Here is a 144,179-nt window from a genome sequence, read left to right as displayed (position 1 = left end):
GTATCTTACATATGTGGAATAAATCAGGAAATGTTTTAGACTGCTGCATTTCAGGGTGTTAGCTCTGAAATAGTGACACACGTATGGAACTACATCCATACTTTATTCCACTGGCTTATGTCAGGTTTCACAGCAGTTCTTTACCTCTGTCTAGAGCCATAGCATTCGGTTGTAAGATTCTGATGCTTGCAAACTTGACATCTGTCTAACTGCTTGGTGAAAAACCTTAAGCCTGCTCAGAAGATTTTGCAGTTTGTAACACTTAATGACAGATTTATGATCCTTGACTATGCCTGACATTTTGTCTGAGAACAAATTGCAGACCAAGTCCTGTATTTTCAGTGTCCAGGACTCGTTTTACATGGCGAAGTCTGAGTTTGAAAGCTATAAGAAGAAATATTTCTGGTCCATTTCAGGCTATTAAAGAGTTAAAATTTAGGGCTCTGAAGGTTATTTCAGTGTTTGTAAGTTTGAAAAAAAAAAGAATCTTTCAGGTACCTCTGATAGAATTCTGTGGATTTATGAGTGGGAAAAAAAAAAATCTCTCTTTATGTTCTTGAGCTTCAGCATAATCAGACAAACAAGGACAGTTTCTCTATTCACAACACAAATATTTTCAATGGGCACTCAAGCTGAGAGCCCTCCATCTAGGTTATTTTCCTGTGAGTCATATGTTAGTGCTTGATCAGACTATACCGAGGTTTCCTGGTCTTTTATCATAACAGCATAATTCTGTACTCGATAACTAAATACAGGTAGCTAAAGAGGAGGGCGAGATACTCAGAGCAGTTTGGCAAGGGTACTTTTCTGGATCTGAAAAGCAGTCATACCTTCACGTGGCTTGCAGTGTGCTCTGTGGACTCAGCCCTTCGTTTCTGCCCACCCTTGCCTATCCCCTCTGACTGTGCTGGGTATGTCCCTTCTCAAAAAGTACCTGCACGGAGCCATTATCCCAAGAGCACTGAAGAGCTTTGTGTTGTGTAAAACTGTGCCAACCTACCAGTTTCGGAGAGGTTTGGTCCAGCCTCAAGCATTATCTCCTGAATTGTACATTTTAAGCAAAGCATCAAAAATACAGGGAAAATATAATGTTGCATTTCTACTGATATAGTTTATAACAACTTATAAATTTCAACAACATGACACTTACTAAGACTAATAAATTCATTAGAGTAGTAAATAGTTTAGTTGGAGCACCATAAAAATTTGCTGAGGCTAAATGTGAAATGTTCAAATGGCTGATAGCAACATCTTTGCCATCTGAAGTCAGTATCTCATTACCTCAAAAATGTTATATCTGGGTCACAGGTGGCCACATTAGAAACATTTGGATCCTCATGGATTTTTACTTTTTTGAAGGTGAGCTGTGAAAATGCACTCAAGCCTAAAAAGAGATTCAGCAAAAATGTGAAGCAAAAAGTCTGGATATAACAAGTTGGCATTATTTTATATTTAACTTTGAGAATCCTTCTAACTACTGAGGAACAGAAATCTTGATTAAGGAAGAGATTTCAGAAAATTACTGAAAGGCTGTAAGATCTGATTCCCCTATAGTGCCCACAAACATTTCCAGGATAATAAATCCTTAAACACAGTGAAAGTGATGCATTAGAGAGTGTCAAAATTATCATTTGTCCCAGACAAGCTGGTGGTGAGTATGCATATGTTATTAGTATGTGGTCTGATATAGTCTGTGAAAAATGACTTTGTGAGTGCAGAGTCACTCCAGTAAAACATCTTAAAATGTTTTTTTTCTGTGCTGTGGATGACAAGGGCAAATTCTGGATCATTAAAAAAAATAAAGAAAGAAAACAGTAGGAGCAAAAGAGAGTGGTATGGTGTTCATACTAGAAATAGTCCTAAGAGAAGGTTCTCTTTTATTCTTAAGAAAGTTTTGCTATGTCCAAGTGTTGTACGAAAACATTAAGCAACTAGCCAAATTCATCCCAAATTCAGTATAAATAATAATAACATGTAAACATAATAATTACAATATACAGAGCTAGATGAGAAGGCACAGGCTTGTTTGACAGTAGGTTAAATCTTCTGCTTTTATTTTAATTTTACAGAAATATAAATATAAAATTAGCACAACCCATTTGTTATAGTTTTTTTTTGCTTACTTATACAGCCATCAAGAAAAGACATTTCTTATGCAAACTCCAAGCAATGTCTGAGTTTAGCAGGGCATTCACTTGGAACAAAATAAGGTTTGTTTGTAAGACCATCTATTTTACAAGTCCACCAAGGGAGAAGGGAGATAAAACTGTTAATGACAGACTTGAGCAAAATTGTTATCATAAATGGTTTATTTTCTGAAAACTGTGCTTTAGAGAGTACCAAAATGATTAGTATATGAGCAGCTTTGATAGATCCAGAAAAGAAACATCAAAAACTTTTGAAAATACAAAAATAGAACCATTTAAATAAATTTTGTTTTGAATTTAGCCAAATACATTTAAAAGGATTACACAGCAAAAGGAGATGAAAACTGTGCTTTCGATTGAATTAAGCACTTAATTTAAACCTCCCCCCCCCCTTTTATTTTCATTCCAGTGAGATAAAATTAACATTTTCTGCTTCAGATTGACCAGAAATTCATAATTCATTTTCTCAAATAATTTTAGTTTGTTTATACACACACACACACACACACACATTCTTTTTTCCCATTCTTTTCATGAGGGAGATCACTTTGCCTGAGCTGATAGCACCCAGCTCTCTGTCTCTACCACATCCACTCCTGAAGCAGCATGTTTAGAGTTGGCAGTCTGCGAGGGAGGGTTACAGCGGAGACGAGTCGCAGTGAAAACCAGGAATGAGCCCAGCCTCATAAGCTCTGCTGGGCTCATTGACACAGATCTCTGTGTTAACTTCACAGCATTAAACATCAGAGGAGAGGGAGGGAGGAAGAGCTGGCTGGGGGGAGACCAGAGCTCCAGCAGACATCTGGAGCATGGCAAGGCAAGGCAAGGCTGCAGCAGGATTTTGGAGTTTGGGGAGAAGCAAGGAGGCTGCAGGCATGAAGGGAGCACCAAGAAGGCTGCAGGGATGCAGGGAGCAGCATCCAGCCCTGGTGAAAGCTGATGAGGAAGCACTGCTCGATCAAGGGAGGCTGGCTCCAAAAAGATTGGGAGCTGCTGGTTTGCGAGAAGCAGCTGGAGGTGAGATAACAGCTGCTCGGTGGCAGAGGGCAGATATCCATTAAAACTAACAAGTTACAGAACTAATTAAATTCCCAGCTGCTTTTAGGAAACGAGTAACGACATTAATTAGGATGGCTTTTTCCCGTCTCCACTGGTCAGAGGGCACTGGCCTTTTGTTTTGCATTCAGACTGCACTATTTGAAACAATCTCTGCTATCTCAGGAGAAAAATCACTGAAAATAAAAGCTTCCAGAAAAGGAGTATGTAAGTATCTGATGTTATGACTATGACACACCATTATTTATGTTAGGAGATATTTCAGAATTTACTATGCCCGAAGGATCCTGGTCTCAGCAATCCCACACAAATTTCTCTGTGCTTTGGTTTTGTTTTGTTGTTTTTTTCCAAAAAAAACCCACAACCAAAAAAGAAAATGGAACTGGAGTTAATGGGAGGGTTACTTTAATTCTAATTTTGAGTTACTGTGTACCATATAGGCAAACAATGACAGGAACAGTGTCGTGATCTCACACAGCAAACATCGTGACTCTCAGGTTGTAGAGTCCAACTGCTAGATTCTTGCTTGAATTAGCCTCAAGGATACTTGCATTTTTAGCTGCATAGTAGCACAGTTTCAAGAGGAGAGCACTCACCATGTGTGTTAGCCAACAGTTCAGTTATTCAAGCAGTAATCTGTGAACAGGTTTGGAAGGTGCTCCCCTCTAACTTCATCTGCAGGGTCAGACGGAAACAAAACCCAGCTCTCCAGCTTCTAGCTCTAGCAAGGTTTATCAGAAGAAGAGCCCAGACCCTGATCCTCAGCTAGTCTTTTGGTGAAAAAGACCATGACTCCTGTGTATTGCGCAATTTCAATGTTCCTGGTGCAAGCTAGCTGTGAGCACGCAGGGACAAGGCTCTCCCGGACAGGTAGGCATCACAACAGCCTGCGGCTGGTGACTGGCTGTCCAGAACAGGCAATTTTTACACTGGTTCCTAGCAGAAGCCTTCATGTTGTGCAAGGAGATGCTTGATGAGTTTCAACAGATACCTTACCAGTTGGACAGTGCTTGAGAAAAAGCTTTCTTGATTGTTTAGCCTGAAGAAGAGAAGGCTATGAGGGGACCTTATAAATGCTTATAAATATCTGAAGGGTGGGTGTCAGGAGGATGGGGCCAAACTCTTTTCAGTGGTGCCCAGCGACAGGACAAGGGGCAACGGGCACAAAATGAAGCACAGCAAGTTCCGTCTGAACAGAAGGCAGAACTTCTTCCCTCTGAGGGTGACGGAGCACTGGAACAGGCTGCCCAGGGAGGTTGTGGAGTCTCCTTCTCTGGAGATATTCAAGACCCGCCTGGACAAGGTCCTGTGTAGCCTGCTGTAGGTGACCCTGCTTCGGCAAGGGGGTTGGACTAGATGACCCACAGAGGTCCCTTCCAACCCCTACCATTCTGTGATTCTTTCTTAGATGTAGAGACTTAAATTCCTCACAGTTTTGGTTGGGTTTACACAATTTATAGCTTCATCTGAATGCTCCTTCTAACCAGTGCATTGGGGTAGGGTTTGATCAAGATTTCTAAACATTTGTCTAACTTTAAAATACTGTATTTTAAAATACAAAACAATAGTTATGTTCCTTTTTTAGCTGTGAGGTCTCAAGAATTCATTTCCAAAATTGGGTATGAATTTTCTAGTGTATTTTGCTTTTGGACTAATCTAGGGACTATTGCCTATGCACTACTCGGGGATACCCTCTGTATCTCTGTATACCAAACTACATTTAAATATTTAATGCTGCACAATGGCATAACTGTGTTAAGATCTCAGGGGTTTATTTCATCAAATTAGCAAATACGATTAATTTATGCAGGATACTTAATTTTCCTATGCCAGAAATATCCAACATTTTTCGCATGAGCTATTTTTACTTTTCAGACTAGTGATCTATAGCTGGTTGCTCTTCAAGTATCACAGTTCATGACAACAAATGATTTACTTTTCATAGATAATACTAATAGTAGTACATCCATTGAGTTTATACAGAATATGACGCATATAATAGTCATAAACCATGCTGAAGGTAGTCTAATACTTGCTTTGGAGCTGATGAGTCAGTATTAACCATGAATTCAGTCTGTGTCTTAATTAATCTTAATTTCTTGAGCTCCATCACGCCTCCATTTTACCTTACATATGGACTGTCAGCTCTTGAATGGCTCTTTTGCCATCTGCTCATGATCAGTCACAACCTGTTGGTATAGCTGAACCAGAGGTTTAGAAAAGAGGTGGCATGCTTCAGGGATTGCCTGACTCCTGAATTTATTTTTTTTTCCTAGATATAAAATAATTATAATTTGGTGCACAAAGGGCATACCAGAAAGGCTTGGGGCTTTAACCCACAGAATCACAGAATCACAGAATAGTAGGGGTTGGAAGGGACCTCTGTGGGTCATCTAGTCCAACCCCCCTGCATAAGCAGGGTCACCTACAGCAGGCTGCACAGGACCTTGTCCAGGCGGGTCTTGAATATCTCCAGAGAAGGAGACTCCACAACCTCCCTGGGCAGCCTGTTCCAGTGCTCCGTCACCCTCAGAGAGAAGAAGTTCCTCCTCATGTTCAGACGGAACTTCCTGTGCCTCAGTTTGTGCCCATTACCCCTTGTCCTGTCACTGGGCACCACTGAAAAGAGCTTGGCCCCATCCTCCTGACACCCGCCCTTCAGATATTTGTAGGCATTTATAAGGTCCCCTCGCAGCCTTCTCTTCTTCAGGCTGAACAAGCCCAGCTCCCTCAGCCTCTCCTCGTAGGAGAGATGCTCCAGTCCCCTCACCATCCTCGTAGCCCTCCGCTGGACTCTCTCCAGTAGCTCCTCATCTTTCCTGAAGTGGGGAGCCCAGAACTGGACAGAGTACTCCAGATGAGGCCTCACCAGGGCAGTGTAGAGGGGAAGAAGAACCTCCCTCAACCTGCTGGCCACACTCCTCTTGATGCATCCCAGGATCCCGTTAGCTTTCTTGGCAGCCAGGGCACACTGCTGGCTCATGGTCAACCTGTCGTCCACCAGGACACCCAGGTCCCTCTCCGCAGAGCTGCTCTCCAGCAGGTCCACCCCAAGCCTATACTGGTGCATGGCATTGTTCCTCCCCAGGTGCAGGACCTTGCATTTGCCTTTGTTGAACCTCATCAGGTTCCTCTCTGCCCAACTTTCCAGCCTGTCCAGGTCTCGCTGAATGGCAGCACAGACTTCTGGTGTGTCCACCACTCCTCCCAGTTTTGTGTCATCAGCAAACTTGCTGAGGGTACATTCTAACTCTTCATCCAGGTCATTGATGAAGAAGTTGAACAAGACTGGGCCCAGTACTGACCCCTGGAGGACACCACTAGTTACAGGCCTCCAACTAGACTCATTGCTGCTGATGACAACCCTCTGAGTTCTGCCATTCAGCCCTTTCTCAATCCACCTCACTGACCACTCATCTAGCCCACACTTACTGAGCTTCCATAGGACAATGTTGTGGGAGACACTGTTGAAAGCCTTGCTGAAGTCTAGGTAGAAAACATCCACGGCTCTCCCCTCATCTACCCAGCTGGTCATGCCATCTTAGAAAGCTATCAGATTGGTCAAGCATGATTTCCCCTTGGTGAATCCCTGGGTCCTCCTTCTTACCCTTTTTGAAGATTGGAGTTACACTGGCCTTTCTCCAGTCCTCAGGCACCTCTCCTGTCCTCCAGGACCTCTCAAAGATGATGGAGAGTGGCTCAAAAATGACATCCGCCAGCTCCCTCAGCACTCATGGGTGCATTCCATCGGGGCCCATGGATTTGTGGGCATCCAGATTGCTTAAGCGATCCCTCACGCAGTCCTCCTCAACCAAGGGAGATTCATCCTCTCTGTGGGCTTCTTCTCTTGCCTCCGGGGCCTGGGATTCCTGAGGGCCTGCCTTGGCACTGAAGACTGAAGCAAAGAAGGCATTCAGTACCTCTGCCTTCTCTGCATCCTCCATAACCAGGACACCCGCCTCATTCAGCAGTGGCTCCACATTGTCCCTAGCCTTCCTTTTGCTGCTGATGTAGTTGAAGAAGCCCTTCTTGTTGTTTTTGACATCCCTTGCCAGATTCAATTCCAAGTGGGCCTTGGCCTTCCTCATTGCATCCCTGCATGCTCTGACCACATTCCTGTATTCTTCCCAAGTGGCCTGTCCCTCTTTCCACATTCCATGGACCTTTGTTTGATGTTCAGGGGTCCCAGGAACCTCCAGTGCCTTTTATTTCCTGCTGAACCTGTGACCCATTCAGTCAGGCCAAAGGACCAACCCTAGCCTTTCTCTAGGCTTTATAACTAGGGCTTAGAGGCCTAACTGTATTTTTGTTTCATATTGCCACACTTCAAGATGCATAGTTCTAAGCATTTGTGTAGTATCCATTCTGGTGGCAGCTGAGCACACCGTGGATATTAATTTCAGTTATCCAAAAGGCACCTCTCTGACAAAGAGAACTTTTTCCCTTTCAACTGAGATATATGTTTTAGGTCCTGATTTGTGAGGGAAGATCCACATTGCTAAGCACCTAACAAGTGTCAGGTTATCCTTATCTGAAAGGCCACATACAACACACATCATCTAGGATTACCTCCGAGGAGCTAAGTCCAAGAGTGCTCTCTGTTTGCACTCACAAGCCAGCCTGCTTTGTTGTCTCAGTTTTGATGGAGAAAAAAACCCAGACACACATGCAAACAGCAGTCTAACAGGTAAGTGTCAGTGAAGTAGCACGAGTTGTGGAAATAACAGAAACAGGAAGATAACCCAGGTCTGGTAGGGCCTTCTGAACCATATTCCCCAACTGATTGCACAGTCTAGGAATAACTCTCATTCCCCACTGGCATTTTTGGAATTTATTTTCTCACAGCTTTATTTTATCAATCAGAATTACAAATTTGTTCATATTAAATACTCTGAGTTCTTGCTTATGCACACTCAGAGATGTTATACTTTCAAAGCCTCAAAGATGTGTTCAGAGATCTGCTTCAAGACCACCTTTTTCACAAATAGCCGAAAGAGTGAAATCTTACTATGACTATGTTAAAATCTTTCAGGCTATCACTCAGTATGCCACTAAGGAGAATATCATGGCTCTAAAAACCATAATTAATCTTTTATTTCTTCTTAATGAATAGTAATTGCCTTGTTTAGAATTTAAAGAAGTAGCAGAAAATCAGCCAGTAATCTCTCACTAAGGAGCACTCATTTTAATGTCATCAGGCACAGAAAACAAAGACATTCCTTTTGGCTGTGAAATATATACTCTTGCAGCAGCACTGCATGTGACTATACAAGCAATCCCATGTAAGGTATAAAAAAGGTAAAATAAATCAAGCTTTAGGCTTCCTTAAAATATTGCAGTTGCATCTGTTATTGGTTTGATGTCTCTAAAATTGATTTCTTTCTGAATCTCTGATCTTCATAATCCAATGAATCACACTGCTTAACAAGACTATATCATTTATTGCTATGTACAGCTAAATTTCTTGACGCGTTTAAGATTAATAAAGTTTGCACCTTTGCATCCTCATTACTATACTCTGGAGCTTATTCTCTAGGCTTTCATTCATGTATTATTCTTCAGCCTTCTATGTGATGCTGGGGTCTGCATAAGCCTGTGAAAGATGTAGAAACTGAATTTCAATCAAGCATGCAGAATCAGCAAATAATAAGTTGACTTCTGGAAAGGTTGGAGAACAGAATGGACTGGAAGATGGCAGGTTCATGTTTTCCTGCCTCAGCTTAGCAGTACATGATGGAGTACTTCACACTTTAAATACTGTTTCTCTGGAAACTGAAAACCATACAAGACAGGAATATGTTAATCTCACTGCTGGTTAAGAAGACCACTGTTACTTGTAGGAGTTCCATCAAAAACAAATGAGGAGGACTTTTATTTTTATGAAATTACTAAAGCACAACTGAAAAAGAAATACCTTGAGCAGGTGAGTTATGTGAAGGGAAGATGATGATGTCAACATCCTTTTTGTTTGAAAATTTGAACTCAAGATTCTCCAAAAGTAGCAGAGGAGGGAGATCGATGTCACCTCAGACTCGATATTATATTAAATTATATATTGAAAAAAATTATTATATTGTATACTGTGACTCAATACTATATACAAATGTATAATATATTATAAATTAATCTTACATGTATTATAAATTAATGTGTTACATATATTATAAACTGCAGTCTCTGACAATTAATAATTAGGATCTGAAGAAATTATTAAGGGCTAATTTATAGGCACTTCATTACATTTCAAGATGGATGAAGAGAGAGTGCTGATATTCAGGTCTACTGTTTTCTCATTGAAACTGCTGTAAGCTACTGGTGTCGAACCCCTCTGCCAAGCAAGTGAAAATTTCTGGTTAGATACTAATAAATATTAGGTTTCCAAACCTCCCTTCTAAGTGTGATGATGTTAACCTGGAAGCTTCTGTATGGGCTAAGGAATTTGCGACTAATTTGTTGCAAGTGTTCTTTCAGAAACCAGTGCACAGGTTCTACTGTGTTTTACAAGCTCGACACAGTGCTTCAAAAGACCCTTTAAGAGAGCTCTGTCGAGTCAGAAGCTGTAACTCATGATCCCTGACCACTGATAAAAAATAGCCTCAGTGCTGCAGCACTGGGATTTGGAAGAATGACCTGTCGAGCTGTGCTTCCAGGAGAGGAACAAAAATCAATACTACCTGAGGAAGAGAGGGCAAGAGCATGTGAAGACCGTATCAGGGAAATGTTTCACAGTGGGTATTGTCCGGATGATAAACCTGTGTCAAAGGTGAGATTAAAGGTGCAAAGACAGAATACAATCATCTCTCTTTTTTCAACTTGCATTAATATGGTGCACTTTGTATAATGCTACAGAAACAGTACAAATATATTAGATGCCACACAGTAAAAGAAGTCTTTATTGAGAAGTCTCTATTCAGACATGAATCTTATTGGTTGAGAGACTGCCTATGAACAGACCTAAATCCCATAGGACATAGAAGGTTGTACATCACCTGGGCAAAGGGGAGGCTGATCGATCAAAACAGGATGACCACAGAGCTACTTACAGCTCGTAGGAATTATTTTTTATCTTCCTGCCAGTAATTTTGCAGTATTGTGTAATTCTTTGCTCCAACTTCAGTCTCATCATCGCAATATTGTCACTTTGCTGTCATCTGGTAGCAGCTTTGGCTCCCTGCACGCACCAAAGAAATTCTTTTGTTGTTTGTGGCTAAAAAGCATTTTTCCCCGAAAGAATCAGAATCAGAAATCCTTTTTACTGTGAAGTACAAAAATAGATCTCCCCAGCAGGTCTGTTAGAAGAAAGAGAGTGTCTTTGGAGATCTGAGATGCTGCTTAATGTCCTCAGGTTTTTGTAATAGATAAACTTTCATATTTATTGAGGTGAGTAATATTACAAGAGACTTAAGTGCCATACATATATGTGTATATGTATAAGATACAAGAGACTTAAGTGCTGTACATATATGCACATTTCACAAGAAATAGAATGGAAAATTAGAAAATCAAATTGTACTATTGGGAAATACTCCTTGTCTGGGTCACCACTGGGAGGTTCAGTTAAAAACGATTTTTTTCTGTTTTTTATTTCCAACATGATTCTTCCAAAACAACAAAAAAGGGGGGTGGGACAGAAAAAGAGAAATTACTAAGTAAAATCATCTTAATTTCACAACACATTGTTCTTTATTCTTTTCTGGAGTAAATTGCCACTATTGCTTTGATTTGAACTGTCTAGATGAAAAATAGGCCCTATACAAAGGCTAATATCAAAGTTTGCCTTTTTTCAAGCAGTGAGAAATGACCTTCAACAGTGTAGGCAGGGAATGGCATTCCCACCCACACATCCAGTCACACATGCACTCACTCAGCTGTTAAAACATGACCTAGCTTCAATCTAGTTCCAGCACCGCACCAGGGAACCCAGGTTTTCTTCTGGCACGGGATTGACTGGCTCTGTGCAAAGCCTGTGTGAAAAAAAAGGGAAATATTGTTGCAGTATGCGATTTTCAAGGGTAAGGTCAGAATGAAAGCGTGTAGCAGACTATGTAACAAAATACAAAACCAAGCGAAGAAAAAGGGAATCCAAGATGACACTTGAAAAAAATACAAATAGTGGAATTTATTATCATTCTGAAGTCGACAGATTTATGGTTAGTGCAGTCACAAAGGATATGCTTTTAGCTGGCTCACTATTTGAATTACTGGTGCAATTGGGCTCTTAGAAATTCATGAAAACATTATTATTTTCAATTATTATACTTCAATTAATTGAAATTATAGATGATCATGGGTTCAAAATTATCACTGCAAGAGAAACATATTCGTAGTGTGTACCATGAAACACAAACTCCACATCAGTGATCCCCATTTGATTAAACTTTATTAATTGTCAGTGTGCACATGCTTGATGTAAGAACTACATGTATCAGCCACACAGACATTTATTCAAAGCTAATGCATACTAGTTTGCATATTCTACTGCTACTCCAAATTGTTGTACAGTCATTATACTATGGTCTCTTCCTCTATGACTCAGATGAGAAATGGAGAGTCCATAAATAAAGATCGTGTCTTCGTCAGCCCACATATTCTTCTTATGGGAACATTTTCTTTCTATATCTGGGCTACGCTAAGCTAAACTGGATTTTGTAAATATGAACTATCAGCTTTAGTTAGATTTCTACAAACAGTTATCTGCTAGCAGCACCTGCAGAACCTCTTCAGATTTTAGGAGGTGTAAAAATGTTTAAATTGGAGAGAATTTCTCTTAGGCAACAATGTGGTTTGAAGATTCTAGCACTGAAATTATTCAGCCATTCTGTTTTTCTTGTCATTTAAGTCTTTCATTCTCCATGTGGGGACAACAGAAGTGCATACAAGCCATAGGGGCAAGCTGACACTGTCCCTTAAAACCACAAAACTGCTCTGCAGGCAAAAACATGAAGAATGTGAAAAGGGCAGAGTCCCAGAAGAAGACCCAGGGAATGTTCTGGCTAGTTGAGTTCTGCAATCATTTTAATAATCTTAAGTATAAGCCATAATACAGGGTGTTATACGTGATATGAAGGTAGACAAGTCCCAGAGGCTGCCCCTTCCCTTTGTTCACCCGCCTAAAACCAACTACAGTCTGTCCTTTGCTTTGATTCAAATCCATCTCTGAACTGTGCCATACATTAAAAGCATGGCTGAGAAGCACATTCTGCTTTAGAGGTTGTGGTTAAAAAAAAATACCAGATTCTTAGTTTTATCAATTTTAATGAAAAAAGCTTCCAATTTGGAAGACTGAAATGCTTACTTTCTTTGCTTGGCAGACAGCTCAGAAATAGCCTCCACTTACCTGGCCACTAATGATCCTCACAGAGACTTCATTGTCCTACCCAGCAGGCTAATCAAAGATGCTTTTTTCAGCCGGTTCTGATAACAGAAGGGAATATATTCATCATCATTCTGAGACTTACATAAGTGTTCATTATTCCAGAAGAGAGAAGACTAAAAAGCCAGAAGATCCTGCGATCAGTGGAAGTTTCTATCATTGGACCAAATGTAAAAAGATTATACAAAGCCGTACAAGAACTGCTCTAACTTTAGCCCACTGTCTGACCCCTTGTGCTCTTCTCAGTATTTCCTGATCCATCGTCTTTTCTTCTCAGTACTCTCTTCTCCATCAGTCTCAAGGATGGGGATACTACAGGAGAGGCCCCGTTGACTCTGTGCAAGCTGAGGATTGCTTTACAGACCTACATACACATGTAAAGAGATATACTGCCACTTTTTTTGACTTAAGTGATCACATGCTTGCAGTTGAGTTATTTAGGTTAAAAAATTCGTGTCTTCATGTGGGTTATTCTGAGAAGCTGCTCAAGAATATTCTAGTTATCTGTAAGCCTTCAGAAAAAGAAAAGGTAAATCCATATTTATAATTAAGAAGGACATTCAGTTCTTTTCTGCAAGTCCACATTGATATTCAATAATGCAGATTATGTTAGAGTAAGAAGTATTGATTTGAACAGTTGAGTGTTTTTAATTTCTCGTCGACTACCAACCACTATTCTGGTTTGGGTTTTTTTATTTTCTTAAGTCTGTACTTCCAGATGTTTGGACAGATGTGTTGGCAAGGAGCACACAGTCACGTACCTGGAACTCTACACTGTTAATTTATACTAATATAGAGGAGATTAATGTAATGTCTTGGGGAGATGCAGTTTGTTTATAGTATCAATTTGAGTGTGAGAATTTGTTCACTACTGTTTGCTCATCAATGTTGGCTAGGTTGTCTGTTAAATGTTAGATCTTCACAGAATGTGTTTCTTGGGTCCTGGCAGGTATTGTGATTAAAATTTACCTAATGCAGCATGTGTGATGTGCTGTGAGGACTGAAGAGGATCACCCCAGGATGTCCTCCAGGTCTGTGCTGTTGATTCAGTGAGACATTCAATCTTGGGCACTCTGACTGGGGTGATTTTTAGGGGCCAGGGAGCCAAGATGTGGCCAGCGTCTCTTTTGGCGTTTGACCATTCAGCCTTTTCTTTCTGTGGCTTTATATCTTTCTTGTACTGTTTGCACCACACCTTGCAGGCTAGACATCACATCACGGTGTTGTCAGTAACAAGACAGAGTGCCCAGAGATCATGGTTGTGAGGGGGTAAAAAAGAGTGTGTGGGTTGAGGAAAGCCCTACCTATATTCAGGCAGAAGAGAAAAAGTTCAGGGACTTACATCTGCTTGTTGGCTGCGCTTTCTGAATATATATATGCTTCAAAACAGTCGTTAAACATGGAGCCTTATGACCCATTTTTTCTATCACAGTCTTGCCTGTTATCACTGCCAGTTTTAATGTCTAATCCTACTTTCCTTCTAAATATGTGGATTCCAGTAATGCCTCCTGGCACTGAGATCTTTCGCCTGTTGCTGCATATTTTTTGATAAAATGCATATCCTTCTGTATCCAGCTGAAACAAACTTGAAAAAAAATTTAGTAAATATCAGTGCCAGTTTATTAAACCTGTCAGACTTGCAGCTTGCTTCTGTCAGCCAGAAATAGCATTCAGTACTGATCTGGGGCCATCATTTGCCCTTTTGCTCTCTTTCATGAGGATGATTATTAATCATTTATCTTATGACACCAGCAGCATGCTAGCTGCCTCACAGTTAAAAACTAAAGAAAAGATCTCTAATTACAAAATCTATCATCAAAACAGACAAAGAGTGGGAGGAGGCACAGCATAATCATGACTGAGCAAGGAGGTTTTTCTTGGCTTTTTCTGCCCCGTGACTTTTTTCATGTGTATTGTGTTATTCGGGTAAACCTGATTTTTTTTTCGTGCAATTTTTACTTCCTAACCTAAAAGCCACATGAAAAAACTAAGACTGGTCATGGGTTTAGGTAGATGAGCTCAGTTTATCTGATATTGGTTGAGGGCAGACACAACCACAGTGATGTCCTGGCGCTTGAAGAGGTGCTTCTAACTGGAGCAATGAATGTGGGGCTGTTCATGTGTTAGTCTTTCTAATCCCAGAATTGCATGCCTCTTGCTTGGAATATCTGAGAACCACTAGTGGCTGAGGCAGTCTTTCAGAAGAAAGGAGGAGAAAATCAGACTCAGTGTTCCTAGGTCCAACCACAAGGTTATCATAAATGGTGGATGCCGCCCCCTTCAACAAAAGAAGCAACCTGCTTAGGCTTTTTGAATGAATCATGCTACGAATGTGCTATTGAAAAAGAACATATTTTTGTCTTCTAAATCTCAAATACAGCTTCCTTCAGCACTAGTTCTTTCCAGAGAACTCAGACTTTGGAGAGAAATGGGTTTTCAAGCACACTGCTACAAATACTATGCAATACTTTAGAGGCTCCCTGCTTCTTACATCCTTTTCTGAGGTGCCTGATTCCCTTTCTGTAAAGAAAGCCAAGTGCCTCAAGTGAGTATTTCACTCTGAGAGTCTAAAAATTATACTGCCAGATTTACCTATTAGAGGCATAACTCATTGTTCTCAGAGGAAGCATATACCTACGCTCCAAGCAAGCACCATTTGAAGAAAACACAGTAGTAACCAAATTAAAATCTGTCCATCTCTCACACTGGAATTGTTCCAGCATTGCCCTTCGTGCTGCCTAGATGATCTGGCAGTTGTTTACTAAGTAATGATAATTAAATTTAGTCAGTAGCTGGTAGATCTTCAGCTGTGCCCCTTGCATATCACTAGTAATGCAGCCTTGTCTGATGGGAATGCTCTGAAACAGCTGGTGGTGTCATGAGCGTTTGGGGGAATCAGCTTGGCCACCATAATCTCACTGTATTTCACAGATTAAAAAAAATAAAGTTATTTTGACAGAAGAGTCCATTTTGGGTAAGTTGAGGCATTCCTGTTCACATGTGTGTGTGGCCTCATTGTGCGACGCTGGGTCCTGGAGTGGGGTAAGTATTACCAGTGAGACACAGCTTCCCAGAGCTGTTTTGCCATCTTTTCCCAGTCAAATATTTTTTTTTTCCCCTTTATTTGAACTGTGGAGTATTTCATTTCAAAGCACCCTCATTCACAGCCAGGATTAATCCTACTACAGGAATGTCTGGGAACTGTTTAACCCTCCAAAGTGAAAGCCCTGTTGCTACATCAATATAACTAGGCTTTTAATTTCAATTCTGTATCAATATTCCTGATGCAGGAGCTGCTGGGCTTTTTTTCTATTTCTAAAAGATAAGAACAACTCTTGTGACACAGCCACGTGCAGAAATTAGCTTTGCCTGAAATGGCAGGCTGAAAACCATCAAGGAATGGAAGTCTTGCATTAGAAAGGTGTCTCAAAGACATTATTTTTTCATCTATCCGAGTTCCTAAAAGACTGGGGAGAAGTAATTCCTGCAAGCGAGCAAGAAATCAAGCAAACAAGAAAAGAAACATATAGGAAGAACAGGGAACTATATGTTTATTTCTACCAAGAGAGGCATCTACTTGTTCTGAAATGGTCAAAAATTAAGTGGCATGAAAAGACAAGCATTTATACTAAGAAATTTACTCAATTTGTTATTCGATCTCCCTATCCAAAATACATAGCATTTGAAAACAAGTTGTTTGTGGTTAATGTGGCCAGAAAGTTGTTCCTGCAACTTTTATGCTCTAGAAAACACACAGGGAAAAAGGAGGAGACTGTTGCTACAGATTCACATTTCCTGATTTTAGCAACATGGTCTGAAACCTGAACAAATCCAACTATACTGAGACATGCTTCTTTACTGATCCTCCTAATTTACAGATTTAAAAAATAACAGGGGCAAATATATTAAAGATTGACAGGAATGGTAAGTTAATGAAAAGACAGCTGCCACCTAGTACACACACTTTTTTTGCTTTACTTTTGGGTGGTTTTCTTTCTATGAGGTGTGAACAGGGGTTTGACCACACCTTCATTTTCTGAAAAGGATAAAAATAGAGGAATATTCTGACAAATTGATTTGAATTGTCCTTATTCTTCTGAGATAAGAAAGGACACCACAGGATGCCATCAGGATCACTGTTTGTACCAGGTAAAGAGCTCCCAGAAAGCATTATTTGAGTCAAATCCAACCCATCCAACCACATAAAGAGAGCAGAAAGTTTTAAGATGTTTCAGGAAGGACTGATTGGACAATTGGAGTGACTTCCTTACTCTCCAGTGTAATCCGACTGTGTTTGGACAAACATCAGATATTTTTATAGCAATTACTGTGAAATAAATACTTAACAATATGGAGTCAGAACAGCCACTAAAATGTTTGTTTCCACTAACTAAATTGATGTGTTGTAAATCCTGAAATCAACACATCCAGAACCTAGACCATTTTTGTAAATATTGACTTTTTATATTTCACTTTAATTAAAGTTGCAGTTCTGCAGAAATTGAAAGAACAGAAGCAGACCAGAGAAAGTATGCAGCTACCCTAGGTTTGTTCATCAGAGTGGTAAAAAGTAATTTAAAATAGGGAATAAACATAGGTGAGAATCAGAAAACGGTAAAGGAAGCACATGATACAGGAACTGCAAAGAGCACCATGGTATTAGAATGTTTTTCAGGCACTGGAGGAAAACCAGAATTTATATAATCTTGTTTTTTGTCAGAAGGGAGACATATTTATGAATACAAATACAAAACTCCACCAAGCAGAAAATAATTCTTAAGAGAAATATTTATGTGACATACTGAATGATGCTGACAACTTCATTTCTCGATATCTGTGCATATATAATACATGTTTCTTTGACCTGCCTATAGTGTGAGACTGTGCAATAATGAACAGAATATCTATGCAAGTGGCAATGAAATATTCACTAGAGCAGTCAATACTGCTGAGATGCAATCCAAGGTTAAGAAACATGTAACCTTGAGACTGAAAAAAGCAAAGTTAACACAGAAAACTATTTTTTGTCACCTAGTGAAATAAATAGAAAAATCTATAAAACTGAGGTTGTTGCTTGCAATTGTTGTTGAATAAATTATTGTATTATTCTGTGACTTTCAAATCGAAAAAGTATAACAGTACCCTACTCTTCTATATTTTATGTAGGTATAAGTGGAAAAAAACACCCTTCATTTACATCCACCACTGGGTCATGTCAAAATACATTACAAAACACCACACTAACATTCTGAAAATAATTGTAGAGGCTATAGGGAAAAGAGATGGTTATGACCTCTCAAAATGCAGCAGACACATCTTAGATGAAATAAAAAAGCCACATTATTGATCATAATATTTTCTTCTAGTAGTGCATATAAAAACATGTTGCATCATTTATTTATGCTCATTTGCTTGAATTATTTCATGTCAAAGGTTCATGAAGTTGAGATTCTTCTGCCCTCACTTAGGCATCTGAAATTTTGACATCTAGCTCAAAACAGATTACCATAGATTTACTTTATAATCAATGGAGAGAAATAGGTCTCTCTATCAGGCAATTCATCTCATTGTCAGCAAAAAGCAAGAATCAGTTTCTCCAAAGTAGGTATCTTGAGCCTCTGGAGATCCAAATATCTGCATGTGCTCAGCAGATGGGATGCACTTTAGGCAGGACACCCATGTCCCGCTGATATGCAGCCTAGTAACCTGAAGTGCCAAAAGTGACAGTAGACACCTGTGTTATGACAAATGAATCTCTCCTTGAGCATCCAATGTAGGAGTTACTCTCTGGAGGGCTCTGTTCTATTCTCCTACCTATAAAGGGAGCCTAGGATGATGACTTAAATGTATATTTACAGCTTGTAGATATTTGAATTATGTGCCACCTTTTATGCTAACATTTTTCCTACTAATAATCCATGTAATTCTTCACACACACAAAGAAATAGATCCTCTCTGCTCTATATTTGCCATCATATTGTTGGCTTCAAGATAATTCACATCAAGAGAATCTATGCAAAAATTTCCTCAGGTGGCTTCCAAAATGAGATTTTTTTTTCCACAACAGATGAATTTTGGGGGAAGAGGGGCTCAATATAGTCGTTCGTGAGACTGTTGCAGCATCTGTTTTTAGGTTTAGGAAAAAAAAGTGAGAGAACAAGACAATAGACATTATGAGTAAAATGATACTCTTTAAACATTGCCTGGGGTTTTACTGCTTTGCTCTCCAAGGCTGTCACACAGCCTAATACTGCCCAGCTAAGGGCAGTATTACTTTACGTGCTTCATTTAGGTTTACACAGCAAGAGGGGAGAGAGTGATTTAGAGCAGGTGCCTCTGTATGGTGCTCTGAGTTGCCTTCTAGTGTAGCCAAGTCCATGCTTTGACCCTAAATAGCCAAGAGGAACAAGTCTCTCCTCTAAGCCACATCAGTCCCATTTTATGCCAAACACAGACAGAAGGTTTTACCTGCTCCTTTCTTTTGCCTTTTTTGTCTGCTTCTCTGTTATGTTTATGTAGGGAGACAGAAACATATGTTCACATCCTCATTTGCCTGCTTTGGTGAAGAGATTAGAATTTGCCTCTTCAGAAAATCTCCTGAACAGTGGAGTACATGTACTATAAGGTGAAAGTCTGTTGTTCCCATAGAAGTGGTTTCCTTTTGTGTAACTAATTATCACTGGAGTAGGGACTCAAATCTAAGTTGCCTTCATCTGACATGGGTACTCCATTATGTCAAGTTTTCTATTTGTCTCCCTGGCCCAGTGAATGCTGCTTTATTTGAGGTACGGATGGGAGAAAGTAGTAGATGTGTTTCTCATCCTCATTTCTTTGAAAACACAAAACTGGAACTCAGGTGGGTTTTCCTATATCTTAGCCAGAGAAGAAAAATGAACTGGGGTCTCCACAGGCTGTTTTGTTTTATGCCTTATCTAACTACCCTTTTTGTGACTTGCTAGCAGGAGACAGGCTGGTACAACAGTGATATGATTGGTGCGTGTGCAGCTCCAGAGTCAGAAATCTACTTGTTGGAGAAGTTAACTGCTGGAAAATTGGGTGCTCGTGATAAGATAGCAAAGATTTAACAAGGCCTACAATACGGGCCCAAAATGAGGAAGCCAGTTTAACAGTGGGTAGACACCTGTGTATCACTGTGGATCCAAAAATATATGACAGTATTTTGTGATAGATGGCAGATGGCTTTTTTGTTGTAAAGCATGCATGCGAGAGATGGGTACAAGGTACTTATTTAATAAGTCAGCAATGGATATAAGTACTGGTTTTGTTATACAGTTTCATCATGTAGTTTACATAAAATTATGTAAGATTATAGCATTTCATTACAGGAATGGTTACGCTAAGCTGGTTCTTTGATAGCATTTGCATTCTTTTAAGTGTCTGCATAATGACAGCTACAGTAATGAAAATAGTGGGCTTGGGGTTTTTTTGCAAATAGGCTAGAACCAGCTGTCATTTTTGGTAGTATAGATGAACAGTGCTTTATAGAGCCAGGGGCAGATAATTTCTAGGCAGATTGTTTCCTAGTTATTCTTAGAAGAAACATATGTGCTGCATATCAATGCCAGGAAATCACTTGCAGCAAGTGTGTTGGTAGCAGAAAGATACTGGTATTAACTGGCGTTTATAAATTTGAACTACTTGTACATTTTAGCCAGTGATATTACAGATACAGATGAATTTAAGTAAGAATGGGAATCTAGTCCAGAAAAATGTACGTTTAAGCGTTAAACCAGCATTCCTGCAAAATGCCTTTACCAGGAAATCTTGTGGCATCTGCAAAAATTATACGAACTTAATTACATTAATAATTTTTGGGACACAGGTGAGAATTTCAGAGAAGTCTTTCAAGGGACGCTTTTGGGTATGTTGGAATTCATAATAGCTTAATAGCTTAAATTTCATCAAATGGTACAATCTAACTAATCCAACTCCAAATTTTTGAACTGGACCACTATTTTTCTCATGGAATCATGGAAGGAAACAAAGTCTGTCTTCAAAATTAGTAAGCATGCACAAGATAGGTATTGCAAGCTAGCCACAAGGTGAAAGAGTGAGTTTGCCGTTTTCCCCTCTCGTTATTTCTACAAACCAAGCAGCAACTCTGCAAACAAGGCTGAGTGAACACTAAAGTTGCTTTCCTCAAACTGTGAATGATGCTCTGCAGTTATCCCTGCATCTAAACTGTGATCCAGCTTCCTCTTATATTCTTAGTAGTAGTAGCACTTATAAGGAGTATTTCCTTATTTTTCTCTAGACATTGGAAGAACTTCAACAAAACAAAGCCAACTTGCAGATTGCACACCAGGCTATTAATACACTGAATCAAAGAAAATAAAGAATTTCTTAAAATAAAAAAGCTATGTCTCTATGAATATACACAAACAAAAATAATTAGAATGGCTAGATATGTTTTCAGAAAGTCATTCTTTGGTGCAATGAAAAAGCTCAATGGAAACTAAATATAATTCTTCATTCTTGGAGAAACTCAGACTGTGGGGTTCTGCTGTCTGTTACTTCAGTACATGGTAAGCCACAGTCCTGGTCAAAAATTTATCTGTTTGAACAGTGAAAAATCAGTGGAGGAGAAGAAAGATTTCATTGTATGTATTGTGCTTCTGATTTAAATCTGGGTTTCTTTGGATGGGAAGTTTGCAGACTTCTACAGTGGCATGTAGAAAACCTAGTGGATTAGGTGATTTTGTGTATGTTGTGAAGAAGGAGATGCTTCATTTTAAGCCCACAGTTTTTACCAGTCAGCATGGTCTTGGAAAGCTGCTTGTTTGTATTCTCCTTGTAGCAACATGATACAGGTGCCAGGAACGATGACACATATCCCCTCCACCTTCTCTTCTCCAGACAAACCAACTGCACTTCTTCTGACTCTTCTTCAGGGGAAATATTTATTAGTCCTCTGAAAATTCTCATTCTTTTCCTCCAGACTAAGCAGCTGGTCCACATTTTTCTTGATAGTGGTGTTCCAAATTGCATATGATACTTCAGCTGAGATATTTTCAATATCCAATGCACAGTAAGCAGGGAAATTATTTCACATATTTTAGAGGCCATATGCCTGTTTCTACACCTATTCATGTTGTTCACCATTTCACAATAGCATGACGTAGCGCTCTTGTCCAGTTTCGTGGTCTCCAGCCGTTTCTTCTCTGTATGTTATATATGCATTTGAATATTCCTGCCCAACTGTATTACTTCCTATGGGTCTGCTCTGAACTTCATCCTTTTTTCCATTACATCTCTCAAATTTAACAGATCTGTTTTGAATGTAGTTTCTACTCTCCAATATACTGTCTGTCCCTCCTAGTATGGTATCGTCGGCAAACTTAATGAGTAAACTCACTGGTCCGTCATCCAATTCTTTAATGAAAATATTGAATAGAACAATAAAATGGACTCCTGCAAAATTCCCTCTGTGCATCCTCCTACCTTGACAGTGAACTATTAATAATTACAATCTGTGTACAGTTTTCTATTCTATAGTATTATCATTTAGACTGATATTTCTTTACTAGCTTATGAGAATTTCAAGAGAGAGAATGTCTTTCTAAAGCAAAGATATATGACATCTATTGTTTCTCCTCTGTCCACAAAACCTGCCATCCTGCTGTGGAAGGAAATTAGATTAGCTAGATGTGATTTGTTTTTGGCAAGTCCATGTTGGCTGATGTTCATTTCCTTGTTGCCTTGCAGGAGATGGTATGATGATTTTTCCAACTGTATAGAAAGAACTGAAGTTAATTCAGATTGCTTGTAGTATCTGAATCCTCCTTTTTATGTTCTTTTAATGGAAAATTTTCCTTTCTCTGATCTTTTGACACAAAATTTATTTCCCACAGTATCATTAATATGACACTTAATGGCTCTAAAATATAATCAGCTGGTCTTTAAGTACTTGATGATGCTGTTCATCAGGATCATCTGGCCTGAAAATACACATCTTCCGTAGTTAGTTATTGAGCTTAGACCCTGGACACACATAGACATATATATCTAGACACCTACCTTGAGGTGTCTTGGTGTATTATTTAGCTGAACCGTAGGCATCTGATGGCATCTGTGGGCGCCCTTCCTGGCCTCCAGCTTCCACTCCAGAAGGATACGCATCTTCCGAAGGACTACATCATGTCTTTTGGCCTCAAATATATAGCTAATTTGTAATAGGGTAAAATGGTATTAACATCTATATTTAGGCAAAAGCATTGTGCCTATGCAGCCAAAGAAGTCCAGAAAATTATTCAGTCACTACTGCAGGGTGATTGGAATTTCTCTTCAGGCTCCCCTGACTATATTGACAAGATCACCAATGACTGTTTTGGAGATACCTACCTTCACGTAAAGATACTAGCTGTAGACACTCAGAGCTTGATTCAGTTGCCGAGACATGGGCATTTGTGCCAAATTAAATGGCAAAAACCATCTTGCCCAGCTTCCAGCTGACAGTCCAAGGAAGGCACATGTAAACCTAACTCCTGTATCATACCTGCCAGTTCAAATAGTGCCAGATGCCTGTGTTTAAGAAATGAATTGAGGCCCTAAATTTCAGTCTTCTTCTGGAACTTAATCCTATTCCTGGAGTTGAACTGTTGTGCTTACCCTCGTCTTCTATGTCACCTAGGGTAAGTCTGCTCCTGCTGAAGTGACTGGGCCTTTCGTTATTGTAAAATACTGTTGCCATTTAGAGCCCTGTTTCAGTCCTTTAGCTGTGACTCATTTTTCTTATTCATAAAACAGGGAAAAATAATCAGGAGTTATAGCAGTTATAAAGGAACTACTATTAATAAGTGATATGAATATCCCCAGATAGGAGTTATTATCTAAGTCCTAGTTTTTATTATTGTTAACCAAAGAAACTTCAGGAGTTGACATGAATTCTAAAATGGAAGTATCTATTGTTACCAATGGATAAAATGTCTGCAGTTTCCCTTGCTGAAATTCAGGCCCCTTCTAAAGGAGACATTTCTGAAAAGATTTATTGAACAATGACAATGGAAAATCTGTAATTGTTATGAGTCCAGTTACAGTCCATTATGACAGAGCAATAATCAGAACAAAGCTACAGTGAAATGCATGTATGAATATTATCTGAAACATTTGGTAAGCAGGAGGCCAGCAACTTCTCAAGCTTCTCATGGAAATACCTGCTTCATTAAGTTTATTGCTTTTGTTTTCAGGTCTGGTTGGGATAGATTCTGTAATTTTACTAAATGTCACAACCAGGTAAATAATGGCCTAGAGCACAGTTCTGTGCACTGTAGACCCAGGGGCTTGATGTTCAGGTTCAGCTCAAGAAGGTCATGAGTATGATCTCAAAAGGTCCACTCCAACCTAAACAATTCTGTGAATCAGAGGGATGCTCTTGCTCACACTGGCCAAAAAAAAGAAAACAAGATTGTAGTACAGATAATGACCAAAGCAGCCATGGGATCCACTGATTTTCAGCTTCAAAATAGCTACTTCTGCTTATTGTTCTTTAGTCTGAAGTAGTCCTAAAAATTTTGTCTCACAGTTCTGGAGAGTGAGTCATAAGCGACAGAAAATAATATTACCTCTTCTCCTGTCCATTTTTCCTTTTTTTTTCTATCCAGAATTCTTTGTTTCTTCCCAAAGTAATGATAGTTACCTGTGTGCTTGAAGGGGTTTCAAGCTCTGCAGAGGTACGTGTTTCAGAGCTGCACAGACAATATGTATGACTAAGAGGCAGAGACAGGGCTTCAGACACACATCTCTTCAGCCTGGCTTAGGAACTCTCTGTGCTCAACCTCTTGATGCATTTAGGTGTATGAGTCAATGTCAGTAATTTGTGTGTGAGTACAGCATATTTTCTGCTGGATGGCATGTCAAATACGTGCATGTGTTTGGAAATGTTGCCTCATTCTGTAGAGGCTGCTCATAACAAAAAATGAGACGTAATAACACAGTTGACATTCCTTGCTCATGAACTTAGGAAACTGAAGTGGTAGAGTCCTTTAAGTGTGGTTGCTCTCTCATTTTCTGTGCTGGATAGAGTGCTTGTTGCTGAAAGAATATAATTCTAAGGGAGGTCTCTACTTCATTTTTCACCCTGAGCAAGGATTTGCAGATTTCATCTGCTGTTGCTAGAAGCTGGGACAAAAGCTACAGTAATTTGCAACGTGCTGGGCCAGTTTAATGTAGTCCACAAGATCAGGACATTATAATAGATCTCAGATGCCTTCCATTCCAGCTCTGCCAGATTCTGAGTGCCGTTTCAAATTCAGTTAACGGAGACATTTTTGAAAGTTGCAGGTCTGAATCATAGTGGTTCTGTGTTTCTTACCTTTCCCTGGAACTTGGGTGGTTGAAATAGTTTTAAATTTGCTGTATCAGGGGAATACTGTGGCTGAGTAAGTCTTCTGTAATCCAAATGAAAATATTGAAAAGAAGGCCTTGATTTTTAAAGCAGCAGTAACTCAGTACAAAGTGATTTAATATTCAGACCACTTAAAGACAAACTACCAAATCTCCTAGACTCTCTTCCTTTCTTCTTCCTCCCCTTCACCTCTTTCCCATTCATCACTCCCAAACTAGACAGAAGTTTAAACAGTCTGTCAAGACATTTTTGTCTATTTTTCTGTTATTTTCTAAATCTTGTCATTTTCCCCCAGAATGAGTGCTTTGATTCATGCCATCTGAACTTCAGAACCTTTTGCCTCAATTAAAACAAAAAATTGCCAGCATCTTTTCAAAACATGGTCCTGTTCCTCTGCTTTCAATCAGAACTTTTACTCATGCCTGAGAGTTTACAGCTAACTTGAGGGCTTTAAAAAATATACTTTTACTGAGCTTGTACTAAGTTCAGTATTGTGGAAAAAGGCATAACTGGAGTTACACTCAAGAGAGGGAGCTGATCTACAGCATTAATTATTTGAGGAATGAGAATAACAGCACATTTTGAGTGACATTATACGATACTCCAACAAAGAAAATGCCTTTTACTGAATGCAACCTACATTGACACCACTGTCTTCTTTCATGTCTAGAATTTTTAAATGGGACTCTCTTGTGTATTTTCAAATTTTTTTCTTTTTTTTTTTTTTCTTTTTTAATAAAAGCACTGTGGAAATGTTTTTTATAAGACTTTTCAGCCTGAATTTCTATCATACAAGCAATGACTCACAAGTTTGCATTTCAGGGCCTATCCTGCTTACAAGTTTTGACTTTGGCTAAAACCCAGGAAAACAAACAAAGAAATCATGATCATAACTCTTTAAGAAATAGTTACAAATAAATAATAATAATAGGGATAAACAATATGTAAAATTGGAAGGTTTTCTTACTAGATTTATTAATGGTTCTTAGTGCTTAGAAAGCCATGCCTAGTATTTCCTAATGCTGTCTTGGCACTTTCTATCCCCACATGTTGGTCCCTTAGGGCTACGGAGCAAAACACCTCTTGACTTCAGTGAAATGTGGATCATGCCTTTGTAGTAACACCTCGGAGAGTTTATTGTTGCTTACTAAAAGTAATACACCAGGTGGAGGCATGGCACACAAACTTTGTGCTCACACATTCCTTTCTAATGTAGATCCATCAGTCTGCATCCAAAGACACTATAGATTTCTCCCACTGGAAGTAAGAGTACATCTATCTTGGCTGTGACGAAATGCCACATAACTGCAAAGACAAGAGTAGGATTTGTGATGTTGAATGCAATAAAGTTTGGCAGCATCTGTCATCAGATTTTACAAAATTCTATGTACAAATGCCTACAATGGAACTCTGCAGCTTCTGTTCTTTCTTCTTTCTGTGTGTTTATGCTTTTTTTATTAGGTATTGTTATGATCTACTTTTTTTTTCCTGCGTGCTTTATTTTACAGCTAAAAACTTACAAGAGAGTGGGGTGAATGAGTTTGAAAGGAGGAGCCAACTTAGTCCATAGGCCACCCTAAAAGCATTTCTTCCTCTTGGTTAGCTAATGAAAACATTTATTTTGAGGTAACTCCATGCATGTGTTTACTAGGCTGGGAAATGCATTTACTGGTTTTCTGAGATAATCAGCTGGTATTTCACAAAGCTTGCACTATATCATATGGGTGTATATCTATCTACTGCTGCAGTCAGATATTACTTGCATTTCCAGACTGAAGAGACAATAAGGATCTTCTCACCTCATGAAGAAATGCTGTTCCAACGTAGGAAAAAAGGGTTGACATTGATAAAATGCGATATCTTGCAGCAAATGCAAAGTTATGCACCTAGAATAGAGTAAACCTATGCAGCAGTACAGACTGGGGGTTGAGTGGCCTGAAAGGAGTTTTGCCAAAAGAAAAAACAAACAAACAAACAAGAAATCAACCTGATGGGACTCAGTCACCAACAAATTGAACATGAACCAGTGGAGTATCTCCACAGCAACTGTGCTGTGGCTAGCATGATTGTAGCCATCAGGTCAGGTGAAGCAATTTTCCCTTCTCTCTGTCTGGCACTTGTGAGACCAGATCTGGAGTCCATGTCGTTTCTTCACACATGACAACTATGGCATGGACACATTGGAGCATCGTCAGGGGAGGTTTCCAAGATGGTAAGGGACTGAAGCGCATGATGTATGAGGAGATGCTGAGAGAACCATGTTTGTTCAGACTCGGAAAGGGAAGATTCAAGGGGATCTTATCTAAACCTGCTTAATGTGACAGTGCAGAGAAGGAGAAGCTAAAATCTCTTTAAGAGGCACACAGTGAAAGGATGAGAGGCAACAGTCACAAGCTGCAAAGTGGGAAATTCTTATTAGAATTTGATAAAAGGAGCACATATTTTACTATGAAAATGTTCAAACACTGGGAGGGGTCACCCAGAGAGATGTGGGTTCCCATCTTTCGAGCCCTATGCTTATATCTCAGGTACTTTTCAGCATTACAGATGTCACTCGATTATTTAGGCAATTGAACTGTCTTTCATGTGTCTGTCTTTATACTATAGCAACCGTAGTGCCTAGAGAAGTACCATGTGCACTCACTGACCACGACACCATTGTGCTATGCTCTTTACAAAACCAATTCCAAACAGGCTAAGTAGGAATAAAAGTATTCCTGCTGAACAAACACCTACTTTACAGCAGATGTATTGGCAAACAAATTTTCGGAGATATTCTGAGGGCATTAATTGATCTGCTTTGAGATATTTATTGGGAGTGCCTTGGGGGGGGCTGCATGAGCAGGAATATTTCTTGTTTAAAAAGTTTAATATAGATTTTGTCATAATTATCTGTTTGAGAGTGAGTTCGCAGTAAAAGTTAGCAGGAGAGATAAGCTGAGATGAATCTTACAAGTGAAGATAGGATGCTGGTGTTCAATTCAACGAAGATGAGGAAACCAATGGAGAAATAGAAAGGGAGGTGATGTGTAACTGTTCCTTCTCTCCAAGGTCTCAAAGGCCTGGTACTATTTGTAGTGCTCTTCAAAATCTACGTGAATCTGTTGAAAGAGAAAGTGACATATGCTTCACTCAGCTGCCAAACATATGCTCCTGACAGTGAGATATTTTTCCCATTCTCAACAACTGCAACCACTATCCTTCCTGAACCTAAGAAAGCATTCAGAAAGTAAGTTGAGGGAAGAACCTAGACAAGACTATGAAAGACATGGGCTTGTCTTTATTAAACAGGTGCCAAGAGGAACCAAAGTAGTTGACCAAAAAGCATCAGTTGACCAAGTGTCTTCAATTTCAGCTTGCATAGAAGTTTCATTCTTTCTTCCTTGACAAGACGCTTAACTACAGTGATATCCACATGGATATGTGTTAAAACACTGTAGATGCAAAAGATTTCTGTATTAGAAGACTGTGCCTTCTCTATGCACCTAACATTAATTAAAGGGGAAAGAAAAGCTTTTGCTGTCCAGACTCCGTTACTCCATTCTGCAGTGTAAACGTAAAGATAGGAGCAACCTGGAAATGACTGATTTGGCAATTGTTATGTACCAATATAGAAATCTTCACCAACTTTGAAATAAGAAGCTACATGTGAGATCCTTTGGCCGTGCATGAAGCAGGCTAGATAACTGGAACTCACTGAGCAGCATCTTAAAGTATTGTGTGAAAATGTATCAAAGCTATGGTTGAAACAATATTTTTCATGCGTACGGATTAATTGAAAACATTTTCCCAGCTTTTCCGTAGACCACCTACTTGTCAAAGCTTGTTCTATTAAAATGGCTGCATTAGCAAAAATGCCATACAGCATCATCCCCCCAGGATAGCACAGGAGCAAAAAACTTTGTTGGTTTTTCTAACAAGAAGTGAAAGAGAGAGAAGTTATTATGAAAGATCTTCTAAGGTCTGTATGGTATCTATCAATGATGTTACTATAATAATTTCAGGAAGTCAAGGATCCACTACAAACTGAATAACATGTTGTACTCTGCTGGAAATGTTTTAAGCAACCTGGAATTATTCATACACAGTCTATTATTAAAAAGTAAATACAAAAATCATAAGATTCAATCCAAACAAAGCAACAAAGCACAGTTTCCTGAAGGAAAGTACTTCAGTGCACATAAACTGGTACTCAGTACTTCCAAAATTCAAGACAAGGATTGGATTGACTGTGTCTTATCCTTCTGTTCCACAGTAGAATAAGTGGAAACAGCTTTGAGGAAGGAAATCTTCACAAGACTCTAGTCTTGGCAATTCTTCATTTGATCTCTCAGGGTGGGAAACAGACTGCAAGTAGAAAACATGCTGGTAGAAGCTGTGAAAACAGGAATATGAAAATGATGGTTCAATAACAGGCAGCGTGTTGAGATTTGTGTTCTGCTCAGCACCTATTCCTGTCTAAGGAACTTCGCTTTGTGCTTCAGTCTTTGCAAACCAGGTAGCAGGTTCAGGAGAGCTGTGATGAACAATACATTAATTACTTAGAGCTCAGGCAATATACAGTAACAATAATCTATATATGTCAGTATAAATACATATCCAGGTCCTTATACGTATGCAGGACTGGAAATAATCCTAGTGTGAAAGGGCGAGAGGCGGTTAAATCCCTTCCCACATCATGGCACACCCTCTCTCTGGTTCTTCTTAGAAGGACAGTCTGTGGGGACAGGAGCTACCAGGGATCCCATCCTGCCCACAGAGCACAATACTTCTGAATATGAATTTCAGTGACAGACACCTCTTTGGCTAAAGCTGCTTTTCCATCAGAATGCTGATTTGTTGAGACCAAAAGGTTTTGTGAGGAGGGTTCTAATTCAGAAAGCCTCAGGCAAAACACAGACAGTCATCTGAAGGAACTTGGACCATCAGGCAGGTTTCTATCCAAAACTTGTGCGAGTTCCTGCCAGTGTGCTCAGAATCCTGCTCAGCAGGTGCTGCAGTTCAAAGATACCCACCTGTGAGCAGGCACAGAGCTCACCTGGGATGGATACTTATTAGACACATCTGGGAGCTCCACCTCTTGCCAAATCTAGCTCCTGGCTCCCCATCCAGCAGCCCACAACCACTGCCTGTGCAGCGGGGCTGTCACACAAGCCTGGTCTCTGCAAGCTTGGGAGCCTCGCTCAGTAGCCTGCCAGCCAGACTCACAGGAGGCTGAGATCAGCAGTGGGACTGGGATCTGGTGAAGGTTAGACTGAGACGTGTTTTCAGAGCTTTTCTTTCAGTAGAGAAGTCACCAAAGACATTTCAATGAGTAATCCAGAGAAGAAGGAAGCTGCCTGGTCATTTATAGCTTGATTTGAGCTTTAGAAAAGGGCCTTTTTCTTCTGCCCCTTCACTGGGAAGTAGCTAGTATCTTCTTGTTCAGAGGAGCAGAAGATGCTGTTACACCACAGGCGGAATAAGAAGGGCACAAGGACTTCAAGGGTAACCTCGTGCAGGAGGAAGACAACAATGGTGAGGAAGGGGTGAAGTGTGGCATCCTCCTTCATTTACACAAAGGCAGTGTCTCCCTCTCATTAGGAGGTGGGGCTATATTTATTTATATGGCCTCCACTATTGCAGTGTCTGAGTAGCTCTTAATCGCTAACAGCTTTCTCCTCAGAGCCCTCCAGAGGGGTGTTACCTCCATTTAAGAGATAAGGACTGAAGCACGAATGAGGGCAGCAGCAGTTTTCATGGCATCGATGTTACTGTTTCCCTTCCACAGTGACAGAGCAGTGACCCTCCCTCTACCGGTGCCACTGGTCCTTGGAGGAGCCTTTCTGTACAAGGCTCACAGTGGCCCCTGCCTCCTCCAGCACAGGCTCCAAGGTAGGCTCCTTCTGTTGTGCCCAATGAATCCATACTCGGCTGGTACAAATTTTCTAAGCCCCATGCCATGCACAAGAATGGTAACACGCTGCTGTAGAGCAGGGTTCTCTTGCTCTCCTCAGCTTCCTCACCTTCCAACACCATCTGCAGCAGAACCTCATCCTCATGGAGCTTCATCCCCTGGTGCAAGGGACTGAGGCTCTAGTGTTGTGAATTTTGGGGGAGCCAAAACAGCAGAGCTGCATGTAATGAGCATGACTTCTATTGCTCTGCTTTCCACTTCATTCATGGAAAAAAAAGTGCTGCTGTTTTTTTTCTTAATTTGGCAATGAATCTTCAAGTATAAGTCATGGCCATGTTTTCGAAAAATACCACAGTGACTAAGCAGCAATGCTGGAAGCCTGAAAGAGATTTTGTGGAATTTCAACATCACTTCATGAAAAAAATTAAACTAAACTCTGTCTGCATTTCTCCCTTCTTTCCTTCCTGCCACAACAAATACCACAGGACTTACCACAGCTGACTGTGGAAACGAACTAAACCTGGAAGCGACACAGCTGTGCTCTTTCTTCTCCTCAGCTCACTCTTTCTCTTTCTGCCCTTCCTTATGTCAATTTTAAATGTACTTAGGAATACTCATTAGCACATATTAAGATTTGTTTCAACATATTTCAAAGAACAGATGGAGAGAAAGGAAGATGAGAAAAACTGAAGAAAGGATACAAGAAAATTGCAAAAATACAACAAAAGAAGAAAACTAAGGAGAGGAAATTCTAGAAAAAGAAAAGGACACAAAGATGAGATATAATAGTGGTGCCCTTTTCATGACAAATACCAACATATTTTCCGAGTTAAAAATTCACATACCTACTGCAGTGACTATAAAATATGGTTCAGATCAACTTGCACAGTAATGACCTTACTGAAGTGCCATGAGTCATTTAGCTGGTTTCAGGTATTTATTCACAGCACTGCCTTTCCTGACTGTTCACACAGTGTTAACAACACTTACACTTTAAGTACCTATTTACTTATTCACAGCAAACTTCCAGGGTTTTCTAGATCACCCTTAGCAGGGTCCGTGAGACCAAACTGCTTCACTATTCATTCCACCTTACTCATGAGGTGATTCTGAGCTATGTTGAGAGCTGCTCAGCTGGCATGACAGAGAAATGTACTCCAAAGGACATTCACATTTGGTGCCCAGTGTGTCTTTCCCTGCACTAACACAGTCTGGACAGCTTGCATGAGGGGTCCGTCCGACAGCACCCCCAGTCCTTGTAAGCATGTATGGGAAGACTGCCCTCAAAACTCGTTTCGGGACCCTGATACTACTGCACGCAACTTTCTGTAACAAACAACCCTGTGGCATCATCAAGGTGCTTACTAGCACTGGAGAGGCCCCTATGTGATTCTCACTAAGGGTAGCTAAAAAGTAGCCATGGGTAATTAAAACAAGAGCCAGTATTTTCCATAGGAGTAGCAGGCCAAGGGGTTTCAGCTGCCGCTATTCAGTCCAACAATCAACCAACCAGCCAACCAACCAGCCAACCCTTGGTCAATGTGAGACACAAGTGGCCAGCTACAACACACTTCACCAGTCAGCATCATATTTCTTGTTTATACCCAGTCAGACAAACTGATTTTAAAAATAAAGCAAATTAAAACTGAAGGACTTACTTTCCATTAGCTGTGCCCATATGAAGGCCAATCACAAGTAGCAAGTCAAAAAAGCTCAAAAATTTGCCCCAAATCACAAAGCTGAATAGTAACAGGTCTGAGCACAGGAGGAGGGGTCCATATACTCTTTAGTCAGTGCATTATGCGAGGGACCTTGACATTTCTCCAGAACTGTTGCAGAAGACTGGATGGTATCAAACTGCAAAGACTTGGGGGTATTATTGCTCCCTCCAGAGCAGAGACTTAATGGGAAAGAAGTTACAAAAAATTAGTTAAAAGCTTGGGGGGGAGGGGACTGTGGAAAAGAAAGGCCAAAGGATGACAATGAACAGCGACATGTGAAGGACGAAGAAACAGAAAGAGAAGCTTAATAAATGAGTGAATATGAAGACAAAAAAAGGAAAATAATGTAAAACATATATAACAGATATAGGAAAAGTGAAAAGAGCAGAAGAAAATGAGAGAAGTAGAAAGGAAAGTTGAAGGGTTTCAGGTATAAGGTTCTACCCCTACACAACAAAACATTTCAAGACAGAACCATTATTGTCCAGAAGGCAATTTTGTTCTTAGAATGGCTTTTTCTGAAGTGACTTAACCTGGGGAAGAATCCATAGTCTGAAGAGTCTGGTGGACTTTGACAATGGAATGTTTTAATATCAACTAATGACTGATCTTTTTAATTTCTCTGGATGTTGCTTTTCTAACACTATTTTTTAATTACTGCTTTCCTGATTATTCTAAAATTTCTGCTAACTCAACTGACCGATCTTAATGTGCAAATAAACTCACATCAGTAGTTTTGCAGAGCTGAATGCAGTGTGGGTCACCATCCGCTACAACCCATTTGGAATTTCGTGACACAGACAACACAATTTGGATTGTATTGAGTGTAAAACCAGTCAGAAAACTTGGGAAATTTGTTGATAAATACATATTCTACTGACAGAATTTGCTGCATATGTTCATCTTACATTTCACTGTCACACATTTCACTTTTGCAGTTTTACGTGTGTTATTTAAGATTGCAAATGTGTGGCTATATAATAATAATTTGTTATGGTATTTTGAAATTACAAATATGGGTATTAGCATTGAGGTTTATGTATGTGGCTTCAGCTTGGTTACTATGATGACATGATTTTTGTACAGATGCTGAATACTTTGAAAACTTCTTCACAGTTTCAATGTTTTTATGTAATATGTTAATCAAAGATTATAACCCTTCTGTGACTCCACTTCTTCATTCAACAAATCACCATATTAAAGTAAGTTTTATTTCACTTGTTCCTTTTTTTTCCCCACAAGAACTTCACAGTATATCAGTAAAATATTCCTAAGTACCAATTGGTATTGTTTTGGATAGCCTTTTTACATATTAGATATCATGATTCCTGCACCATTTTCCCGCAATGTATCTGATTTTCACATGATTTTCAAGCCACCTCTCAATGCTTTTCATTTTATTGAGGAGCTAGTTGATGCAATTGTGTCTTAGATTTTTATAAGATTCTTCTGAACAAGACAGTCTCTCATATCATTGACAGTCACTTATTCTTTGGTAATATAATTCTAAGGTTTTTCATATTTAAATCTAATTTTATTTCAGAATGTTATTTTTATAGATCTGCCATACTCTCCAGTTAAAAAGCATGAATAGTTGCTAATATCTTTAAACATAAAGTTGAACCTATTTCTGAATACTTTTCGTGGGGGGAATTATAAAGAAGATATCCATTATGCTGTTATACATCTCATCAGTTTTAAAAACAAACATGGTTAATCGCAGGTTTACACATAACAAAATACCATAGTCCTTGTAAGCTCCATGGTATTGCACTGATTTATTCCGATGCTGTGATCTTACTGTTGGTTTTTTTTACCTACTTCTAATGCCAGTAATTTTAGCCAGAGTGACCAGCGCTCAGCTGTATGCCAGACTAGAACAAAGACGGAAGATGCAGGATGCCACTGCCAACAAGATATTTTTTTCTGCACCATAATACCTAGAGATTGACCATAATATGAGAAGAATAGGATATGGATTTCTACAGATATTTGTATTTAGTGTATTAAGAATAACTTACAGTGAAGGTGGTAGTCAGCGATGAATACTTTTAGCCATATCAAGGCCATCTTTCCCAATTTGCAAAAAAATGTGCTGTTTTGAAATGTGTGCTTGGTTTGCATATCTCTCCAGGTAAATTATTTAATCGTTTAGCCATCTTGTAATTAGAAGTAGGACTATTCAAATTTCTATGCATAACTGAACTACAGATGCAAATTTTGCAGACCAAGTGTATCCACAAAAGTCTCACTCTTTTGGAAATTTATCTCTTCATTTGCACTTATTCCACTACAGAACATCCTGAGTCGAGCTTGTGCTGTCAGTGCTTGAGAATTATCCACTGGCCACCAACAAGATGTCTCACTAAAACCAGACAGGAACAAATAATCACCATGACCATAGGTCAGAGGGACCTTTTACTGAAAAAATAACTTTTCCTCTTCTGTTTGACTAATCACATCTGCATGTCCTGCAATCCCACTCATGCACAGGTCCCATACCCAATGTGAGAGCTCCACTGAATTCTGCCTGACGCTTTCTGTGGCATGCAGAAACTCCATGTGAATCACTACCGCTGTTAGCAAAGCTTTTATCGTGTCCATACAGTGATTTTTCTCGTCATCTGGAGTGTTACCTCTACCTTACTCACCTTATTGCTGCCAAAATTCCCTTCACATTCTTTCCATGAATACCCACCAGACTGATCCGTTCGTGTGCTTGTGTCTTGTCCTGAAGGTTAACTGCTCGCCAGCTGAGTGACACGGTCACTTTACAGGGGAAAAGAAGCAGCAGTGACATGCGTCCTTTAGCTACAGGGTGACTATGAAAAAGGTCATGCATGCAGCAATGGAAAGAAGCCCTATTGTCTTCATTATTTCAACGTGGTTGTGTTGAATTGTAATCACTGTGTGATAACTGTGGAATTTATTCCAACTGATTTTGCATAACAAGAATTATTTCTCATTATGTTGTGTCATACCCCACAAAGACAGACCCTGCAATAAAATAGTGCTTTAGTCAGTAGTGTCCTACATGATAAGAGTTCTCCTGTGAGAGGCATTGTCCCATCGTTTTCTTCAGTGTCTGGCTTTTTTGTCTTTCTTTATTACTATTTTGCTATGACAGTAACAGAGATGTTGCTTTTCAAATTCATTATCTTTGTTGTTTCTCAACATTTCCCAAATGAAACAACGGTGAGATAGAACGCCATGCTTCCATTTCCCTGATAATCACTTTCTCCAAGGAAACTGATAGGTTTGAAATTTGTGTTGATAATGAAGGTACTATTTGTCTACAGCTATCTTGGTGGGTTTTTTTTTTTTTTCCCCTCTTCTCTTTTTTCTTCATTTTTTTTTCCTTTTTTCAGCACAACAGCCTTCGTGCTTTCCAGGTCACTGAAAATGGGCCAGAATGCTCTAAGCTATGTACCCTGCTGAGTGGAACTGGTTTGTTCACATGCACTGATGCTCCCTTTGTAAAGAAATAAAAAATGCAATCAGGAAAATGCAGAAGTGAATGTTTTTCTTCTCTGCTCTAAGTTTAAGAAAACAAACACATGACAGACCTCCTCTGTATTTCACATATTTCACAAATGTGGTCAGGTGCTGATAATTCCATTTTACTATGGCATTTAATCATTTTTATTACACTACAAGATTAATGTTTATATGAAGCTGTTCTACTCATGCAATGAAACTTTCATGTAGCAGTATTGTCCAAAGAAATCTTCTTTCTTTGTGGGTGTTTTCTCTGCATAAACTATATTTTTTCTTATATTATTCTAATATTTCTAATACTAAAGAAAAAAGTAAAAGTTTTATAAAACCATGTAGCAGCAGTGAAATAGTCAGAATGAATGGCAAAATCTGTATTATTTTAAACAATTTCAAGGAGCAACATATGCTTTGCACAGAAATAGAGTGAATGCTGGCTGGCCTGAGGTGCAACACAGAAGAAAAGCTGAGGTGAAGGAAATCTTTGGTGCAAAGACATAGTTTTTATAAATATGTCAAAAAGGAAGTCTCTTGCTGTAAAAAGAATGGAGATGGGAAGCTCACCCTGTCTTGACTGTAACTTACGATTTTTTCCTGTCTGCTATTTTATGAGATGAGTACCCCAAAACTGATGGATTCTAGTGCAGAAGAGAGACAGAAAAGGCAAAGATTCAAACATTTCAATACAGTGCACTTTTAGTAGTCACTTAGGGAAGGGAACAAGCTTTGAAACTATGACTGAGTAAACATGATCACAGAAAATATATTCTAAACATGTTCTGAGTATTATACCATAAAGCAAAGTGGATAGAAGCCTCCTTCTTATTCACATCTATAGAAGAGCAAACTATTAAAGACATTTAGCCTTCATCTCTGGCAGACTGAAAAATTCAGTGAACAAATTTCCTTTTCGTGGGACACCACAATTTTACAGCTATGATAAAAATTTTGTAATATACTTACAGATTTTTTCCTTTAATGTGGATATCTTTTCTTTATTTCAGTAGAGGAATTATTGATGAATATCCAGTCAGAATCATCCATATAGTGTCTGACAAAAGTTCTTCCTTCGTGATCATGAAAACAGCCTATATATATACATATATGTCTATGTGCACACAACTATACACACAGAAATATAATTTGAGATTGTTCTATACTTAGGGCAGTTATATTGTTCAAAGTGACTGTTGATTTTGAATGCCTTTATTTATCCGTACACATCTTGAAGCATCTGACGGCCCACAAAGGCAAATGTAGGTCATTTTGTGAAAACCTTAATTTTAAATCTGAGTACTCAAAAACTAAGCCATTGCATAAATTTGATTTTTTTCAAATATAGGTCAATGGTTCATAGCATCCTGGATGCTTTACTTGTTTTCTTCCTTCTTCTGCCTACCAGCCTGCTGTTTGAAACAGATAAACAGATACATTGTAGGAAAACTCAGTTGTGCAGACTCTTACTAGAATTGATGAAAACAACCCAGCTATGTGTCCCATATCAGAGAAAGAGGCATGAGCCCATCTTTCCAAAGTACCAAAGACTTTGACTCTATCCAGCCCAGCATGTTTGCATGGGTCCATTTTCAGGAAGGGACTGGTCACTCATTAAAGTGCTTTGCTGGAGCAGTACTGGAGTACTTTACAGTACTGACATTTATGTAGTGTTCACCACATCTCTGGTTCCCTCGACCTTGGAGCATGTTCTCACTTACTATTCAGAGGCAGACTGCCACCTTCTGAAGCACTAACATCATTGCCTCTAGAATCTGGATTTTTCTGAAGCTTCCAAGCAATTACAAATCAGGCCTTGAGCCTATTAAGCATAGGAAGTAAGACTAGACCTCAGGCTCGGATAGTGCCTCTCATGGATTTCAGAAGTATATATTCTCAAGTGAATATACACATGTGAGCAGCGTGTCAGGGGAACTTTATCAAGCTGGAACACTGAAATGCAACAAAGCAAGAAAGTAATCCAGTTCAAGAAAGACGAGGAACTACTGGAGAAAGTCTAGCGGATGGCTACAAAGCCGATTAGGGGACTGGAGCATCTCTCCTGTGAGGAAAGGCTGAGGGAGCTGGGCTTGTTTAGCCTGCAAAAGAGAAGGCTGAGAGGGGACCTAATAAATGCTTATAAATATCTTGAGGGTATGTGTCAAGAGGATGGGACCAGACTCTTTTCAGTGGTGCCCAGCGACAGGACAAGGGGCAATGGGCACAAAATGAAGCATAGGAACTTCCGTCTGAACACAAGGAAGAACTTCTTCCCTCTGAGGGTGATGGACCACTGGAACAGGTTGTCCAGAGAGGTTGTGGATTCTCCTTCTCTGGTGATATTCAAGACCCGCCTGGACAAGGTCCTGTGCAGCCTGCTCTGGGTGACCCTGCTTCGGCAGGGGGGTTGGACTAGATGACCCACAGTGGTCCCTTCCAATCCCTACCATTCTGTGATTCTGTGATCTCAAATGTTATTAATTATCCTGGACTATCTTCTACAGAGGGTATCCTTTATCATCTGCTGGGAATCTTTGATGTTTAACCTGAGTTTTAGGACAAACTGCCTAACCTCAAGTTTTAATTCTGGGCACGCTTTGGTTTCGAAAGTTCTCCCCAGGCACTTCCATGCAGCATCTCTTTGATTCACTGCAAAATGAAGTTTGACATATCTTATTATGAAGAAATATTTCATCTGAAAATGTACAGAGTAGCTGTAGGAAAAAAACAGCAAACTCAGAAAACCTTGTCAACAGTGCAGCCCTTCTACAAATGCAACTGACAAAACTAAAATAATATTTCCCATTAACAACGAAGTTTGCAAATAGCTGTGACTGGAATCTGTGAAGGTACTCTTGCTAGTAGAGCATTAGCTGTAAAATGTTGAGAATTCATAAATTTGCTATGCTGTCCTGAGAGCACTTACAGAGAATTCAGTGGTCTGACTCATTGTTAATGCTCTCACCTCTCTTCGCTGCTGTGGGAGAAACATAGGTGAAGTATTCATGCAGCGGGTCTTGTGGTACCAGTTCCTCTGAATCAGTGTAGAAGACATTTCACAAGTGAAGTAACTGAACTCTAGGCTGCATGAAAGCTATCTGTCAAAACCTTATACCCATTTTGTCCTGCTGAGCAGAATATTGTAATTAATGTGAAATCAGTCAAGTAATGCCCCCTTACAAAAGGCTTGGAATTAGTTCTACAGCTTCCCCCCCCACCTTTCTTTTCCATTCATTCTTCTCCTCTTTCATTCACATCTACAATGGCCTCTTACACAGTGCTGTTGAGGCTTAATCACACTTGGGAGGCATCTCAGTGATAACCAGCTGGAGGCAAAGAAACTGGCAGCCCCACCACCTCAGCCTGCTCCTGTGAAATCTCCTGGAATGCTTGGGAAAGACTCACACAGATCCTGCTGTCACTCCCAAGGGGTCATTTCCATCCTAAGGTTTTTTGCCTTTTTTTTTTTTTTTAACCTCCCTCTCCATTTGATGTCTTAAAAAAAGCCTGTAGTTTGCAAATCTCGCTGTTTTGTTGTGAGCTGTGACTGGCATGGTGAGACAAATCAATGCTTTCAACAGCCAGACACTGGGAATGACTTGCTAGCTATATGAGCAGCCAGGTGCTGCATTTCTGTAACAGAGAGGGTGTACAAACGAGTCAGCACCAGAAAAAGAAACATTTTCCAAAAGCATTTTTCCTTGTCATCCTTTTGTTTTCCTTCTGTGCATTTTTTGTCTTGTCGACGTAAGAAAGATAATCCAGCTACAAGAATAGTCCCAAATTTTCTCTTCCTCCCACAAAGGACTCTTTAAATAATTTTTGTGCTATCCAAAATGCTGTCCTGTGGGGGGGGCAGGTTTATACAGTTCTGAATGAGCATGATTTTAAATGTAAATTTTACTTAAATGAATGCTCAGAAAGGAGGCAGTAGGTTCATCGCAATATTCCTTTTAATGGTCCATAGTGTGGGGAGTGAGACGCATTTCACTGTGCAGACCAAGGTGTCTCATAGCGTGGTTAGGGGGAGTGCAAGCAAAGGCAATGAGCACCGCTCCCTTCAGACGCGGTGCGTGTGCACAGCCGAGCAAATGTGATGGCTGCACCATGTTGGCAGCGGCCTGGCTGCAGCCCATTGATTCTCTGGTGTTCCACTTAGATAGCAGTCCATTAATCAACTTACCTGCCAACTGGACAGAAACATTTCGCGTGTTCATCCAGCTCCAGCATAAACACTGAAAGTCTAGATTTTTAATATTTTATGCAGCTGCCTTATCAGTCACATGGCAAGGTGGCATTTTTTTTCTTTTTCTCACTCACTTTCATGCATGTAAATGAGGATGTGAGGGTGGGCTGATAGAGAGAGCTGTCAGTTACCTCACATTCTAACTTGTTGGCAATAGAGTCATTCAGAAATGTAGCCTCATCCAGGCAACAGTAGCTTTGAAAGAAACGGTAAAAGGTCTTTTTTACATGATGACATCTCCTTCATAGGTGTGCTGAAGAAGGACACCTAATTACTTCACCAGCTGTGTGCAAAGACACACATAACGTGTAAAATATTACACCCTAACAAGGGGACCAAGAGATGACAGCAGGAAAAGGGTTAGAAGGTAAAGAAACTGTGGGTTTGCTGTTACAAGGATATCAGCACAAATCTTTGTGAAAATGTGCAGAATAACTGGCCTTTAAATCACTGTAGCTAGTAGCTCTACAGCAACCTAAAACAATGGGTATTTTTAGCCAGGTGTTCAATTAATAGAATTTAATATAATAGGTGTTTCCACCTGCTCCACCTACAATTGCATGAATAACGAAGTGCACAGAGACGCTGTGACCCCTGTCTGCGGCAACACGTTGGACAATTCAGGAGTTCTCTGCTGCTTGTAAATGCTTTCTTACTTTGGGGATGTGCACAAGTGAATAATATCTGTGGGAACGGATAAAAGCAGTTCACCAAAATAAAGTGTTCTTACACTTCTGACATGTCAAAAACATCTGCTTTCTTCTTAAATAAACCGTTGAATTAATATTTTCATACAGCACTACTGAAACATGCAATACAGCTTTACTAAAAACCTTCCGCTGCCCTCCAGATACACTTAAGAAAAGAACTGTAAATGGAAGGATGATACACACAATAGCTACAGGGAACGCAATCCCATTCAGAGAAGATGAAGAAATCATAAGCAACCACCTGCATTTCTGGAAAGTCCTTGGGCCTTGCTGTCGGCAATTCTAGCAAAACACTTCACAGCACAGACCCTTGTCTGCTCCCAAAGCTTTCAGGGTGAACCCCAGGCTCTGGCTTCCATCCCTATTGTGAGAATAGCCTACCTCTATGAAAGCCGTTACTTAGGAAAAGGAAAGACTGTTAGAACTAAGTAGTAGCCAGGCAATTCTTCCCCAGGAACTGAAGTGAAACTTTTTTAAGCATTAAAAAAATGAAAGCAGAGGAACTGCAGGAGAGCTAAGGGATGGATCCCCAAGACTGTGTTCCGTGCATGTCAGGGTACCCCAGCAGGCCAGCCCCAGGTGCTTGCATAGGGAACCCAAGTACAGATCTTGCTTGTGCCATGGGACAGAGGGAATATTTATGTCCAGAGATCACTGTCTGAAATAAGATTGGGAAAAGCTGGTTGTGACGAAGGTTGTTTGACACCATCTTTCAGAAAAAATAGAAAGCACTTTGGCAGTCAAAAGCAAGAGAACATGATTAGCCGCATACTAGGTCACCAGTAGGAATATGTATAGAAATATATGTTGACTTCGATCTAATTGTACTCTGGTTCTATAGCTCCTTGGTTTCAGATCATCTTCCTTCTAGAAAGTTTAAATAAAAATCATTTACCTGCTGCTTATATACCAGTTGTGTTAGTTTCTACCTTTGAGATTAACTCTTAAAAATTATGCTTTTGTCTTTACTTTTCACCTATAAATGTTAGCACACGCAGATTCCCACACTGGGCAAATGGACTGTCCCCTAACTTGGCGGCAGCTGAGTACTGTCAGTATTCCAGGGAACTCTCTCCTAATCCTCCCAGCTGAAATGCTGCTGAGCACAACTCTCCCTACTGTTTTTACTCCATAACATCTTGACTATTTGACCCTCGAGCTCCACAACAAAGCCTAAACTGACACATCAAACAACATATTCTTAAAACACCAACATGTCAAATTCTTCATAAAGGACCTATAGGTCAGCTGTAAATTTTTTTAAATCTTTTCCTTTTTCTATGAATAAGACCTGGATTTTTCAAGTGTGCAAAATCCTGGAGTAAAGGCTCTTCCTAGGGTCTTTGTCTCCTGTAGAGTCACTACCTCCTCAATAAGAAAAAAGGTGCTCTTGTTTAAGGCTATGGGGGTCATACTGAGCTTGCCATCCCCTCTCTTTAACGTTCTGCCTTTCTTTCCATGAAAAATCCTATTGAAAGGAGTACATTTCTCAGAGTGAAATTCAGAGAGAAGGACTAGAATAGCTTCCTGCAGGCAGTTGCCAGGTTGATATATCAAAGCTATATTGCTTTCTGAATTGAGTGGCACCAATCAGCAGGAACTGTCAGTCTGGTGATATAATAACTGCGGTGCCAGTCGTCAGGAATCTAAATGAAAGTTTCAGCTGTACTTGTTGCATATTTAAAGTGCCTGTTGGCTCAGGGAGGGGAATAGGAAGAGGGAAGAGCTTTGCTGACAGTGTTAAGGAAAGGATGGCATCAAAAGGAAAATTTGGTGAAGCACAGAGCACCTGGATTCTCCTCCTGGAGCAATGTGAGAGTCAGATGACTGAAGTCATGGCATGAAATGGATCTCGCATCTGCGCCCTCCGTAATTCCAAGCCCCATTAACTATCTTTCTGAAGAGAAGGTGAAGATTCATACAAGCTTGTCACATTTGTCATGCTGACATCCTACGAACTGCTTCTCCGGACTCCAGTCCAAATATAGATCCCAAAAAACTCTGCTCAGCTTCTGCCTGACTCTGTCAGTGCCAGAAATCTGTAGACACCTGATTTTTTAATGAATCAATTTCCTCAATTCTTACAAAGATGGTGACAAACTCCCTCAGATCCTGCAGACCTGGCATCCTTCCCTTCACCCTGCCTAGCTGGGGCTCCGGGCACTTGGGGCAGCCGGTGACCCCTGGGGTGCTGGTCCAGGTGGGGAGGGCACAGCAGTGGGCTCAGCCAGGGCACTCCATGGAGCTTGGAGCTAGGGGAGCCCTGTTTCACCTTCCCAGGAGACATCTCCTGTATCCAGGCTGTCACCATAAGCACAGCTATTTTGTCCCTCTCGTTGAAGCTGTTTCCTTCGCATTACTGAGGTGTGACTCACACAAGGATTAGGATTTGCAGGTGAAGTTACAGAAGAATTAGGCTCTGGTTTCTGCTTTGAGGACTCTTTCAGAATACGATCATGTTAAGCCCGCTTAACACAAAGAAACAGTATTTGAGTAAGGACAAAACCCTGGTTGTCCCCTCCTGAAGGAGTTCCCACAGCATGAGAAGGTACATACTGGAAATCCTGAGGTATTGCACCCTTCAGTGCTATGACGTCGGAGAGCTTTTGCATATCTAGGATGGAATAAAATAACTGATGTAATGAACAGGATCACCCTTCTGCGAGGGAACCACACGTCCTGGGATCAGTGCTGGTTTAATCAAATTTTGGTATGTGAATCATAGTTTAATTTTCATTTTTTTTTAATACTCTGCACTGTAAACATGAGATAAACTGTTATATCAATGCGGTGCCGGTGACTAGTGAGTAAGGTCATAATGTTGATTCAGTTTCCTGCGTACATGCCTATGACTCACCAGGTAGAGGAAAACTCTCAGACCCAGCAGTACAGGTATCAAACCCAGGTAAAGCTTGTCTTTTCTGGAGTGCCCCCATTCCCAAAAACCTTAGCCTGCTGTAAAACTTATTGAGAGATGTGCAGAGTCTCAGCTTCATTCCTGTCCTTGTACTCCCATGCTGCAGATATGTGACTCCCACCTAACTCGCATAATTGTCTGGAAAGCCATCTCCTGCTGAATTGAGGAAAAATCTCACCATGTATTAAAGAAGGCAAAGTGATCTTTTATGCGCCGTTAGAATTCCTGATCCGTAGTTTACAGGAGAGAAAGACACAACAACCCCTGCAGAAAAAATGGAGACCAGAGTAGGACCAGAAGCATAGCCAAAAGGGATTCTTCCTTAAATTCCATGAGTTGGAAGTATCTGTGATTCATCCAGCTATTGTAGATACACAGCTAAATATTCTGCCTTTAACAACAGTTGGGTTTTACCCTCTTCAATCGTGCAAAATTGAAACTAAAATCTCTAATGAATAAAGGACCTTTTAAAATAAAAGTAACTTAGAATAAGATTTAAAATACATATTCTAAAAACGTAGTCTTCCTCTCTCTCATTTACCTCTTCCAGTAATGAAAACGATAAATTATGATGTCTGCAGAGTGGGATTAAATGGACATTTTGCACAGTTTCTTTGCCTGGGAAAGAATCAGATAAAAGTAATACAGATCTGATTTCTCAATTTATCTGAGCATGGTCTCTAAAAGATGATAGCCCCTGAAAAGGTGATAATCAGTTTAAAAGAATATGTAATATTGATTTTAGTAATGGATTCAGGTTAACCAGATATGACTGCGGTATTTCCTACCATCTGTCCCTTTGGGGAGTGCTCTGCAGCAGTACTGAAGATTCATGGCAGATCTCATGCTTACGCTCTTCAGGCTGTTTTGTCCTCCTGGATGTTGTCAATTGCATTTATATTTCTTTTTATTCTTAGTATTTTGCACCCTGGTGTCCACTGAGGAGCAGATTCTTGTGTACACATCCTGTAGCATTGCTACAGGCAGATGGTTTCTATCCCAGTGCATCAATGGCTGTCCTAGAATTCAAGATTTCTTTATTACAGGATTTTGCCTAGTGTCTGCTGTGCCTTCAGTACAATGATCTTTTCTATTATTCAACTTTAGAAGAGCTGTCAGAGTAAGAAAGAATTATTGAAGACATGCAAAATTGTTTACCGTTAATAACCAAAAGTAACTTCACTTCATCAAAATGTTTGTGAAATCTTTAACCTGGAAAAAAAGGCAAAGCCAGTATTAAATGCCTGGAAATGTAAACTAAAAGCATTCAGGATGGAAGTAATGTGCCAATATTTAACAGTGGCAGTAATTAACCACTGGAAGACCTGATTATGGGGAGGGCTGGAGAGCGTAATGACTTTTAGTCTCTGAATCAAATTCATACCTCTCAGTATTGACAGTCCTACTCCAAAACTGCTCCTTCACAGGGACTATTGGTTCAGATTATCTGATTTGCACCACGTAAAAAAACAGAACATATCATGATGAAGATTTCCAGCCTAAAGTTTTCACCCCCGATTTCATTTGGAAGTTATTTTCTTTGGCTTTATGAGTGGAATGAACCGAAAAGAGCTAAGTGGAATTAAATTATACAGTGAAAATCAAAAGCAACTTGTTATCGTTGATAAAAGGAAATTTAAAATTCTTGATTCTTGTTTATTTTTAATGTATTTTATTTACATTACCACTAGTTATCATTGCATCTGAGACTTTATCATGATATGAAGAAGGATAAGCAGTTACAGAAAGAGAACATCTATAAATCCTCTACTAACTGTGAGACTTGGGAAAGAAAATTCCCTGATGCCTTCACAATTGTCTGTTAAAGTGATTAGAGTACACTCCTCTGAAGAATCTTGCCTGGGCTGAGATGAGGGTATGGCACTAGATGGATCATTGTCTTCATGCTCCAAATCTGTTACGTTTTTGTGTGGCAGCTTTGTACTTTAAAAATTTTTAAGCTTTCTTATTTGTGCGAGAATCATAAATTAAATGTCTCAAAATCACAACAGTTATTAGATTACACACTGTCATACCCAGCTAGTTCATTTTCTTTATATGTTTGCTTCTCCATGGTTTCCTCCCCGAGTTTCTTGTTTTTTGAAAGGCAGAGGCCATTCCCTAAAAAATGAAAGGATAGGTTCAAATAATGTAATGCTTGCAGGAAAGCTCCACATTTTTTCACTTATACATGATGCTCCCATTTATCTGAACATTCAGCAGTGTCTTAGCTCACTTGGCTAATTCCATTTGCCAGTTTCACTTGCCGTTTGATTGATTTTAAATCGATAACAAAAAAAACCTCCATACACAAATCCTACGTCATTGCAATATGTGTTCATGAAACAGAACAGCCCTTTTGCAGAGTGAATGCTTTGAAGATCAGACATTTCATGAGGCTGTAGTATAAATACACAGGTATTTATTTAGACAGGTCCAGGTCGGCAGTTGGCTCCTTGAATTTTGATATATGTGTTTGTTAACAAGCTCAATTTTATTTGCTGTGTTGGCAGATAATTGTGGATTGCTTGGTGGTGAAAAGGGTATTTTATATCTTATTTGAGCATTTTTTCAGAAGCTTGTCCATTGTTTCTATCCTTGCCAGATGACTAGCTTTATATGAGCTGCACATCAGAGACATAGAGATAAGCAGAAGGAACAGTGTAATTTAGCCAGCTCTTTGGTAGATAAAAATAAATTTTTAGCAAGTGGTTTCATTGTGTAAGGACAGGTAATGCAAGTGACATAAATCAGCTGTCTTCTGCTCTCTGTTGACTGCTACAGACGGCACCATCACTGGCAGAGGTAGTAGTGATGCTGAGTTAAACTCATCTGCCACTTTGCATTATAAGCCCCTGTATGCAGCTGCTCATAACTTTGCTGGGCTTTGGCTGGAGGACAGAGGAGAGCTGGGCACAGCAGCTACAAGCAAGGAGGCCATCTCTCCTGCCCAGCTGGCATGGATACGAGGCAAGATGGAAGGTTAAAATGAGCATGGATGAGGATAAGGAAGAGGAAAATCAAGTAGAGTGAGCAACAACGGTTTTAGTGAAGGCACTGCAAAGAAGAGGCCTGAGGGAGGGGAGGCTGGAAGCTATACGGTTGCTGGCAGAGAGGGTCAGAGATTAAACAAGGCTCTGGGACGGAGACAGGAAGAGGACTGACAGGAGGGTGACCCTGAGATACTGTGTAAGGAGACAGAACTGATGGGGAAAGACGGGCAGGAGCCAGGCTCTGAGTGTGAAAGAGCTCTGCTATGGGGTAGCGCATTGTAAGGAAGAAGAGACACGGCGTCCATAGGGGACAGTGCATTTGGGCAGTTGAGCACCTGTGTTGAAAAGCCTGTGGGAGGAGTCCAAAGCTTTGGGTCTGTCATAAGGAACCCAGTGTTTGGAAGGGTTAAACTCATGGAAAGAAGTAGATTAAATAAAACTGTTGACTTGATATAAACTTTAATTATCTTTATATTAAGGAGAACATATATTGACAAGATCTAAGACAGCTCTGTGTTTTGAGGTTAAAAGTTGCTAGGAGAAATGTAACCCTGCAACCAGCTAAAGCCATAACAGTTACTTTGCCATCTCCTTGTCTGGTGAAGGGCTAATATGACAGCTGCCATGAGGCATGTACACTTATTCTAAGAAATGCCAAGAGGATGTAGGAAGATGTAGGAGTATGGCTGAGTGACAATAACTGTTCGTTAGTTTTTCTCCTGATCATGTCAAGGCTTTATGCTGGACACCTGGTGCCATCTGCTTCCCTCCAGCTGTTCCCGTCAGGGAGACTGGGGTAGCTCTGCTGCAGTCATGACCTGTGCACCACTTCGCTTATGCTGCTGCAGCCCACGCTGTTCTGCCTTCAGTGAATGGTACTGCAAAATAGCTAGATTTAAGGTGAACATCCAAAACCGTCCAAAGGCTGGACTTGTCAATGTTGAATTTTGTGTAACATTCGTAATTTACTTCTAACACTGTCTGAACCACATGAAAGATGTCAACCTACCACCATCCCCCTGTTTCTCCATTAGGTCAAACAGTGGAATCAAGCACTCTGAATAAAAATTCCATGATGTGGTCCATTTTCTGGGATGACATAGGTTTCTGATGTAAGGTCCTTCAAAGCATCTGTAACAGAGGCTGAAAGTTTTGTGTTGAGGAAGACAGGATTCCTGTAAGAGAAAGAATGGTCTTGTGATTAACACAGTCTAACAATAATCCTATCCCTATTCCTGCCAGAAAACCCCTACCTAAAGCTAGATTTTCGTCGCACTAATACTCTACAAAATATATGGTCTTTGGTGCCTCAAACTAGCTGCCCAATTTAAAGGATAATTTTAATCTTAATCTGCCTGCCTTTCTCCACATATATAATGCAGATAATATCATCCCTCATACCACAAAAATACTGCACGAATAGAACGTACAATGAGTAATACCATAGAAAAATCCCCCGAGGACATCTGTGATTCTGTCAGATGGAAGGGTTTGAGTAGCACAAAGTAAATGTGTCCATGGGCCATGCACTGAAATATGAGGGTAAAACAAAAATATTGAGGAGCCACTCAATCACTGAGTGCTGTCCACCCAGGGCACTGAATGAAACAGTCCTGCAGAAAAACAGCATGTGATCCTCAGTCAAACTGCCACAATTCATACACAACAAGGAGACAGCCCAGGGCTGTACAGACAGAAAAGCAGATAGATACACAGAAAGCTTAATTCAGGCATTTTGAAACTTTTCAGTGCTTTCATTGCAACCTTACTATAACTTTATTGGAGGTCTTGTTTAGAACATAGGTTGACCAGAGGTGAAAGGTAGCCTGATAGTTTTATTAAAGTTCCACTACCACCTCTTTACATACTCTCAGAAGACACCAGTTTCATTGTAATGTTCTGCAACTGTCCTGAGCCCCTGTTGAAATTGTCTTATGCAGTAGTCAAATTGTTCAGCAGCAAAGTCTTACTGGACAGCCATAAGAGGAAACCTTTCATAATTTGGTGATCTCCCTGTTATTACCATTATAATCTGGTCCTCTTGCACTAATCTTGGCATTTCAGTTTTACTCAGGCATACTTTCACATTACCAGAAATCCACGCAACATGTTCACTTACCTTAGATTCTACCTCATTATTACTAAATTTTGATTTCTTCTGTTCTGTCTGACACAGGCTTCAGAAACCGTAGAGGAGCAAGCACTTCTGAGTTGATTCAGGTACATCTTGTGTACACGGTGTGGGAACTGACTGCAGTAGCCAACACCAATGCAGGTAAGAAACATGCATCTTAGCCCTGCTAAAACTTAGTGCCCGCAGCAACACTTTCTTTGTGATAGGCGCAGGTGGGACTGTTCACTGGTTCTGGCCCCAGGGCATTATCTTGTTGTATATGTAGATGGGAGTGCATGTTCTTCTCATTTAAGAGTGGCAGGAGCTGCCACAGCAACATGTACTATCATGCAGGTGAAAGGAGGGTTCACGCTAAACAGACCAGAACTCCTCCTGGGATTCCCATTCTTTCCTTGTCCCCGTGTGATCTGGAAATTCAAAACCACAGTCAGATGTAGTATTTCTTAAAGTGTTCAATTTGGTCAAATATGAGGTCTTTTTCCTAAATGTGTTGCAATTTTCTGTACTTTGTCAGTTGAAACAAGAAGGGAAAGTACATATTTTAGTGAGTGTTACAGATGAGCCCTACCAGCTTGGTGCGATATTCAAAGGATGAGTTCTGACAGTTCAAGCCTCTTTTGCTCTAATGTGCTGAATCTAAATGCCCTAAAGTGAAAAAAGCTGGGATTTCAATTGAAGGGATAAAAAAATTTGGTCTGAAGACAAAAAAATATCTGGGGTCCTTTCTGCCCTTTGCTACTGTTTTCTGGCAAATCAATCTCATGCCTAAGTGAAGACTACACCTGCAGATTATTAAAGGTGTGGAGTGTGCAATACATTCTGAGTGACACTCACCTTGCTATGATGGATGCTTTCTGACGGTCTTAACCCAGTGACAGGATAACACCCCTCCTCTCCCATCACAGGAGCCTGACAGCAGTCAGATGGTTGGCATCCTGTCTCAGCCACTGATTGTGCTGCCCAGTCTGCTCTGACTGTTGTGCCCATGTGATGTGGAAGGGGCCTGCTGAGCAACCACCTCTGTAACCCTCCCTTCCCTGCCCCTCGGCTTAACTCTCTGCTGGCATGTGACCTAGAGCTCTCTATCTGCTCAAAAAGCATTACATGGCATCGGGTTTCAGAGAAACTTCACTAAAATACTCATGAGCAGATGCTAATGGTTGCCAGTCAGTATTCAGAGGAAGGGCTCTTAGGAAAATAAACATCAAATACAAAGGTAAAGTATGTAAATAACATAAAATATTATCTGGAAAGCTTTGCACCACTAAAAATAAGATGGAATTGGCTAATGGAGATATTGCAGTTCTTCCTATGCAGATACAGCTCTTTTCTTCTCCTACCTCTATTAATAGGATTTCAGCTGCAATATTAATTTACATAGCATTTATATTGCATTAACACTACAATTTAGTGCCCATGAAAACACATTCCTCCACAAGTTTCTTTATGAAGTGCTTTCTTGCTCTCCAGGATATCCCTGGTACGCTCTGTGTGTCACCTGGGCTCCAGAGCTGAGAAAGAAAGGCAGCATCTCAATCCTTTCAATGTCCTCCTGACTCACGTCAACAAACTCTTCATTGTGCACGTTCTGTCTTACAGATTAATCACTGATGACTCTTCAGCTAACAGTTAATACGGAAATAGGGCAGCTGTTGGATTCATCAAATACAAGACCCCTTCCTTGTTTCTACAGGGTTTCACTTGAGAACCTACTTCACTTGCCTATACATGGGTTTGCAGCGCTATGAGATATTATCCTCTTCCTGTAAACCCAGGTAAATAAAATACTAACATCCACACAAGCATACCGTCACCTCAGGTGCACCTGCCTGCATTCTCTTCTGAAGAGAGGCAGAATCCCAGCTTGTAAGAGGTGAATAGCAAAATGCAATGTGTAATCTATGGAGGTGACAACCAGTTTGCTGTGCACTCTGTCTCGTCCATAAAATAACCTGCGGTAGATCAAAACTCCCTCACAGCAGAGAAATTAAGCCATTATATGTATCGAAAGTGGTGAAGGTAGAGGACGGAATTTACAGCAAATTCATTTAGGTTCTGCACTGTTCAAATCACTTTTATTTTATAATCTTTTTTTTCTGCAGTCTGACTGGAAAAACTCTTGTAGGGAAGCACGTATGGCTTGAGGGAATAATCAACCACAATCTTCCTCACATAGTGCCAGAATAAGCTACTAAGCATGACTTGTGACTACCACGCTCCTTTTCCTGATTTCTCTAGGTCTCCTAGTTGAATGCCCCTGCCCTCTACATGTGAGTAGGGATCCAGAATATTCCAGCTAAGATTCACCTTTCTTTTTAACTGATTTTCTTCTGTTCTGTGGCACAAATTCAAATGCTTGAAGTACCAAAGCATGTAGGCTACACCTTTTGATCTGTTCCCCTTTATCCACTCATCACATCTGCTCTTACATTGAAAGAAATGCCTATTTTTGGAGCTGAGCCATCTATTTGAATCTGAACACTTAACACAGCAGGGTCATGGTCAACAGCAGGGACTTCCCAGGGACTCATTAGGACTTGCAAAATTGTATATAAATGCAGTATATATGTATATATATGCTGCTCTGGCTCAGAAAGCTCAGGGGAAAATCCCAGTTTAGCTGCAATGTAAGTCGAAGCCCAGAAAGGTAGTGTGCATCTTTGCAATCACAGACAAAGCTGGAGGATCTCTTTCTGTTCATTATGAATTTTGTCAGCTGAAACAAGATGAATCACAAAATTTTGCTTTAACTACAATTCATAACAAATCTTCTTCTATCCTTTGTTCACCAGGTGAAGCTGCAGTACAGCTGAGTCAGACCTAAGCATAGTTGTATTTAAGTGAGCTGAATTCATCGGCACTAAAGTAACTTAAGGACTTTGAGCCCTTACCAAAAGCATTTCTAGGATGACCCATGCAGGAGAAACTACAAGGTGATAAAAAAATTCACTGAAGCAGGCAGTTTCTTTTGATATTTTTTCATCTATTTCCTTTTTTCCACACTGCCAAATCATTAAAATAAAACCCCCAGCCTGCCCAGTGTTACTTCAGTCTATTTGTACAAAGGTTAAAAACACAGTCTTTGGTATTTTCCTAGCTGATTTTGTTTTTTAGCCTCTCAGTAGTTTATATTACTAAGCTGTCAAAAGACTAAGGGACTTTAACCTGCAACTCCCATCACATCAGTAATACCGTGTGACCTTAACTATGGAGCAACTCAAGCGTGCATACTTATCGTAAAGCTTTGAACAAGCATTAAGTATTAATGTAGCTAACCACTTAATTAAACACCAAAGTGTAGACTACTGTGATGATTAACTGAAGAACTGGAGTTAAGGGAACCACAGTGGTGTAAAACTCCTGGGTTTTGAGGTTGGGGGTATTTTGTGAATCATGTAACTGTTCTCCCTTTTAGTCTGAGGGAAGGGAAGGTAGAGGGAAAGGGCAAGGCCAGGCAAGGGGAAGGGGGAGGGGAAGGAGAAGAAGAGGAAAGGGGAAAAGGAAGAAGAGGAAATGGGAAGAGAAAAGGGAAGAAGGGGAAAGTAATAAGAAAGACAGAGCAATATCAACCAGTTCGCTTATATGGAGGTCTTTTGGTCAGTGCAGTCCCCACCATAGAAGTAAAAGGACTTTTAGCTGAAGGTACAGCAGTGCTTGTGTTTGTAAATTGTATTCTGCAGCATGTCCTAGCAATATATTTTGGGATGTTAAGCAGCAGCTAGTTATATTCGATGGCAAACTGAGAACAACCAAGTAGTGGAGCAACAGTGAATTGTGGAGAACTGGAGCTCAGTGCTGCATGAAAGCAAATATTTAGCCAGAAGTTGTTTGATTCTTCAGTCCAAATGACACACCCAGGCATATGACAAAAAACCTCTCAAGTCTGAAATCTCATTCTAGGGAGAGTGGCTTGCAAGGTTCAAGAATCAGGATAAGGAGGTTAGTGTTTACATTTATGATAGAAATTGTGATCTTAGATGTGTCAACCAATCATGTTTTGATAAAGACAATGCTCTGAATTTGCATGTGTTAACAAAATAGTTTAAATGCTTTTGACATTTAATGAATTTAAGGGAAGGAGATAAAGAGATAGATAGTTTCATTGTGCTCTTTCCAAGCAACTTAAAATGCAGGAGATTTGACTCACTGTAGTAAGGAAAGGAGAGAGAAGGCACATGTAAAATGCATGGCAGTAATCCAGTTCTGGATTAAATTCCCTGATCCAGTCATGCTTTCTGAAGCAAAAATTACTTCCTTTCCATTAGCTGGAGCAGCAATGCTCCACTGCTGCAGATGGGCCCTGTGTGTATTAATGCAAAGAAGAACGTGAAGTTGCTAGATACGATGTGATAAAACTCTGAAGTTGTGCATACTACCCTAAAAACGTAGCATCAGATGGGGTGAAGACAGCTACTGCCCCTCTAATATAAGATGTGTTTGGACTTGTCTAGTTGGATTCTCAGCTGCCCTTTATGTCACATGTTGTCTTCTCTCTTCACTACCTTTACTTTGATACTTGGCTGTAGATTCCCCAGATAAAGATTGATGTGGTTTACTGCAGGAAAAGGAGACCTTCTGTACTACTTGTTGCAAAATCACTCAGGAATCTATGGTAGTTTGTTGAGTGCATGTATAGATATAGTCTACATAATTTTGAAAAGAGTGAAAGAAAAATATTTGGAAAAAATGACTGAAACACCTCCTGCCTCATGTGTGCAGCACAGGGCTCAGTTTAATTGCCCATACATAGGCAACTACTGATACCTGAGATACCTTGGGGTGTCCAAGAAGCACACATAAGTGGTGGAGAAGACAGAAGACTTTAAATAGGCTGGACTCCTTTTGGAACTTCTTCTGGGGGTTAAGTGGGAGAGTGTGGGCTGTCTGAAGTGGCACTAGACAGCCATGTGTAGACAAAAGAATCATGCCCAAGGAAAGGGATTCAGTTTGTGATTAAGACATGGAAATTTAGATATCTGTGGGTATCTGTATGTGTGGTAGATGGCCAAATATGTCAGTTCCCACTATAGGCAAAAGAGATTAAAAGCCCTATTAATTTGCCTGACCAGAGGTATGTAGTGCCATAGGAGGTGCATATCCATTTGAGGTGGGCAAACAAGACCCAGTGACCTACAGCAGACCTGTGCCTTCCTGCAGTATCATCTGGGGGCAGGTAGGATGTCCTAGCACATCTTAAATGAAACTAGACACCTAAGTTGAGGCAATGGCATGGGTGAGGGGTGGGAGGAGAGGGCTCTTTCACTGGAGCCTAGAAAGTTTCTCCATAGTTGACACCATGGACTCCATTCAGTTGTCCACACTAGTGTGATTTGTGCTGGTACAAATGGTCTTCCTGGCCTCTGCCCACCACTCCAGAGACAAACAGACTGTAGTGGCTTGACCCAGGCTGGATGCCAGGTGCCCACCAAAGCCGCTCTATCACGCTACCTCCTCAGGGGGAGAACGTATAATGGACAGGGGAGAGCAAAAATAATGAAAAGCTCATAGGCTGAGATAAGGACGGGGAGAGATCCCTCATCAATTACCATCATGGGCAAAACGGACGCAACTTCAGGAAATTAACTTAGTTTATTGCCAGTCAAATCACAGTAGGATAATAACAAATAAAACCAAATCTTAAAACACCTTCCCCCCACACCCACCCCCTTCTTCCTGGGCTTAACTTTACTCCCGAATTCTCTACCTTCTCCCCCTGAGCAGCACAGGGGGATAGGGAATGGGCATTATGGTCAGCTCATCACACACTGTCTCTGATGCTGCTTCCTCCTCACAGTCTTCCCCTGCTCTATCATGGGGTCCCTCCCACGGGAGAAAGTTGTCCATGAACTTCTCCAACATGGGTCCTTCCCATGGGATGCAGTTCTTCACGAAGTGCTCCAGTGTGGGTCCCTTCCATGGAGTGCAGTCCTTCAGGAACAAACCGCTCCAGCATTGGTCCCCCACAAGGTCACAAGTCCTGCCAGAAAACCTGCTCCAGCATCGGCTTCTCTGTCCACAGGGCCACAGGTCCTGCTAGGAGCCTGCTCCAGCACAGGCTTCCCACAGGGTCATAGCCTCCTTGGGGCACATCCACCTGCTCTGGCTTGGAGTCTTCCATGGGCTGTAGGTGGAGATCTGCTCTACAATGGACCTCCATGGGCTGCAGGGGCACATTCTGACTCACCGTGGTCTTCTCCATGGGCTGCAGGGGAATCTCTGCTCTGGTGCCTGGACCACCTCCTGCCCCTCCTTCTTCATAGACCTTGGTGTCTGCAGAATTGTTTCTCTCACATAGTCTCACTTCTTTTTCCAGCTGGAATTGCTGTCACACAGCAACTTTTTCCCCTTTTTAACTGTGTTATCCCAGAGGCGCTACCACCGTTGCTGATGGGCTCAGCCTTGACCAGCAGCGGGTCTGTCTTGGCGCCGGCTGGCATTGGCTCTGTCGGACACAGGGGAAGCTTCTAGCAGCTGCTCAAAGTAATGACCCCTGTAGCCCCCCCCCCAGTACGAAAGCCTTGCCACACAAACCCTGTACATTGGCTCTGTGCTGTATTTGTTAGCCTCATATACATGTCTTACATACCCAAGTATCACAAATTACACTTAGACCTTCATTCACTTCAACTAAAGTCTAAATAACTAGTTCACATGGAGACAACTAAACTTTGTCAGAAAAGATGGCAATGAGCTTTTTTTTCATTTCAACTGAAATAAAACCAGGTTCATATATTTTTTTTCTTGGAAAGAAAGCGATCTGTTACAAGAAGCCTTCAGGAGAAAAAAAGTTACAACAAAATGAAAAAATTCTTTTGACTTTTGGTTTCTATGAAGATGCTTATGTCTTAGAAGCAATTAAGTGTTTGCATGCTGGTTCTGTGGAAATCTAGAACTAATGCAGAGTTGTTTAACATCACATTTGTTTATATGAATATTTTCACTCAGGACTGCCTCATTATATCTTCTTATTTTCATGTTTAAGCCCTAAACTATGAGCATAAATATCAAGTATAACACTACATTTTCCTGTTAAAAAGAAGTTCATGCATCAGTGACTGAGTGCTGAAACAGCAAAAATATTTTTTGCATAAAAATAACCTTTTCTGTAGAAGTTTCACTGATAACTTCATTAAATTATGGAAGATCTCACAATCCCCATAAATGTGCATATAGGTCTCCGGTGCCTGTGCTTTCTCCGAATATTTGCACTTACCAGAACCAAGCTACGAAAAGAGGCACTCTTTCTCCCTCATTAATCTAGACTTATTTTCAGAGAAAGACAAGTGTACTCAGGTGGCTTGGTTTTTAAGTGACTACTTTGAAATATTGAAATCTATTCAAAAGCACCAACCATCTCTCTGAGAGTTGGGTCCTATTAAACATTTCATTTTGTGCAACCCAAACTGGCCAAGTTAAATCTGACATTAAAGCTAAATGTAGCTTTATGTTAATTTGTTGCAACTGGAGGTAGAAAATGTCTGCTCTAGACAACTAGAAATGTGTATATGTTTCCTTTTGTTTCCATTAGTCTGGTGCACGTGTAGTTTTTTTTCTCCCAGACATGAGGACTACCAAACTCCTCCATGCTTCTCCCTCAGTGAGGAAGATGTCTTTGGATGATTATTTTGTATAACCCTGCACCTTCCTTCTGCTTTTTGACTCTCTACACTGCATACAGCTGGTCAGTGGGTTGCAGTGACCAAAACACACCCAGAGCCAAGCAGGAGCAAGACTGGGGTACGGCCCTGCAGTCAGGCGTTGTTCCCTGGTGGGGTCCTCAGAGGAGTTCCCAAGCCGGGCACTCTTCCCACCTGCAGATAGCCGATGCCCCATAAGCTGATGTAGCAGAGGAGAGCCAGGCCAAGCTGCTGGCCTGTGGAAAAGGGTAGGAAAAGAAGAAGGTTGAGATCTGTGAACAAGAGGTCTAGAAGTTGCTCTTTCTCCACAGAATAAAAGCCTGGATGGATGAGTCTATCAGTAGGATTTAAAAATCAGCTCTGACAAGAGATGGCAATACAACATTTGTTTCTTCTGGTAGATTTTGCAATTCAGATTTAAGCTTGTGACACTCTAGTGTATGAGAAATCTGTCAGAGGCATTTTAAGCATAGTTATTTTTCTCTTTCCTAGGCTGCATTAAGGTAACCTGGGTTTGTAATTTGAAGAATTGAAGTAGAACATTTTGTAGAATCCTCAAGATTTCTTAAATGGTTTCTGTAAGACACAGCTTATGCTGCATAGTGGTGGTGGGGTAGTGTTTATTAGTATTCACTTGATATAAACTAATTTATTCATTGCTTCATCACCCCTAAGAGATATGCATCCCTCCAAGTGAGATGACTAAACCGTATACCTTACCATCACGCATTCTCTCTCCATAAGATTCCACAAACAGTAAATGCGTGGGAAATATGTTTCTACCTCCATGATTAATCTGTGCAGTCAGGGACTCTAGGAGATATGACAAGGCTGATGTACAGGAATTCATTTCTGTGAAATATTTCTACATAACTGTTGATAGAGAACAAAGTTGGAATTTGCTGAAATGGGTGTGTATGGTATGCACTAGCATCTCAACAGCAGGAAACTTTTAGCAGTACAGCAGCTCATTCCTAAAGGGTTCTTTTCTTAAGCCAAATGCAGCAAACTTGGCAGCATGGCCCCATCCAAAGTGGTGCTAGACAAGATGCAGAACCACAGGGTTTGGGCAGATGTACCACTGACAGATGGTGCTGAGATTAGTCATTATCAATCCGCTTTAACTTGCATTTATTCCTCTGGTTCAATGCCAGTCAACAATGAACTGTGACCGGTAATGCCTTATTTATTAAGAGTTGCCAACTCCCTAGAGGACAAAATGGAGTCACAGACCCTGCTCACAGGAAAGCACAGACATAACGTACTGAGTTTTGTCGTTCTCGCTAAGACTGGTGCAACCCCAGCATCAGCTCTGCTGGTGCCGCTCTCTGCAGAGGGATCAAGGGTTGAGTACAAGAAGAAGGACCAGCTGCCACGTCTCTCAGAGAGAGTTCCACCCAGTTAAGGCTGAAGTATGCTTTCTGGAACAGCGTAAGAGGAGCATAAGTAGGAACTGATATGTAGAAATCCCAGACTGGCACCTTATATGAGTAACATGTCCACTTCAAAAAAGTTGAAGGAAAAATATTTTATTTTAAATCTCTATTAGGTTTAAATGGCAAGGTGACCTTGCCAAGGTCAATCCACTACAAAATCCTGAACAAGGAATTGAGGACTTAACTGTAGGTCAAATTAAAAACAAAACCAAAAACTGTGTTTTCTTGTCTCAGGGGTCAAAAAGAGTACATATATAAGTACCTGTATACATACACATATGTATGTAAGTATGTTGTATAGAGACATAAATTTGTAAGAAGGCAAATTGGGACTGTACCTCTCTCCCTGCCCCATTTACACAATCTTATGGTGTGGCAGTGACAGTCAGACTGGCTACAGAACATCTTCTATGAGTATCCATAAGACTGAAATATAACACTAAACCCAACCCCGCACCCCAAAACTACAAGACTGTAATATAATACTAAACCTTATTATACTAGTCTCAACCTTGATTTACTCAGATACAACTCCACTGAATCCCACACCAAGACTGAACTCCCTCTCTTGACATTTTGGAGACTGAGAAACCAATGCTAAAAATAAAGATAGTTGTCCTCACAGACTTACTAGTATCTACAAATTATATTAACTTCCTCTAGAGAAAAAAAGAGAAAAATTGTTATGAGCAGTAGACAACATGTTGTATATTCACTGTTGAGGTGTCACAGATAAGTTTTCTAAAATCATCATTGCTGATACTGACTGGAAGAAAAATAAAGCTATAATAGATAGCTGGTTTAACAAAACTGTCCTAGAATGTCTTTTATTTGATAAGGATTAAAAGAAAATTACTGCATAATACAATATACCCAAGTCAGCACAGCAGTAAGAGGAGTCATTTTATCTACAGGATTAAGTCTCACAATAGAATAATCCATGATGGAAGTTACAGGAAGGGAGCAAAAGAGAAAGCTAAAAAGGTAGTGTTTTGCTTTATTTTTTCTTCTCCTAAGAGCTATAATAAGATGGTCTAATGCTGTGTTTCCATAAGCAGAGTTCTTTCCCGAAGCATTTTCCAGGATCATTTCTTTTTATATTCAACAAATTTCAGAAAGTGAGGAAGGTTGATATTTTATGCTTAACGTTGTCCCTGAAGAGCAGAATACAGCCATGAAGGTATTCTATGTATCTTATTTTATAGTTGCCAGAAATGCTTTTCTTTTTTTCTTGAACAAAGACTCTCCAGTGATTTATGAATGCAGTTAAATGTTCAGATATTTCAGCGCAGTTGAGGTTTTACCTGTGCAATCGAGGATGTAGGGAATTTACAAACCTTAGTTTTTCAACAGAAACCTGCTTCCAAAGCAGTGTTTGAGGACCGAGGAAGCCTTGCTCACGGGGAAGGCTGCTGTTCAGCTGCACCTCCTGTGAGACAACGCTCAAGAACTGAGTCATTTCTGACTTGGGACATTTCTCTGCAAGATGGGAAGTACAGATGGATTCAGAATCCCTGTAGATAGTTCATGACACTTCCATACTTACTTTTCAGGGCTAATGTCATTTAAATTTAAAAAAAAATCTTTGACAATCTTCCTTGGCTTACTCAGAATTTATTCTTCAATAGAATATTGCAAATGTCAGCAATTAGGTGGTCACAGAATCACAGAATCACGGAATGTTCGGGGTTGGAAGGGACCTCTGTGGGTCATCTCATCCAACCCCACTGCCGAAGCAGGGTCACCTACAGCAAGCTGCACAGGACCTTGTCCAGGCGGGTCTTGAATATCTTCAGAGAAGGAGACTCCACAACCTCCCTGGGCAGCCTGTTCCAGTGCTCCGTCACCCTCAGAGGGAAGAAGTTCTTCCTCATGTTCAGAGGGAACTTCCTGTGCTTCAGTTTGTGCCCGTTGCCCCTTGTCCTGTCGCTGGGCATCACTGAAAAGATCTTGGCCCCGTCCTCCTGACACCCACCCTTGAGATATTTATAAGCGTTTATAAGGTCCCCTCGCAGCCTTCTCTTCTTCAGGCTAAACAAGCCCAGCTCCCTCAGCCTTTCCTCATAGGACTACTCAGTGGGAAATGCAGTGAAGGAAGGTAACTTATACTTTCAAAGAGTTTTGTAAAATCATAGACAGGCTTTCAAATAAATGTTAAATATAATGAGCTAGTAGAGAAGCAGAAGATTTGAAGCACTTTAATTCACTGAGGTTCATGAGAAAATAATCGGAAATATCTTATATGTTTTCAGCTATTTTATATGCAAAAGATTAGGTTGGATAGCATTGTACTTATTAGCTGAAACACAAGCTCAGCTGACAACTGAAATTGTTATTCTGGGGAAAAGACATATTTACCAAAACAGTTTTCCTAATCTTTCTAAAAATCCCAGAAAAGCTATTGAAATTTGAAAAAAAAAGAAAAAAATCTATTTCAGATTATTCAGACGATCTTTTTACCTGAGAAAAGCTTCATAGCTTAAATAATAGAGGTCTGAACTTGCAGCACTGACATAGATAAATAAGTTGCCTAATAGGTTGTTTACTGTGCTATTGGACCTGGAGCATGATAAAGTAAGCAGAAAAGGGACTGCATAAGCCTTATCTCCATAACAACCAAGAAAAGAACGATTACAAAAGAGCAGGGAAAAGCCACCTTCACAAAACAGGCTTTAACCTTAGAGCAATGAGAGCAGCACAGCACAGTACTGCTGATGTCTAAATAATAAAAGACAAAGTCTTGACTCAAAACTATTGCATCTCGCACCAAGTTGGATGCTCCAGCTGGGAAAACAGAAGTGTAAAGCTATCTAATACAGCAGTCATGAGGAACAGTACATTCTTTTGAAGGAATCGAACTATGATCAGTATGTTACAGAGGAAGAAAAGATAGCATTGCATTAAAGTGACTTTCAGAATATACCTGCATACCAAGAAATCATTCACATAATACTTTCTTTTAACACATTTCAGGGTACTAAGCCATTGTAAAATTAGCCAGTTTTTCGTTTGTTTCCACAGGTTTGTTAATTCAAAAAGCTCTTCACTGTAGTTTGACCTAGCTGGGTGAATTCTTTAAGGTTTTACAAGATAGCCGGCATTCAAAAGCAGTCTTCACAGAAACCTCCTACCTGAATAAAAAAGCAAATAGATGTTTGAAATGAAGGAGTCATTGGGAAGGTAGACTCACTTGTAACCTAAACTTGTTCCTACTCAACACGTTGGCAAAACTCCTGCTGGCTTTAATGAGCATGGGATCAAGACCTGGGGATTTCTCTTTAGATTATGAATTAAGCTCATTGATGTTAAACTACTTTCAGGGGGAAACTGCAGCTTTAATGTAGAGGCCCTAAGTAATGTAATGTCTAGAAGAGCCTTACTTTGACTGAAAATCCTGGGGGCACTTTTCTTCCCCCCAGGCACAATATTTTGTCAATGGCAATAGGACAGACATGCTACAGGTGTATGTACCCATGCAGAATGGACACAGTTACCTTGGCTGCAATTAGCAATTGTAGTCAGCTCTTCCTTTCTCTCACAACCTACAAACCCTTTCCCTGACCTCTCTCACACAGTGTCATCCCAGTGGGTTAGAGGCAAAATGAGAATTACATTTCCTTGAAGAATTTAGCGGGGATGGCTTATATACTTAAAAAAATAAATCTGAAAATGGCCACTTGGCTTGATTTTCCTGGAGTGTTTAGTGCTTGTGAGGCAGGGAAAGATAAGGGGACTTTTTTCTGGTAACTAAGGGTTCTAGTAAACAAGAAGTCATGGGACAGTTGTTCATGAAAACATAAATCAGCTAGGAGAGAAAAAGGCCATTTTCAATAGTAAAGCTCTTTTCAAAAAAATTTCAGTGGCTCTAGAGAGCAACCCTGACCCATGCAGCAGAACCCCTGCCCCTGTCCTTCCTACCTGGGATCCTCCAGCCTGTGGCAGAGAGCAGTCCTTGTGCCTGCAGCAGCCACAGCACAGCAAGGGAAAAAGACAGGGTACTTGCCTCAGTTTCCTAACTCACGTGTGGTGCCCTGCTGCAGAACAGAAAAATCTGGCCGGCACTGAGCACGTTTGCCCTAATATTGAGCCACTAGCCTACGTGCATGGAGAACTTTCACAAAGACTTCCAGTCCAAATATCAATTAAAATTTTTCTAGGCAGGTGTGTAACAGGTATGTGTACAAAGCAAATAAACTGAGAGTGGATACAACTACAACTGCTACAATTAGCAAATATGTATCTAAGATTTATTCAAGCACTAGTCATTGAAGACATTATTTATTCTTCTTTTCCTTGCTGCCATATGTCTCAATCAAGTCATAATACCATTACTACCTGTGCCAAAATATTTGAATTGCAAAACTATTTCGCCAAAACAATGTGTAAGAAATATAGCTGTAAAAGACCTGCCAAGATTGATGTTTCATATTTACCATTTCAGTATTACTTTTACACTGGAACATGTAACTTGAGTGGTAAGAAAGAACTAAACTATTTTTAGTCTTTTTTTTTTTTTAATTTTAATATTGTGCTCTATTGAGTACATGAAGGTAGTGACACTAATCAGAGGCAAATGCGAACCTAATGTTTATCAAATGCAGGTGTAAAGCTGCTTAGGTGGGACTCTGCAGCAACACTAGCCTATTCATATATTAACATTGAAATACTACTTACCAAATGAACTCTGCATCAGGAATACTGAAAATGGTGGTTTAACTTCAGTAAAACACCACAGTAATCAGTAGATGAAATCTGTTGACAAGAGTTCCTTTTAGATCTCACACAACTGGATGTCTTACTTTTCATCTGGGAACAAGCAGGTTCAGATATATTGCTATCATCACCGAAATACGGAAGAAGGTCTCCCCATGTAAAATCTCCCACCACCAATTCTAGTAGCTTTCACATGATATATTCACAAATCACTTTTGCATAAACTTACTCTGAGGTACTCTTACTGAACAGCTGAGTGGGAAATATCAGATTAGCACTAACAGAGTTTGTTATTCAGATTATCTTGATATCTTTCCATTTAGCAGTATTTGAGAAATATTAAAGTTTTACCCAAAATTTTAAAAGCATGTATAGTATCTAATTAAGGTGTTACACACGTTAGTATGATTCTTTTGGAAGATTGGAACCCCTTCCCAGACTGATACATACACGTGCATCCTGCATAACATTCATGAGTAATTCTCATGAAAGCAATTGCTTTTTTGCAGACTAGTGTGCAAATCCTACTTATAAAGCTTACAGAAGGTTAATGGTGAAGAAATAATTTAAGATATAACCTATATCTGGTAGATGGCCTCATTAGCTTTCACAAGAGGGTTCTTATCTTTTCTTAGAAGAGAAGATAAATGTCATAAATGAGCATCATATACCTAGATAGGTACCCATACAAAGTATGCTAATATTTCATTCAGCTGTGATATAATGAAGGATTGCACTTGCTGATAGACTTGTAGCAGCATATTAGTTATGTCAATGTTCTTGTGACTACTGTGATGACACCAGAGGAAAAGCCTCCTGTTAGTACTTCTCTGCAATCAGCCAAAGTCAAACCACAAAGGGGAAAAACATAAAGCAAAAGACTGTCTTAATAAATTCAGGTAAATTCTAAGGCTGTTTATTATGTTTGGGTTTTTTTGCTGAATAATTACATCTTAACTGCTGGATACGATGTTGTAGCAGTGTTGCAGCTGTTATTGTTAGGTAACTAGGCACAGTCATGATGGGAGTGTTCTGAGAAAGACACCAACATCAAACACATATTTATTTATGTGCTCCTAACAGGCAATATATCTGTTAACAACAGAGTGATGCATTAATCAAGCATATTAGTCAAGCCTGATGCCATGATTTTGGCTCCGGTGCCTGCAGACTTTGAACTTTCTTAGTTTCTGAGGTCAAGACAATTGATAAGGGAAGCCAGAATAGAAGTGTGTCTCTGCTTTCTTCCTTAAGCTCTATTGCAAATCACTGGCCTTTCTGTATACATTTCCTGTGGTTCAAGACCAGTTAGGTCCAAACGATTACTTCACCATTCCAGAAGTCAGAATAGTCTGTTCTAGCTTACTCAGGTGGGCATGACCTGCCAAGTGCCAGTCCATTCGAGTCTCTTCAGATGTGTGTTACCTGCCTGCAGAGAGGGTGCGAAACATTCGATTCCCTCAACCAGTTGCAGAATGGCACTGTTAACCTTAGTTTTACTGGGTTTATATAACTGTGCTAGTCAAGCAGATATTAAAGAATATTTCACTATCTTCCTTACCTCAAGCAGGCTTATGATATGTCTGGGTGTAAGGCACATCAAGCAGGCTTGTGATATGCCTGGGTGTAAGGCACACAGAAGATGTTTCACAAGGTTTCCTTCATGTTACGAAGGCATGATGATTTATAGACCAAATACAAATATATTGTGTTTGTGCACACATATATATATGAACTTACTAGCGAGACCAACAAGTCAAAAGTGTAATCTTTATAAACTTGCCAAGAGAGTACAGAAATGTTTTTTTTATGCAATTTCTAAATGGTAGGGTAATATGAGACACTATATCAAAATCTTATTTAAAGATAAGTTTCAAAGGAAGCCAGACCAAAAAGAAGGTCACCTAGACAGGGAACATCTGCATAACATCAAACCAACCCATTCTTTATAGGGAGGGAATCACGGGATACTTAATAATTAATAGCTGGACTGACTTTTTTCCCGATCTGTATAGCTGTCTATGACAGAAGCCAGGCAGGCAGGAAAGCAATTCAGACTCCACAATTTCTCCCACATCTGCACGTGCACCAGCAGAAGAAACTGTTATGGGTTTGCATGGTGAGGTTTTGGTAGCAGGGGGGCTATAGGGGTGGCTTCTGTGAGAAGGTACCAGAAGCTTCCACCATGTCTGATACAGCCAGTGCCAGCCGGCTCTGAAACGGATCGGCTGCTGGCCAAGGCCAGGCCAGTCAGTGATGGTGGTAGCGCCTCTGTGATAACATATTTAAGAAGGGGAAGAAAAAACTGCCGGGAGACTGCAGTCGAGAGAGAGGAGTGAGATGATGTGAAAGAAACAACTGTGCAGACACCAAGGTCAATGAAAAAGGAGGGGGCAGGAGGTGCTTGAGACGCCGGAGCAGAGAGTCTTCCCTTGCAGCTCGTGCTGAAGACCATGGTGAGGCAGGTTGTTCCCCTGCAGTCCATGGAGGTCCATGGTGGAGCAGATATGACCGTAATCCCCATTCCCGTTCCCCTGTGCCGCTCGGGGGGGAGGAGGGAGAGAAACGGGAGTGAAGTGGAGCCCAGGAAGAAGGGAGGGGTGGGGGCAAGGTGTTTTAAGATCTAGTTTTATTTCCCATTCTCCTATTCTGATTTGATTGGTGATGAATTAAATTCTCTTTCCTCCCCAAGTTCAGTCTGTTTTGTCTGTGACGGTAACTGGTGAGCGATCTCTCTCTGTCCTTGTCTCAACCCTCGAGCCTTTCATCGTATTTCCTCTCCCCTGTCCAGCTGAGGAGGCGGAGTGACAGAGCGGTTTAGGTGGGCACCTGGCATTTATCCAGGCCAAACCAAAACACCCACCTCACCTGTCTTTGCTTTAGCTATGTACAACATGGCCATTGGCAGAAGTGAGTATCAAAGGGAGTCCATCCATCAGCAAGGAGCTCTCTCATGACCCATAGCACAGGGAGTGAAGTCAGTGATAGAACCCTCTACTTTTCTCTGTGTTCTTCTGAGATAAGCCAGAAATCCTCTAGAGCAGTCATAGCCTACCAGAAATACTTCAACTTCACCAGCTCAATCACTATCACTTGTTAGCACTGCATCCAGAGTTAGAGGATGAAATCTTCTAGTTAAATTTCAGATAATGGGTTAATTCATAGTGCTGCTACCCTTGGTTAAGATTTGAGTGTGTACAAACCAAGATGCCAGATTTCTTTCATATCCTTTCAGCTACCTGTATTCTTTTAGAGCACTTCAGTATATTCAAAAGGAGAAAAAATTCAGAGCTCCATATATGAACTCTTTATCTCAATTGCGTCTTCATGCAGAGTGCAGTTATACTGGGGAAAAAACCCATGTTTTAATCTCGTATAATTTAATCTACTATAATTTTACTAGCCTAAGTAAAATGATCTGAAATCCATGTTGTACATATTGCACTGTTGACTGTACTTCTCCATGCCTGAATAAGATCCTGCTATGGTCAGTCCTGCCCAAATTTGTAACTAAACCTGTTTCCTCCTTCCTGAATCTGCAGTCTAAATAATAGTCTTCTGTGCTCTTGACAAGATTTTGGCAATCAACGTCAGCAGGATAGCATTGTTTCAGAAGCATTTCCAAAACCCTATTGGAACCTGGCTCAGCCATGAGCAAAATAAGTTTGACAAATTTACGTACATATATATATCAAATATGATTAAGAACTCCGAGCAGGAAGGTTTTGCAAAGTTAAGCAGCTCAGTTCACATCCTGAAGAGCTCTGCAAAGGCAAGTACCTTTTCTCAGGCAATCAGGTTTTGAAGAACTTGGTGACTAGCTTGCACCCAACAGGAATTCCACAATGTCTGCAGATGGCTCATTATTGCCTGCAAACTTACTGCCTCATCCATATCTCTTTATATAGAATCACAGCATCATAGAATGGTTTGGGTTGGAAGGGACCACTAGAGGTCTAGCCCAACTTTCCTCCCATGAGCAGGGACATCTTTCACTAGATCAAAGCCCTGTCCAACCTCGCCTTAAGCAAGCACAGACAGTCTCAAAAGATTAAATACCGGAGGAGGTTTTTTTTCAAGGCACAAAGAAAAGTTAAGTACTTGTCTCTGTACATGTTTGTCTTTAATGAATCTTGCCATGAACCAGTTGCAGTGACATTTACAGCAGCGTAACCGTGACACAGTGCTAGCTCATGGCAGCCTGATATTTGGTGATGGAATTCAAGTAACACGATAGGGACAGACAGATGGAGAAATGGCAGCCCTTTCACAGCATCTCAGCTCTGGGAAGTCATTCCTGTCTGTACATACTTCTGGGGTGGCTGCGTGAAAATAACACCATCGGGATACTCCTGGCATGCTGTAATCATGCCGTAGTGTAATATTGGATCTGCCAGAAATATCACAGACTGATCTTGTCTCCTGACAGTCAGGAGAGTGAATTCCACAGCATTTCTAGGGCTGAGCTGCATTTTCAGTCAATTTGCAGTTCAATACAAGAACTAGGCAAAGTCACACAGTGATGAGCAGCAGCAAATAACACCCTGTTCCCCCTCAGTCTAGGCGGAGAGGCACTTTGCTTTCCCCAGGCAGCCAACACTGCTCTCTCTGCTGCTTTAGCCTATCCATTCACACTTCTTTTTTCTTTTCTTTTGTTGCTGAAAGAACCACGTTAGATCTTCCTCTCCTTCTGATAATACAAACATCCTGATTATCCCTTTATTCCGGATTGGAAGCCAGGTATAAATATCAACTAAACACCAACAACTGGCAGTGAAGCCCTCAGTCACCCTCGTGACCTGTGGTTTCAATACAGCCTGGGGACAGCTGCAGTTTCAGGCTCTTAAAATACACACGTACCTCTTCAGCCGTGAGTCAGGTGACAACATTTATGCTCCCTGATGGTCCTCTTCTGGAGACCTCACACTCTGCCGTCTTCCCCAGGAGGAGCAGTTGGACTCGGACACAGGGCCACTGCACTGCGTCCTACTCCTGTCACACAACCACAAGGCACAGGTTGTGCTACTTCAGCATAAACTGTGCCAGAATAGTTGGGAGGTTTTTTTAATACTGTTTTGTAATTTAAGCAGCAGCTTTCCCTTCAATTGCATTTGTTTTCTTACTTTCTTATTACGTCTCTCCAGAAATACTTTTGCTCTGCTGTTCGTCTGCACGACCGCTGCACTGTCCAGGACATAGCCAATAAACCTGTTCGCGTAATATGTAGATACTGGTAAGGTAAGTCTATCTGTGAAGAAATAAGAAGTTGTTGGTAATGAAACTGCTGTCTGTGACACAATTCTATGAAGTAAATTCTGTTTTATCAACAACAGGAAATATGGTATCTCGATCTTTGCTTTACTAAATCTGGAGAGACAGGAGAAGAGTGGAATCGGTGCGTGTCATAGCGAGCAACATGCCTGCTAAGGAAGGGTTAATCTCATCCAAGGGGAGAGAGGTCAACGGAGACTGAGCTGCTGTCAGAGGGCTCAATCATCAGGAAATGCTTAGAAATCTCCTAACTTTTCACACACAAATTACTAGCCATGTTTTGAACCTGAAGTCTCTAGACAACACTGATTCATGTCCAGTTCTAATGGTTTTAAAAATTGTAACTATTCACATAGTTGTACAGTTAAGTATGATGTTTAAAGATAAGAATTTAGAGAAATACAAAGCTTCCACAGCCTTATAATCTGGGGCTTCACTAATTCACAGCATTGTCTCCATTCTGCTTGTTGTGTGGTTCTGTACATTATAGTAATAGCAAGACAAGATTAGAGAAAATATTCACCATGACATAGGATACATCTAGATTAATATTTTAGGTTGCAACAGTAGTTCAGTTTTGAAGCTCAGGCAGGCCTCATCACACCATTTCCCACACACTGGTTTGGACTGCAGAGCAATACCTTTGAGCAAAGGTAATGTACAGTCGTATTGCCTGCTTGGAGTACCTCCAGCACACAGGCACTGAAGAGCCAGAAAAAGGGAGACAGACAGACAGACAGACAGACAGATAGATAGATAGATAGATAGATAGATAGATGGCAGTATTCAGCTCTACAATGTTTTTTTGTAGATCTTGAGATGTTCAACACCACCAAAACTTCGGTTCCCAGAGCTACGTTATTACAGGAGAGTCTCTGGCTTCATTAGAAAAACATAAACTTTTAGTTATCAGAACGTCAGGGGAAAACGTAATGATCTTAACTGTCATGACTTTAAAGCTGATCTCATTATTTGGCAACTTTCCCTTTGATTTTTTAATGCTTTAAGATAGCATTTTCTACTTATTTTCTCTAGTGATAGTGACCCAGAATAATCTGTGCCAAGCTTGATTTTGACAGAAAATTGAACTGACATCAATGATAAGCAACTATTTACATGTCTGTGCCTATATTTATATATGTATGTCTTATGTAGATGTGTAGTATGTAAAATGTGTCTGCATGCACAAAATAGCTTACCACTGATGAGCTAGTTATTCTAGCCTTGTTTCAATGCTATCACTATTTAGAGAGAAATTAGGAAAATTTAAAATGTTTGCAGAAATTGTGTTCTAGATTCAAAATGAACAACAAATTTTACCCCCAAATGAAACCTAATTGTGCAGAACATTCTAGCACTGTTTATTTGACCTTTATTCTCTGAAACACAACCTTTTGATAGTTCATTTGTTCATACTTGTCTGCATATGATGAGAAGTTCAAAAGTTCTCAGCTTTCATCTGAAAAAACTAACGCCATTAGAACCAGAATTACTATATCAATGGGAAAAGATCTTGCACTCTCCCTTTCTTTTTCTGTTGTACATGAATGTGTCATATGAATCCCATATATTGCCTATTACCCCACCCAGAAAATTCTGAATTGTCAAGCTGAAATGATTTCTAGAGTACAGGCTGCTGATGACTGGTTATACTCATATGGATTGATGCTTTACTTGAAAATAGAAGCAAGCTTGTGTGCTTTATTTCTATTATCTTTTTGACACGGACTAAGATTAACATAACCTCATTACAATAAAAAAATGATATTTTAAATGCAATGGAAAACACAATTAACCTAAGGGGACAAAAAAATCCTTTCTTAATTGAGTAGCTCACATAAGACTCAGATGTTGCGAATAAAATACATCGAATAGAAACTCAGTTTGGTTTTGAATGCAAAAGAAAATCTATGGTGAACATCCTTCATGAGTCATACATGTTTTTCATGAAAGAAAGGGTTTATGTAGTTTGACCGACTGTGTTTTTCTTTTTCCCCAAATCCAAGATGGGCCAAACTGGAGTCATGTGGGCTTCAGGAAATGGGAGGTCTCAATACAACTGCTGACTTTGCTTTCCAGGAGACAAGGAATAACTGATACAGCATTGCGGCTTCTAGAGTCCAGAGTCCAAATAGTCCAGCAATTAGTCCTGAGCTTCTGTGTGCATTTAGGGAAAGGCACAGATACGTTACACCTCCTCTGAATTCATCCAGCCCAGGAGCTGTGGATGCTGAATTAATGCAGCCCACAAGGGGCAGGCAGATGTCAAAGCACACACCCTGACCCTACGGTTGCAGAAAATTGGTCTGAGATGGTCACATAAACTCTCAGATTTCATCTAAGGAAGATTTTATGTTACCTATGCTGTCATCTGTGATGAAGATACCATCAAAGGAGACCAGATCCAGCATTGAAAAGTGTGGCTAATCAGTGAGTATCCTGAGATCGTGGCATCCCCTGCTCCCACTAGCACTGTTGTTCTCACTCTGCACCACAGAGAAAGAAAGAGCACAGAAAGATCTCATCTTCAGAAACTTTTCATGCTGGGTGAGGCCTATGTCCAATTAGTTTTTCTGGGAAATGATGCAGTCATTTCTAATTATGAGAGCAGATGCAGTATACAGCTTTACCTACGTGAAGCCTGGCAGTCTTACTGTAAACCTCTCCTGACCTCATGCTTCTGAGGCAGCAGCTGACATCAGTCAGAAGAGTTAATTCATATCCCTCACATGAAATTTTATCAAACCTGTGAAAACTTACTCAGATTCAGCCAAGTGATAAATCTTTGGAAAACCTCCAGTCCAAGGACTTTTTTGCTCAATTTCCTGTCTCCGACAGTGACCAGTAGCTTGAGGAGAAGCCTTAGAAAAGGCTAAGTATGTGGTACTCTATCCTTGGCATGCATCCAAGCCTTGGCTAGGACATTGAAGTTATCCTTAGGAAGTGATCTTGATCCAGTCTTGATTTCTGAAAAGAAAATACATATGCTTTGGGTGCTCATCTAAGGTCTCACAAAGATTAATTGAACAAAAAACAAGAAAAGAGGAATTTTTTTTAATTTTTTTTAAATTTGAAGGGGATGAAGGAGCTAAAGTACAATCCAGACACATAACAAAAAATGGGGGGGGGGGGGGGGAATGGGACACGATTGTGGAAAAAAAGATAAAATATATTTTTCCCATAGGATCACTTATCATATAATTAATCACCTATCATCTTATGCTTTCACAAGGTAATAAATAGAAATTCTACATATAAATTACTAGCAGCCATTTTCCAATTATCAGATGTTTTGCAGTGTAGCCAAAATAGTGTTCCTGAATAAGGAAACTTGGTCACCGACCAGAAGTTAATATAAAAAACATGAAATGGTACACAGAATAAAGACATTTAGGGTTTTAAGACAATATGTTTAGCTTTGGTAATTTATAATGAGTGTAGAATTTAAAAACATATTAGAATAATGTTTAAGACCAATTTAATATGCAATACTGATTCCAGTTTATTAACACACCTGCAGTTTTGAAATGGAAAAAAAACAATTCATTTTGAATCAAATAAAGAGTGAAATATCAGACTTTCTTTCTCTAAATCTTTATTAAGGTCCTGTCATGATAAAAGAGGATACAAGGCAACATCTCTGTGGCTTTTTCTATACCCCAGATAAGGATTTGATCCATGTTTTGTGCAAGAGCTTACAATGACAACATACATACAACAGCTGTATGGAATAAATTGTAATTAGAAGGCAGAGATAATTCTATAGTTCCATCTTAGTGATCTGTTTTCTCCTTTTGTGAATATAAGGAGAATGAATGTTGTCTTTTAATGATTTAATAACACAGACAGATCACCTTTTTAATACAGAGAAAAGAAATGCCTCCTTCATGTACAAAGGTCAATTACGCCTTGAAGGCTTGTAGAAATCAATGTAACAGTGATAATGAAAGGTTACAATTTAGATGAAGCCTAGCTATATAATAAGTTAAAATCCAATAATGAAAACTTGAGAAGTGCTCAAGATAAACCCAACAGTTATAACTCTAACTAATAAAAAAGTCCTTCCAAGTAGCTTCTTCAACATTAAGAAAATTAATATAAATTTTGTGTTTGAGATAAATTCTTAAGTCTGCTCGGAGAGATAACCAAATTACAAACTTATTAAAAGGCCATCTGAGCCTCATACCCATGCATGACTGCATATTTTAACTGGAATTAAAAATGGTTACCTGATCTCATTTTTAGTAAATAAGCTGAAAGTCATTTTCCTGGTTAAATAGGTGCCCACTAATGTTACTACAGATAAGGGTCTGTCAGCATTTTCATTAGGTAGTCCTAGTTTTAGAGATTTACTGCAAGTTGGCAGTCAAATCCAGTTCATCGTTGAAATAAGAAATACAGTGACTCAGACCAGTGAATGTGCCTTAATACAAGAAAAGAAAAATCTTGTGTCTAACAGTGTTTAGGTTAAGAGAGGCAAACTAAATGTTTTTAAAGCAAAGGTTAACTACAGAGTAAATGACTAAACTTAAATAGGTTTACAGGACCCTGGGGTCAAGTTATGCCCTAATTTAATAAAAACTACATTTTATGGCAGTTCTCATTTAGTAACGAACCTAATCTTGTAAGTATCTGAAACGCACGGATATTCCTTGCATGCTTAAGGCAAGTCATACATATAAACAATTTATAGCATCAGAGAAACTCAAAGGCACTTTGAAATGCAGGTACCTAGGATGAGAAAAAGATCCTCAAAGCCGTAGGAATGAGGAGGTATGTATGCTTGAGGAGTGAGATGCTGGATGGCAGTGTCTGACTGACTCTCTGCACATCTTCCTCCAGCTGGGATCCGGTGCAGCTGACTCTCCTCTTGCAAATGTGTCCACAACAGACAGCAAGACAGAGTCTTTTGTGCAGTGAACCAGTTTGTATATTTTCTTGGGGGTGGGTTTCAAATCTTCTCCTTGAATCAAAGTAGAGATACAAGCTCAAGTCTTTCTATTTAGCACTGCTCCACTTCATACAATAGCAACATGTTCATGGGGCTATTGTCAGAGATAAATACCAAAGGGAAGTCAGAGAGGCTCACTGACTTTACTGAGTAGGAATTAGGGCACTATAAACAAATCTCCTTACATCGCTTCATTCAAGTGCTTTTTTTCATGTACAAAGAGACTTTGTAAGCACATTAGGCACCAGGTCAACTATAAAACAGTTATTTATTCATCAATACACACAAAAAGTATCTAAGATTGGTGAGCTCACTACCCCGATAACATGTCTTTGCTGGCCAGGTAGGCATCAATCAGATGGAGAATATCTGACTTCCACTGGTCCCAAGAGCAGCTCCTCCATGCTGCTGACCTGCTATCTTCCAAATCAAGGGTTTTTTCCTTCAGAATTATCTGTCTTTCCAAGTTGTGGTTTCTCCTCTTGAACCCTCGAACTGCTAATGAGACCAATCTCAACACTCTCGCACCTCTCTGCAATTTTGCTTTTTTTCTCTTGCATGGCATGACTCCATGGCCTTTCCTACACCTCTTTCTCACTTTGCAATCCCCTCAGAAGTCTGACCCAAGGTTATACATATAGACCATTTCAGAGCTGGACCTTGGATTCTTGGTCACAGATAGCTGAATCCCAGGGTAATGATAAGGTTATGGTCCCCCCAGGGCTGAGGGATAACCAAATTCAGGTTCCTCTCTGATTAGTATTACTAAAGGGAAAGAGCTACAGTAAAAGCGGATGAGAAAGTAACATCCTGTAATAACTAATAACTGATGGCTTAATTATTATGCATCCTCTTGGAATAGAAAATCTAACAATGTTAGAGCAAAATTAAGATGAGTAAGAATGTGAAACACCACACTGTGACTCTGAGATATCCTTCTTCTTCTCAACTAGGCACTTTCACCGTTAGTCTGAGGGATTGCAGCACAGTCAGAACTAGTTAACATGAAGAAGAGTCTCTGTTTAGTGTCTATGTGCCTGCCCGCAAACAAGATTCAGGCATCAACAGAGTAAGGCAGCACAGCAGTAGTTCTGCAGGCATCAGCAACACAGTTCTTTGAACAAAATGCACTAAAAGTTCTGGGACCTGAGAGGAAACTGAAGCCTGGAAGTATCTCATTTAGCACCCTGAATTAATTACATAAAATATATCCAGTACCATAACTCTTTTTCTTTTGTACACACTTGGACCTACACATACTTTAATCCATTGATTATACTGAGAACAGCTGATAGAGTCCATTTGGGAGTTGCTGGAATTCCTTGTTTTCCATTACTTTGCCAGGTAAGGAAAGGTTTTGTTTCAAAATGATAAAGGCAGCTTCGGGAATGTTCAGAAACTTAATACTGTTCCTAGGACACAATAAAATGAAAATTATAGTGCCTGTGAAGGCAGAGAGGTGACTGTAGTGGAGCAAGGATTACAGTCAGAAACAAACATATAAAGCCCATTTAAACTCCTCCTCAGATACCTATCACCTGCTCCTTCAGTATATTCAGTCCTTTATCTAGAGTACTCTAAAAAAATAAAATCAGGGCAGTGGATGCAAATGAGCCCTTCATTTTCAGTATTCATGTTGCATTCTGTGGTAATGATTTAGAACCAAATTCTATTTAGAGCTAGGGAAAATATCTTTTATAAAGAAGTCATTGTAAATTTTGGCAATTTTTGCATCACTTATTCACAGTCCTTTATTAAGCCAGCTCTATAAATGGCTAAACAATCCCTTGTGAATAACATCCATTGCAGATTTTTGCTTTTTTTTCAATGAATAATTATCTGTCTTGACATTTTCTAGTTGCTCAAACAGCCCTTATTCTCAGCCATACATATACACCACTACTAATACTACATCTGGAATATGCTGAAAGTCTAAAGTATCCAAGACTTCATTTTCAAGCAATGTTTAGACGTGACAGCATGCAATGCCTATTAAGTTTCATAAGAACCGACCTGCTAAATCCACATTCCTGTATGATCTCTCAGGGTATAGAAGAGAGGCTTCCTTTGTATTGAATCTGCTGTTAATCTTCATTCTCTCTCTTTTTCATGGTGGATCTCAGTAATTCCTCCCAGCTCCCTAGCTCACAGACTAACATGAATAGCTTGTGTTTAATGCCATCACCACATAAAGTCCCCATAAATCCTCACACTGGACTAGATAGCTATGAAATGTACTGCAGGCTGTATTACATTCCCCATTTTGAAAATTTAGGGGCAAATGTTTAAAGAATGTTGTGATTAAGTTGGGTATTTTGACTACCGATAAACTGGAGCACACAGGTGCCATGATTTACAGCACTTTGAGGAGTGGTGAGACTGAACTGGATATTTCTAAATTGAAAAGAGATATGCTGCAACATCAGCTGGTTCTTCATTTACCAGGAGGAAAATGCAGCCCCTGGGAGCATTGTCCTTTACAGGCTTACTTATACTTGGCATAATGATTAGAACTAGCACATAACTACAAATGGGTGGTAAACCTGAGTTTCCTTAACCACAACACTGTCAGATATTAAGGAGTGGTGGTGTTTTTCACAAGTACTTAGGCTAACAGCCTTTGCAGAACTTCCCACTGCCTCCTTTGTCTCTGGAACAGCCCTGGTAAGTCCTTGGTTGGTGAAGGAGCAGTCATGTGTATGGGCACGGTGGGGATGGCCCATGAGCTGCCTTTCTCTAAAGCAAGCTGATCAGCAATGCTGGTTTTCCCGTGTCTTTCCTCCAGCACTTGCCTCTTCATGTCCTGCCTTCCCCTTCCAGTAAGAGGAGGAACAGAAGCCTGGCCTAGCCTTTTTTTTTTTTTTTTGAATGGTAGGAGTTGTAAGAGACCTCTGTGGGTCATCTAGTCTAGCCTTGGCTCATCATCTTTTAGACTGCAAAATTCAGTTCTTCTCACTGTCCTGGTATGTCTTCAAAAGTTTCTACTTAGAGGATCCTTAGAATAGAAAGAGATCAAGACGGACAAATTTTTAGCTGTATAACTAAACAATGTTGTATTCAGCAGAGAGAGGCTATTTTTATTGGATCCATAAACTGATTTCCATGGGACTTCTGTACCTAGGAGGTGAAATTCTTGTCTTAGCAGAGATATGGAATAAAGGCTGTGAACTGTTTAGGTCACATCTTGCTGTTGGTGTCTTGTATCTGTTTAGATCTGTTTGTAAGCACCTACAGACAGGTGAATTTCAAGTAAAGCTACCTTAGGATCAGGTTCTAAAAATAATAGATGTAGTTACTCATGGTAGGTCTGCAGTAGAAACTGTAGCTTGGTTATTTTAATGACCATGTTCCACACAAACATAAATTAAATGTAAACCCTACTGTGCTTAATTTTAATCAGAAAACTGACACGAGTTCACAAAAGTGAAACAGGGATAAAAGCAGATACTTATGGAGTCGACTTGAATATGACCTTTTCACATTTTTTGTTTCTCTTAAAAATTTTCCTGCATGAAAGCGTTATAATTTAATCTATACCTATACAAGAACTTTAAATTGTACATAATTTATGAGGGCTAAGAAAAATTCCTTTTTAACTCTTCCAGTCTATTGGCTCTGACCACATTTGAGAAACACTTAATTTCTTGCATCAAGCAGCAGATATTCTGAAACCATTTCAGTGAGTATGTATTCAACCAACTTTTTAACAAGAGCTAACATTTGACAGGATCTGCACCTACACATTGACCACAGCTCCCTGCAGGGTTTGGAGGTCAAACCGGAACTGTGGGGAGCCGTGGGGACAGGGCAGCCCCAGGGACAGGCACCAGCAGCAGCCAGGGTCAAGCACCAGGGCAGGGCAGGCAGGATCTCAGCTAGGAGCTGCAGCCTCGAGTCAGCAAGTGAGGTCAGGACAAGGTCTAGAGACAGGGATCTGGGTCAGCCTCCATCCAGGGCACAGCCAGATGAACTCCTGGAAGAGGAGGCCATTTAGGTGCCTTGCAATATTAATTTGACTCATGAACTTGGATTAAGAAAATCTTTTGGTCTATCAGTTAAACTTGGTTAAAGCTCTTTGGTTATAGGTAATTTTAAAGAAAAAACTACAGTGATGACTTAGAACTTAAATATCACATAAGAAGAAACATTTTTTTCAAAGTATTCTTATATGTGACATATATATTTGCACTAAAAGTACTATTTTCAAAATATTTTTAGAAAAAATTGTTCATCACTCTTTTAGAAACACTATGAGTAGCAATTTATGTCCTCACAGAGGAAATTGCCCTTTTTCTGACACTTTCTATCCTTTGGGTTGGCCCTCAGATGTAAAAACAAATTGTCCTATTCGAGACAATCAGCTGCCAACAGTTGTGTTTCACAGAGCCCTGACTGCTCATATACTTCTGGTCTCCATTTTCTTGTCAAAAATATCATCTTTTTATCCATTTCATAATAAAATTGAAATGTCTGTTAACCTTGGAAACAGGACTAAAAAATTGCTAAGTATTTCTTAAAATGCGAGGCAGGACATTTTTGGCACAGCTGCCACCAATGTAAAAGCTAAGGTCCCCCTGGCTGGCTAGCGCCTGACTCTGCATGGGAGATCTCGGAGTATGCAAAGCACATTGAAATAAGCTTGTGACTGGAATGCTAAAGCATCCTGGGGGACCTGTTCTTTCCCTCCCTCAGATCCACGGCTCAGCACTCCTCATGCCTGTGACATCAGCCTAGTGGTAAGAGTCACCGCTTTTTTTTCTGAAATCATCTAATTTGAATTCTATCGTAGTCCTCAGTCCTCCAAAGAAAATTATCCCCCACTGACTTACAGTGGAAACTTGAAATCCTTTGTGATTTTGTGTATTTGATGCAAATATCTCTTTGGTTGTCCTAGTTTTGTGATTCTCAAGGTCTGGAATAAGTAGTTTTCAAGAGTAAAAATTAGGAGAAAAATGTGTCAAGTAGGAAGCCTGAGTCATTTCTTGCAGGTTCAGACCATCCCTGTTCCAAAATCTTATGTGCAGTGGTAAAGTTATATCATCCTGAATGGACATTCAAGGCAGTGTTGTCCAGGATTCACATGCTTGAAATTTGGAGTGCCAGAATAAGTTATTTCAATTTGTCTTAATAAAGATCTTAGTGAAGTAAGCAGTTTTCACTACTGTATCACGATAAGGCTTTTGTATGCCACTCTGCAGCCAGCGAGGGATTTTAAGAGATGATTTATCCTGTCCACAAGGCAGGACCAGCTGCAGCTAAGAAGTTCGGTTCACTGGCAGGTTGGGAACGGAGGTAACACCAATGCTGTTGCACTGAGCGGTGCCCATACCACGGAGTTGGCACAGCAGTTTTGGGAACGGCTGCGCCTGTGCCAGCTCACACTCTCCCAGACAGCTCCTGGCATGCTTTGGGAGTCCCAGCATGCCAGGGACTGACCACATAAGACATACTGCAGGTAGAAAATTAGTATTTTAAATTCAACTGATAGGCTAATGACAATGCTGGAATTTTAGAAAACTGAAAAAAACCTAAAAAGTCCTTTCTTATTCTGTCACGATGATTAACACACTTTAAATCTAAAAATTAACTCATGGGCTTCTGAACAGAAATAAATCATGGAATCATACAATAGTTTGGGTTGGAGAGGACCTTTAGAGGTCATCTAGCCCAACCCCCCTGCAAGGAACAGGGACATCTTCCACTAGATCGGGTTGCTCAGAGCTCCATCCAGCCTGAGCTTGAATGTTCCCAGGGATGGGGCATCTACCACCTCTCTGGGCAACCTGTGCCAGTGTTTCACCACCCTCATTATAAAAAGCTTCTACCTTATATCTAGTCTGAATCTACAGTCCTTTAGTTTAAAATCACTACCCCTTGTCCTATCACTACAGGCCCTATTAAAAAGTCCCCAGATGTCTTCTCATGGCTAAAAAAATACTCTTATTTTAATTATTAAAATAAGACACCTTCAGAAGTCCACAACCGTTGGAAAGTAAATAGGTCAGTAACTTCACAGAATTAAAATATCCTCTATATTTTTTCTTGTTAATTATTCCACAGCTTATGAGTCAATTCAGTTTAAACAGTGTCAAATTTTGTTTAAGTCCAACTTTTTTATAGCATATTGTGTGACCTCACTTTATTGGGAAAGCCACTTGGCAAAGAAGACCAATTTTGGTTTAAAAACCACTAGAATTATCTAATAAAGCTCAGTAACAGAAAAGTACTATTGAATCAATCTGCTATGTTAGGCACAGCCTATCTTTTCCTCTAAGAAAACATATTTCATGTATTAGTTCAGTGGGTTTATATAACATGAAGATACAGGAGTAAAACTTGTCCTTTTATAGCAAAAACTTCTTACATGCCACCTGCCCATTCTCTAATTTATAGAGACAGAAATTTTTAAAATAAAGTATAGAATTGTTTTACATGACCAAGAACTGCTGGTCACACAGCATTTTTTAATAATCATGTTGTTTGCAGTAAAGATTTGGCAGATCAACCTTTGTCACTTTAAAATACACTGGTCATAAACTGCAGCTGAATGGGCTTGACCTTGTTTTGGTAATATTCCCATCAGTGTAAGTATTAAGTTTTAGACTACAAGTATCAGACAGAAATAATGTGACACAAAATTTAGGGGGAAAAAAGTGAAATATGCAATTCAATTTTTTTTGCCTGGTTTCTGATGTTGAATGCTCTTGATTTACTTGAAAAGAAACCCATCAGCTGTGCTTCTGAAAATTCATTTCTAAAGCAGGTAAGCTAAATTGCTTATCACCAGGTTATTTGCCATCATTTTGCTCCAGACTGTTATTACTACCTGTAGTTTGTCAAAAATGTTTATCAAAATGGATTTGACAGAAACTGTGCTATAAAACTATTTCATTAGAAAACAAATAGGAGAGAAATGACACGAACTTAAAGGAAATGTGAGAGGTTTTAAATCTCTACTAATCAATATCTTCCTGAATACTATATGTTATAACTCTATGAAAATGTAATAAAACCATGTAGAAATACAGATTACTTTTCAGACATTTTCATTAACATAATTAAAATTTGCAAGCTGAGTTTTTTGAAACTCCACACCATGAGAAATATTGAAAATATTTTTGATGTTTCATGAAACCAAACTTCAAAAATATCAAAACTGTTTACAAGTCATCAGTTCAGAGTTATGACCAGCTATTCTCTCAGATAAATAGACCCAAAATGGAGAAAAAGGACAGAATACTATTTATTACTTTTATCAGTCAGCCAATGAAGGCTGGAGAATAAAGCATGAAGTAACTTCTGTTTCTGCTCTTCTTAGGTAAAGCAGCCAGGAGAAATGAAACAGTATACTGAGCTTCCTGCAACTTGCTTTTGTTCTGTCAAGACTCCCATCAACAAATATTAGCCATTTCTTCTTGGTCCACAGATTTTGATGAGGTGTTTGAGGCTTTCTCCCAATTAAACAGACCCATTTGTTTACAGTGAGACAGCTAGGAAGTTTTTCCGTCTGTAGCCGCTCTCCATTTTGTGAGAATCAGGAATCTTTGAAGTCATGTGAATCACCTGTTGACTACCTCCATTTTATCCCTTTAACAGTCTTGTTATGAGCTTAAAGTTAACAGTTTCCCTCATTTCAATATGGCAGCAAAAACATGATTCATAATTATTATTTTTTAAAACTCAGATGGAAAATATAAACGAGAAAAGCACACTAGCATGTAATGGAACACTGAAATTCATCTGTGCTCAGTGTCCTACACTCACTGCTCATTTACTTACTGTGTTATTAATAGACAGAGGTTCTATTTTTGCTAAATAGGCTCAAGTCATATATTCTTTTCATTACAGTGTTCAGGAGCACTATAAGACATTCAGGAATAAGATTAGAATAATAGAAAACAGCATGGAGTGCATTGTATTGAGTTTTTATTTGTTATAATCAAGTACAAGAAAAGCAGAAAAGAAAAGGAAAGCTTTCCAGAGAGCTGTCTTGTACCCTAAGACACTCTCAAAACCTACATATCCATCTCATGTCTTTTTTCCACATATGAAACACCTTGCTAACAAGAATTACAGACACAGAGTTGGCAGTCGTTAAGAAAATAATTTTCGAGTTGTATCTCCAAAAGGATTTAGGTTTCTTGCCCTCAATATGCTTATTTGAAAACTTCTGACCACTCACCCTTCTTGTGATCAGAAACTATTTGATATTTTTCATTCAAAATACAACCAATTAAGTACTACTCAGTCTTGAGGCTACTTTGTTCTTTAACTCAAACAACTTTTCTTCATCGCTGCTGTCTACTTCCTTTGCATATTTACAGACATCATCCTGTCTCTTTTTATCTTTGTCCTGGCCAGATTGGACAAAGTAACTTATTTTAGGGTAAGATTACTTGAACAAGAATTCATGTCTTTGTATATTTCACTAGCCACCTCATGGAAGCTGCCATAATATTTCTCCTTGGTAAGTTCAAGACAGCTTATCCTTCAGTGAATGAAGAAAATCTACCTTGAATTTACCATAAGACATGTGTAGGCAAGTAAACACTTAGTAAAGACTACTTCATGATGACTAGTAAATCTGTATCCTTCCCAGTTTTTCAGTAACTCATTCACATACCCTTATCCTGAGACTCCTCTTTCATTGCAGCACCCATTCAGTTTTAATTTTCTGGGGAGATTTTCAGGTACATACTAGAATACACTCTAAAAAAAAGTATTTTTGACCATTTGAGTAATGCTTTTGTCCATTTCTAGCATCACTGGAAATACTTTCCATGTACTTCTTTGACAGGCATATCCTTTAAGTGGCTTGCAGGCCAGTTCTCTGCTTAACTTGTACATGCAAACTTGCTGTCCTTTCTCATTTGCTCCTGTTGCGTTCCCAGTTTAGGTAGTTGTTTTATTTCTCAGTCCCTGAGTGCATGACCTCTCACCTGGTACAACATGTTATCTTCCTGTTCATATTATTCCAGTCTTCAAGGTCATCCAGCTCTTTCTGTATGATATTCTGATGCTCCTCTGTATTGATTGCTGCTCCCAGCTTTGTGTCATCAGCGGATTTCACCAGCACACAGCTACTCTTTGTGCCAAGGTCACCAGTGAAAACATTACATACAATTGGCCTCAAGACCTGTCCTTGAGGAATTACACTAGCTACCCTCCTCCAACAACACTGTTCCGTTTTTAGTCATCTCCCTGTTAGCCAGGGTTTCTTTTGCTTTGCAGCTCTTGTGTTGTGCTCTATTATCCCCAGAAAACTGTATTTAGGGCCTGGTGAATCTGTTCTTTAAGCTTTTGCTCTCTTTCCTTTGCCTGTAATGCTTGCTATGTCAACAAAGCCAGAGATCAGGCTGGTCTGGCATGATGTGTCGTATATTATCCCCCATTGCCTTTTTTCCCTATTTTCCATCTGCCTCTCTGTCTTTTCCTTGAAATCTTCTAAAGCCTTATGGACTATTCTAATTAGACTGTCTGGTATATAGCAGAATGTATATAAGATATATGACTATGAACTGGCTTGTAAATAATTAGCAAATGGAAATTCAAATTATTTCCATGGGACATAGTGGTAAAGCCCACTCAGAACCACTTACTATTGTTACTAAAATGAAGTCCTAAATCAGGGCTTAAGCCTCCTACATCTTCATAAGTACTCTAGCTACCAGCGTAGTGGTTAAGAGGACGTTAGGACTTGCTCTTCCACTCGTCTCTTGGAATAGACAATTTCACATTGAATGTTGAAAAAAAGTAAGCTCAATTCCTTGTTATGAAAGAGATACCCATCTCTGGCTCAGAGAAGCTGACTGCCTGTCATAGGCAGGATGCAAACACTTCTACTCTCCTTTGTATTTCTGCTTTAGCAAAAACCTTTTTAACACTTACAGCTTACTCCTTGCATTATAAAAGAGAGCATGGATGCCTCATCCATGATTGTGAATTGCAGTGGGTGCCAAGGAATCTGAAATTACTCATTTTATTAGTATTTCCATTAAAGAACCCTTTCTAATGTGATCTAGAATCTAGATTCTTTAAAACAGCATAGACAGCGTTCAACAGGAAGGGCTTATTTTATCCTCATCTATTTTTTCCTACTTATAAGCAGGGAGAAATGGATAGCAAAATGTCTTCTCAAGGTTGCAAGCCTTCCAGGGCAAGGGTCTAACTAGGTGTTTGTCATCACTGCAGTTCCAATATAGTTTACAAAGCTGATTTTCTTTTGCTTTTGCACAGAATTCCAAGAGGCTTACCTCACCTTTATAGTTTTTTACCCCACATATATTTTTAATGAATTTCAAAGGCACCCACTACAGTAAAGTCGGCTTCATCATTCACTGACATACTTTTCTGCTTTCCTGTTCTCACATCATATACTCAGAATTAGCTATAAAGAAGTGTGTGATACTAAGATGGCATTACCTTATGCATGATAAGACTCCTCTAGCTTGTTTCTAACATTTGCTGTATTATTTTCATTGCTTGACCCTTCAGAAAAACTCAGACATTGATAAGATGCAGCTTTATGATCTTTCTGCATGTTCTCAAAAAAGAATATAATTTTAAAACTTCTAACCTTCTTATTTTTAGACAGAGCAAAAAATAAAACTCATTAATCATGTCCTGCAGAATGTCACTATTATAGATGCTGCAGAGAGTTGCCACAGTGGCAGTAAAATATTCATATTTTCAGAAAACCAATTACAAGGTACAGTAAATCACTTAAACGTGTTATTGGTGATATTCAGAAATCAGTGAGAGTTTCTTCCTGTACGCATAATTACCTGAGGCAACCACTTCTTTTCTTGGTCAGTGAGGAGAAAATCATAGTTGATGGTGAAAAGAGGAACTTGTGTTTGTGGAGACACTTTCGAGCATAAAAAAGTCACCATTTTTCACGCTTTACTTCAACAGGACCCGAATGCACTCTTCACCTCAGCGGTTAGCAGAAAATGAGCTCCAAAGATCTCTTTTAAAACCTTGCCAATGGTCTAGTAAAGGTACAATTTGATTACCCTGACCACTCTTGTAGTACCCCTGTCCATTTGCTCTGCACTTCCTGTGAAAACAAGACCAGAGTATTTTCCTAGCAATGTAAAAGGACTTATTTATTTTGCTTTGTGACAGTGGTCCTTATTTTCACTGGTACTCCTCAACTTCCACATGAATATATGTTTCTGAGAAACAAATTCTATGCCACAGTTCCTTGTGGTCTCAACTTTTCATGTTCTAAATCCCTCTCTCACAACTTTTCCTACCACGATGCTTCCGGGTCACTGGCCTGTGGATTGGGGGACGCTGGGTGTCATCTGTGGCTTATGTGACAGCTTTATATATATGGGAGAAAACCTGTGGTTATTGTCACCTGAGCCCCTCTCTTAGGTACTTGTGCCTTATGAATCTGCTTGCCTTTTGCATCTTATTATAAATCTGGACTGCTCATTCTGTGGATTGCAGAATAGCTTTTTCCTGTAGTTTTGTATATATTTTAGCCAGGAGCTCCAGGTGCTACCATGACAGAAAGAAATAACAGTCAGAAAAAGCCCCGCAGGTGTATATTTTTAAACTGCTGCATGCAACAGAACAATGCTGGGTATGTGGCAGTGTAATTGTTGAACAATGACTGCACATTTTTTCTCTGCCTGGATTCTGCTAATAGTTACTATGGAAATGTAAATTAAATAATTGGCGATGCGTTGGACTATAAATACACCTGTAGATGGCGGCTGAAGTGCTCACCTTTTAAAGCAAAAGAATTTTGCATTAAATTTAAATGAAGGAAGTATTTGCCTGAAACACAACACAAGAGACCTTCTGTCATCCTTACTGAGCTGCTCTCTGGATAACGTTCCCAGACCAGAGTCAGAAGATATGTTGAATTTGGCAGAAAAGACAAAATATCACTCTCCTTCTTTAACCTCTCCTTGTTTTATTACTTTCCTTCTTTTTTTCCTTCTTTTCTGTTTTTGTTGCCTTTTTTGTTTATTTTTCTGTTAGATGGTTTCCTTTGTTCTCTTTGACCTCTTTTTCTCAAATCTCATTCCTTTACTCTTGCCATAGAAACTTTGTGCAGTCCAACTGCAAAGCTGATGAAATGGAGAATAATTTCTAAACACACTTGCCTGAGTTTAATTGCTTTTGCTTGGCAGTCCCTCTAAATCTTCTTGCTGTGCTAGACCTCCTTCCTTTGCCAGTAGTGTCTTCGTAACCTTCTTCTCCTGCCCTGCCAGTTCTCCCAGAAAAAAAAATGGATGCTGCAAAGTACCACTGACCTTCTTTGACTATGGATTGATTATGCTGTGCTTTCCAGAAAAACGTGTCACCCAAGAGCCAGCAGACAGTAACCTTTGGTTGCAACCAGGGTGATTCTCTTGTGTTTACACTGACATAAATTGTAAATACTCCTACTGAAGTCAGTTGGTCAACTCTGTGCATTGGTATATATCCGAAATCAGAATCAGACCTCATGTATTAGTATCTCCACATATTGTTAAAAGGTTCCAACGGACCCACTGCAATATAAATTCTAAACACGACAGTTTTAATACCCACAGGCACAGTGCTGACTTATAGAAGTTTACTGGAATTAAATGCCTAAATAAAGGCAGGTTCTTGAAAGATCAGATACAGTTTTCCTTTGCTTCACTTTTGTTATCACTATTGCGAAGCGATGCTCGGGTCGCTATCAGTTGTAAAAAGGTACATGATTTTGCTTTTAGAGATGAAGCACTCAGAACAGGAATGACACTTGGCAGCACGCTGACCGTTTCAGTTTCTCATGGCAGCACTCTGCGATATGATTATAATGTTAGCCCTCCACACACACATAAATACAACACTTTTAGCTTGTGATTGCACTATTCACATACACGTAATTTACCTTACATATAAGCTGAACACATGATTTGTGCTGGCCTACAAGACATGAAATTCAGCCACATACTCAATCACTTTACACTGATTACATGGGCAGAAGTCATGACATCATACCTCCTATATGTTCACACGGGTAAAACGATTTGATCGGAACTTTCCCCACTGGCGTGTATGCACGTAGGTATATACCCACATAGACAAGCACAAAGACACACGAGCACATGCATCCTTTACAAGGATTTTGTTACTGACTTCAGTGAGAGCAACATTTCATCTGTGTGAAGGTAAACTGATGGCAGACAAGACATAAATTACAATTTCTTGCCCTTTGACTGCCTAGCCTATGCCTACGCCAATGTACCTCTCTTGGGAATGCCTGCAACTTAGCAAACCTATGGGCCATCTGACAGATGGCTGAAAGTGTTTTAAATCAGTCTTCAAGACAAATATGTCCTCTTTCTTCAATATGGCAGGATTTCAACATCCAAATAAAGTTGTATTTCTGCCTAACAGGTATAATAACTTCTTTTTGTTGTAACTCCAACCCTATCAAGATCTTCAGTGCACTTGCTACCGGACAACTTTGTCTGAATTTCCATCTTTAAAGGACACAGCATAATGCATGAGAATGTACACTATGATGATATCAGTAGCTACTTGGTAGTTTAATGGTTTGAGATTGCAGGATTAAAATGTTAGTATTTCAGTCTTTAAGGACTGGATTTCATGTCCAAACTGAACAAATTAATTCTTCTGAGGACTAATGAATTTCTATACTGTTTTTGAATTTAATACTCATAGACTGCTGCAGCAGAAACAATTAAAATGAGCCCATTGGAGCAATTAAAAATGAAGAAATTAACAATTGCAATCCCTAGAACTTTCAAACATCAAACATGCTTTTACTGTTATAACACCTCACAGAATATTTATCAATACTTAAACATAACCAGAAACTATTTCGAATTCTTTTCATAAAATATATTTTTGCAGAAATGTTGTGGGAATCTCTCATAGTCGTAAACAAATAGACATCATTAAATCTTCTTAGTTCTAAGGCACTATAGATTTTCTCTGAGGTTTGAAAGTGAAAGTAGGTGTGTCAGGAAACATTTTTAAGCTTCCACCTAATTTGAATTAGGGCTAGAAAAACCCGGATGCACCAATTCTAGTTGTGCCTTTATGAGGAGAGGAAATTCCTATGGAAGTGAGAGGTATGCAGCTACATTTTAGTATGTTTGGATACAATCTTTCACTGGAGAGGAAGACACAGGAGCAGTAGATGTCCTTTGTATTAAGTGCAATCCATAGTATCATCTGCATTGAATGGTGAACATGGTAAGGAAATACCTCAAATTACAATGGTAACTGTTAGGTAGTTTTCAGTGTTACAGATGTTAAGATACAATGTCCCAAGAGCTTGCATGTGGTTTAGGAACCAGTTAAAATCCATATTAAAATACCTATACATTTTCACTGATGAGAGTGTAGTCGTTGACATACTGAACACTGGTAAGTTTTCCTGTCACGATTTCAGTTTTTTTAAAGAGTCAAAATGCCAAAATTACCTTTTCTTTGCAATTCTGTTAGTTGTGACAAATCAAGGAATTTAAGTTAAAATTGTGATATAAGGAGAAAATTCAATTTCAGGTTGTGGTGTAGCTGAGTGTGAGGGCTGTGCCAGTGTGCACACCCAACACATTTGGGCATCATTTACCTGGTATCCCAGGAGCTCCTCATCTAGTCCTGCACAGGGGAGACAAAAGGTTCAACGGGCTTATTTGATACAAATACTGACTTGAAAGGAGGTGATCGACTGAACTCCATAACAAAGTATTTGACTAACCCTTAGTAGAACGCTCCAGATGGGAATTTTGGACAGCCACTTCCCCACAGACAGCTCCTGCTGTGCTCGGTCCAATTACTAGACACTATTCTTGTGCTTAAGATGTGCTGATTAACTCCCTGGGTGGAGAAATTGGCAGCCCCAGGGACTCGGCCAGACCAAACTCTCTATATTATTTGAAATAGTCAGTAGCAGCTGTTTCTGAAGATACAGAAATGATCACAGAGAACAGCATTTTGTATTTAGTTAAGATGGGACATTTTCTATGTAGCATTCAAGACAATCAATAGCAATGGTTCATGCATAGACTGGAGTAGTCACATAGGACCACAGCCCAGCTGAATTATAAGAATTCACTAGAACAATTCAAAGAAACTCATTTGATATTGCTGAAGTTGTCACTGCAAGAATGTTTGTAACAAAGACTCCTGTCACCTTCTGGACAACAACTGACCATCCCATTCAGGATATCTGATTAGGTGCACAAGCATGCCCTTATGTAAAAGATCTTAATAAATTACAATTTTTAAAAATGCTCTGTCCATGAGTATCTGTGCAAGACCATGGGTGAGCCATTCAGTACACTCCTTTCCATAAGCCCTGTGGATAGTGCATACATTCATAATATTATTTCATGTTAAGGTGTGAACTAGCCTACAGTCTGACCTGGTACGTGCACTGCTTAAAAGAACATTTTCTACCTTTCACCTGGTATTTTCTGTGATGTGTCTTCAGAAGAAGCAGAGTCAGACCTCAGCTTACAAATTCTGTAGTAGCTTTCCACCACTAAGAATATACATACATAAATAACTCCTGGCTAATGGAAGAATGAGCAGCAGACTTCAAAAGAGTTTTAAATTCCAGTAACATTAGAGCTTTGCAGATACACTTAAAGTATGAGAAAGTGTTGTTTAGAATTAGCAGTAGGAAGGCCTTTAAGAAAGAGAAGTGTGTATGGGGCTGCAATAGCAGGAAGGCAAATGGCATGAAATCTTCAGATTTGCTGCAAATGCCTGCAAACACTAACAATGTAAAAGACTTTCTTTATTCTTCTCCATGACAAATATATCAGGATAGTAAATGCCAAGTGTGGAATAGTGGGTTTAGGAATGTGAGTGGACAGAGATTACGTGAGTTGCTCCATTTAAACAGAGCAGAAAGGAATTCCAAGCCGAAGAAGAGATGGGACAGTTCCCCACAAATACTTGTGAGGGTGTCTGAACTTGAGGTTCGTCATAGTAACCAAAGAGGACAGTTCATGTAGCTGTTAATACTGGGGAAATAAAGGTAAAAGTAATGAAGCTTTGCAAATATTTCTGTTCCTAAATGCTGTCAACCTCTGTATGACAACTGTTTCTTGATGGTTTTACTGCAGCCATTTTTTAATTTACTTGAGACATGATATGACTTTGTGTTGCTTTTACACACCAAGATTTCACAAAAAAGAACAAATGACTAATCACAGAAATGCCTACCACCTGTTTCCTTATTCAATTTAAAAACAAACAATTATCTTCAAGAATACTTAAGCAAGGGATTGCCGGCAGCAGAAAGAAAAACAAGAGGAAAGAAAAGAATAATGTTTCATTAGAAAATAGAAAGTAACTATTCCAGTGCATTCTGTTATCTTCGTTCATTAACAGTGATTGCTCCCCTTCAGCTGGTTCACTTAACTTGCTGTTTTAATCATTCATTTTATCAAATTTAATTCATCTAGACATAATCATGTAAATTATAAGCAGTAAATCAGGTAGCAAGAAATAATGACTGATAATGCAGTTACTTTATTTTATTCTCCATGCAATACAATGATATGGCTTTATCAGAACAGGAGAAGAGAAACATTCCCTGATTTGTCAGTGGATGCTACGCTAACTTGGTGACTTCTTTAAAAAAAATATTTTTGTCAGTCAAATGCCTAAAGGAAGTTCCTCCAACTGTTTTAGCAGTCCCAGTGATTGGACTTAAGAACTTGTCTCGAGGAGCCTGTTCTCCCACTATCTTGACAGTCTAATTCTGCAAATATGTACCTCTCCACTTGTGAATACTCAGGCATGCGATGTACAAATCCTGGACCATTCCATACACAGAAATTCTGGTATTTGAAAACCTATTCAAAATAAATACAAAAGAAAGACTGGCAGAACCAAAGCAAATGTTTCTTTTAAGATACGAGATGCAACTGTGTAGCAAATATTTTTTTAAAAACTTGCAGAATTTGTGCATCTGTAATACCTATATTTTGTACTGAACAGCAGAATTTTTCAGGATGATCAGTTCGTACCAATCTGCCTCTGCTTTCCAACCACATGATGACATACAATAGTTGCATGAAGCATAAAATGTCAATTCTGAATGAATGTTTTTAGAAATCAAGCAGTGAAAAATAGACAAAGAAAATTATAGTGACAGTGCAAAATAAAACCTGCAGTAGCATCTAGAAAACAATGTTGATAACTATCCACTTTAAGAGAACATTGTGTTTAACTGAAACAGCAGTCGCTTAGTCTTATCATTATATTTAGTTCACATATGCACAATACACAGGAATATCTATTTGAAGAACAAAAAAGGCCAACTACGTGTTTTCAGAACAAAATACCTTCAATTTTCTTCACAGAAGCTGGTCAAGTATATCTGAACTTTTTCAACAAGACTGTTCACCAAACTTTATTAAAGAAACCTTCTGACTAGTTTCCTGCTTTGTTCAGTGAACTGACTTTTTTAAATACACAGACCTTTATAATTTAAAGTTTATTTTGATATTTAGAATGCCAGCCAAGTAAGAGTAAAATAATTTTAAGTTTATAGTCAGTTTTCATTCTTCTACCCCCCCATCAGACATTACATTTTCCTCTTTACTTTCCCAGTGTAGCTTCATATGTATTGCATATTTCTACACAATTTTACATATAAATTTTCATTTCAATCCTACTAGTGGCAGGAATGCCCACATAAAGCCCCCAGATACTAGCTTGAGAACTTTTTGCCAAAATAGCCTAAAGGGTTTCTCTGTCTTGGAACTCCTGACACACCCTGGCAATCATGAGAAAATCAATTTGCTGGTGAAATTCCAGGACGCATCACTGCACACGGCAGAGAGATGTTTAATGCCTTTTAGGTCTGTCAGAAATATTCACCAGAGCAAGTTGCATAGGACCTTGTCCAGGCGGGTCTTGAATATCTCCAGAGAAGGAGACTCCACAACCTCCCTGGGCAGCCTGTTCCAGTGCTCCGTCACCCTCAGAGGGAAGAAGTTCTTCCTCATGTTCTGACGGAACTTCCTGTGCCTCAGTTTGTGCCCATTGCCCCTTGTTCTGTAGCTGGGCACCACTGAAAAGAGTTTGGCCCCATCCTCCTGACACCCACCCTTGAGATATTTGTAAGTATATATTAGGTCCCCTCGCAGCCTTCTCTTCTTCAGGCTGAACAAGCCCAGCTCCCTCTGCCTCTCCTCGTAGGAGAGATGCTCCAGTCCCCTCACCATCCTCGTAGCCCTGCCCTGGACTCTCTCCAGTAGGTTGCAAATACTCTAGCACAGACACATTTTCCTTGTGCCCTCCCACCTCTTCAGACATTACTATTCTATCCATGACTGTGACCTAAAGCAATACAAGTAAAAATTATTGATATTGTATCATGTTGGTTGCTGCAATCAACACATACTAAATCTGAAACTTCACTTATAACAGAAAGCTTTATTTTCATATTCCTTTTTCATGTCTCTCCTTTTTCTAACCCGTCTCCATAGATTTTCACTTTTTTGTCTACTTTCATCTAGGAAATTCTTTTCTTCTGTCTCTTCAACCATTATTGCCTTGAGCTTGTGTCTTCATCTGTCTCAGACCAGTCTTAATTTATGTCTCCATTACATTTACACATCTTCTTTCTCTCTCTTCTATGCCTCTCCCTCCCCTCTTATCTCTTTTTCCAATTCTTTCAGAAGATTCAACAGCTGCATCTGCATAAATGGAAATAAATTGAAGCTATTCTTGACCTTAATACAAAAGTGGACATTCAGAAATAAATAAGCTATTTTTCCAATGCCTGTTTCACTAAGTGGTCTGCAGTATATGCACTGGGATCCAGTTTCTGTGCCAGTCTCACCTGATCAAAATGCAGAGTGTCTTATCTTGCAGCTTTTGGTCTCCAAAGAGTCAAGTACGGAAAAGCAGAAACAATTGCGTGCTGGCAAGTACACCATAAAATAGACCTCTGAGAGGGGGGACCAACTGCTTCAAGTCTTTTTCTTTTTGCAAGTGTGAAGTGAGTTACCATGGTATTACAAAAGGTGCAGCATTGTATTTTTCTGAGAGGTAGTGTGTTTAGCCAGATGTAAAATACTTCATGAAACCCCATCCTTCCCCATCTGTTTTCCTAGTTTTGTTTCAGCCTAAATTTATTTATTTCAGTGGAAACAAACTAGGTAGAGCTAGTTAGAAATATTTTTTCCCTCTGGAATAATGTATTTTTTTCTGTCAAAGACTAAAAACAATATATATTTTCTACTTTTAACAGTAAACTAGAAGCCTCTGTTGTTTTGCCAAGATAGATTTTAGGAAAATCATAAGATGCTTCCTTCCTCCAAATTGTGCAGAACTCAATAGCTAGCTGACACTTTTAACTTCATTTAGTTAAAAACACTATTCCTACTGAAAAAGCCACTTCAACAGATCTTTTTTTTAATCTATAATGGTATCAAGCTACCAGAACAGATGAAGAATCAGGTTGTATGATTTTTTTTTACTGCCTGTTGTATTTCTTTTCAGTTTTTACCTGAAAGGATTTGCAATCGCAGTTATAATACGTGATCAGAAGGACCATTGTGGGGGGATATTGAAGGCTGAGAGACAAGCATTGGAGCATGTGAAGTAGCCAATAAAGTGTTAGTAGAGGAGTGTTTAATGGAAACAGCACAAGAAATCTGTAGAAAATCAGGCTTTTTAAATGCTGCTGCCCGCAGAAGAGCTTTTTCTTTCCGTAGTACCATCTACTATGGTTTGTAGGGGTCTTGAGCTCTAACCGATGACTGCTGGTAACTCAGTGTGGTGGTTTAAAACATTATCAACCTCAGCTGCTTTTTTCCTTGCCTCTATCGAAGGCTACCACTCCCATAGCAAAGGCATTAAAAAGCAGCCTGTTCCCACATCAGCCACTCCAATGCACAGGGCTTCTAACAGCCTAAACTGCCTCTGAAAGGATGCTCGAACACTGGTTTGCAGACTGGTCCAGCTAAGGCAAGGTGGCTGCTTCCCAGCAGCCAGTGTGGCTGCTGTGATAACCTCCAGCAGAAGGTTATTCTGGTCTGCAGGATCGTGGTGTCCTGAACTACTACAACTCCTTGCTACGTGATCAAGATTCAGAGCCTGCAGACCATAACCACCACAACAGAAATTGATCTATGGTTAAGGTGTTTGTTATACTGGTTGTTGTACTTTTTGTCACAGTATACTCCCATATAAACCAGTACAAAATAGGAAAGAGAAAGTGGCATAATACTGGACGGGATTCACAGTGTGTCCTGCTGTGTTGTAAATCAGGACTGTGGTTGCAGAGTGTTATGAGAGAATGAAACCAGTTCAGGGTCACCATAGTAATGATGCTGGCTGTTCTTTAATTGCTTTGCTTTACATTGACTCAGAAGGTGGTTGAACTGGACCCTCGTGCTGCGTTGTGAACTTCTGCAAAGACATTGGGGTTTGTCTTACCTCGATTAACATACCTGAAAGGCTCTCTCCGGGTGGAGTCACAGTGTGCCCATGAGCCTTCAGTTCTGCTTATGGCCCCTGGAGGACATTTCTACTTCCTTTGGCCCTCATGGTGCCACCTTTCAATGCTGCCTGCACAGCTCCCTCCACTCCTTTCTGGCTACAGGGGAGGACATGCAGGGGAGCTGGGCGCTTCGTAGGATGTTCCAGGGTCCTGCTCTGCAGATTTGCCATGCTTCTGGGTAAGGAATGCTGTGTCATTATGTAGCTAACCTTAGAAACACCTGTCTCCAAGCAGGTTGTGGCAACTGCAACTCAACATAATTTCCAAGGCAAATTACCTGAAGAAATTATTTGATGTGAATAGCACAAACATAAAAGCTCTTGAATGCTAAAAAGGCTTTCACAACATTTTAAGGAATTGCTGATTTGAAAAGCAAGTTTGGAAAACTTTTTCTTACAAAATAAAAGCTCTCCATCGCCAGCATGCTGACAGTCTAAGTGAGATTCCTCTCACGGCAATTTATTGCTTGTGGCACTAATGGTTACTGATCCACTAGCCAATATGCATGACATGTTTCTCTTCCAAAGTGGCAGCTGCATAAAAGTTTGGCTCATGTACGAATTTTTATGATTAACAGAAAAAAAACCCCAATCCCAAACTACTGTGTACCCATTTTATACCTCACTTCAAAAAAGCCAATATACAAAAAACACTCTAAGCAATATCCAGTACTGGATATTAATTAATAACCAGAGTTAATTTAAAGAGAGTTATTTTCTTCCATATTATTTTAAATGAAATAACCATGAAGAAAATAGTTTGTTGATCAAATAATACTTTCTGTCACTCAAAGGAGGAATAATAACTGTCTTCATCTCTACTCAGTCTATTGAAAACTTGAAAATATTTGCCCTGAATTCTCCAGGTATTTTTGTAGCCCAGCAGTGAATATCTGCATCACAACATACCTAATTCTTCATGCTTTTTCTCAAGTCATGACAGGTCCTTCCTTTATCTCTAGAAGTCCTATATCTTGCCACAAGTCCTCTGCTCTACTCTGACTCTGAGGCTGCAGTACTCCTGCCCTGCTGACACTGTGTGAAGGTTGCAGCCACAGATGTCTGTCATTCCTAGAATGATCTGACAGCAAACGCAGCAGCCCAGCTTGATACTGCCAAACTCAGGAGTCTGACCAAAATCATTGTGGTTTGTAGGAAACACAGACAATCATCAAGCAAGGGTAAGGGAACTGGAGCCATTACTTGTAGGTGCTCATCTTTTTCTTCTATGATCATTAGAATAAGTAATAGTTTAATGTTTTTATGCTCTCTTGCACCACAAAATATTAAATCATGTATATGATAAGCTGATAAAGATATGATGAACAAAGTACCTATTTACAGAAGAACAGAATCCACTTTTCCTAACTGAAAATCTGGATCACATGCTTCAGCAATGCAAAACGTGCTACGCTATCCCTTAGTTTATTTACTGTGGCAAACAGCAGAAGCTTTGAAGATAATCTACCACTCACTAAGGGAAAGAAAAAATCACTCACCCCAGATGACTGGGGGAGTCAAATTTTGCAAAACTGGCTTTAATCTTGAGGCAATCACTTTTCCCCTTTTGACTGTTCCATGCTGTCCTAGTTTATGTCGCCCCAGGCCTCTAGTCCATCTGGCCTATAGGTGAATCTATCACTGCCATCTGTCATTTGTGACAATTTTTTAAAAGTCGTGGTATATATAGGAAGAGCGAGAAAACCAGACATAAGCAAATTCTGGTTGATCTTTCCTTACTGGAGAAGCATGAATAAATTTATTACAGACTCTTCCTGCTTTCTATAAAGAATAAGCACAAAAAAATGAGAAAAATTAATTCTCATGTTCTGCAAAGACACATTCTTGAGCATAGTAAATTCATTGCTAAAACACCAGCTTGGAATGGGAAACAAAAATGGCACTTGCAGTATTTAATTAATTATTTTATTGGATTGACCTTGTCACCACCAGGAACTCTCGTTTGGTGCATTCCACAATCTCACTTTTTCTCTTGTGTATTTTTCTGCTAGGAGTCTTTCCCAGACATCAATGAGGAGTGACTTAAATTGCATAAAACTGAAATAAAAAAGAAGAAAAGCTGCCACTTCAGTCCCCAGGCTCCTCACTTGATATTCTCTAGCCCACTCTAAGCTAGCCATCAATGCCACTAGCAGTGAAAGTGAGAAGCACAATGTTGCTGATGCTAGCACTTCTGTGTCGATTGTTGTAATATCCAGCGCCCTTGGGACGAGAAAATTTCTCCAAGCTGTAAGCCATTAATGCCACTGTTCAGTGTCCTCCTCCAAAAGCCATTGACAGAAAAAAAGGAGTGCTCTTCCTATACTCAATAAAAATAAAATACAATATACAGGTAATTGCAAGAACATAGAGGCACTTATAAAATATGATTTAACCCCTTGGGCATCCAGCATAAGTACAGTGCCTGTGAAGAAAAGCAAAAACTGGCATCCATCTGAATTTCTGTAATTTCAAAGTACTTGTCAAAAAAATTGTATAGAAATGGGCACATTTGAGGTTCTGTTTATGTAAACTCTCCAACACATGTAGTCAAAGCCTGTCTGAAAAAGATATAGGTAAGGATTTTCTCAGGGGATTTCCAGATTTCATGGTCTTTACTGGGATGGTCATAGCTTCTCTCCTATCTGGTACTTCAACCCAATATCTTGCTCAGAATCAAAAACTATATTTAAGGAAAAAAAAGGAAGAATGAAGAAACATCCCAAAATACTGCTGCTGTTATCTATGCCTTCCTGTCATAATCTTCTTCATTTTCTAAATCACCAGAAGCAGGGAAGAATAGATACGCTGATGTCTTTAGAGTATCTGCAGTCACTTTGAGGATAAGATAATCTCAGGTCATCTCCTTTCCCTGTGTCATGGTTTAAACCCAGCCGGCAGCTAAGCACCATGCAGCCGCTCACTCACTCCCCCTCCATGAGGTGGGGGAGAGAATTAGAAGAGTAAAAGTGAGAAAACTCGTGGGTTGAGATAAAGACGGTTTAATAAGTAAAGCAAAAGCTGCAGATTCAAGGAAAGCAAAGCAAGGAATTCATTCACTACTTCCCATCGGCAGGCGGGTGCTCAGCCATCGTCAGGACAGCAGGGCTCCATCACACCTAACGGTTAGTTGGGAAAACAAATGCCATCACTCTGAACGTCCCCCCCTTCTTTCTCTTTCTCCCAGCTTTATATGCTGAGCATGACATCATAAGGTACAGAATATCTCTTTGGACAGCTGGGGTCAGCTGTCCCAGCTGTGATCCCTCCCAACTTCTTGTGCACCCCCAGCCTACTCGCTGGTGCGGTGGGGTGAGAAGCAGAAAAGGCCTTGACTCTGTATATGCACTGTTTAACAATAACAAAAAAAAAATCCCTGTATTATCAACACTGTTTTCAGCACAGATTCAAAACTTAGCCCCATACTAGCTACTATGAAGAAAATTAACTCTAGCCCAGCCAAAACCAGCAAAACTGGAGAAGCTTCAGGATAGAATAGTGGAAAAAAATAGCAAGGGAATCCTTCACACTGCAGGTGAGAGGTATGTGGAGTTGGCTTTACCTGTCCTCACTGAGATTTGAGTATACTTGTTGCATGCTAATGCACAGCAACTCATTATGCCACCATACACTGACCATGAGAAAAGTCTCATTTTGGAAGAAAAGCAAAATTGCTTCCTTGTTCCTCCAGCAACATAAGGTTTACAGCTGCAATAAATCACTTCTCTATCTGAGCCTTCACTTAAATCAATCAGTGCCCATTTCAGTTCTTTTAAACATCTGTATAAACCAAAATGCAACTGCTTTTATCTGCAGCCAATGCTACAGACACAAAGTTGATAAGCACAGTATACATTCTAGGTTGAATAACACTGATTCCTTCCTCCCATTCTCACTCTTCCCTGAGAAAAGAATCAAAAGTTGGTTTCTGTACTAAAAATAGCAAATACAATAAGGTGTATTATGAAAGCCCTTGTCAGAATATCATTATGATCTATTAAATAGGGGATGCTTTGATCTGGAATAGTGAATAATAATAATGCTTTTACAAACATAAGAGTTTGTTATTAATGAAATGTCTACATGAGAACTTAATGTGCAATGTGACTATAGAATGCAATATGAAGTTGCAAAAAGAATTGCTTGAGAGGTAAACATAAAATTAAATTGAGTGATAAATTGATGAAGTTTAAATTAAACTTCAACCCCTTAAACAATGGAAATTACTATCCATCATGAACTGACCATTTTTAAATAAATTTAATAAGATTTATTACAGACATTGAATAAAGATTTTTTTTTCAGTGTTGATAACATAAATTTGACATATGTTTTAAAAAGCTCTTAGATAAAAAAAAAATCCTAAAAATAATGTTACTACTTATGAATCCAAATTCTACTTTACAAATAAATCTGCTGGAAGTACCTTTTTTCTCTGTAAGTCATCCTTAATTTAGTCTTTTTTTTTATGAAAAAAAATTCCTTTGCATGGATCACCCTATAACTTTCTTCTTCAAGGCTGCTCGCAGATTCCTTTGAAACTTTTAGACAAGACCGTTATTGGAGGCAAGAAACAAGTCCTGATTGCCTGTTCCTTTATTGATACTTTTTTTCACCTGTGCTGTATCAGTGCCTATCAGTGCAGGGGACAGCACTAGGAAGTGTGGAATGAACAAGGGACCTATGTCCTGCTGACTCTCCATCCATATCCATCCATATCCTATGCTCCACCAGAAAAGCTGTCTCTGCAACTGCCTATAACACAAACCTTCTATATCACATCTCCTACTTGCTTCTGCGTTGGTCAAAATGATGATTATGTGTTGCTAGTGGGATGTAGCTGAACACAAGCCTTACGGACAAAGCTCTCACAGTGAATAAGAGAAAGGAGACAAAACTCAGATATGAGTCTAAAATCTGTGGTTCGTGTCCATCTCTAGTTAATTTAAATACTTAAAGACTCCTGAATGAAGGGAAAGCAATGGATGTGTAAAAAACATTATAACCTATAACAAATCAGGGTAAAAGACTCCTAAATGGCAATAATAGCTGTACTGGAATCTATATGGAAGAACAATCAATGATTAGACATATTTATGACATGAATAAACTGCCCCAGTACTATTCAGGAAAATAATTTACTTTTCCAAAATGTTACTGTCTGGAATTCTCCTGTTTTAAAATTAACTAAAACATTCAAAATCAATTATTACCCACCAACTACCTTGCAAGCCAGATGTCTTAGGGAAAAGGAAACATCCGTGCTGTTCTGATAAATCAGGCAATAAGTGCAACACTGACAGATCTGGTGGAAGCCATCATGATTAGCCTCATCTATATTTCCTTGTTTATTACAGCCATTTTCTATTTCAAGAAAATGCTCCCATCTGCCTGCAGCACAGCTTAGAGCTAGAGTGAAAAATCTGTTTTTTCTCACCATACACAAGCAGACTAACTCAACAATCATTACACAGAAAAGAGATGGAGAAGAGAAACTCAGAATGTCACATCAGCAATGCCACATTCTCAGTTCCTGTAAATCATTTTAAATTGGACTTCCGCATACATCAGAAATAGCCGGTTAGGGGCTTGTGTCACACTTTTAAACCACATCCTAGTAGCTCCTACTTCTTTCTATCCCATCAATGATGGAATAGCTCAGTTACTGCAGTGTCAGTGTAACAATTATTTACAATGGCATTGTGTTTTTTCATCTAGGTATCTCAGGCCAGAATGCTAACGGAACTCATGAGACAGGAACAAAGAGGAAATTTCTTGAAGATCCTCCCGATATCACCATCAGAAGGGGTGTGTGGTAGGCTGTGCTCACTATCTGTTGCAGTCCTGTGACCCCTGTGAATTTGAGAGCATCGTGGGGGAGCCGCAAAAGACCACAGGTAAGCTCCCAGTCGCCTTTGCAGACCCAGGGCCTTCTAGCTTTCTTGCAGTCCACTTTCCCCTCCTTGACAGCTCACAGTGGCATGGCTTCAGCAAACCTGTCTGCCAAGGCACCCTACCTCCCTCGAAGGCGCTGCTTTCCCCAGCCATCTCTGAGAATCCTGTATGTCTGCAGTCCTCCAGCGCTCCCATTTTCCAGCTCCTTCACTGCTTTCAATCCTCCAACAAAGCAACTGTATCTATTCTGTATTTGTATTCTGAGAAATGTACAAACCCTTGTTCTTCTGCTTTGATATACAGAAGTTATCTGCACACACTTAATTTTTCCCTTTCATTTATTTACATATAATTATCTTTACAATCCCGATAATTAATACTCTGGTTATTTGTCTCTTTCTCCAGCCATATCTCTCTTCAATGGCTTTAGTCTACTTTTTTCCCCAGATGTAGTTGATCATACTACTCAACTCTACCCAAAATTGCATCAGCTGAAGTGATCTGTTTCTTTCTGCTCTAAATATTTCAGCTACAATTGAATGCAATTTGCTTAGAAGCTAAAAACCTTAAATTAATACTTTAAACTTGTATTAATTCAAACCTGCATGTTCTTTTGATCGATTTCCAGCCTCACTGAGTCTAAGAAAATAGTGCAAAGGGATGGTAAAGGTTAGATGCCCTTCCTTGACCAAAAAAGCCCTAACTCTAACCCCATGTATTGATGCTGATCGGGACACTGTCACACATTTCGGAGATAGTGATCCACACAGCAGTTAACCTGAACAGGCACAAGTTCTGCCTTGTGCTGCGCAAATCTTTGGCCACACAATGAGCTCAGTTCACTGTAGCAAGGCCACCTCTGCGGCCTTGCCTTTACCTAACAGTGCAGCAAGAAGTATTCATGAGAATATCCTTTACAAATACAGTTGTTCTCTTGTAAGGAAATTATATCATAGCTTGAACGGCTACAAGGGAGAGCTTGTCTCCATGGACAGGATGCATTCACTGTGGGAAAATCCATATGGGCTCTATGCAATGTAGCAAAAACACGGGGTGCCCAGCATCTAAAAGGACATAAGATTTACACACTATCTCTTCTCATTCTGTTTTACTGAAGCAGTTATCTTATTAAGCCTTTTGCAGTCAAGCTTTTCTCGTCAAGATGCAGAAAGGATCCTGCACTGTCTCTCTCTCTTTTGTCACCTCTCCCACAGCAGGTGCAGAACACACTGTGATCTCAGGCCTCCAAAAAATCCTAGGATACTGGTTCAATCCTTTTTTTTCCATGAAATCTCTCTTCTCAGTTCCAAACTTTAGCTTTGCTTTCTAGTCATCATAGTCTAAACATTACCAGATACTCCATTGTTTTATGTAATTCAGTAGCCAGAAGTAATTAGTATTTTTATATGAACAAATTTTGTGGCTATTAATCATATTTCAAAAGGAAATTTTGTATAGGTTTTTATTTTAGGAAGACTGAAATCTCCCAATTTTTCACAAAAAATACGTGAAGCATTTCCTTGAATATGAAAGATGGTGCATTTTTAAATATTGTTTTATTCTGTAACATGATTTGGGAAATAATCAGCCACTTATGGATACAGAATGTCACAGTATAGTTTCTGCTGGATTGGCTTTCATTGATTCGAATAACCTTGGTTCCTGTTGAAGCCAAATGGAGCTTCAAATGTTCAAATCCTTGAAAAATCAGGCCAGATCTAAGCGCAGGTTATTCTCTTTTCCTTCCTGTACTTGCTTGCTTTTTTAATTCACACAGGGTATAGCAACATCTTTAAACATACTCTGCAGATATACTGGTGATTAGTTCCCTGACCACAATATATCCTTAGGTCCAGTGTCAACCATTGACTAGATCTCAAGTGGCAGTGCTGGGGTGACAGGTAATGGAAATATGTGGCAACGTCTGGCATCCCTATAAAACAGTTTTACACGAGTGGTTCAAAAGTATAGGAAGATTTGGCAAATAATTTAAAGAATTTTCAGGTATTAGGCACAGGTACATCCTTTCACCGAAAAAGTTTAACCTCAGGACTGAATACTCTGCTTGTTTATAATGGCAAAGCTTGAAAGTTTTAGGACAACTCCAGTGCTTCTAGAATTGTCTCATAGTCTCACTTGGGAAATGGTAGAATAACTCACCTGATAAATATGAACTCTGGACACCATTGCAATATTCAATAAGCCCTGTGGAAAGCCAAAGAAACTTGCTACCACAAAGGTTGCATCTGTGCCACGATGCGGTCTAAAACAGGAATTAAGAAAACTCTGTGCTGATGATATGAGTACAGAAGCCCTGAATAGCTCCAGTCATTAGTTAATGAAAAATACAGAGTTTTGTTTTGAGCCCATTGGAAGCTGGATGACAGAAGAAGTTATGACAGCAGGAAGAGAAACTGTCAAAGGAGCACCAATGTATAATGAGAGAAGACATTTCAGAAAGTAGAATATGGATCCATTTCTGCTTGTCAGGATTCACTGAGGTTGAATAGCTCTGCATTCACTGCTCAAAATGGAAAGCGTACACTGACGACTAGTAGTAACCAGCCATTTCTTCAAACCACAAATCCATCTCGAATGGGAATGCATGCCCAAGCACTTCCAGAGCATGGTGTCTGGTTGCATAAACCCACCCTCTCACAGTGATTAATGTGATGGTCCAGCATTTACCCATACTGGCACTTTGGCCCATTTACTGTGGCAAATGTTGTTTATTATTGAAACTTGATTTCTTCCAATTTTGTGGTATGTGCTGAAAAAGGAGTTAGTGCTTCCTTTCTTCAGCCTGCAAAATCAATGTGTCCCTTGGAGGATATTCATTACTGGGAAAATAGGAAAACATGAAAAGAAATGCATGGAGCAATTCTTAAATCTAGGCAGCTATAGATTACTATATATGTCAGGAAAGTGCCATTTCAGTTGAATACAGTATAAATACAATTTAGTTTTTCATTGTGTCTTTCAAGCAGAAATCAAGAAAATATGTGTACTTTTATCTCTACAATCCTTCAAAAGATCTGTCTCTAGTGGAATAGAGCTAGAGATTCTTGGAAGCTGAATGTCTACAAGCGAATGTGTAACACGCTTACTTCTGGAAGGAAACGTCCGATGCTAATTGGTCCAATGTGCTGAATGACATTTTACAGAGACAATACAAGATGCGTGCTCTAAATACACTGATACAAAATAGTTCCTTTCCCAAATCTCACATACAGACCTTGTTTATTTGTTTATAATGAGTCCTGCTACAAAACCTACTGAGAGGTAAAGAGCAATCTGATGCTGATTTTGATGTTCGTCAAGTTCTCAGATCAACTTTGTGTCTTGTCTCCACTGTGAGCGAGTAGAAAGGAAGCCTGCAAGGAGTCCTTCCCACTCTGCATTAGGTCAGAACCTCACCTAGAGGCATGTGCAACATACCAAAGTCAGCTCTCACCCTGTTAGTTCAGTGCTCCCACAAAGCTTTCGAAAGGCCTCCACAGAGCTACATGAGAATTTGGATATGGCACCTAAAGGTGGGTAAGTCTCTCTGACTGATTAAAAGACCTACTGCCATCTCATTGAATCCCAGCGTAGCCATCTTCCACCCCACGGAGAGAAAAAAGATATAGAAGCAGCCCAAGTACTTTGGGAAGTCCAAAATTTTCTCCTTTCTAACAAGCGGTAAAGGAAATTGGAGACTTATAAACTGCAATGTCTGGGTGAAGACTTGGGTAGCCATCTGGTCCCTTTCATCAGTGATAAATGAACATAAGCCAAGTGACTGTTTTGTTTGGGGGAAGAATACTTGTGATTACTTTGGATTTGGAATCATTTTCAAGAAAAAGCAAAAGGGCCAAAGGAAGAGACTTAGCAGTGAATAATAAACCACAAAGGACTGAAAGTTCAGAAAAATACCTGTTGGAAGTCAACATATATCTTCTAACAAGGTTACACGTGCCCAGCAAATCTCCAATGTTCTTCATGAGCTGATCCTAGAAATGAAAAGTGATACGGTGAAGTGGGAAACCCACCCGTCTGGGGGATTCAGCACTCTGCAATCCAAGGCCAGCTCTGATACAGCCCATACTTTGGCTCAGGCTGCTGAGGGAACTGTGAAGCTGTGAGAAAGAGCACTGAGAAGATATGTAGAGCAGAAGCAGGTAAGATAGGGAAGGTAAAATTGTAGACACCGGGATGCTGAGACAGGTTGTTAGCAGCTCAAGGAAGAAAGTTCAAAAGGAAAAATATGAACTTTGGAAGGTATAAAATCTTAAAGGGACAACCAGCAATTTGGTAAGCAGCAGCGTACCACCACTGAGGAAGCACTCTATGAGCAGTGAAGTCCAGCCCTACCCCAAGTAACTGATGACAAGTGAAGGCTCTGGTGAGCTCCCTAACACTTATCTGAAAAGCACAGTAGTCATTGCTATCTTGTATTTGTGTTAGCCACTAAATAATCCTTCCATACTTGTAAGTTGTGTATATCCTATTTGCAGAGTCTCTTTGCACATGGTAAAAGGTGCCTGAACTAAGTGACCTGGAAAATTACAACTGACCCGAAGAAAATGAGCAATAAAAGACAACTTAGGACAAGGAGTAGGCACAACTGAAAACAAAGTAAATAAAATATGACCCTGAATAAGAGATGGATGTATGCCCACAGCCTATTTAGCAAAAGCTACCAAGAGAGAGATTGTTGTGACTCCCTGCTGTGCAAGTTCTCTGCAATACATGATATTTATTTAAAAATGAGTATGCCCCATCAGGAGGTAGATTTCCGATGAGCACCTATAATATAAAACAAAATCAGCATTGCATTTCAGCTTTCCACATACATGAATTGTTAATCTGACATTAGCTATGTCTGCACTGCAGTTGTAGACTGACATCACTGTAGCTTATATTTTACTAACTAGCCTGAATATTGGTGGCAGTCTAACTGCAGCAGAAAAGAGCTTTTTATTCCCAGAGAAAGCAGACAAATTGTACCTTCTTCCCTGTGCTGAGCACCACGATATTGCAGCCAGGCTTTTGCAAATGTCTGAAAAAAAGTCTGCATTGCTGTGTCTGTGCTGCAAATAAACCATTTTGCTCAAAGAAGGGGACAAAGATCACCAAAAAGAGTCCCTTTAGCCACTGAACGCAGCTGAGAATGCTGCTGATCAACAGAAGGGGGCCTGCAGGAAAGGCTTTAGAGACAGGCTGCTGGAGCGCTCTAGGAGTGAGCCCCAAGGAGTGAGCACCACAGGGACAGAGATCCGGGCACCACTCCCTGTCCCAAACCCGTGGTGGAGGAAGGACCCAGGCTCTTCACAGTTTCAGGCACTTTTCTGAGAAGGGGCAGTATTAAGCCAATGTAAATCTTGGATTGCACCCTTAAGTAACTTTTAGCTTCCTAGGATCATGACATCAAGAAGAAAATAATAATGGTCAACAAACCTTAGTACTAAAAGAAACTATGCAAGGAAGATGAAGAACGAGGGGAAGTCAAGAGCTAGAATGACTACAGGAGCCAGGTTAGCTGAAACCGATCCAGACAGCATCATTTCCTTAAAAAAAAACAAACAAACAAACAATATATTGTACTTCATTTTTAATAACTACCCTGTTTTTCCTTCACCATTAAGCTAACTGGATTGATTCTGCACAATTATTAGCTACACTTCTTTCACTTCCGTCTTTGAACCTGGGTCTAGCTTAATTTAAAGAGCTTTCTCCAAACATTTTCCAGCCAAAGCTGCGATCTGGTGCTCCTTCCTTATTCTCTTTGTCTAGTTAGCCCTCCCTGGCACTGCTCTGTCAAATTCCCATGTTTTCATTTAGTCCTGTCTCACAACTTGTAGGTTACAACCTGCTGACCTCTTTAGCTAGTTGGATAGAATGATGAAATACTCTGGAAACATAAAATGTATTTTTTTAGTGATAATCTGTGTCTCACACTTTCTACTAAGAAGGAAATGAATTAAGAATAGCGCTGTTTTCCCTCTAAAATAGACCTGTTTTCTGAGACAAGAGTTTAATTTTCTTTGGCAAGCAGGCAGGAAGAAATCTACTCATTTAAATTTGGGTTCTCATGAAATAAGGAGAAGTTTTTGAGAGGATCTTTATTTTATGTTTTTCTCTCTGCTGCTGTTCTCTGTTATTCCTCACTCACTGTTTCAATTCTTGTTAAGCTGTCACTTAGCATTTTTTCCCTCTGGAATGACAGCAGGGCATGCTGCTTACACTGGCTAGACAGATGCCTACCCCAGAGAGTGAGCATATCAGCTTCTGGACTGCACAGCCTGTACCAACATGGTATGTGTCCTTGACATCAGATCTTTGGCATTAGTGTGTGTAGGTGACAAGCTCGTTAGCAAGTCAGATGGTGCAGAAGTTATGTAATTCAAGCAATAGCCAAAGAGCTAATTTTACCCCATGAAAATAAAAAATGTAATTCTGGTTACTATGTAAATAATTGTTTTACAATTAAAATCAAATCAGGTTCCTGCAGCAATATTTCAATGGTTAAAATGTGCCTGTAAACCCAGAAATACTGTAAAATACTTACAGCTTACTCTGATTTTGAGCAATATTAAACAGGAGCCCAATTATTGCCGTTGGACTGTCTAGAGCACCAGCATAAATGCAACTTTTGCTGTGGGATGTAAGATAATGTCTTTGTAAGACCCTGTTGTTCTAGAGCAGCCATGGAGGAATATTTTGCAGGGGTGAAACTTTGAAAAGAAGCAGTTAAGATTCTTACACCAGCATACAAGTCACCAAGAAGAATGAGGTCTCTTCCCAGTCAGCGTTCAAGCTGCAAGGGTAGCTGCACTGATTCCATCCTAACTTGTCTGCTCATAAGTCCAGACAATTATATTATGCCATTGTGGGTCCCCATTCCTCACTTTCACTCCTGCTAAGTCCATCCACTGCCAGCTTGGCAATACTTTAACCAAGTCTTAGCATTTCTCGAAAGAAAGGAAGAAGACAAAGTGATCCCAAGCTCTTCTGAGGGGTTGTTTTGACAAAGTGCAAGTGATTATACGAGATACAGAAGAATATAAAGCAAAAGATTCAAATCCACACTCAGAGTAACTTTAGATCAGGGGGGATTCCAGCATATACAGTTACTTTATTGTAGATTAATACAGTTTGAACACAGAGATTTCAGGTGAGCCACCACCAGTTTGGTAGAAGATACCACGCTTACGTAGACATGGGGTTAGATCCGATTCACCACTGTAAATGGTTACAATGTAGAAACCTGCAATTGTGTTGGACTTGTAAATTTTGCTGTTTCTAGAGGGGAAATAGGTTCTTCAGCAGTGTGACTCCTCCCATCCTAAAGTGTGCACATAAAATAGATCAGAAAACTTAGGCCTTGCAAGTGCATCTATTTCTCTCTACTGACTGTCACAGGAGGCCAACTACATCAGACACAGCTGTCTACATCACTGATCTCTAAAATCAGGTGTGATGAACCCCATCCTAGTATCCATGGAACATCTCTGGGAAACCCACTGCGTTCATTCAAAAACTTGACACTTCTGTCAATGGAGAATTACAGAGGAGGATTTGCATGATGATTTTGTTTTGCATTTCCACTTGGAGAGCAAGGACTGCTTTAGGTTTTTTCTTGCCTATGCCATGACCAATCAGCACTGTCCGTGTGCCATGGCAAAACACACTGCCCCAGCTTACAACCAGCTGTTGAACATGTGAATGGAACATTTTCAGACTTCAGAGAAAGGGCAGTGTGAATTTCAAAGACTGAATATTTGGCACATTTCTAATTTTATCCTGGTTGATTCTCTTCTCCTGAGGCTCAGGTAGGTAGTCAGCTTTCAAGTGGGATGAGATCCATTTAAAGACTGTGGCATTGCAGGTGTCAGAAAAATCACAGTTTCTACTTTAAACCAACATTTTTAATTACATTTGGCATTCCCCTGCATATTGCTGTCACTTCTCTACCACTGATAGCAATAGGCTAGGGAATGTCCAGGATAATTAAAAACTTTCATTTCTAATATAATCCATGACTTCTATGTACCTTCGAACTTTAGGACTCCTATACTGAGCAAAGTGGAATGGAAACTATAGGAGTCTGATGCCTCAGACAGCACTTAAAAAGTAAGATCCCGGCCAAAAAGTGCCAAAAAGTGACTGCCAAAACAAAGCATCAGGAAGCAGCTTACTTTATTCTCCCACCCTCTATGGAGCCCGAGTCCTCTTCTAGTAGAGGCTGCTTAATTGATCACATCTGCTTTTGAAAACAGGACTGGAGGAGAGGTAATGATGGTATTGGTGCTGCTCTCTACCTTCTCCAGAATAGCACTGTGGTTAGGTCACTCACCTAGAGAGTGGAAAATGCATTTTAGGCTCTCTTCCAGCTGACAGGTTTCAAACTTCCCCAGAAGGCAGAAACAACAACAGGTTGAAGTTGCTGTTCACCCCTCCTGCCAAAGCAGAGTCGTCATAAGGCAGCAAAAGTCATGGGATAAAAAGTTGAGCAAATGAGGAAGATGCCAGCACTGTGACCTTGAGATCAGGGCACTCATTTAGGACAGGATAGGAATGAGTGGTCCTGGTCCCTACTCCCAGAAGTTCTGCAGCTGACAATCAGGTGAAAAAAATGGCATGATCCAGAGTGCAGAGTGTTGAGGCTTTCATCCTCCCTTTTTGAATTACCTCACTCAGAAGAGAACAAATTAGCAGCAAAGGTTTTCAAGGCTCTTCTAGATTAGGTTCAGTAAAATCTCTTCCAAACATATACTGAGGCGTACAATTCCTCCATCATCTTCAAACAGCATATTGACAATCTTCTACAATACAATATTTCCCTCTGAGCAAAGCTGCAAATCCTGAGGATATATATTGCAATTTGGTGTCAGACACTATCTCTTCCTGCTCCACAGGACACCGAAAGGAGAATTCACTTACGATTACTGAAAGTGAGTGGTAACATAAGTACTATGTCTGATCCCTTCCTGAAGTAATTTATCAGGGAGATGATCTGTAAGGTCAAATGTCGCCATGGTATCACTCACACGTTCTTCTTACAATTAATTAGGGAAAAGGACAGATTGGAATGACAGGGCAATACATGGCTACTGTCCCATAGTGCAACCTTCATGCAGCAAAATTTTAGAGTGGCCTTAACTTCAATATCCAGTCCAGACCAACAATACAACTGCATATTTTACTTGTAGCATTTCTAAGACAGTGAGTCAAAGATCATCTCATATCACACATCCATCTTATAAGGGAAATTTATTGCTTAATATGAAGAATTGTACTATAGATCAGTCAAGGCATTTGAGAATATTTGGCCATTGGGTTGTCAGGCATTTCGTAGTTTCTCTTATATCAGTATGTCAAACAAATCTAATTTGTACTGCTGTATACATACTTGTAATGAACGTTAAAGTTCCTTCCATGCCTTTGATCTGCAAGCCTGGAGATATCACATTTTCTACTTCTTCTTCACTCATTATTTTTAATGAATTGCAATGGTTCTGCCACTACTGGACAAGAAGTCTAAAATCAGAGGATCAATTTGTCTCAACTATGGGTGCCACCAAAACAAATACTACTAGACTTGCTGTTGACTGAGCTTTACACTTTCAATGGAGTTTCCACAAGAGCAATCTAGGACTAGCTTGAAATCTTACGAATCAGTGACCTAGAGAGTTAAGCAATTGAAATATAATTCTGAATCAGCTTTGCATGCCGTGATAAAAGACCGAAGACAAAAAATAATACTTGACTTTCAGTGGTATATTTGTAACAGCAAGACATTGACTGTTAAGGTTACAACACGGTCTGGAAAAGTGATGTGTCACAAAAAAAGACAACTGGTTGTCTGTCAGGATGTTTAACAATGTTGCAAAGGACTAATGCAGAATAGTTTATCACTCAGTGTTCTGTGTGTTACCGTGGCTTTTTAAAATCTTACACACCATCAAGATAAACCTGGATCCAAACCAAACAATTACTGACATTTTTAAGTGCATGGAGTACAAATCTCTCCAGCACATATAAAACCAAGCAGTCTGGTGTAACAAATGCTGTCAGGTGTTTGCTGTTCTAATAATATAATGGTTCACATGCTATAGTTTAGAACTCAAATGAACAAACAAATTTGTTCCACAGTGCTCTAGGAAGATTTATTTCATATGTGTAAGTGATTCTCAGTCATCCTAGGTCTATATCCACAAAACCAGACTAATACTCCTAGACATTTTTTCGTCCATTTTGGGTGAAAGGTTTCATGGAGCACTAAGAGATCTCATCAGAAGAGGTTTCTTCACTGGTTCTTTACTGGGCTGTTTTAAACTCTCACAGTAAAGCCTCACTCCATTTCTAATAGCGAACAGTAAGTGGTGGCATTTGTCATCCAAATGTCATATTTGGTTGGCTTTTATTTTAGCAGACAAACCCTTTTGCAAAGCAAAGTTGGGGGTTTTTTGTACTGCCTTTACAACAGCAGATGCTGGAACCCTTGCTGAGGAAGCTGAAGATGTTGAGTGGCCACAAACTCCTGAACTAGCTGGTGGAATCCAGAAGCCTCTGCCCAGGGTGGAAATATGGCTATGCACAGTTCTGAATGTAGCAGGCTACAGCATACATCAATCTAAGATTCAGCTGAAGGAAGTGAAACACGGGCGTTCAATTCTTCACACAGATGTACTCTAGGCTTAGAAAGCAGCAAGCTCCTAAAGGATTGTAAGTAAATTGGGATAGTACAGAAAATGCTGATCCAGTATCTAGCACTGATTCAATAGCCTGAGGCTGGTTTCCTGATGTAGAAGAAACATTAGCAATACAGAGTATTGCATCCACAAGGTGTTTCAGAAAGCTTCTATCCACATTCAGAGCATTAGCATCTGGTAGGGCAATTTCATTTGTTCGTTGGCTAGACTGAGAACGATGATACACCTTCACAAAATGCCCAGCCTTTCTACATGCTTGCATCCCAGGTTTTCTACAGAATTTCTAGTGAAATATATAGTTTACTGAGTAGGTTAACAGCAGCAAGATAAGCTTGTTTTGTGCATTTTGAAACTTCATTCTTTTTCTTAGGTTTTACTTTCAGCCTATTCGTTGTTGATGTGACATGAACAGTGTTTGAAATCCCTTGACTTAATGCTTTTATGTCTACCATCACCAACTCCATTTGGCTAGTCAAGGATTTAGCTTTCTGTAGTGTCAGGCCTGATGCAAGTAGTAATTGTTCTTTGATAAAACATGCAACTATTTCCAATAACAGAAATGCAATCCTTTCATCATTGTTTCCACTCACAACAATCAGGTGCCTTAAAGAAATTTCTGTAGAGTCTTCCTTTTCTCCCTTGAATGAAATTAATAGTGTTTAGTTATAATACTCAGTTTAAGAACCAAAAAACTTCTTCAGTGATGTGAGGCTTGTAACATATTCATCTTTGAAAAGGAGTGTAAAATATATGCTGATCTCTTCTATCAAACTGGTGCATAAACAACACACCTCACACACTGCAGAGACGTTTCACATTCATATTGAATTTTTGTTTTCAAAGACTTTCATCCAAAGATGGAAAATAATTGAAGGATTACCCAGGCTTTTCAGGGGAAGCATAGGCAGATGCAGGGATGAGTGAGCCATCCTTATTGGTAATTCAGCGTACAACAAGAACAAAAAAAGCAAACCAAGTTTATTAGTCAGATTATTTAACAAAGCAAAGTGGATGCCTGAGTAGTGGCAGGACCAAAGACAGGACAGCCCCTGCATCTCTGTGGTGGCCATGGCTCCTTCCTCCCTCCCTCAGCACAGCCGGTTCCTCTTGCATCTGCTGACACATGGACATTTTCTCCATGTGCAGCAACGCCTGCCCTCCTTTCTTCAGTGTAATCTTTCTCATCTCTTCAATCCACCACAGAGGTCATCACATCTTCTTGCTTTACATGGGGGATGTGCAAAGTGCCTTGTGCAGCCTGTGCTATACTACAGGTGGGATATGCCCCAGATCTTGTTTTCCTTTAAGACTTAAACACCACTGTTGCATCAAGATTCAAACACTTTAAAGCTTTCATGTCAAACAACTTTCTAATGTGCAATGCACATGAAGCACCCACAGCAACAGGTTGGCTGTAGAGTTAAGTAGTCACCTTTTCCCTTTTTGTAGCGGGAAAGACATCAGATGCCTCAGGCCAGATTCAGTTCCCCAAATGTCAGACCTGACCACCATTAGAGATATGTTTTGGTGTGGCACCTCCCTTCCCATTGCCGTTCCAGGATGGCATGAGGGCTGTCTGAGGCAAAAGCCCTCTGCAGATCTCTTGGAAATGAAAGGTATCTTACATGGCCATAAATAAATATATTTATGGAGCTGAATGTTGCCTTCACTTAGGAGGATTCAATCTGAGATTGACATCTAAATTACAGTTTGGAAGGGCAGTGAGATCGTGTAGGTAGGACACCTGCTAAAAGTGATACCATGCCTATTATACTGGCAAACTCTCCCATTTAAGGACTGCAACTGTACAGTAAGTATGGAAGGAAGTAAGGAGGTATCACCAGGTCCATTTTCTAAAGAGTGAGGCTGGAGCAAACAGGATTAAGAACTGGCCTTTGATTTCATGCAGGAGCAGTATGCACTTAGTGTTTCTGAAAGACAAGCACCATTGACAAGGTCCACAGAAGGCAGACTGGTCTCTAGTGTTGGGTAACTGTCCAAAATTTTAGGACTCTAAACATAACCTACAAGGTCCATGCCCAACCACTTGGTGGCCTAGCAGCTGTGGATATCCTGAATTGTTGCCTGAGAGTTACGAGCAAAAGTGTTTACTTCATTTCTATGTGGTATTGCTGTTCTTTGGACTATTTAAGCATCCGTGGGTTTTTGAAGTTTGCTGTTGAGCCCTGTCCTTTAACTGTATTTAAGTACTCAAACCCCTTATTGCACCAGGTGCCTGTGGCGAGGTGCCGGCCACAGGGGCTGCAGGGCGAAAACAGACTTAAGTCAGGGCTGAAATGCTGTTCCCTGAAGGGAACAAAAAGGAGTGAGAAAGAGCCCTGCAGACACTCAGGTCAAAGAAAGCCATGCTGGAGAAGCTCATGAAGGACTGTGGCACACAGGAGGGACCCATGCTGAAGCAGGGGAACAGCATGAGGAGGAAGCAGCAGCAGAGAAGAGCTGTTGTGAACTGACCACAACCCCCATTCCCCATCCGCCTGCACCGCTCGGGGCAGGGGAAGGTAGAGGAGTCGGGAACGAAGGAGTGAAGTTGAGCCTGGGAAGTGGGGGGGGGGGCAGGTGTTTCCAGTTTTGTCTTTTTTCTTACCTTCTTACTCTGTTATTAATTTGCAGTAAATAAAATTAATCTTCCCTAAGTGGAGTCTGTTTTGTTTGTGACAGTAACTGGAGTGGTCTCCCTGTCTTTATCTCAACACAAGGGTTTTTCATTTCACTTTCTCCCCCTGTCCTTCTGAGGAGGGGGAGTGAGAGAGTGGCTGGGTGGGTATCTGGCAGTCAGCTAAGGTCAACCCAGCACACATGTTTATAATGAGTGGTAGTAACACTGACTTCATTTAGGAATTTGATCTCAGCATAGATACGGTTAAAGCATGCTTAATAGGGCAGCAGCAAGTCCCCAAATTATGGTGCCTGTTGATAGCTACTAAAAATTATTCTGTACGTAGTAGAATGAGTTTCATGCAGATTCTACAGGCTCCCCTGCTATAATCCTGGTTTGATGTAGGTTTACGGTCCCACCTTCCACGGAACTCTGTTTTACCCACCCCATGCAGGCTGCTGGCCCTGTAGTGCCCTTGAGCTGCCTCTGGTCTCCAGGCACTGTACTCACAGCCCCTTCGGTTCCTTTGCCCCACTTTTGGTCATGCCCTCCGGCCCCCAGATCCCTTTTCTGTCCCAGGTTAGCACTACTTCCTCAGCTATATGCACTGCAGCCAGGCACACCTCTGCACAGGGTCTCTGGACAGCCAGAGACCAAACCGAACAAAAAGCTGTTCAGATCACGTATCCGCCAGTGCAGGCATTCCAACGGGTGTTTACTAGTGTGGGCTTTTATTTTGATCTCTTTACACAGTCACTGCTTTTTGCGTCATTTTTAAGAGCTTAATATCTTCAAGACTTCCTTTCAGTGAAATTTTTGGGGAAACTGGCCAGTGGCTTCAAAATGTATTATTTGTGGTGGGTGAAATGTTGGACAGAGAGAGACAGGACAATCACAAAAAAGGGAAAGCAGGCTAACAGTCTATTGAGCTGTGAGTCTTTTCATCTTTAATGCAGAGGAAAAATCCGCAAAGACTTCAGAGACTACAGGTGCCATCACATAGCATTTCATCTTGATCTAAACAGCATGAAATTGTAAGTTTGTATATTTGTACCTGTGACTCCTGCCATCTGCTCCTGAGATCAGGCTGGAGCATTATACGCTGGGATTGCATATCACATTATGATACATTACATGCAGCAACCTTCAGTCTCCAGGGGCCACACTTCAGTTATTAAAGATGAAAGAGGCAGCAGTCTTCTCCATTTGATTCCTGGCACAAGATCTCTCTATGCAAGGGATTAATCTTATTTTTTAAATTATTTTCTATAGCTGTTATGTATGTATTATGTCAGCTTAGTGGAATCATTTTCTTAAAAAAGAACTGAACCATGCATCCAAACCGTGTTAAAAGAACAAATCTGAAAGTTACTTTAAAATAAATGCAACAGTCTTTTATGCTAGGGTGAGTAAATAATAACCTTAACACTAAGGCTTCCTTGGGAATCTATTAAAATATGTAACTGTCATCATAGTGCTTCCTCCTCCACATTTGAGCCAAGAAGCTATCTGCACCCCTCAGCCACCTCATCATGCCTTCTCTAAGAAAGTATCTTTCTTCCTTCTGAAATGAGAGAGTAAGATTACAAATAAAAACACACTGTCTTTTTATTGACACTCCATTTCTTTTAAACACTGTCTGCAAATATTAGTGGAAGAAAAGTTCTTCCACTCTTAAGGGCAGTAGGGAATTGGAAATCTGAGATACTCACTCTGCCCAGGCTCCTGCAGGCCAGTCCTTGAATTCCTTTGGATATATCTATCTGGCAGAACTCAATGCCGTGAAAAGACAGCTAAGTTAGCTACCATACAGGAGCTATGATTAATTTTTACAGTATTGTGCACGGATTTAATACTGTAGACTTAATGCTCATTAACAACAGGATGTATCTGCTCTGGAGGAGAACCAGGGTAGCATAGTTACATTCTGCTCTCCAGGCTAGCACAGATGGCTCCATGAAGCATGCTTTGTGCAGCACAGTTGTATCCTGAGAATCCCAGTCAATAGAAAAGGGAAAAGCAGCCCTCTTTGGAAGGTGGTTAGAAGTCAGAACTCCAACCATTCTTACTGCAGAAACGTGTACCATTCATACCGCAGTGTGAGACCACTTCTACAATTCTTGTCAAAGTCTTTTCTATGGGGACTTGACAGATGTCACAAAAGTCAAAATAGGAACTGACCTTAATAGTCCTGCAATCTCCCACAGAATTCATAAATAGAGGTCTAGACCCAAAGTGACTCAACTTGGCGATCCCATGGGATTTTAATGTCTTGAAGACATCCAGCAGAGTTAGAAGTATACTCCAGTTTGCACATTTTCTAATGGTTCCAACTTCTTCCTTCCATTAGACTTAAAGATTCTTTGGGGGATGGTAGGACCTTAAAGAAATTGGGAGAGGTCACGAGGAAAGTTTTAGAGTTTACTTAATGCCCATTAAGTTATTTATATGGTTCCTACATCAGGTTTAGAAACAGGAGATGAGGCTGAAAGGCTGATTTTATAATACATCAAAGACTCACTGTGTTGTGAGGTAGCCTGTTCCTTTCATTTCATTGGCAAAAAGGAGAGCAAGTCCCCTGGGATCCTGAAAGCAAGCCTGGGCTAGTAAACAGCCTCAGAGAGGTGAAATGAAATGCACATAAAAGTGAATTCCATCCAAACGTTCTCCATCTTCCCCAACATACTCTGCAGTCAGAACACCTGACCACTGTAAGCAAGGCAGTGAGCTATTATTTTTGAAAACATGCTGGATATTTCCTTCCTGCCTCCTGTTTTCTCCTCCCCGCCAACACATGAGCAGAGGAGGAGTGTCCTTGATGCACAATGCCTCCAAGGGCTGCTTTTGTGGTGCTCCAGCCTATGCCGCTTGTCTTGCTCAGGGCTATGCCTAAAGACACAGTGTAGCTCAACAGGTTTGCAACAAACGTCAGCATTGTAATGAGGCATAAGAGCATCAAACTAACTGAAAGAACTATGCTGGCTTCATTATCTGAGCTGAAGGAAATATGAGGTATGCATAAAAGTTAATTTTGTTTGCAAAAACTCTTATAATGTCACAAGATATTGTTAGGCACCACATGGCTTTGGTCTTCACACAGGGAAAGTATTTTGAAGATGATTTGCATCTTTATGAAGTCCTTTTAGACACTCATATATGGACTCTCCTTGCATGGTTTCCAATCATTTTGGTTGTCAGGAAAAGCTCTTCAAAGAAAGTTATGGCTGTAAATAAGGTGTGGGAAGAAGCAATTCCCAACAAGCTTAAAACTGTTTTTCTTTGTGTCCCCCCCACCGCAAATCTCTTCAGGATATGCATAGCACAAACAGAATGCATAATGTCTTGTGGCAGGAATTCTCATTTAATTTAGAAAGCTGTAACACCTGCATATTTTGACCAATAAAATAAAAACATGTGAAAAACTGTAGGGTTTTTTGTGGCATGAGTGTTTTCTAAGATATGTATAAGCTTGTATTATGCTGAAACCATACATGCCAGTGCTTACAGACATTGTCACCGCAGACTACAGTTATATGAGGATCAGTTACATGAGTTGCTACCTGAACGTGTAGTTGCAGGACTGTATCCAACAAATCTTGAAGGGGGAAAACGGTGGAAAAAAGCTCAGTGCAAAACATATTGGAGGACTAAAACACTACACTGAATAGCAACGGATCACAATTTTCTTGATATGGTTCAGTTTGCCCCTTCTGTACATTTTAAACAATTCACCTCATCTCAGGGCATTTTGTATTTTTATCTCCTGTCACTGCTACAGGGTCTAACATAACTGGCATCACACTGAAACACTGATGCAGAATGCAACATGCCAAATAATGAGGATGCCTCTCCTTTGTTTCCAATCCTTTTCAGAATGCCACGAGACTGATGCATTTCCAACACACGTGCAGGCTGCGTGGTATGCCAACAAACAAACCAATTCTGCACAGTTTGGGTTTTCATCACTGAAGCATTTATTTTGATTTCCATTTAGAAATGTATTTCTTTCTCAGTATATGTCAGTCACCATCATAACCGACAGGTGCATGTGGCTTATGCCAGCTTCGTGCTTTGCCTAAGGTCGCTCTTCATAAACACTCTACTTTTGCCAAACTGTCTGATCTCTTAGCATCCTTCCTGGGACAGGTGTACAGCCTCCAGCAGCATTTAAGTGGTTTAGATGTGTGTGAGCATGAACAGTTTTAAGGCTATAGTTTCCTTTAATTAGAATATGATAATTAGATATACCAAAGAAATTGAATTACGGCAGGACTACAGGTGAAATAAAGATGTAAAGAGGTTACTTGTAACAGAACAAGTTCTTCCCTTGGAAAGAAGGGGTGGTGTTAGGGTTTAAGTAGCTTTTGTTAAAGCAAGTAGTGCATGACCAGAAAAATGTCATCGTTTAACCTAAGCTTAGAGACAGAATATCTTGGCAATCTACACTATCCGATTAATCAAATCAAAGAGAAATTCTCCTTCTTGAAGGAACAAAAGAAAACTGGCAAAAGAAAATAGCCTTAAATTGTCCTTTGGTGATGTGTGAACATATATTGATAAAAGGAGTTAGGGTACTTCATCTGGGAGGACCGCCAAAGACCACCACAGACACCCGAAAAGGAGGGACACATGCGCAGCAGGGTCTGCAAAGGAGCCAAGAAGAATGATGCCTTGCAATTGCACAACTTATGTAGATTAGAATTAATAAGTATTAGGTAGGTAGAATATGCATGAATTTAATGTATAAATGTAACGATGAGGCTGGCCTTGGGTGTGCTTGATTTGTGGAAAGTCCACCACGCACCCAGGCCTGAATAAAACAATATGTCTTCTGAGTGTGTGAGGGTTGGCTTACTGCACACCGGATAAAAGAATCTGCTTTTCAGACAACGCTCTGAAGGTTCAAATGGGAGAATGGGCAATGTGCTCTCTATAAATTTGAGGTAACTAATTCAACATTTGCCTACCTATTTTAGCTTCTGCTCCATGTAAATGACTATATATTATTCATAATATTTCCTTCATTATGATTTGATCTTCCCACTCAACTCTTAATAAGTAGGAAAGGAATGCAGAAAAAGGCCCCTGCTTATAATTATCACTATAGCAGCCAAGGTCACCAACAGACCTCATAGTTCCCCCAAGTGAGGAGTCGGAAGGGATCATACTTGTGGGGAGGGGCGGACAGTACAGGTGACCCGATACTGACCAGTGCAGTATTCCATGCCACGCACGTCATTCTCAGTTTAAAGCTGGGGGATCACAAGGGTCTCGCTCTCTTCATCCATGGCCGCCTTCTGAAGAGGACCATGCTCGTTGTTCTGCCTGCGATCCTGATCCATATGCCGATCTGTGCATCCCTGAGTCCAGTTCCCATCTGCTGCTGAGTCCAGTCCAGGACCTCCTGGTACTGCCTGGCAGCTGCTGGTGGGACACCAGTGCCCGGCACCCAGTTCCGGGAAACTTGGTATCAGTTTTGTGTATTTTGCATTATTTCTCTTATTATTGATATTATTAATATTATAAGTGTTATTAGTAAAATTTTTATATTCAATTTGTAAGTCTCTCTCCCTTTTCCTCCTTTTCCCTTCCTCTGGTGGGAGGGCAGGGGTTAATAGGGAGTGTCTGCCACTCATTTTATTGCCGCCTTTCTTTAAACGGTGACACATGAAAAATAATTTGACACTATAGTTTGAAGCTTTGTATTTCTGTAATGTGACAAGTGAGAATAATTTCCTCTTGCTGTAATTCTTATAGGACACAATGTTCATTTAATACAGAATTTAATAGTGCTCATGCAATGGGAAAAGATTAAAAAAAGAGGTATGCAGCACGTATTTCAGTGGCACCTTTCCCACACATCTATTTTGGTTATAGCAGATCACCTGTTAACTAAATGCTTCATGTGACTAGACACGTGTATCACACACCAGTTGTGGCTCTGTCACTTTGGATACTAAGAAAGAGTGACACTTGTCCATATCACTGGCTTGACAGAAGATAGCATTCCTTTTTTCTGATGTTTGGTATGTGTCACTATGAAAGGGTACACTGCTGAATTGTCATTTGTTATTTAAAGGCACAATAGTTATTACATTTCTTGTTAAAACATGCAAGGGGAACCCTAAGGATGTGTAGGTAAAGCCTAAGCAGCACACTGGGATTCATAATGATTCACCACAAATATGCATGCTTCAAAAATAAGGAATTTGTTTGCAAAGATACTCCATGCAAATTGAGGCTAGCAAGTTTAGTCCATATTCTGAAGTAATCTTGTTTCAGTTGAATAAACAAGAATCCAAACATAAATAACAAGAATTCATGAATAATAACAATTCATGAACAGTATTAATCAACTATTCATCTGCAAGTTAATAAAATGTAGCTAAATCTCTAAGTTGCAATTTATGTTTCTGGAAATACAGAATTTGGCAAAAACATTTAATGATCCAGTGGAGTTTACACTGTGAATCGTCTTTCTAAAGGAAAAAGTCTTTATAGTTCCACGGTTTACTCATATAAGAGTTCTCTTTAAAAACTAATTAGAACATGCTATGTAAGAAATGTATTTGTTATTGTTCATTTAATGACAATTTTTTAATATAAGAATTAAATTTGGGAGCATGCAAACATAAAATAAGGCATAACTATGTGATAATACTGGTTTTTGTGAGGTCATGCTAACAGGATTGCATAAGCAAAAATGTTTAATCTGAGATAAGCCTTTTTCAGTAGTAAGTTCCATTGCTGACAGATTTTATTTAGTCTCCAAAGCTAAGTTTCCTACTTCCATTTCACATCATTGCATGAAAATGTAGCAATTAAGTTTGAAATTCTCCTTCTGCCATTTTTTAATTACATGAAACAAAATTCTCAGTATGCTATCATTCAATAATTAGAACTGTTAATGTTTTTAAGTTTGCTTGTGAAATTACTTTGTGATTCTCAGTCTAGCAGAAGAATGTAAATATGTTCTACTATGAGTCTGCAGCAAGTCAGAGACTTTGACACAACGCTGTGCAGCTATTGCAAGCTTGAAAACATATGAAATCTTTTTCTTTACCCCGTGCCTGAAAATTGTTTCTACAGTTAAGACTTTGGCTGAGCACTGCATGAATTCCCTCCCACTCATGCCCTTCCCCAGTCCAGAATCACTGCGTTTCCTGACTGTTCCTCCTTTAAATCTGTTGCAAGTTCAATAAAAGTCTGTGAGACATTGCTTCAAGCCCTTCAAATATGCTTCAAGATGTGCCAAAGTTTGCCTAGACTTGGCAAGTCAGAGTATCCTTACTGCCTCATGAATTGAAAAACCTGGTTCAAAATTCCCCCAGAGACCTATTATCTGTGGATCACTGACACAATAAACCAGAATAGCTTTCAAGGAACCATTCGGGTCAGCAGTGTCGCTTGTACACAGTACCTGGGGAATCTTTAATCCATCACTCATTGACACAACTCAGAACAATTCCAGACTACTCAGGCTTTGCTTAGGGAGCATTAAGGCAATAAATCTGTACAACTTCCTAAAAATCCTTATTGAAGTTTCCAGCTAAAGTTATTGATGAGTCTGTGGATGACTGGTTTTCTGTGTGAAGTAACTTGTTTTAAAGCATGTGCATCACGCAACACTTTACACCACTCTGGCACCACCTGGACACCAAGAATTGTGTCACCTTCCAGGGCTAACTGAAAGATGTCCAAGGATTTTGCATCCCTTACTTATTGTCTACAGAAGCACTAAGGATACTGCCATAAATAACCATCCATGGCTCAGGAGCACAAATATGCCATCACTGACCTGACCAGCCTCTAACTGTCTTTCTCCATAGTTGCAACTTTCATTCAACTCCTGCTCAGATTTTGGCTAAAACACAGCTCGTGTCAAGGCCTGATATGTGCTGGGAGCAGTGCCATTAGGTCGAAGCAACAGTGACATGTAGGCAGGACACAGTGGCCAGAAAGGGCTGAAGGTCATTGCGCAGCCACCGCCACTTGCAGCTTGCTGCCTCCTGCAGCCACAATCCTTGTGTATTGATTGACTGGCAGTCTTCTGCAGAATCTGCTAACTCACAGAAATGGGATAGACCAAACCTCCAGGCGGGAAGGTTATCAACATGTCAGTTTACCCAAAAAGTTTTTGAAGCAGATCCAACAGCAGCTGGACTGCTGAGGCTTTTGTTCTTCCCGCTGTGATACAGGGGATGCCCGCGCCGTGACAATGGAGGGAAGATGGGCACTCTCACCGTCGGCTAGGTGACTGTTTTGCTTGTATTGCTCATAGGTGCACAAGTTGAGTTGCGAGTTATGAATTAGAGAACTTGTGAGTTAGAAACCTCATGAATTAAGAGATGAATTAGTGAACTCATATTAGACTAGGCTGTACAAAGGGAATTGAGCCCTTGTTTGTTGTATTTATGTTTTCTCTCCTAATGAGCTCATAAAATAAAGTTTAAGTTATAGAGTACATTGTTCTGTAAATTTGAGAGATCCAAATGGACCATGACAGTAGTCCTCATCTGGGGTTTAACTGCCCATGCTCAAGGTCTGCTGTAATCTGGTGCAGCCACGAAACCTGGGATCCAACTTCACAGAAAATAGCTAAATTGTGGGTAAAAAGCCATGAAAAAACACCTCTGGGGCCTCCCTCGAGGTGGGACCTGCACGAAGACCAGGCCCCCTCCTTTAGTGCTTGCTGGAGGCTCCTTGCAGCTCTGCCTCCGTCCAACCTTGTCGCCTGACAGTCTTGATCCTGACCCTGACTTGCCTTCCGGGCTTCCTGGTGGGGCCTCAGACTTGCCTTACGGCTACAGCTCCCTGGGACATTGGGCTGCCCTAGTCACACCCCCAGCCCCACTCACCCACCAGTCCCCTCCTGCCCAGCCTTGGCATGGCCCCGATGGAGAATATGTGCAAGGTCCTGAGGAAAGGCTGAAGGACTGGGATTAGGCGGGAGCAGCAGGTGCACAGTGGTGAAGGCAGCTTTGTCAGGAGGGACATGACTCCTTCCATGGTCGTTTTCCCTGTGATGCCGGGTAAATGTAGAGTGTTCATCATGTCACATGCTAATCTGTTGTGAAGGGTTTGTGACAAAACACAAAAGCAGTAGCAGCAGCCTTGGGAAAGGTCTAAACTCAGATGAAAAATCTGATCCTATCCATAAGAGGGTATAGGAAAGAGAGAGAAAGGATGGTGAGTCGATCTGCTAAATACCCTGAATGTCTGCATGTCATTGACAGAATTGCAAAGCTAAAGAAGAAGAGCTGGAAATCTTGGTACATGATTAAGGATGTAACTAAATAGTCATAGCATATATTTTGTGGAAAATCTCACATGACTCACTTGTCATTATTAAAGGACACAGCTTTTTCACTAAGAGTAGGCAAATAATGAGATGTTGCCTTGTCTACTCTGCACTGAATTAGCAGCTTGGAGTCCCAGAATATGGAGAAAGTTGAACCAACTGAAGGAAGGTTTATTCAAGGTTAAGAAAATACAAGACTATAGGTACAGTCATGGGGAGCAGTTCATTACAGACAAGGAAGATTAGGCTACAGGAGCTTTTTATCTGCAGGAGGTAGAAGTAAGCACGGGACCTCTAGGTAACGGGAAGTCTCAGCCTGCTGAATGTCTAGGGAAAGCAATCTAGCAGGACAGACTTGTCATACGCAAATTAGGGAAATACGGTCTTGTTCGATCTCCTACTACATGATGCAAAACTGGTTGAACAACTGAAGGCTAGAGAGCAGCTGACAGTAGATAGCTGTCAAAAATAGACAGATGCATTGAAGTTCCACTGTAGTCTGTCCTGGCTTTAGTACTAACCAACGTTTTCGTTAAGAGCCTGAAGATTAAATACAAAGGCTTCTTATGCTCTTTTTATTGCATTATTATGATTATTATATTTGTGAAAAACTAAACTGAAAGGGGCTGCAGATATCTTGGCTAGCATTATTAGAGTTCAAATATTCTTAACAAACAGGAAATAATCTACTGAACAGGAAACAACTCACCATGAATGAATGCAGGTTTCTATTCTTAGCAATAATTGACTGCACAAATGCAGGATGTACAACATCTGATTTAGGTAGCAGTTCTTCAAGAATTTATTTCAGGGATCGCAGTGGATCACAAACTGAACATAAGTGTACAATGGCCTACTCCCAAGAAAAAGATAGCCAGCTATGGTAGGATTTATAATTAGGAATATGTGAAGACAAGTGGAATAGTCCCCTTGCTCTGTCCAGCATAGATTAGGTTTCAGCTGGAATATGGGATCCATTTCTAGGTACAGAATTTCAAGAAAATTGTAGCAATCTAAGCATAAAACATAAGGTATCAAAGAAAATTGAAAGCTGTGGTTATTTAATTACATAAGATACGATTAATTTGGAAACATGATAACAGTCTTCAGGTACATTGAGAGATACTGCAGGACGGAATAAAATACACTTTTCTCTGTTTATGACGCACAGGACAAGAAGTAAATGGCTTAAGCTGCAGCAATAAATATTCATGGTAGACACTGGGAAAATCTTACGAAGAGTGGAAGAGCAAAGCCCTTGAACAGGTTGCATGGGGATGTTCTGAAATCCTCCCTACTGGAAGCATATCAGAAAGGGTTATATACATGCTTCTGTTGGAAAAGATACGATATATGTTATAGAACCCATCTGGGAAGTGGCAGGTCATTCTAGTTTTTTCCTACGATTACAAATAAAGTACCACAATGCTGCAGGGGAAAAGTTATATTTTTAATTATTATTTATCTCATTGTTGTAGATCTTTATTCGGATTAGAAAAGCAGCATTCATCATTATGATGTTTCTTCACTTTTCACTCATTCATGATCTTTTCCCAAAGTCTAATTCTTCCTCTAGTGAAGCAGGATTTTTTAAAAAAATTGTTACATACTGTAAATATTATCAGACAGATAATATATCTTTACATGCAACAGGAAGATTTTAAAATAGAAATTAATAAGCCTGTATCAGATTCAATATTTAAACTCCCAACAAGACCACAAGTATATTTTATATCCTCATACTCTTAAAGTTGTATATCAACAATATTAGGTTATATATTGTGTATATTCTCAGTATGGTTTCCTCAGCAACTATATTTTGGGTAGCTTTGCTATGGCAACCAAAGATGATTGCTTATTTTACTGTTTCAATTAATAATCCATGGCCTGAACCATAAAAGCAATAGTTAGATAATGCATCTACAAAAGGCTAAATAAACATATGTTACACAAGCTCAAGCCTTCTGTAAGAGTTATTTCTCTGGTGTAGGAATAATACATAAGTACATCACTAATTAGACTCTGTATTTCAGTGCTTAAAATAGAACCACAGGGCTCAATTCTAGCCTTATATAGAGCAGGGCACAATAGTGAGTTTTGCAACATATGTGACAATCATCTATTATGTGAGAATCACATTAAGTCAGAATCAACTCCTTATTTATGAAGGCAGGAGAATGAATTTCCCAGCATGCCCTTCTACCCCAGTCCTGCCCTCAATTACACGGGAACAAATCTATTAAGTCAAAGGAGTCTCTCTGTAAAGTTGAAAGAGAATTGGGCCTTTGTCAGTTTTGCTTGCAGAATTTCTCACCGTACTTAGCTGATCCACTGCTTTTGTTATATAATGGGCAATGTATGTTTCTGTAAGGCTTCATAAAACTGGCGACAAAATATTCCCAATCAAGAACATCTCAGATTTAATGACAGTAAGTGCAAAAGCTTACTTCTCTAAGCAAACATGATTTTCTGTCTTTAGTTTGGACAAATAGAAAGAGTATCCAGATGATCTTAACCCTTTTGCAATTTCAACTTATATAAGAATAAATTATTTTTTTTCAGCTCTCCACATTTCAGCACTTTGTCTTCTGACTATGAAGCGGCTCCCAGATTTAAATATAAATACAAGTCTAGAATCCTGGTATTTGGTACTGGTCTGGATTTGAACATTGCTTTCATAAGCCATGTGCACACAATTTTTTTCTCATATCAGCAATGCTTTTACATTGCATGCAGGTCAAATCACCCACTCGTTAGAAGTACCTGGTCAACCTATGTAAATTTAATTATGCAAGGTCTGAAAATTAAAACATGATAAATTTTGGCACTTCTGCAAGTCTTAATATATGGTCTTACTATCATAATTCTATCATCCTTCAATATCTATTATGTTATGTCATAGCTGTGTACTTGGTAAACAGGTAGCAAATGCATGCATAGTGTCACTGCATGTAGAGAGCTAGGTTCTGAAGGCAGTATCACGTTGTATACCATAGAAATCCAATGGAAAAACACAAGAATCTATGCAACTATACTTTTTTTTTTTTTTTTAGATCCTGGCCCCATTGTATTGTGCCTCAATCTATCCACAGGAGCATCTTTCCCACTCAAAATGTTGAAGATTTTAAGCTATATATGTGGCACAGTAATATCTGAAGGTGTGATGTGGTTACATAAGTAGCTGTATTATTCTCTGTGTCATTCAATGTTTGACTGCTCAACTCTCCCAACTCAGTTAGATGGGAATCCATGACCAACAAGATCACCCCTCTCCACATAAACAAGGGTTCCAACGTTTTAATGATCTTTGATGCTCAGATCCTAATGGAAATACTTCAGTGATTCCATTTATTTGGAAAACTGAATAATCCTAAAACAGCGACTCTCACCTAATCTTTTCCTTTTTCATAACAATTTTTCTAGCTGATGCACTTTTCTACCATTACCCTGTCTCTTTTTAAAGAAGGTCAAGCCACAGCCATCATTTTCTGAAGAGAACACAGGGATTTTTGAAGAGAACGTTACCTCCTGAGTAATCTAAATGAAAGTGGAAATACAAATCAAACCCTTCACATGCAGATGCAGAAGTACCCACTGAATTTTCAAAATACAACACCTATCTATGCATTCCATGAATTAACATAGAAGCTCTCACTGGCTCATAGCACCATCATGTTCAATGTCAAGATGACCTTATTGTTTATCATCAAATTTTCCAAGTGCTCTAAAATCCATATGCTGACCTAGATTGCCTTGAAAATCTCCAGACCTTAAGACATTCAGACAAGAATGTCTGAGCAAGGCACAATACAGACAAATACCACACTAAAAAAAACTCAAAATAAACCACATTCATCATTTTTCAATCCACACCCCAAAAAAACTATGGCTCTAATATGTCTCAAACTAGTATGTCAAGCCTTTTTGTGGAAAACAGTCCTCACAACTTTTTTCATGGTGAAAGTCTGAAAATCTGCAAGCTCCAGGTAAATCTGATAAATAAGAGTTTTCTGTGAGCAAAGGGCTGCTTTAAAGGTAGCCTGGTGATGCTATAGCAGTGTGACTCCTGCTGAAGTGCATTAATCACAGAGTACCTGCCATACCCTATGAGTCTGGATCCCCAAAAGCCTGCTTACTAGGAGCACGTTATTCTCCATCTGTACTTTACAGAAGTAAATTTCTCCCAAGAGTAAAACTTCTGATTTAAGAGCTGAGTAAAATTCATTTGCCCTAACTTAAGATGTTTAAAAGTTGGGACATCAAAGTTTGAGTTACTCACTCAATGACCAGTGGAGAGAAAAAGACATCTAATAAAGGTGTTTTCTAGTATGCCAAGAAAGGTGTCTGAAAGAGTTTCAATAACTTCCAGAGATGCTACTTTCCTCTATTGTGAGTTAACTGATGACAGAGTCAAGCTGATGCATGATTGTAGCACTGGTAGGGGCAGGAGGAAGAGGAAGACACAGGACAGAGGAAGGTGGAGGAAACCAGAAGTGGGAGCAGCCCTTATGTAAGAGGTTATGCCCAGGTGGACGAAACTGAAGTGTTGTCAGGTGAGATGCAACTACAACAGATCAGGAGACTCCTGCCTTAAAGAAACAATATCAACCAGTGAATTTCTTCATCCAGATACTATTCTCTGTACAACAGCACTCCAAGATTAGAACTTCTCCTAGATTCCAGCGTTACATCCTGGTTTTGCAGATACCAGCATGACAGGAGATACTATTTTATACTTAAAATGTTTAATTTTATTTTCATGACATTTTCCTTGAGATTTTACCATGAAAATTTCCTTCTATTTCAAGATGAAAATGCTTACACTTTTGCTTTGTAGATGCATTTCATCTTTCTTAATAAAAAAATGTCACCAAATTGTAAATGGTAGGTGTCACTGAGATTTCTGGACAGAATTACAATTAAATCACTGAAGATAAAACCAGACAGAAACTCTTCCAACAAATATCATAGCAGAATTGCTAAAGAGAAACAAAAGGAATAGGAAGCATTTTAGCAACAAATATAGCTGATGAAGACCTCCTACACATACTGGTTACCTTATTTTGAAATTAACACTTGTATATATTTCAGCAGTAAATATTACCAATTCCGATCCAGTAACTCTGGCTTCTAGAATGATTTCCAAGAGGAACATGTAACTGTAAATGTGGTTTGAGACTGAGCTCCCTGCATAATGTATGCTTTTGTGTTGGTTTTTACAGTCTAATAATTACCAAGCAACTTGCCAATGTTAAGCTTAATTCTTGCCAAAAGCCCTGTTCCTGTAGTAATCAATCAACACTTGCTGATTGGTAGTTTAAGTTCCACAGAAACATTCAAAATACAACACAAGTATAGAATTACTTGTGAGGAAAATGGTGCAGACACTGTTTTCATAGCTAACTGCATGATTCTCTTCCTGTTATGACCTCAGTAAATATGATAACAGTAAAAATACTGCTTTGAATACTGCACTTAGCAAAAAGGATACTTTAAAGTGTAATAGGTGGTCAGCAGGCAATTAAGTCTTTGAAATTAATTACCTTACAGTGAGGAGGTAAAAACAAGGGTGAAAATCAGCAAACGCTTTCCAGGCAACAAAAGAAAAGTTGCCAGCTGAACAATGACTTCTTCAGGGCTACAGAGATTTGGACTTCGCAAAGGTGAAAGATCTGACTTAGAGAGAAAACACTGAGAAAGAAGCTGCAAAAAAGGAGGTCACCAACTTCCAAATTAATTTTTGGACAAAAGAACACTGAGCTGAGTGTTGAAGAGTGTAGTTTCAAATAGAGATCCTATAGCCAGGAGCCTGGACTAACACATTTATGGCCTTGATACAAAATGCCAGCACATGTTGTTTCTCGAGAATTATGAAGAAGGATAAGAATTTAAAATTTTATTATGAGCAGCAGGAATTTCTTCTGGATGATACATAAACACATAAAAGTCACCAATTAAATGTCGGTATATTAACAATTATGATCCTGGGGAAAAAATAAATGTAAGAAATAAATACAGGTTAGGAAGGGGTTTTTGTGGTCGTATTGCCAGCTACTGAACCACCACGAGCAAATTCAGAAAAGCTGACATAACTTTTATAGGAGCTTATTGAAATGTGTTGATGATTTCTAGGTTATGCAGAGAAGTGATAGCTTGCTAGTATTCAGAATTGGCTGAGCTTAATAAGCAAAACTTAAATTAAGCAAGAACAAGGTAGTTTCTATTCAATTTACTTGGCAACATGCAACACGAGGAGTACAACGGAGAAGTTCTCAAAAAAATCCTAAAAAATAGGGTAAACATGAATAGTCAGAAGCATATGTATACACATTTCAGAGAAGGAAGAAGAAGAGAAAAGGAAATGCAGAAACTCCCAGCAAGTTCAAGAGTTGTCCCAGTCCCATTTGAAATGGGCACAGTTCCCCCAAAGACTCAAAGCAGCAGGAGAAAATCAACAAACTTTAAAGCTTTTTGTTTCTAACAGAGCACACCAATAGTGGTATCTATGTCAAAATTGCACATCTGAGGCCCACATCTTCAGCAGCTGTAAATTACTCGGAAAAAATATCCCTATTATTGCCTCTTTATGTGTTCTGAATTTGACAGCAACAATGAATAAGACTGAAAGAAGATCTCTGTAATGTTGTGATTGTTGAAATAAAACCTATTTCTTATACTCAGTCTTAAGCTATCACAAGCACAGTGGGAGGAAATCAAGCTGTTCCATTGAGAAAATTGGTATTGCAGATCTGGGATCCCTTCAGCAGGTACGATGACTCCCATTACAGGGTGAGGTGGCTCCTGGCCATGTTGAACCTGAACTTCTGCTGCCAAAACATATTTCTAGGAGCAGATTGTCACTCTCATAATCTGCAGCTAAAGTGTGTGTGTAAGGTCCTGAGTGACAAGTGCAGACATACTGGCTTTTCCTAAAACATCTGCAGGTTTTTACTTTTTTGGCAGGGTATTCAACATGTAGAAGCCCACAAGCATGTCCACACCTGACAGTGTGAGGCTCTTGCTGTGCCTTGCTGCTGTGACTGCTTCTTCTAGCATCAAACCTGAGTCAAGCTGCAGCCTCTCTGACGTGCAGTCATCCTTCTGTCACACACACTATGAATCCATACCATTCTGTACAAAACTCCTTAGCAAAGCCAGTGTTGTGTACAGGTGCAAACAACTGTTACAAAATTTCTCAAAGTCCCCTGCGAACTAAGAGGAAAACTTTTCTCCCTCATAAATGACATTTCAGAAGGAAAAAAATATATTTATCCATCTTACTGCAACAATGTTACATGCTCTTACTGCATCACTTAGGAAGCCAGAGGATAGCATGATGTCTTAAACTGTGTCAGATCAGGAGGGAGGCCGTCGTGTCTTTGAACTTTTTTTAAAGCAAGAAGCTTTCCTAATACATCTCCAATACTTTTGCACCTTGTTCCTGTCCCCACATTTAGGTACAGCCACAACCATAGTAAACGTTCCCAGAGGTGGCATGTGGAAAACAAGAGTGCTGAGTTTTATGGAGGCTGCTTACACACAACTGTCTTCGTGTCGTGGATCATGAAGGCTCTCTTCAGATTGCTCTTGCTTGCCCGTACCTCTGCCATACAGCATCTACTGTGACAGAAGTAAAAAGTGCCTGCACAGCTTTGCTCTCTGCAATACGCCTTCATTCCCGCCCAGCAAGGCACTGACGTGAAGACCAGTACTGCCTGGAAAACGCAGGGAGAGCTTCACACCTCTGCTTCCCTCACACGGGGGCTCCCACCCTGACACCTCCTGTCACCGATGTCCCCAGCCCATACTGCCTGCACTGCCCCTCCAGCCCTCCCTGGCATGATGGGATAGACACAGGCAGGGCCCAAGGAAGTCAGTCCCTCCACCAGGTAGAAAACTAAAGCCAAATTAAAAGATTTGCGAGGGCAAAGCCAACGTGAGAGAGAAGAGAATCCGGCCTAGATTTGTGCTTATCCACTTGTCTAAAGACATACATTAGAAAATGGTTTTATGGCACTTTGAGACTAGCAAACATAAACTCCTACAGAAGTATAAAACATTATTAAATCATTATTACTGTATTCTTTGAAAAGTAACATTCAAAACGTCACTTGTAATGTCCTCCAAGAGGCCTTACTTCTTAGAAAAAGATCTTATTTAAGGTAGGTTAAAAAGAAGAATAGCAGCAACGAAAACATGCTCAGAGCATCCCCCCTGCGACAGACCTGCTAATGGACACGCAAAAGAAGCGATGTTGCCTTTGCAGGGAGATAACTATGATGGATTAGCCTCAGGAGATGTCTCTGCAGTGGCTGATGAAGAGACTTACCTGCAAACTTTCCAACAAGGACAAACACAGGGGGTGCAAACCCAAATTATTCAGTGTGTGCATTTGTTTTACCGGAGTCGAATTAGAACAGAGGTAAAAGCATCCCACCAACACATGGCTATTTAGTGCGTAGTGATACCTTTGACATGCAATTTGTCTTTCAAGAAGCGGAAACTACCGTATGCATTTTAAAACTGTTTAAAAGATTATCCAGGCTGACATACCTTTGTGTTTCCTCTCCGATCTGAGGCAGGAGAGTCGACAGTAATGTTCCTCGGTGTCACAATCAGGCTGCAATCATCAAGCTGCCCACTTCCAGGGAGGTGACAATTTACGATGTTGACATACTCTTACTGGCAGTGTAGCTGTTTCATCTCAGGCAGAAGGAACACGTCTCCAGAAAAAAATGCACTTAGCTGGCAACTTCTACACAGAGACACTGCGATATCTAACCCACTTTCATGAAGACCAACAGAAAAATTTTCATTATTATTGACAATACAATCAGCATGATATGGATTTTCGTTATAGCATTCGCTTATTAGTAGGTTTTTAGAGAAGCTCTGAGATAAAAAATATTGGTTTAATAGTATCTATTCTCTACTAAGAAGTTAAGGACATAAATTTCAAGCTCTACAGATGAACATTTTCTCACAATCATTAGTTCCTTCCTCTATGCCAGTAGCTGACTGCAAGAAGTTTTGACGTTGTTGCTGACTCTGTAGAAGACACTGCCATTTGAAAGCTGAAGTCTAGGGTATTACTGTATCTGACCCCTTGTTTACCCGAGAGAAGTTAAATAAATTCAACCTCCTTTGTCTTCATTCTGGCATCTGATCAGAATTGCTGAACTGTTAAAAAGCAATGATAATTTATTGTTGACGCAGACATATTCTATCTTGGAAAAGAAATGCATCCTAGTTCAGCATGGGTTTTATAGTCACCAAACTAAACAGCATGTTGCTATAATTGGGGGATAAATATTCTGCCCTGCTGCATGCCCTTTTCTCACTTTGTTGTTTTTCATGATGTTTTTCTCTGGCTCCTGAGCCAACTGTTTGTCCTGAGTTATCCTTGGTGTGATCTCTAACAGCATTTGCTCCATGCATTACTGTACTACCTGTGCTCTGCTTTGGGTTACTGAATAAGTCTGACTCTTGGGGATTATAGCTGAAAGAACATATTGGTTATAAATAATAATAATAATGACACGTGGACCACATTAAAAACAGTGAACAAACATTACTAATTAATGATCTAAGGCAATTGGAAGTGCCTATAGATAAATATTTTGGATAGCAGCTAGGCATAACTATCATCACTTTCCAGTGAAGAAGCAAGAGCAGCACTGGGGATACAGGGATCCGCCCTAGCATGTCTAAAAATTTGGTGGTGGTGCCAGGACCAGAACCGCCCCAAAGGCAGCCTGCAAGGCGAGAATGAGGTGTGTATTTGCAGTGACTGAGGAGTGTTGGACCACTCAGAGATCTCAACACAGTGGGGTGAGATGGGAATCACTGAAATAGCCCTGTTAAGCCAGTCGCACCAAGGTAGTTTTTTTCTTACATTAAAAATCCCAATTTGTTCAAATAATGGCAGATTAATCCTTTCCATCAACCATGTTTTCAACTTTATGCAGACTCATAATCCCAGTAGGATAAAACTGAGTCTGTGGCATTTTTGCAAGACTACGTACAAAGATAATCTTCATTTTTAGAACCACTCATACTGAGGAGAAACAGTACATCTACATTATATTGCCAGCTAGAGCAGCTAGGCCTTGGTATACTTCACACGAGTTAAAGAACCCGAGATGGGCTTGTCATGCCCTAGAAAGAGAGCAGAAGAGCCTGTGGTAGGACAGAGATGAGTGCACATTAGTTTGCTAAACAGGAAATAAATCTCTTCTCCATCTCTGTTTGGGCCCTGCACTATCACAATCCTTCAAGTCATCCTGACAAAGCAGTGAAGAGAAGGGAAATTAATTATTTGTGATTCTAAATTGCAGTTTCTTAGCTTGTAAACGCTGCCTGGCATGTTCATGGGAACCAACAGAAGTTTGGAGTCAGACCCAAAGAAAACAAAAAAAATCTTTAAGTATTGCAGCCCGGAGTGCTGCTGCATTTTTTAACCACTTGGAATCCAGACTCCTGAATCTGTGCCCCAGGCTGCCTCTGTGGGAGACTGGCACCCCAAGGCCAGCCCTCCCAAAAAACCTGTGGACAGGCACCTTTCAACCCCGGCTCCTGCCCATGGCTTTGGCACTCCTGTGCTAGGGGAACGTGCTTCCCCGACACCATATGCAGATCTGCAGTCCTGCGCCTTTTCGCGTGGCCTGTGTTTCATTTGTTTAGCCCAGGTGCAATACACAAACGTCATCCCGTGCGGGTGCCGGCTCTGGACCCACCTCAGAGCATGCACTGTCTGCAGAAGCTGGCCAAGAGCAGTGAAGGCAGCTGAGAAAGCCAGAGCTGCACCGTGCCAGGACTATGCGGGCAGAAACCAGAGCATGGGGTGGGGTGGTGGTTGTGTACACACATTTCAGCCTTCCCTTAAAAACGAGATGCAGGAGAAAGACAGATAAGGGGAAAAGATAGTTTGAGAAATACTACCTTAACACAACTCAAATGTAAACCCCCGCTGAACTACACTTCACATCCTAGGACTCTCCTATATGCTTTCAAAAAATAGTCTGTAGCAAATCTAAACTGCAAATTAAGCTACTCTAATCCTAGCTACTTTAAATACCTTACTGCATGGATCCTTCAGGGTGACAGATGACTAGGTCTAGATTTCTTTCGAGTTAGCCTCATGACAACCATTTGTGAGATTAACACAATTTATTTTTCTGCAGCTCTGAGGCAGGCTTTGGCTGTTCAACACTCACTAAGGACACCTTTGTTCCTACTCCTTGATACCCTGCCCAAAGGAAAGCTCAGCTACTCCTTCGTTCTTAGTCCGGGGTCTGTTGAAGCATCTGTCTGTGAACAAAAAAATCTCTTCTAATCACCAGCATTGTGCAAAGTATTGCTGACCACATAGCAACTCCATCCTCCACCTGGACAATTACAGCATTTCTAGCGTCTAAAGCTTTCCGGCAGAGAGCTTTAAGATCTCTAACACAGGGATAATACTGTCTAAAACTAAAATCTATGGCATGCTATTTACTGGTTAATCACCAAACAGTAAAGTTCTTGGGACAATTTCTCAGTAAAACTATATTAAACTCAATTGGAACAATTTAGGGGAAGAGATAATGTTCTGTGTTCTAATAGTTTTTCATTTAAGTGTTTACTCTTGCTAAATTTTGTGTGGACATGTAATTTCAAGTGGCATATTTCAAGCCCACAAATCTCATGCCAACACTGCTAGGAAAAAATGTCGTTTATTATTCCACATCTTGGTAGCTCCAGTGGTATTAAATCGAGGAGAAGAGTTCTAAATTGAACCATTACTACTCTCAATGATGTAAATAATACAGTACTTCAGAACTCAACCCACGCAGGGAAAAATCAAAAACTCATTGTTTTTAATTTCGCCAGATCAAACCATAAAAAAGTCCTATATCAATGTCAATATCTAGAAACTCAAAGTGAAGACATCTTCTCCTATTAAACAGTCTGACACAAAAACTGATACTCATATTCTTAAAGTAGAATTAATGACCTATGCACAAAACTCAGTATTGTTTCCATACATTAGAAATAAATTCGAACTGATGAGTACCTTAAAATAAAATATCCGCAGCTATGCTGTCACAAGGGACATTTCTAATAGGACATGAGATTGCTGCCTTAGGACAATTGTCATAAGAGTAAATTACTTTTATACCATTTCCTACTCCTTCTACAGGTTTTGTCAGAAGAATGAATATATCTTACACTGTATTCTGTACTTGCTGTAGTCTGTCACAGGAATGAATTATCACCAAATTTTAATGCTTCAATACTGTGCATTTTTATTCTCATTATATTCTCCCTTTTTTCTCAATCTTGTGAGAAAAATTATAATAATAAAGAGAAAATAGCAGAACATTTATCCATTTATCCATTCCCTTGACACCCTTAAGATTGTAACCAGAACAGAAAATTATATGAAAATGATTTGTTCTTACACTAAATATAGACACAAGGAAAGAAATGTTTAAAATTAATCAGCTCCCTGAAGTATATGAATCCTTTGTCCACCTTCAGTGCCCTAAAATATGCTTCTACATTGAGCATTGTCATCAATTAAAGCTATAGACAGTATTAAACATTGACATCTGCTACTGTGATGTGAACTTCTGTGAAGTAAGACTGCAGTTGGACAGGATACCCCATTTTGGTACAACGAGGCACAGAGAACAGAAAGGCAGAGCACTAGACTTCTGAAATGTTTTATAAAAGCATAGATGGTAGGAAAGCTGAACTCTGCATGTCCTTGTCTCTAAACCAAAGAGGGACACATTTCTGCTAAATATGCAAAATATGTTATATTTCACGGTTTTTGGCCATGTCTTCTTTTCAGACAGAATGAGATACAGGTGCATAAATTGACTTTTTCTCCATACCTAACATTTTCATACCGAGGAAGAAAAAAATCACCAAACAGCTGTTTACGACAGTAGCATTTTATAAATATTATCAGACTCTCTCTCTTCAAATATATATATGTATATATATTTACATACTTATATATCCATTACTAAGTCTATATACACACATATATATACACAGCAATAATATTCTGAGTAACAACAGCTGAACAACATTTTTCAGGTGATCTTAGGATGAGCTTGCAGCTGAGTGTGCTGTCGTAAATGTCTGTTTGAATGTCTTTACCTAGGGATAAATGTAAAGCAAATTATCCTGTATGCCTGCAGAGTATGCGTACATGCAACAGCAGTGACCATGCTCAAGTTCAAATCGCATCTTTTTCAGACGTGACTAATTCACCTAATACTGACAGTGTCAGATCTATGCTGTAAGGCACTCTACCATCAAGGAGTGAACAGCAATTCCTGTCCCAAAGAGATTAGAAACTGTATCAGTGAGAAATTGGAGAGGAAACTGAGGCACAAAGGGGCAAAATGACTTGCCAAGGGCATGGGAAAAAAGTCAGTGACAACAAGATCCAAGTTTCCTGAATGTCATGCCAGTATCCTTTCTCTTTCTAGGAGGCATAACATCGAATCATAGAACCATAGAATGGTTTGGCTTGGAAGGGACCTTCAAAGGCCGTCTAGACCAAGCCCCCTGCAGTGAGCAGGGCCATCTTCCACTAGACCAGGTTGCTCAGAGCCCCCTCCAATCTGACCCTGAACATTTCCAGGGATAGGGCATCTACCACCTCTCTGGGCAACCTGTTCCAGTGTTTCACCACCCTCATGGTAAAAAATTTCTTCCTTATCTAGCCTGAATCTACCCTCCCTTAGTTTAAAGCCATTACCCCTCGTCCTGTTGCAACAGGCCCTGCTAAAAAGCCTGTCCGCATCTTCCTTATAAGTCCTCTTTAAGTACTGAAAGGCTGCAGTAAGGTCTCCCCAGAGCCTTCTCTTCTCCAGGCTGAACAGCCCTGACTCTCTCAGCCTTTCCTCAAAGGAGAGAGGTGCTCCAGCACTCTGATCATTGTCACTCTCCTCTGAATAGCTATTCACCAACATGAAAAGCAAGGTAATTTAATGACTTGAGCTGATGTGAAGATTATTTCTGTGATATGTGGAGTTTATCCAAGTGCACCCGATATTTTAACTGCCTTTGGAAAATACTTCGTACTTCACAAAGTCCATCTAAAGATGCCTAAGCATTTTACAAATTACAAGGACCTGCACTTATCTATGAATTCAAATGTAGATTAGAAGCAGTGTGAATTGAGGGGCTGTGAATCACATCGTAGGACAGGGAAGCTCAGATCCCTTGGGTGATGCTGGAAGGGATGCTACAGCCTGTTTCCCTGCCCTGGTAAATCTGTACATCTGTGCTGCCCCTGCACTCTGCTGGTAATATCACACCTTCTTTTCAAGGATTGTTAGTTACTCATATACTATCTTCATTCTTTTGCCTGCAGTGTCTTCCACTGGATTCTAGGAAAATTAAAATTTGCTCTCCTAAATGAGAGAATAACTGGTAAATTATTTCTAGTTCTTGTGTTAATAAAGTCCTGCTTATGAGTTCACACTAAAAGAAATGCATTCCCTGATTTTAAGGTAACACAATGCAGCATAGATGTGCTAGCTTATCATTTCACTTCATCAGATAAACCAGAATCAAAATGAACCTTTGGCTTGATTCTTAGTAAGCATAAGGTTTTTGTCACATACCATACCTCGCATCCTCCCCATCTCCAATGCATTGTTTTTACTTAAACATACTTATTGAATTTAGTTTAAAAAGAGAAGTCCCTTCTTGGAACTAAATTATATCATCTAATCCATAATCTGAGTTTTGGAAGGTCATAATAAATTCACTCATTATTGGTCTGAAATGTACTTTTGTAGATACACACCGAAAAATATTCTTGTTGACAAGAAGCAATTAAATACAAACCTTAGCAGAGTCTTGTAGTAGTTAAAAGTTCACATTATCTGGAAAACTAATAATGAAGTCTGTTAGCCATGTATCTACATTGTAGGTAAGCTTTAATAATTTAAAATTCAAATAAGATCTCCATTATCCCCAGAAAGCAAGTAAATGATTTTCATATTAATAATACAGTGATATTATTATAGTACCATAGTCAAGCTCTTTTTATAATTATGCACTTCATAACAAGAATAAAGGAAACATAAATCCATCAGTATTCAGAAAGAAATTGGAATAGTATGGTCAGTCCACGGCAGTTGCAAAAGATGTTAGATCTTATGGACAAGGAAAACATACTTATTGTCAAAGATCATAAATTATGAAAACATCAGTCTCATGGCCTGAAACCATAGAGAAAAAAATCACAGTTATAAGCTTCCAGTTCTCTTCTTCAAATTTGTCATGAGCAAGTGGTAAATGATTTCTTTCAGAAGGAATTCTTTCCCAGCTTTGGTCTAAACCCTGGCAGACCTATTTCTGATACTCTCAAGAAATTCCGTGTATCAGATGTGTGGGTAAGACATGACAACAGCAGTTCTTGGAAGTCTGAAAGTGAAGGACAATAGAAATGAATGAAATTCAGTATCTGAATTAAAACCAGCAAACCTATGGACTCAAGATTTTTAAAAATGGAAGAGCTTCGAGAATAAACGAAGACCAGTGTAAAGAAACACCTTTGCATTCATCACAAAAAGTAAAAAGGTGACTTAGCAACTCTTTACTTTTCGAAAATGACAAGATATTTGAAAGAATTGGCAAGAATAATAAGACTTAAGATCAACAAAGGTAAAAACAAATCCGTGCTTTTAAACTGACAAGAATAACTTGATGAAGTTTATCTAATAGTCATTAACTAGCGATATCAATATAAGCATCTTAGCAACATTAATTATTAGTAGCTATTGGATGAGGAGGAATATTAAGACATGAGAATTCAAATTTTGTCCTCTCAGGTACTGTTCAATTCTAACAACTGCTGAAGAGGACCAGTTTTACGACAGCCATGCAGATCTCCATGTAAGATGTTAACCTTTACAAGAAGTAACTAAATAAGCATTGGAATGAATTCTGGGGTCAGTAAGAAAGTAAGATTAGGTAAAAAATTCAAGAAGAAAGTATGGAAAGCCTCAGGGAAAACATCTGTAGCAAAAAGAGTGAAATCCTGTCAGCCTTGACATGTTAACCTTGACAGGTTAAGACATGATGCATATTCTCTATGGATATGAATTACCTTCCATTAGGGCTTCCCAAACTGCTTAAATACTTACCTCTTCTGTACCTGTTAGAGACCCTCTGCGGCTGCCACCATGTAGCCTGAGACAGAACAGGTCAGGGTCTCTTTGAAGCACCTTCCTCTGTCTTTCCTGCGGTGCAACCAAGAACAATGATCTTACTGTGGATTGCTAGTATTTAGGAGAAATACGCTCTTAGTGGAAAGAGATACAGTGAAACTGTGAGAGCAGAGAGGGATCTTTCAAGTGCACAATTCCAACATGCCAGGAGTCTGCCATGCTAGACGCACTGTTCTAACACTGAGGGAATTTTGGTATGACTCCTCACTACCTCCCTTCCCGACTACAGTGAAAAACTGCTGATGTCTCCTTCTCTTCAGTTCTCCTCCAAGCTGAACCACTCACTAGGTCTTCGTGCTTCTCTATACCCTGAAGACTAGCAGAGTTACAGCAGTAAGTCATTACTTTTCCACAGTCACCTACCTGACCTCCAGTTTTTGTGCTCTTGGCTGTTCCAGTCTGGTTTGAGGGTCAGTTTATCTGGACATTTTCAGCTGGGCACAGTCTTTTCAAGCAGGATATACATGCTTAAAAGTAAAAAAAAAAACATTTGCCTAGCTATTAGGCATCATATGGTATGCTTACCAGCCTTAAGAAGTCTTTGCAGGCTGGAAGGGCTCATCCTCTGCAGCTGTCTGGAAGTGACCCTAGGTGTTGCTGAGCTGCTGGCCCCCACCAGCTCCATCGACACTGATAACAATGATGACTCCATTCAATGACCCTATGATTCCTGACTAACCCTTGACCAACCTCAGGTTTTTCCTTTCAGGTTTTACACCTTTCCTTGCTGTGTTTTCCTCCTGAATGCTTCAACAGCTAATAATCCTGTCTCCACAACCCTACTTCTATTTAGAATTTTACAATTTTACCTTTCTGACCTGTCTGCAGAAATTCTCCCAGCTCTATCTCAGCAGTACAAGGAAAGGTTATGTAGCAGGGCTGTATGAAAGCTGGGACTTGGAGCCCTGGACACAGACGCGGGATCCCTGGGTTCAGGTGGGTGCACAGGTTGTATAGTCCTCACTATTGTTTGCCAACTTCTGGACCCCATTTGCTTAATACACGTTCCTTGGAAAAGACTCTCTCCATATCTCCCAGAGCCAACATAAAAACCTCAGGCAGACTGGAACAGAGTGCAGCTCCTTGCCCATTACTAGCTCCTGCTCAGGGTCAATCATATGAGGTGCTGAAGTCCTAACAGATTTGGAATCTTTAGAAAAGGAAAAATGATTTCCTTCCAAGAACAAATGATATCTACTGCTAGTTCTGGGGCTGGGATCATGTCTTTTAAGGCCTGGACACTTAGCAAGGGAGCTTTGATGCAATATTCAAAGTTTTGGGGTTATTTTGCTCACAGCCCAGTGTACTAAGTGACCAAAGTGCATTGAACTAACATCACATAGGAAATATGGCAAGCTTTTAGCAATATGATATTTCACAGCTGGAGTTTAACACAGCTGCTTGATCCATCAGCTGTGCCAGAACATGTCACCAGCCAGATGCTGCCTTGTTTTGCAGGGCAGGTGGGACCCGGGTGGTCAGTATTCTCTCTGTCATGCCAGAGATTTATATAGTCCAGGGGTCTTGGCATGTGTGACCGACTACGCACTGTCCTCAGTGGTCACTGGAGCTTCATTTTTTTATGCCTGACCAGGAGAGGGGAGGCTACATATTAATCACTGACTTAAGCATTATTTCAGGTACATATGATGGAGATTTACAATGTTTGTAGTAAAGCTGCATTTGCCAGGCTTGAGCACTGTGGTGAAAACATGGTTTGAAACAAAGGAAGCACCCAAGCACTTCACTCCTTTTATAACTAGTGAGGGAGTGAGCAAGCAATCACCGATCACTCTGGTTAATCTTTGCTCAAGAAACACTTAGTCAGCATGAGCCTTTTGACTACCAGCTGTGATAAAATCAGGCCACAGGATTTAGCATCACCAGTGCCTACAGGTTATGACATCAGGGAACAGGGCTGACAGTTTATCAAATTTATCAAACATATTTATCAAATATTTTCTCTAAGGCATTCACATCTGCAAGAACCTAGCTTAGAACCTATGCTCTTAGAAATATCGAATCCTGTTGCACAGTGTTAGACATATCAGGAAAATGTTGGGCTGGAGCTTGGCACCCAAGGCTTTTCACCACAAAATATAATGTATTTTTTATTATAAGGCCTGCATAAAGGACATTTTCACCTGAGGAAAAATGTAAAAACAATTTAAACTGCTGAACAAATGCAACATACAATTTTCATTCTGTGTTTTGGAATGAAAAGAAGTGAATAATACATAATGCAAGGGTATTTCGTAGTGATCTGAGGCTTTACCATTATGTCTGCTTCAACAGACGAGGAGAATCCCAAAGATTTCTGGTAAGAGCCATCAAAGTTCCGTTTCTAGCTGTCTGTACTGGTAAGCTGAAATCACAACTACAGGAAGATACACAATAGATACGACATTGTGATACTAATAAAAGGATTAAGAAGTTACACAAGAAGTTACTTAAAGGAGTAATCAGTCCTGAAGTACAATGACAATAAAAGTACAACTAAATACTCCATGAACATATCCAGAGGGAGTACTGAAGAAAACCTGTTACCAGAAAATTAACAAAATGAAAGGCCAATGTTAATGCCATGATATCTAACTAGCTCAGATTTTTAGAATTTTTATACTGATTGGCAAAAATGAGCTACTACATTTCCCCAAGACAGCTACAGACACATTTAAGCAAGAATTTTTTCCTGTCAGATCTGCTTTTGCCAGACGTGCTATGTCTGACAGCAGTGTCTGACAATGGGCTTATACTTTGGAGGAGAGGAATTTAAGCAATTTAAAATTATATATGTGTATATATACATGATGGTGAGTCCATATTAATTCCCAATCCAGAAGAAAAATGTTAAAACAATGAACCAGTATCCAGGTGGTCAGTGTATCTGTCTTGGGTGATACAGAAAGTAAGGGATGCCAGCTACTGTGTCCTCATCATGTCTCCTGGGGTCTTCTTAGGTTAGTGATGACATTCTGGTTTCAGAAGTGTTTTTCTGTATTCTTTATGAAGAAAGTGTAATTCCTAGTCCTCCTCCATTAGTTATTAAGACTTACTCGGTGTCCATTGACTGCCGGGTGTCCTGAGAATCTGTACATGGATGCACTGAGATCCTGAAGACCTGCTATTATAGGTATCATCAACATATGCCATTTTGTTCTGTCTAGTGCTTCTGCATTTCCATTCACCCTGCACTCATATCAGTCTTCACGGTTTGTTATAATTCTTTGCACAGATAATACAATCACAAAATTACATCAATGAATCATGTGCTGACAGCTCCTGACACTTTGCTAAACAAAACCAAAACACCTGCACTGTTAGAAAACAATGTCAGAGTCACTGAAGAACTGCGGGTTGAGGAGACAAACTTGGTTTAAAAAAAGGCCTGTCAGTATTCTAGGAGTTGCCATCGCTTCTTGGAAATGACACTGTTCACCTCTGTAATGAGAAACCACAGTCATCAATGACTGTTTCTTGGGAGGTTGACCCATGGCTTGTGAAAGAGTCATTCTCAGCAGACAAATATGAGAGGCAGACAAAGGTGTTTAGGAGACTGGGGAGGAGGGAGGACTGGGAGGACTGGGAAATGTGACTCAGAAGGCCACAGACCGGGACCAAGCACAGCCAGCTGGCGATGGCACAACCAGGTATCCGGACCGGTCGCCCCCAAAAGTAGCCCTGCTAAGGGTCCAGGGACTCCCATTCCTCGAAGAGCGGCACAAAGATTAAATGAACAAAAGTATTTATTTGGTTGTCTCTTAATGTATTTATAATGATGAAATATATTGCTGGTATTTTTAATATTAATTGTCAGCAGGCAAAGATGACACTAGTGGATAGCGCTTTTAAAGGCTGAGCTGCCCAGGCAGAAGGTCCGAGCGCAGCACAGCAGAGCCCTTTCAGCTCCCTCCTGATGACTGGAGCTGAACACGGGCTGAACGTGACCCCTGGCAGGATCCCCAGCACTGCACAGCCATGAGCAGAGGACGCTGTATGTTTCTTAGACAATGCCTAGCTCTGGGATGCTCTTGGTCATGCCTGGAAGCTGATTCCAAGACATCTAAGCCCTCTGCCACTAGTACCAGGTCACGCTGGGTCATAATTCCATGCTGACATAGCAGAGTCCCCAACCTCTCCTTGCTCCTTCACTGCATTGGGTGAGGGGAGGCCAGAGACCTGCTCTGTGAGATCATCAGAAGCCATGTAAGACTTGATGCACAGAAAAAGGCTTTGGGCTCGAGCTAAGCAGCTGACCTCTCCAGGGACGCCCACTCATTTCTGCCTGGAAGACCAACTTGTACTTCTTTCTGCATAAAAGGACACTTTGGCTTACTAAGAGAAAGCAGCAACCAGGATGCTCCAGTCTTATGTGGAAAATGCAAGTTCAAGTCCCTACTTTAAATCAGGACCAAGTAAAGATTTGAAGTTGAATTTTTTGGGTGCAGGATGCTACTCTATGCAGTACACTATTCCGTACACACACTGGCATTTACACACCTGGTTCCCGGGCTCTGGTGAAAGCTTCATCCAGCTGAAGAACACCTCGAGCACAGCCAAAGTCCGGGGCTATGATGACATGGTGGAGACTTCTCCAGCGGCATTGAGGATCCCATTTCTGGACCTGTCAGCTGAAGTCTCTCTTGAACGATTAATGGGCACTCTTTAACCACAGAGCAGTGTCAAGTCACAGATGGTTCTGTACATGGCTGGTGGCAAGATTACAGACACTTATGGATTAAAACGCAGCCAGGGAGTACCAATGGCAGTGGTATTATATGATGACTTGTATAGAACCTAAGTCTGCTTGGTGAATTTGACCTATTTTTGCCAAGATTATGTCTTCCAAGGTGTTATACTTTGAATTGTCTACTGCTGTTCCATCAATCAATTGATATCATAATTGATAAAGGCATGGGGCATTCAGTTACTCCTAATCTGATGTCACCACTGGAACACTGAAAACAACACTCAGAGCTCCGTTCAGTAATTCATAGAAAGAGTAGGCATAACATAGAAAAAAAAAAAAACATGCTATGCTCAATTTCCTTAGATGATCACAGGGAGAAACAAAGAACATTAATTCTCTCATTACTCATCATAAGGTCAACTGCACCTAAAGGCTAAGGAATATGCTTTTCTGTAACACTGAGATCTTCAGGGAAGTATGATTGCTGCATTTTATCAGCTTGGAAATGTCAATTGGAAGAAGTGAACCAAACAAGTCAATAAGGTTTATTCTACTTTCAGAATTATCCTAAACTTAGAGCAGATACTTAGAAAACTGTTAAAAATAAAAATAATAATAATAATAATAAATACCTTCCACTTCCAGGAATAAGTTATAGTTCTACTATCAGCTAAATGGGTGAAAAGACTTAGTACCGAACATGAACTCTAGATGCAGCCCAAAGCATTGATGTCTGTATTAGTCGTTCGCTAGGGTTTGTAATGCTAACAGGTAGTAACACTTTTCCTACCTCAAACGGATATCAAGGGCTTATCATTCATCCTTCATGTACACAGCAGGACAATTGACACTCCACAGAGACATTATGAATAAAGCCAAACACCACAGGATGATTAAATAGTCCAGGTAACTTTCCTCATCTTCCTAAGAGCAGTTTTTACACGTTATAACTTTCTAGAAATACATTACTGTCACAATGACTTGCTGTCAAGATTTTTCATCCAAGCACAAAGAAAAAAGTGATCCCGTGCAAAATGAAGGACTACAGCATGAGGAACTTTCAGTAATAGCTGCTGACCTTTCACTATAGAAAACTGTCAGAGCAGCGAAACTAGGAACGAGGATTTCTCAGTGGCTGCTAAGGGGTTATGCAGCCTTTCATCTGTGCACTAATTCAAATCCTGC

The 144,179-nt window shown here is 40.0% G+C and overlaps 2 long non-coding RNA genes across 4 annotated transcripts; one reads left to right on the top strand and one right to left on the bottom strand.

Moving 5' to 3' along the window:
• Positions 1-45,607: 45,607 nt before the first annotated feature.
• Positions 45,608-67,850, bottom strand: LOC142362206 (uncharacterized). Its single transcript, XR_012764797.1, has 3 exons — positions 67,693-67,850; positions 47,922-48,087; positions 45,608-46,040 (listed from the first exon to the last, which is right to left on the bottom strand). It is a non-coding gene; the product is annotated as an uncharacterized LOC142362206 (long non-coding RNA).
• Positions 67,709-126,777, top strand: LOC142362205 (uncharacterized). Of its 3 annotated transcripts, none has more exons than XR_012764796.1 (4): positions 67,709-67,848; positions 67,977-68,070; positions 99,266-99,444; positions 125,114-126,777. It is a non-coding gene; the product is annotated as an uncharacterized LOC142362205 (long non-coding RNA). The 3 variants fall into 3 exon arrangements; XR_012764795.1 differs by lacking the exon at positions 125,114-126,777 and adding an exon at positions 102,430-112,712; XR_012764794.1 differs by lacking the exons at positions 99,266-99,444; positions 125,114-126,777 and adding an exon at positions 68,166-69,981.
• Positions 126,778-144,179: the final 17,402 nt, after the last annotated feature.

The sequence above is a fragment of the Opisthocomus hoazin genome, chromosome 8 (genome assembly GCF_030867145.1).
Source record: "Opisthocomus hoazin isolate bOpiHoa1 chromosome 8, bOpiHoa1.hap1, whole genome shotgun sequence".
In the NCBI taxonomy this organism is placed as follows: Eukaryota; Metazoa; Chordata; class Aves; order Opisthocomiformes; family Opisthocomidae; genus Opisthocomus; species Opisthocomus hoazin.
The sequence above is the reverse complement of the archived record's forward strand: the minus strand, read 5'-3'. Positions and strand labels throughout refer to the sequence as shown.